Here is a 141,867-nt window from a genome sequence, read left to right on the forward strand (position 1 = left end):
TACAGGGCATCACAGCACAGACTGATCTTTGGCTGGCACCGCTGAACCTGAAGCCAGGCATGATTGTGTGTGACAACGGCTGTAACCTGGTGGGGGCTCTGCAACTCGGCAGACTGACACATGTGCCATGCCTGGCCCATGTGTTAAATCTCATAGTTCAGCGGTTCTTCAAGATATACCCCAATCTGTCTGATTTGCTCACGAAGGTGCGCCGCATCTGTGCGCATTTCAGGAAGTCCAGCACAGATGCTGCCATTCTCAGGGCAGCGCAGCGCCGCCTCCAACTTCCCGCTCACCAACTGTTGTGCGACGTGCCCACGAGGTGGAATTCAACATTAACCATGTTATCCAGAGTTTACCAGCAGCGCAGAGCGATTGTAGACTGCCACATGTCAACTTCCACCAGAACTGGTAGTCAGGTCAGTCAGCTTCCTTAAGTCTACAATGAGGAGTGGACGTGGATGTCTGATATCTGTCAGGTGCTGAGTAACTTTGAGGTGTCATCAGAGATGGTCAGTGGCGATGCCGCCATCATCAGCCTCACCATCCCGCTGCTTGGCCTGTTGAAAATCTCTCTGGTCAGCATGAAGTCGGAAGCTTTGCGCTCGTCACAAGAGACGGGGGAAGAAGATTCCCTTGTTGATAGCCAAAGCACACTCAGGTCTGTTTCTCAGCGCATATCGGAGGAGGTGGAGGAGGATGAAGAGGAAGAGGAGGAGAATGTTGGCGAGACAGAAGAGGGGAGCATTGCTCAGTCCTTCACTGTTCAGCGTGTATGGGCAGAAGAAGAGGAGTTGGAGGAGGAGGAAATGGACAGTCAGGCCAGAGAGGGGAGTGAATTCTTGCGAGTTGGGACTCTGGCGCATATGGGTATTCACTCTCCTGGACCCACGGTACAACCAAAATCTTTCCACTCTCATCCCTGGAAAGGAGTATGAGAATGCATGAATACCAGTAGGCCCTGGTGCACAAGCTGAAACAGTATTTCCCTTCTGACAGCGCTAGTGGCAGAAGGCGTACTTCTGTGGGACAAGTAGCAAGGGAGATTAGGCGAGCAGGCTGCTTGTCCCGCACTGGCAGGGGTACGCTTTACAAGGCCTTTGCCAGTTTTATGTCACCCCAGCAAGACACTGTCACCTGTCCCCAGTCTCGGCAGAGTAGGGCTGATTTTTATAGAAAGATGGTGAGGGAGTACGTAGCTGACCATACCATCATCCTAAATGATCACACAGCTCCCTACAACTACTGGGTTTCAAAGCTGGACATGTGGCACGAACTGGCACTGTATGCCTTGGAGGTTCTTGCCTGCCCTGCCGCTAGCGTGTTGTCTGAGCGGGTTTTCATTGCAGCTGGTGGCATCATCACCGATAAGCGTACACGCCTGTCAACTGACAGCGCTGACAGGCTGACGCTTATCAAAATGAATAAAACCTGGATTTCTCAGGATTTCCATTCTCCACCAGGTGAAAGAAGCTCAACCTGAATAATGTATGCACTCCTCCTCCTCATTTTCCTCCTTCTCCTCCTCTTTGTACACTGAAGCAGAGGAAACTGGCTATTTTTTGCCAGGGCCAACTGGCTCTAGCTATTGTACTCTATGTATTTAATTTTTCTGGAGGGCCACCTACCCGGTCCTCTGTTTTAAACAATTTTTGGGAGTGCCACATACAGGTACTCTATGTATTTAATTTTTCTGGAGGGCCACCCACCCGGTCCTCTGATTTGAAAACTTTTTTGGACTGCCACATACAGGCACTCAATCTATTTAATTTTTCTGGAGGACCACCTACCTGCTCCTCTGGTTTGAAAACTTTTTTGGAATGCCCCATACAGGCACTATCCAAATTTAATTGTCTCCATAGCAGCCTCCACACGTCGTCTTTATAGCTGTCTCCACATGTTGTCTCCATTGCTACCTCCACACATCATCTCCACAGCTGCCTCCCAAAGTCGTCCATATAGCTGCCTCCATACTTCGTCCCCTTATCAAACGAGCTGTGTCAGGCAGAATTTTGGGTTGTTTTCATGGCTTCCACATCAAACTTGTTAACTTTGTCGCCACCCGGCTGTGTTATCCACAAAATATACTGGCAAACTTTTATCATTTACCGATATTATTTCAGCGCTTCTTGCGCATCTGTTTACATTCCCCTCACCCACCATAACCAAGCCAATTACTTATAAGAACAGTACTACACTTGATCTTATACAAAAGGTTCTTAGAAGTGCTGTTTGTAGCCCCAGCCTGCTTTGAAAATTACAATTTTTTCAAAGTAAACGCTTCTGGCCCCCAGGCCCATTTTGGGTGGGGAGGAGCCGAGAGACAGGGGCTTGGACAGGCGAAAGCTCGCCTGGCCGCGGACCGCCAGCTCCATCCCAAGATTAGGCAGCCTCAGAGGCATCCATGCATACTGCCCCTGCTGTTTCCTGTCCATTTCACCTCCACGATCCTCCACAGCGTCCACCAATGTCTCCATGCGCAACTTTCAACTGTCTATACCCCAGATGCTGGAGCGCGAGAGGATATACAGCACATCATCCCCTTATCAAACGAGCTGTGTCAGGCAGAATTTTCAGGTGTTTCACCAGATACATAATGGAACTCGGCGCATCTGTCGCCACCATGCTGGAGACCTGAAGCTTCAATCATAGCAGCGCAATATGGATGCCCCATACTGTCGCTCTTAATCATGGAAGTCGTCTCCATGGCTGCCTCCACATGTCGTCCCCTTATCAAACAAGCTGTGTCAGGCTCATTTTTCGGGTGTTTCACCAGATACGTTATGGAACTTGGTCACTATGTCGCCACCATGCTGTGTTATCGACTAAATATACCGTCAACCTTTTGTTCATATAGGAAATCATTTCAGCGCTTCTTGCTCACCTCCTTTGGTTCCTCTCTGCCGGCTTAACCAGGCAATATACTGATACATACAGTGCGTACGTACTCGTTATCCTCGCCAAAAGGAATTTTTTAAATTGGTTTGAAGCCTGGGTCCATTTGGGGTATGTCGCCATGAGACTCTCTAGCCTGCCCCTGCTGCCGCTGCCTCTGCATGCCGTCTTCTATAGTGTCAGGGTCAATTATTGGATGTTTTAGATGCTATCTAGCCTCATTCGGTCACTCTGTCATCGCCATGCTGTTGCCCATAATTTTGGCATAATGGTGCGATTAAGCAGCCTCAGAGGCATCCATGCATGCTGCCCCTGCTGTTTCCTGTCCATTTCCGTGGTGTGTCCATCATTTTCTGAGGTTTCCAAGTGTTTGGCCAAGCTTCCCTGTGCAGACCCTTGGTCCCCTAGAAAAATGCTCGAGTCTCCCATTGACTTCAATGGGGTTCGTTATTCGAGACGAGCACTCGAGCATCGGGAAAAGTTTGTCTCGAATAACGAGCATCCGAGCATTTTAGTGCTCATCGCTAGCTGTGAGGTCTTATAGAGAGGGGAGTGCCTTTTCTAATCAAGTCCAATAAGTTGGGAAGCAATTGGACAGCAGGTGACGTAAATATGGGTCACAGCAAAGGGTCTGAATACTTATGATCATGTGATATTTCAGTTTTTCTTTTTTAATAAATTAGCAAAATATCTAAATTTCAGTTTTTTCTTGATGGGGTGTAGAGTGTACATAAACAGAACTTTTAAGATCATGTAGTTTTTGGCTGCAATGAAACATAAAGGGGTCTGAATACTTTCTGTATGCATTGAAATTGAATATATTTGTAAAAAAAATATCATTTTTTATCTCAATTTTGCTCAAAGTTGTTTTGAGGGGTTGTTTTAAATATGGGGTGATATATGAGGGTTGCTACTATAAATACCTTCAAAAGTTCCCTCACAGCTTAATTGGAACTTGAAAATATTGCTGTTAAAGTTGCATTCTTCTATAAGTGCTTTTATCAATCAACCTGTTTCCCTGCAATTTCTGGAAATGTTGCTGCGTTACTGGCCAGAGGAATTTTTACAATTTTTACATGTACAAATAAAAATAACAACATTTTTTCTAAAAGAAGACACTTGGCAAATTTATAAAATTGTATAAAAATTGGATTGATTGGAATGTAAAAGTTTATAAAACTGCATAAAAATGTACTTTGATGCCAGATAATGTGCCTCACGCATTCTAAATGTAATAGATGAGCATATGTGCAGTTCATAGATACCTCATAGTCATATGTTCACTTGACTAAATCATAAAATCAGTAAAACTGAAATAACAAAATATCTGTTTTTCAGACAGAGAATGGAAAACAGTCACAACTTGGGAAATATAGTAATTAAACAGACTTTTCACAACAGCCATCCGGCTATATACGCCCTATTTGCACATACCCCGTGGAGAAAGGATGTTTTTAAGGCCCCTTTCACACTTGCGTTTTTCACGCGCGTTTTCTGCGCGTGCTTTTGACGTGCAGAACTTGCGTTGCACTCTGACCCATTGTAACCAATAGGTCTTTTCAGACTTGCATTTTTTTTCACGCACACACGCACGTTTTTTTCACGCACACACGCACCATTTTTTTTTACTTTTGCAAGTCACGCGCGTGAAAAACGCACCATACAAGTCTATGGAGACGCATCAAAAACGCATTGCACTTGCATGTGTCTCAGAGTGCAATGCGTTTTTCACGCATAATTCCCATAGAAAAGATAGAGCTCAGTCCTGAGTCCATTTCATGCGCATTTTCCGCGCGTGAAAAACGCATTGAAATTGCATTGAAATTGCATCAAAAACGCGCGTGAAAAACTGAGACACTGAACAAACTCTGCCTGAAAACCGATTGCACTCTGATGCAAAATGCGCGTTTTTAACTGACCAAACTCTGATCGCACCCTGATCAAACTCTGACGTGATCTGCGACGCAAGTGTGGAAGGGGCCTAAGTGCCACGACAGTGGTCAACCTCAAACGGCTAAATCTCCTGAACCCTGGCAAAAATCTAATATCATATTAAACAGGATAACCTCCCCTTCAATATCATATATGGATGGATGCTTCACAGAACCAAAGATATACTAAAATTGTAGTAAAACATTTTGATTTTTATATACAGCTTTTGATTTCAGACTGTAACTTTAAGAGTGGATATCAGAATTGCAAAAGAACATGCACCATCTACATCTGAAACTGAACCTGGAAAAAATATGATGGAATGGTGCTGTACATATTTATAACATATTTTGGTAAAAGTTTCTCAGTTGTACTACATATTAAACAAAACTTTAATCTGAAAAATAACAAAAACACCTCATACAGTCAATGCAATACAAAAGCAGAAAACAGAAAAGCAGAAAAACTTGACACTTGCCCTTCATCTCATCCCCGGAGGTCAAGCCCCCCCCCCCCACTACGGACATAATTCGTAAGATGTTTGGTAGTAAAAGCCATAAGTAAGTGCCATAAGGGCTGGATAACTGGGCATGCCCACACTATGACACTGCCAGGGTGCGGTCGTTTCATATATGCCCATGTGCAACCCTCTAACAGGGGTTATATCAGCGGTGCCAATTGGAGGTACATTTCCTAACGTGACAAAGTGTAACAAAGACAAAGACCTGTACACATTTGTCATGGCTTTCAGGAGTTATGTCGGGGTAATGGATGGGTCTTGCTGCCATTTAGTCAGTGAGGCTGATGTATTGAAGTGATGTAATCCAGTGGGGGTGGAGAAACACATGGGGGCAGATTTACTTACCCAGTCCATTCGCGATCCAGCGGCACGTTCTCTGCGCTGGATTCGGGTCCGGCCGGGATTTAATAAGGTAGTTCCTCCGCCGTCCACCAGGTGGCGCTGCTGCGCTGAAAAGCATCTGAACGCACTGGAGTTCACCGGCTCGGGCTGAGTGAAGGTAAGCGCGTCCCGAGCGACACATTTTCCGTTCTTAAATGCGGCGGTTTTTCCGAATACGTCGGGTTTTCATTCGGCCACGCCCCCCGATTTGCGCCGTACGCATGCTGGCGCCGATGCGCCACAATCCGATCGCGTGCGTCAAAATCTCGGGGCAATTCAGGTACAATCGGCGCAAATCGTAAATATTCGGGTAACACGTCGGGAAAACGCGAATCAGGCCCTTAGTAAATGACCCCCATAGTTTAGTGAGATTTGTTTGTAATGACCATTAGTCCTCCCAAACAAGGCTGGGTTTCCAGTCATTGTTGTCCAAACCCACCAGCACTTTCTCAGCATAATAGGAGGTCTGTGAATATAGCAAGAATGCGATACGGAGGTCAGGGAATTTCTCCTGTAGCTCCGTAAATGTGAGAACCTGTTTTTCGGTGTTGTGTATTAGCTGTGACACTGTGTGGATACCTGCTTTAAAAATCACGGTGTGGGCTGCTATGCTGAAAGTTGGGGTTGCGATTGAATTTTAGATGCACAGAGCATGAGGGACAGAGGTTAAAGTATAGCCTCACACTTGACCACACTCGCCATAAGGACATTAGCAAGGTATTCATTCTTGTCTATGTGGTGAAATGGTCATAGGTGGTGTGTGACAGGTTAGTCAGACCCATCCCTGCAGCAAAGTGTTGGTCTATTAGGACATCCGTATATATTGAGGTGCTATGCATCCAATCTCGAAAGATTTGCATGTTGGCTGGCAAGCTATACACCCTAATGTTGGGGAAGTTGAGTTCCCCTTTAAGCTTTGTTGCTGAAGGATGTGAAATGCAATCCTCGGGTGAAGTCCCCCCCAAATGAACTTTCGGTACAGGTAGTTAATTCTATTAATTTCTTTCAATGTAAGGATTATGCAGGGATTGCATGACATATAGCAACTTTGGGAATTCTACATCTTAAGTAGATTGCCCTATCTATGAAAGGAAGGGAATTGTGTTGCCATCTGGAAATTGTCTGTCCTAAATTTTGTATATAGGGAGTTCACATTATACAACTTGTGGGCTGTTTTGAAATTTGTACACCCAGGTATATGAGGGAAGAGATTTTTTAAAAGGAAAGTGCACCGTCCAAAGGGGTCTCGCCAGACCTCGCAGTAGGAGCGCTTCCAATTAGTCTAAATTTAAAGAATACAAGGCAGCTGCCTTGCCCTAATTATGTCCTCCAACAGGGGTTGCAAACAAATTTTTGGGATCAGAGACCACAAGTTCTAGGTCATCTGCAAAAGCCAAAACCCGAATTTCCCTTGAGGTGGCACACAGGTGGTAGAGAATGGGATCTAACGACAGGTTAAAATGGAGTGTGGAGATTGGACAACCCTGCCTGGTCCCTCTCAAGATGTCTATCTGCGGGGTGTTTCGTCCATTGACTGTGATGGCAGTGTGGCAGCCTGTGTATAAGAGCCAAATCCTGGAAAAGCTTGCCAAAATTACTATGACCCAATGTTGCTTACAGGAAAAGCCACAATCAAAGGCCTTTTATGTGTATAACCTGAACAGCATGGATGTCACACACGGGGCTGTGGGAGAGTCTCTTGGGGCTAGAGTCTGTGGACTCCCTGGACCACCGCGGGGCATGATGGTACTAGCCGCAACCCGGGACCAGAGCCCACTGCACCACGCAGCACAGTGGAGCACGAGTACTCCCGTTATCCGAGTCATGGATTGCGGGGTTACCCGTGACAATGGAGAACTTCACCTCGTTTTATAGAGCCGCAACTGTAGCTGCAATTAAACGTCGATTAACAGTGTGTTGCGCCCCTTTGTAAATCCAGCCTGAGTTGGTTGTATTACGTGAGGTAAAATGGAGTTTGTAGTCATTGTTGAGCAGGGTTATTGTGCGGTATGATTTAAGAGAATCGGGGTCTTTGTTAGGCTTCAATAAAAGTATAGTCCTAGTGTCTGTGAATCTATCTGCCATTATGCCATCCCGGTAAGTCATGTTAAACAGTTCAGTGAGTAAAGGAATTACTCTAGGGACTAGGATTTTGTAGTATTCTGCCAACAGACTGCCTGGCCCTGGCACCTTTCCCTATCATGCACCTAAAATTGCAGCCTTGATCTCCTCCTCAGTAAAGGCCACCCCCAATACTTCCCTTTGTTCCTGTCAGCATTAGGGAACCAAATAACACCTAATTAGTAACCCCTAGGCGCACCTGGACGTTATAGCACGTCCTGGTGGCTAGATACTTAGCGCACCAGGACGCACTATAACGTCCTGCTTCTGGCACCGGCTCACAAACTGAGCCGGCGCCAGAAGCAGCGGCTGTCAGCTGTCAATCACAGCTGAAACCGCACGCTAACACCCGCGATCGGAACCGGCTCTGATTGCGGGTGGTAACCCCTTACACGCCGCGATCAAGCATGACAGCGACGTGTAAGGGATCGGATCCCCCATGCCGCTTACCGGGGGATCCGATCCACTTCTGGGCAGCCCCGAAGTCTGCCTAGTGCTCCGGGACTGCCCGATGCTCGCAGCAGTCAGACCCCTTCCGGTCACTGCTCTACAATGAATAAGTATTGTAGAGCAGTGTATTGGACTTGAACCAGCGATCAGACCATCGCTGGCTCAAGTTCAAGTTTGTACAAGTAAAAAAAAGTGAAAGACAGTAAAGTTAACACATTAGAATAAATAAAAAATAAATACATTAAAATATAAGCCCCTAAAATGTCACTTTCCTATAAAAACACTTAATAAAAAACACAAACACAGAAAAAAACACCACATATTTGGTATTGCCGCATCCGTAACAATCTGTATAATAAAACAGAATCATTACTAGACCTTTTTAGGCATTTAAAAAATGCTCTAAAAAGTGACTTTAAAAAGTTACACACTCTAAAATGAGACCACTAAAAAGAACAACTCTTCTCGCATAAAATAAGCCCCTAACCAGATTTGTCAGCCAAAAAATAAAAAAGGTCTGGATATAAAAAAAGATGGTCATGCTAAAATGAACAAAATTTTCTCCAAATTAGTTTTTATTCAGTAAAATAGAGTAAAATACACTAACCCCCCACATATTTGGTATCGCTACGTCCGTGACAATCTGCATATTAAACAGAATTGTTATTGGACCCGCAAAATGAACCCCGTAAAAAACAACCTCAAAAATGTTCCAAAAAAAAGATAATTTTTAATTAATACCCTTTAAAAAAAGCTCTAAAAAGTGATTTAAATAAGTTACTCATTCTAAAATAAGACCACTAAAAAGAACAATCCTTCTTGCAAAAAATAAGCCCTTAACCAGATTTGTATGCCAAAAAATAAAAAAGTTATGCATATGAAAGTCGTTGATGCTAAAATTAACATTTTCGCCAAATTACTTTCTATTCAGTAAAAATGGGAACACAATTTTAAAAAACTATATAAATGAGGTATTTTCGTTATCGTGGTGACCCATAGAATAAAAACAACATACTATTTTTATGGTATGGTAAACGGCCAAAAAAAAACACAATAAAATGTTCCTAAAAATTGTGGATTTTCATTTCCTCCACCAACAAAGAGTTAATAAAATCTCACCAATTAGCTATAGATGCCATAAAAGTGAATCTCATGTGGCAAAAAAATAAGCCCCTATAGGTCCACAATAAAAAAACAAAAAAAATTATAGCCTGTACAATGTGACAATGCAAATCTGCTCTAGATGGCACCTACTTCCATTCCATGCCTGGTCGTGCGCCGATACAGCAGGTTACCACCACATATGGGGTATCACTGTACTCGGGAGTGATTGGATATCAAACTTTGGGGAGCCTTTTTTCATTTAATCCATTACAAATGTTCATTTTTCACCCAAAATGAATGTATTGTCAAAAAATATTACAATTTGTAGACCACACCTCCATTTTGTTTTAACCCCTATAAAACAGGGTTAACCCCTATAAAAAAGGGTTAACAAACTTCTCAAAAGTGGTTTTTCATACGTTGAGGTGTGTAGTTTCCATAAAGGGGTAATTTATGAGTCTAACTATTATTTAGGCCTCTCACAGTCAATTAAAATTTGAGCAGTTCCATCCAAATATTAGTTTTGGTGATTTTCCCAAAAATTTGAAAAATGACACCCAAATTCTGAGCCTCATAACATTCCAGTAAAATATGTGGAATCTTAAAAAACCATAGCCACATATAGCAGACATTTAGGAAATGCAGGTTATGAATTTATTTGGGTGCTATGACTATCTGCATTAAAAGTAGAGAATTTAGAACTTTGAAAACAAAGAATTTTTCAAAACTTTTGGCAAATTTAGTTATTTTTCATTTTTCACTTATAGTGACACAGGGCAGATTTGAAAAATGGGACCGCGTCCTTAAGGCCAAAAGAGGCTGAGTCCCGTAGGGGTTTATTACTATCCGTGGGTTCAGCATAATAAAGGTCCTCAAAGTAAGTATTTACCAAAGTTGTCATCTCATCAGGGCTCGTGACCAGGCGGCCAGATAGATGGTCCCAGAGGCGGAAAATGGGTTTATTAGATCTATAGCGCTTGGTTGAAGAACCTAATAGTATTCCCATAGGGTATAGTATTTGTTCTGCATACATCCAATACCAAGCCTGTTTGCATTGTGGTGCTGTAAGGGTGGCATAGTTCAGTTGTGCCTGCAGAAGGGAGCATTTTGAACTCACAGGTTTAGTCCCAAACTTAATGTGCTGTGTGTCATCATAGGGAAAAAAATTTTTCCACCTTCACTTACACCAATGCAAAATAAATTTAATATGCAGATTATTCAATGATATGTATATTGTCAAAGAGTATTTAGTGTTTCTAAGAACGGAAAACTAATTTGAATATAGACCTTTATTCAAGGTTTATACAAGTGACTTGATTTTTTTATGGTGGGAAAACAAATAGCTAGCTTGGAAAGAAAAATATCACGTGTCACTATTTAGTGGATGTAAAGAAAGAGAATTTGAACAGGAGAGCCGCAATGGTTTTTTAAAAATTAATTTAATTTATTGAAATGACCGAGCAGATTAGAGCTATACAAGTGGGCACAAATTGTTACAAGTATAGCCAATGATCGGGCATTTACAACAAAGAGCTATTCTGAAACTAATGTAAACCAGCATGACATTAGTTGTTAGAAAACGCCAAAAGAAAATATAATTGCAAAATAAACCACCACACCGATGGAGCCACAAGGCGCTTGGCTAGCGGAGAGGTGAGCTCCTCTGGCTGATTTGCATAAACTTATAAAGTATTTATTTCACAGTAGCGGACATGCAGTAATGTGGCAGGAGGACTCCCCCATCACCCCTAAGGTAACAAGCATGCATTTGGTGACAACCCCTAAAAAAGAGAAAAGAAGAGGATAGAGACAAACACAAAAAAGAACCAAAGAAAGAGAAGAGGTAAAGGAGGTGATAGGAAGTCCAGCTCAGCGGGATTAAGTGAGGAGAATGAGTCTATAGGGATAGCAATGAGTCTGGTCCCACCAAAGTGATCAAACCTTCAAGAAGTTTTCTTGCTTATCATTTAGTAAGTTTTTCATTGGACATATACCAGTTCACCCATCATTTGACATCCGTGAAGTCAAGTTTCTTCCAGGCTGCCACAATCGTCTGGTTCAGTGGCTTAAAAGAAGAAGATGAGCTGTTGTCAGGCTCAAGGAATATTAGCTATTTTACAGAGTAACAGTGCCTCCCAGGGGCATTTTCAAGGCTGTATCCTGTATAAATTAGGTTGTAAACTGATCTAAAGGCATTTAGCCCTAGGTCATGATCACCATATATATAACATGTTGCCCGTCACTGGGAAGCCCCTAAAATAATTAGGGCAATACCCCACCACCGCATGTGTAATCCTGGTATGGACCAAGTACCACCGTATTAGTACTTTCAAAGGGCTGTCTAAAATCAAGCCTCAAATGATTTTTCATGGTAAACCTGTAACGGTGGAGTTGTAAAGTACAAAGAAATTGTGTCAGGCTCCAGGCGTAGTGGACCGACTGGACCACCGTGGATGATGACGTAAACCGACACCTGGGACAAGAACCTAAGTGGTGCCCCGTTTTCACCAGAGCCCACAGCAAAGCGGGTTGGACTTGTTGCAGCTGAATCCAGAGAGTTATAAGAAAACTCCGCCCATGGCAACAGGATGGACCAGTCGCCCTGACGGGCAGAAATGAAGTGGCGAAGATAGCAGCCCAGAGTCTGGTTAACACTTTCCACTTGGCTATTAGACAGTGGGTGATAGGCAGAAGAAATGTCCAATTTAACTTGAAGCTGGTTACACAGGGATCGTCAGAACCTAGAAAAAAGAAGATGTGATGGAAAAACAGACTAGCAAGGCATGGAGCAGACGGTAGACATGGCAGAGGAACAAAATGGGACATTTTGGAAAACCAGTCGGTTACCACCCAGATGACGGTATTGCAAGAGGAAGGCGGAAGAAAAGTCCATAGCCACGTGAGTCCACGGCAGCTGGGTATCGGTAATGGCTGCCAGCAGGATTGAGATGAGATGGCTTATTTCAGGCACAGGAAGCACAGGGGCCTACAAAATTCCGTACTTCCTTAACCAGATCTGGACACCAACAGAAATGGGAAATGAGGGTGACAGAACGCTGCACCCCAGTGTGCCCAGCCACACATGAGTAATGTCCCCAATACAGAATCCTCTTCCGTAGAGCAGGTCGGAGGTAGGTCTTGCCAGGAGGTAGCTGCCAGAGGTCCACTGGAGCAGCCACAACCAGTCGCTCAAGAGGGATAACATGCCTGGGAGCCGGTTCTTCCATAATGACATACGAGGCACGAGAGAGAGCGTCAGCCTTGATATTCTGTTCAGCCGGACAGAAGTGGATTAAAAAATTGAAACGGGAGAAGAAGAGTGACCAGCGAGCTTATTGTGGATTGAGTCACTGAGAAGTCTGGAGGTAGAGGACATTCTCATGATGTGTGTATATACAGACCGGAAAATGAACTCCCTCCAGGATATAACGCCACTCCAGGAAAATAACTCCCTCCAGGAGATAACGCCAACAGTTCTCGGTCCCCTATGCAGTAATTTCTCTCTGTGGAAGAGAAAGTCTTAGAGAAAAAGCTGCAAGTGAGAGTTTGGCTTTTGGGCCCTTTCTAGGTGATCATTGCCCCAGCTCCCAGTGAGGAGGCATCAACTTGCAGGTGGAAAGGCTTCTCTGTATCAGGCCATGTGAGAAATGGGGCTGAGGCAAAGGCAGACTTTAATTCAGAAAAGGCCTCTTTAGCTGCCGGAGGTCAAAGTCGGGGATTGGTGCCCTTCTTGGTGAGCGCCACAATGGGAGACACAAGAGTGGAGAAGTGCAGGATAAACTGCCAGTAGTAATTTGCAAAGCCCAGGAATCTCTGTATTGAGCCCTACTGGGCGTGGCCATTGAAGGACTGCAGACAACTTGGCAGGATCCATCTGTAGACCTCTGTCAGAGATAATATAGCTGAGGAAGGGAAGACTCTCCTGATGGAACTGGCACCTCACAAGTTTGGTGTACAGACAACTGGCTCTCAAACGACTGAGGCGTACATGGGGCCAATGGTATTCAAGGTCTTTAGAGAACAAAAGGATATCCTCAAGATAGACTACGACACAGGTATATAGCAAGTCTCTGAAGATGTCGTTGACAATTTCTTGAAAGACGGCTGGTGCGATACATAGCCAGGTACTCAAAGTGTCAATCGCGAGTATTGAAGGCAGTCTTCCACTCATCTGCTGCGGTTTCGGGCTCAGACAGTGGGTACACCCGACCCCATGGCAGATCAATAGGGAAGTTGTTGGGACGGTGGGGGGGGGGCAAAGTCTCTTCTTGCTTCTTCGAAAAGACATCCGTAAAGTCTTGATAGGAAGCTGGAAGACCCTCCAGAGGCTTGGAGACCACAGAAGAGACCATGACAGGTACTGGATGAGAAACCACCATATAGCGAGGCTGACAATTTGGTCCCCAACAAAGAATCTCCCCCATCTTCCAGTTAAGCATAGGTACGTGGAGCTGCAACCACAGAAGACCCAACAGGAGGGAAGACGTGGACCGAGGTAGCACATAGAAAGACAGTCTCTCTTTTTGTAGTGCTTCGACTTGCAGGAACAAAGGCTCAGTGCAGTACCGGACCGGTTCAGAGAGGATTTGGCAACTAACATGAGATACCAGGGGCTTCTGGCTGCGGACCACACTGAAGTGATGCTGCAAGACTTGAGCTAAATCCACAAATTTCTTGCAGAACCGGAGTCCAAGAAGGCAAAACCTGGAACTGGCTACCTGTGCCAGAGCTGAGCAGAACGGGAATGTTCAGACGGGGAGAATCTTTGCTCTCACCTAGGGATACTTCTCCCAAGAACCCTAGGTGTGTGCGTTTCCGGACACTGAAGACTTGAAGACTGGCAGGGCAAGTACCAAGAAAGTGTTCCAGGCTGGCACAATAAAGACAGAGGTTCTCCAATGTTCATCTGGGGTGTCAGATGAGCTCTATCCACCTGCATTGGTTCCTCTGGAGCAGACACGGAAGGTGACCGGCGCGGCCTTTGCAATACAGGAGCTAGGCGGGGCAAATGTCAAGTCATGACTTGCAGTTGTTGCAGACGCTGCTCCTCAGAATGTTCAGCAAATCGTACGTCAATCCGAGTGGACAGAGAGATGAGACGGTTCAGCGTAGACAGCAGGTCACATGCAGCCAGTGCATCTTTAATCAGCCGGAAAGCCCTTTTTGATAGTTGCAATCAATGCTGCTTCCTTTTAGGACAGTTCAGAGGCCAGAGTAAGGAACTGCACAGAAAAGTCACCGAAAGATAAATCCCCTTGACGTAGGTTCAGTAGTGCGGTCTCAGCAGAAGACGGCGGTGCATGTTCCTCAAGGATGGACCAGAACTCAGCAAAGAAGGAAGTAATCGTAGCTGTGACTGAGTCTTTCTGTCCCAGAGGGGAGTAGCCCATGCCAGGGCCTTCCTGGAGAGGAGGCTGATGATGAATGCCCCCTTAGACCACTCCATAACAAAGTGTGTTGGCATAAGCTCAATGAGCAGGGAGCACTGGGTGATAAAGCCCCCCAGCACAACTTGGGGTCGCCATCATACTTTGATGGCATGGAAAGTCTCAGCCTGGGTTTAGCAGAAGGCAGGCCAACTGGAGTAGCAGGTGGAGCTGCAGGTACTAGATGCAGCTGATGAGTTGCCAACAATTGCTGCAACATGGCGGTGACTTGTCCAAGCTGTTCACTTTGCGTGGCAATCTGCTGGGACGGTGGTAAGATCAGCCATTTCATTAAGCGGAACCCACTAACCATGGCCAGATCTTACTGATAGGCTCTAGGGGTAGTAGAGCCAATAGACCGTCGTGGTTGATGACGTAAGCCGACACCTGGGACTGGAATCTAAGTGGTACCCAGTTTTCACCAGAGCCTACCGCAAAGCGGTTTGGACTTGCTACGGTGTGGTACCACCAGGTCGTTCCACTGGTGCAAATTTGTCCGCGGTGGCAGCCAAGGCGTGGTACACAGCAGAATTAAGCAGAATTGTAGTCGGGGACAGGCAGGAGGTCAGGACGGGAAGCACAGTATTGGAGTCGGGGACGAACAGGTCAAGGCAGGCAGAACAGGATTAAAGTCAACAGAACTGAACAAAGGTAATACAGAACAATAGCACAATGCATCCAACAAGCTTTCTCTAAGACTGTGAGGAACAAAGATCCGTTGGGGTGAGCATTGAGAAGCTGAGTGATACAGGATTCTGGGAAGTGCCAGCAACAATCAGCGGAGCGCTGGCTCTTTAAATCTTCACGAGCCGACCGGGACTGAACGCACATGACTGCCAGAGCCGGAACAGTTAAGTTGTGTGTGCGCCGTGCTGGCAGACAGAGAGGGGCACAGTTGAACCCGTGCTATGGGTTGCGGGAGCACCCGTGACAAATTGTACATGGCCACTTGAAACAAGTACTCTAGATGGCAATTTTCTTGTACCAAGTATAGGACTTTTTCAGTAGTATCATCTCATGTTCATATTCTAAAATACAAATAGGTTTTTGCTGTGATGGACCACTGTTCCATTATTCCCATGGTGCAATCCAAGTGTATCTTACTTTTTAAAAAACACATCTTTTTTGTCTTCTTGTACATTATTGCAAGAAGTAAAGCAGAAGCACTTAACTTCCCTTTTTCAGTTTAAGGCCACAGATATTTGTTTAAATAGTTTCACACACCATTGTATTTTTTGACTGCAGTACTAGTATAGCAATTGTCAGTGTAGATATTACTCCCTTTTTGCAGAAATGGGCTAAATGGCTCCCATATAATTTTTCCATGGATCCCCAGGTTGGGAGGACAACCTGGGGAAGTTAGTTTTCAATCTTTGCAATCAGGCACATGTGAAGCTTGATGAGCTTTTGCAAATTGTTTATATATTATCTCTCATATGCAGACTGTATTCCAAGGAGAAATTTCGGAAACTAAGCCTCCTTTTTGAAAGTTTAGAATGATCCATCTAAGGAAATACTGTATTTTGTATGGAGCAGGGGTGAAAAGCCTGTTGAAGAAAGGCCTGAATTTTTTAGAGGTGGTCAAAGTCTGGGCCATTGTTTTGTTGGCATCTACTGGTTTTGTTAACCCCTTAACACTGAAGCCATTTTTCACCTTCTTGACATGGCCCATTTTTTCAAATCTGACATGTGTCACTGTAAACGCTTTAACACATGGTCGACATGTTTTTTTATGTGTCTGCTTGTCTTTGAAGGATGTAGGTGTAGGTGTGATTTTTCACATTTTCATAAAAAACGCAAAATCAGACTTTTGAGGGACCTGCTCAGCTTTCAGGTCCCTTTCAGTGCCTAAATAATAGTAAAACCCCATTGTTAGAATTTTTTTATCCAGGGCTCCAACAACCTTTCTGCAGTTGTAAGGTGATCGCTAAATTAATTGTTACAGGGGAGGATACCCAGATGACAGAGTATTACAGAAAGACACAGACACCTGGTCAAAAGCTGCACTCAAATCACAATTTATTCCAGGTTCACAGCTGTGTATATAGAAAGCAGAAATGCTATGCAAAGTGCGTAAAAAGTTGATAAAATACTGACATGCTATAGGTTAGCTTGAATATACCAGAACCTCCCCTTAAGCTCTCCCAAATGAACCTTCGTTTCTTGCAAAAAGCACTGCTTCTCAAGGGAAATGGAATGTTATCACTAAATACTATTGTGAAGGCTCTTTAGAAGTCAAACCATGACTTATTTTTAAACATATTACACTAAATGGTGTCTGAATCATGAGATGACTGACAGTGAACAAGATGGTGTCTGGGTGAACAAGACAGCATCTTGGTGAACAAAATGGCACCTGGAGAGAAATATGATATCCTCACACCCAGAAATTACCCCATTATAAAAACAACCCCCATCAACATATGTAAAACAACCTTTATGAAGTTTGTTAACCCTTTAATTGTTTTACAGGGGTTAAAACAAAATTGTGTGCATTTTTTTAATTAATTGCAATTAAATTCATTCTTTTTCTGGCTATATGAATGTATTTTTCAAACAATTAACACATTCTCAGTGGATAAAATACCTAGAGGCTCCACAAAGTTTGATACCCAATCTCTCCCGAGTAAGCCAATACACAATATGTGGTGGTAAACTGTTATATGGACACACGGCAGGGCATTGAAGGGAAGTTGCGCCATTTAGAGCAGATTTGTATTGTCACTTTTTACAGGCGATACATTATTAGTTTTTTGGCAATTTGGACACGTAATTTTTTTTTTAAATACTTAATTTTAGTGTGTCTTTAGCTTATTGATGAGATTGCATGAACTCTTGAATTTATGGAGGAAAAGAAAATCATACATTTTGGGTTCCTTTTTTTGCATTTTTAGGTGCGTTCACTGTAACTTAAAAATAATATGTTATCTTTATTGTATAGACCACTGCGGTAATACATTATTTATATATTTTTTATATATTTTTTTTAATTTTACTGAAGAAAAACTAAGAAAATCTCATTTGTTTTGCCATCTTCTCGGAGACATTATTTACTAAGGGTCCCCCAGCTGCATTTCCGCCGGTTTTCTGACTTTTCGGGGACCACGCCACCAGGACAGGGATTTAGAACTGGATTGAGTCGCATGCAATCGGATTTTGGCGCATCGCCACCAGCTTTCATGCAACAGAAATGGGGGAGGGGGGCCATCAGATGATGCGACGGACTGAGCGCAAGATTTAAGATTTAAATTGTGTCATAAGGCAATGCACTTACATCCACCAGAAAGAAGAAGGTGAACTCCGGTGGACCTGAACAGGGAAGCGTCACAAGCAGGAAATCGGGCACACGATCGTAGTGAAACGCGCCGGAGTCCATGAGCGTCTGACAGCGGGGGTCGCGACAGGAGTGGGTAAGTAAATGTGCCCCATAATATTTTTTGGTTAACAGAGTTGGTTTAGAATTTATTTTTTACATGTTGAGATGTTCTTTTCATTTGGCGCTCTTAACTTTTTTTTTATAATCTTTTAGAACATTTTTCTGTGATTTTATGAAATATTTTTGGCAAGTTTTTCAGGTTTTTTTTACAGTGTTCACTTAGTGGGTCCAATAATGTTAGCGATTTATTTTACAGATTGTTACAGAGACAATAATAAATATGTGGAGGTTTTTTTTTGTGATTTTGTGTTTTTTTGGACTTTATCAGATGTGTATAGGGAATGTTGGTGTTAAGTGGACTGTTACTTTATTTAATTATTTTTATTGAAAAGACGTTATTAGGTGTTTTAAACAGTTTTATTAATTTTTTTTTACACGTGAGCTTGAAAATGCAATTCTCTGATCGCATGTTCAATGCCCTTATTCATCTAACACAATGCAATACAGATGTATTGCACTGTGGTATCTAACTGCTGCACAAGCTCAGTGTGCTACAGTCGGCAGGACCGCACTCCTGGGCTGCCACTGAAGCAGCGGATTTCCCCAAAGCGCAGAAGGGTGTGTAAGTGGTTAACACCCACAATCGAAGGAATCTCCAATCGTGGGTGTTAGAGGCGGCTGTCGGCTGTAACATACAGCTGACACCTGCAGCTTCTGGTGCTGCCATGATCTGATACCAGACTCCCTCCTCCCTGTACCTTGACTACTAAAGGAAGAAGCTGCAGAGGGCATTTTCCTCATAGCAGCCTCTATTCTGGTTCTGTACCCTAGGGTGATCTTTTCCTCTTCTGCCTGAGAGATATCATGGCACATACTGGGGGGTGGGCCGGCCTTGGGGAGGAGGTCCCATGCGGAGACTACAGCAGCCAGGCTGTTCTTGTCTCCTGCATGTGGCTCTGCAGCAAGTGTGTAGGGACCAGGAGGCAAGACGTTGTCCCAGGATTCTGGGCAAGATGGGACAGAGGTAAAAAACCAGGATTGTCCCGCCGAATCCGGGATGGGTGGGAGGTAGGCCCTTTTTTCATTTTTGAGATTTAATTTTTTACTCCCCACCATCAAATATCCATAACTTTATATTTTTCCATGTAGAGAGCTGAGTGAGGGCATGTTTTCTGGGTAACAATTTGCACTTCATAGTAACAGTATTTCATATTCTATGCTATATACAGGCAGTTCCCGGGTTACATACAAGATAGGGTCTGGAAGTTTGTTCTTACGTTGAATTTGTATGTAGGTCGGAACTGTATATTTTATTATTGTTATCCCAGCCAGAACTTTTTTGGTCTCTGTGACAATTGGACTTTAAAAATTAACACTTAAGCTTCATTACAGACACCTTTGATACCTGTTACACCTGATCATTGTAGCCTAGGACTAAAGCACAATAAATTACCAATATCCAGAGGTCCGTTTGTAACTAGAGGTCGTATGTAAGTCGAGTGTTCTTAAGTAGGGGACCGCCTGTACAGGGAAGCGGGATAACAATTCCAAATGTAATGAAATTGGTTAAAAAATGCAGTTGTACCATTTTCTTGAGGCCTTGGAATTTACAGATTTCACTGTGCACCCCAAATGATATGTCTACTTTATTCTTTGGGTTGGTATGATCAAGGGTATACCACATTTATTTAGGTTTTACAATGTTTAATACATTTACAAAAATGAAAACCCCCGTGGTACTTTTACCTTGCGCCTGCAAGGACCAGGAGCAGGAGCACCCTTGCCCGTGGCATGCAGAACAATTGGTCATTAAATTTATTAACGACCCTCATGATAAATCAATTTGTTAATATCTATAATTAATATAAATGTAAAATATATCAAGAAATAGATTATATATATATATACAACTGCTCGTTAACACTTAATTTATAATCAGCCACATGGCGGCAACTCAGTGCATTTAGGCATGTAGACATGGTCAAGACAATCTCCTGCAGTTCAAACCGAGCATCAGTATGGGGAAGAAAGGTGATTTGAGTGCCTTTGAACGTGGCATGGTTGTTGGTGCCAGAAGGGCTGGTCTGAGTATTTCAGAAACTGCTGATCTACTGGGATTTTCACGCACAACCATCTCTAGGGTTTACAGAGAATGGTCCGAAAAAGAAAAAACATCCAATGAGCGGCAGTTCTGTGGGCGGAAATGCCTTGTTGATGCCAGAGGTCAGAGGAGAATGGGCAGACTGGTTCGAGCTGATAGAAAGGCAACAGTGACTCAAATCACCACCCGTTACAACCTAGGTAGGCAGAAGAGCATCTCTGAACGCACAGTACGTCGAACTTTGAGGCAGATGGGCTACAGCAGCAGAAGACCACACCGGGTGCCACTCCTTTCAGCTAAGAACAGGAAACTGAGGTTACAATTTGCACAAGCTCATCGAAATTGGAGAGTAGAAGATTGAAAAAACATTGCCTGGTCTGATGAGTCTCGATTTCTGCTGCGACATTCGGATGGTAGGGTCTGAATTTGGCAACACATCATAAATACAAGTGTAACATACTCACTTAGAGAAAGAAAAAGATGCGGCACTCACCGATTTAAAGCCATCCATAGAACAGAAGTTTTAGCAGAGAGTTCTTAGGCAACGAACCTGTAGTTCATTCCTGAGGTTACATTGAGCAAAGAAACCACCTGCGTCCTCTCTGCCCATCTGTAATGCCGTATCCTCTGTAATGCCATTGATTCTGCCATAATATAAGTCCTAAATGTGGAAATCAGATATATTGATGTCCGCTTCCCCCAAGAAGAAAGGATGCAAAGCAGTAATTTACAGTTCAATAGAATGAAACTGAAGGGGGGGGGCACTATCACCTGGACACCTTTGACTATGCAGGCAATGAGATATACAGAGGTTATAGATGGAACACCGTGGTGCACAGCTTCAAAATAGCATAAGACACTCAATTCACTTAGAAAAAGAAAAAGGTGCCGCACTCACTGATTAAAAGCCATCCATTTTATTTTGTCCAACAATAAAAAAAATCTGTTACAAACCGGGCAGAATAGAGGTTTTAGCGGGGAGTTCTTAAGCAACATAAATGTGGTGGCTGTTGTGAATGCGCACCGGAACGCACGTCTGTGCACAGTGTTGTGTCATAGCGTGCACACCGCAGCTGCAACACAATAATAGCACAACCAGTTCATAAACACATGTGCAACCAGTTTGCACATGTATTTATACACAGTCTAAGCCATAATTCTGGCATAGATTGTTTAAAGGGAACCTATCACCACATTTGCACATATAGAGCCAGTGACAGGTTCCTATTGAGCTCTATTAAGCTCCCTTTACACCCTTTTTTATGCTAACATCCACATAAATAACCTTTTATCTTATATTACTGGCTTTAGAAGGGGGCGTGTCTTGCTCGGCCAGCCCCTCCCATTTAATCCTCCCCATGCCTTATGGCTCCTTAGTGGTCACAGTTCATGTCATATGACCAGAGTGACATCATCTCAGGTACTTTAGCCTCTTAATAATAGCAAACTGTACCCCAAATTTTCTCCAAATTAGTTTTTATTCAGTAAAATAAAATACACAAAACCCCCACATATTTGGTATTGCTACGTCCATTACAATCTGCATAACAAAACAGAATCATGAACCCTGTAAAAAACAACATCAAAAAACTCTCTTAAAAAAAAGGATAATTTTTAATTAATACCCTTTAAAAAACTGCTCTAAAAAGTGATTAAAAAATGTAACGCAATCTAAAATAAGACCAGAAATAAGCCCTTAACCAGATTTGTCAGCCGAAAAATAAAAAAGTTATGCATATGAAAATACGCTGATGCTAAAACTAACATTTTCGCCAAATTACTTTTTATTCTGTAAAATTTGGAAAAAAATGTAAAAATCTATATAAATGAGGTATTTTCTTAATCGTGGTGACCCATAGAATACAAATAAGATACTATTTTTATGGTATGGTAAACAGCCAAAAAAAAAAACACAAAATAAATCCAACTAAAAATTGATGATTTTCATTTCCTCCACCAACAAAGAGTTAATAAAATCTCACCAATTAGCTATAGATGCCCCAAAATGCCCCTATAGGTCTACAATAAAAAAACATAAAAAAAATTAAAGCCTGTACAATGTGACATAGCAAATCTGATCTGCATAGCGCCTTCTTCCCTTCTATGCCTGTCTGTGCACCCATACAGCAGGTTACCACCACATATAGGGTATCAATGTACTCTGGAGAATTTGGGTATCAAACTTTGTGGAGCTTTTTTTCATTTAATCCATTTAAAATGTTAAATTTTCTATCCAAAATGAATGTATTGTCAAAAAATATTACAATTTGTACACCACAGCTCCGTTTTGTTATAACCCCTATAAAAAACCTAAAGGGTTAAACAAACTTCTTAAAAGTGCTTTTTCATACTTTGAGGGGCGTAGTTTCCATAATGGGGTAATTTACGACTCTAGCTATTATTTAGGCCTTTAATAGTCAATTAAAAGTTGAGCAGACCCTTCTAAATACGGGTTTTGCTGATTTTCCAAAAAATGTGATAAATGGCACCCAACTTCTGAGCCTCATAACATTCTAGTAAAATATGTGGGATCTTTAGAAAATTTAGTTTTTTTTCATAACTAAACACAAAAGAAGTACAATCTCAAAATCCCCTGGATATCTTATAGCATTCCAAAGCTATAAGCACTTATAGTGACACAGGGCATATTTGAAAAATGGGACCGTGTCCTAAATGCCAAAATAGGCTGAGTCCTGTAGGGGTTAACTTAATTTATGGAAAGCTGTGGTAGTATTTCTTTGCCAGTGTGTGTTTCATGGCTTGTTAACAACATCTGGTGAGCACATTAACAGCACCTTTAGTAATAGAGTTAAACAGAAAATTTGTGACACTCATGAATAAAGTATTCTGCTGCGATCCTGAAAGGGAACAGCAATCAGCAATTGGCCTATTAAACCACTACCACTTTGTTGTCAAACAGCGTAATACCTTCTATTTTATAGCCCAGTGTGGTGACATCATCCAGAAAATCAACTATGAATTGAGATGTAAATTCGCTGTAGAAAGTCAAGGAGGCGGAGAGTTTAATACTGAAGTCAAGGTGGGAAGTGCTGAATGTGCATCGTACTTCAGGAGATCATTTTAGCAATGTCTCTGGATGCAGGACCCTCAAGTACAGTGAATTGTGCTCAGGGGCGGACTGGGAATTTAAAGTGGCCCTGGAAAAAACTGTAAAAGTGGCCCCATTCTGTGGGCGGAGTCAAAACAAGTAGGTGTGGCCTTGTGATGTGAGTTACTAAACTCCATACAAACTGTTAATAGATGGTCTAAATCAACATGTACAGCCCAGAGAAAGAGACTCATACTGCCTCCTTGTAAAGGAATAACACTTCTATTTTAATAGCACACAAGTTAATACTGCCATATATGTACACTAAAAACATACTACAATACCTTCTCCAATAAACAAGAATGTAACTACTATAATACTACTGCCCCTAAGTAAAATTATATTGGAATACTGCCCCCTATGTACAAGAATATACCTACTATAATACTGCTCCCTATATACAAGAATATAACTACTATAATACTGTCCCTATGTACAGGGATATAACTACTATAATACTGCCCCCTATGTACAAGAATAAAACTACTAAAATACTGCCCCCTATGTACAACAATATAACTACTATAATACTGCCCCCTATGTACAAGAATATAACTACTATAATACTGCCCCCTATGTACAAGAATATAACTACTATAATACTGCCCCCTATGTACAAGAATATAACTACTATAATACTGCCCCCTATGTACAGGAATATAACTACTATAATACTGCCCCCTATGTACAAGAATATAACTACTATAATACTGCCCCCTATGTACAAGAATATAACTACTATAATACTGCCCCCTATGTACAGGAATATAACTACTATAATACTGCCCCCTATGTACAGGAATATAACTACTATAATACTGCCCCTATGTACAAGAATATAACTACTCTAATACTGCCCCCTATGTACAAGAATATAACTACTATAATACTGCCCCTATGTACAAGAATATAACTACTATAATACTGCCTCCTATGTACAGGAATATAACTACTATAATACTGCCCCTATGTACAAGAATATAACTACTATAATACTGCCCCCTATGTACAAGAATATAACTACTATAATACTGCCCCTATGTACAGGAATATAACTACTATGATACTGCCCCCTATGTACAGGAATATAACTACTATAATACTGCCCCTATGTACAAGAATATAACTACTATAATACTGCCCCTATGTACAAGAATATAACTACTATAATACTGCCTCCTATGTACAGGAATATAACTACTATAATACTGCCCCCTATGTACAGGAATAGAACTACTATAATACTGCCCCCTATGTACAAGAATATAACTACTATAATACTACCCCTATGTACAAGAATATAACTACTATAATACTGCCCCCTATGTACAGGAATATAACTACTATAATAGTGTCCCCTATGTACAAGAATAGAACTACTATAATACTGCCCCCTATGTACAAGAATATAACTACTATAATACTGCCCCCTATGTACAGGAATATAACTACTATAATAGTGTCCCCTATGTACAAGAATATAACTACTATAATACTGCTGCTATGTACAAGAATATAACTACTATAATACTGCCCCCTATGTACAAGAATATAACTACTATAATACTGCCTCCTATGTACAAGAATATATCTACTATAATACTGCCCCCTATGTACAGGAATATAGCTACTATTACTAGTAGCCAGCACCCCCCCCCAGTATATAGCCAGCCAGCCACCCCCCCCCCCGTATGCAGTCAGCGCGCTGTAATAAATATATATATATATATATATATATATATATATATATATATATATATATATCCAGCCCCCCAGTATACAGCTAGCCAGTCAGCCCATATCCCCAGTATACAACCTGCCAGCCCATAGCCCCAGTATACGGCCTGCCAGCCCATAGCCCCAGTATACGGCCTGCCAGCCCATAGCCCCAGTATACAGCCCCTGCCCCAGTATACAGCCAGACAGTCCATAGCCCCAGTATACAGCCTGTCAGCCCATAGCCCCAGTATACAGCCAGCCAGCCCACATCCCTAGTATACAGCCAGCCAGCCCCTGCCCCCAGTATACAGCCCCTGCCCCCAGTATACAGCCCCTGCCCCCAGTATACAGCCCCTGCCCCCAGTATACAGCCCTTGCCCCGAGTATACAGCCCTTGCCCCCAGTATACAGCCCCTGCCCCCAGTATACAGCCCCAGCTGTGTTACTGGGGATGAGGCGGCTGTATGTAGCTGTGTTACTGTGGGCGAGGCGACTGTATGTAGCTGTGTTACTGGGGGCGAGGCGGCTGTATGTAGTGGTGTTACTGGGGGGCGAGGCGGCTGTGTGTAGCTGTGTTACTGGGGGCGAGGCGGCTGTGTGTAGCTGTGTTACTGGGGATGAGGCGGCTGTATGTAGCTGTGTTACTGGGGGAGAGGCGGCTGTATGTAGCTGTGTTACTGGGGGTGAGGCGGCTGTATGTAGCTGTGTTACTAGGGATGAGGCAGCTGTATGTAGCTGTGTTACTGGGAGTGAGGCGGCTGTATGTAGCTGTGCTACTGGGGAGTGAGGCGGCTGTATGTAGCTGTGTTACTGGGGATGAGGCAGCTGTATGTAGCTGTGTTACTGGGAGTGAGGCGGCTGTATGTAGCTGTGCTACTGGGGAGTGAGGCGGCTGTATGTAGCTGTGTTACTGGGGATGAGGCGGCTGTATATAGATGTATTACTGGGGGCGAGGCGGCTATATGTAGCTGTGTTACTGGGGGCGAGGTGGCTGTATGTAGCTGTGTTACTAGGGATGAGGTGGCTGTATGTAGCTGTGTTACTAGGGATGAGGTGGCTGTATGTAGCTGTGTTACTAGGGATGAGGTGGCTGTATGTAGCTGTGTTACTGGGGATGAGGTGGCTGTATGTAGCTGTGTTACTGGGGATGAGGTGGCTGTATGTAGCTGTGTTACTGGGGGCGAGGTGGCTGTATGTAGCTGTGTTACTAGGGATGAGCTGGCTGTATGTAGCTGTGTTACTAGGGATGAGGTGGCTGTATGTAGCTGTGTTACTGGGGATGAGGTGGCTATATGTAGCTGTGTTACTGGGGGCGAGGTGGCTGTATGTAGCTGTGTTACTAGGGATGAGGTGGCTGTATGTAGCTGTGTTACTGGGGATGAGGTGGCTGTATGTAGCTGTGTTACTAGGGATGAGGTGGCTGTATGTAGCTGTGTTACTTGGGGCGAGGTGGCTGTATGTATCGGTGTTACTGGGGGGCGAAGCGGCTGTATGTAGCTGTGTTACTGGGGTGAGGCGGCTGTATGTAGCTGTGCTACTGGGGGTGAGGCGGCTGTATGTAGCTGTGTTACTGGGGATGAGACAGCTGTATATAGATGTATTACTGGGGGCGAGGCGGCTATATGTAGCTGTGTTACTGGGGGCGAGGTGGCTGTATGTAGCTGTGTTACTAGGGATGAGGTGGCTGTATGTAGCTGTGTTACTAGGGATGAGGTGGCTGTATGTAGCTGTGTTACTAGGGATGAGGTGGCTGTATGTAGCTGTGTTACTGGGGATGAGGTGGCTGTATGTAGCTGTGTTACTGGGGGCGAGGTGGCTGTATGTAGCTGTGTTACTAGGGATGAGGTGGCTGTATGTAGCTGTGTTACTAGGGATGAGGTGGCTGTATGTAGCTGTGTTACTGGGGATGAGGTGGCTGTATGTAGCTGTGTTACTGGGGATGAGGTGGCTATATGTAGCTGTGTTACTGGGGGCAAGGTGGCTGTATGTAGCTGTGTTACTAGGGATGAGGTGGCTGTATGAAGCTGTGTTACTGGGGATGAGGTGGCTGTATGTAGCTGTGTTACTAGGGATGAGGTGGCTGTATGTAGCTGTGTTACTTGGGGCGAGGTGGCTGTATGTATCGGTGTTACTGGGGGGTGAAGCGGCTGTATGTAGCTGTGTTACTGGGGGTGAGGCGGCTGTATGTAGCTGTGCTACTGGGGGTGAGGCGGCTGTATGTAGCTGTGTTACTGGGGATGAGACAGCTGTATATAGATGTATTACAGGGGGCGAGGCGGTTATATGTAGCTGTGTTACTGGGGGCGAGGTGGCTGTATGTAGCTGTGTTACTAGGGATGAGGTGGCTGTATGTAGCTGTGTTACTGGGGGTGAGGCGGCTGTATGTAGCGGTGTTACTGGGGGGCGAAGCGGCTGTGTGTAGCTGTGTTACTGGGGATAAGGTGGCTGTATGTAGCTGTGTTACTAGGGATGAGGTGGCTGTATGTAGCTGTGTTACTGGGGGCGAGGCGGCTGTATGTAGCGGTGTTACTGGGGGCGAGGCGGCTGTATGTAGCTGTGTTACTGGGGGCGAGGCGGCTGTATGTAGCGGTGTTACTGCGGGGATAGTGGATAGTGAGCAGGAGGACGTATATGCACGCTGCACTCAGTGGGGGCCTCCACCAGATTTTGCGCCCAGGGGCCCCCACCAACCCTAATCCGGCCCTGCATCTCAGTATGAAGTTGATTTGCTGGATAATACCACCACACTAGGTCAAGAAAGAATCAGGATCTGAAAGGTGTTCAGCTGCTGAGCAACATACTGGTAGTGGCTTATTAGGTCAATTTCTGCTGACAGGTTCTCTTTAAATCTGGCCCAGGGCATCATGCAGGAGGACATATTACAGGATGGATTGTCACAGTAAGGTGGCATTGTGCTATTTGCGGGCCTCTAAAGGAGGTATAATCAGGGGCGCACCTGCCATGAGGCGAGTTGAGAATCTCGCCTCAGGCGGCGCGCCACCTGCTGGACGAGGGGCGGCATTGTGCGCCCGGCCGTCCATGTTACCACCCGCCAGTCTGCCTATGCTGCCGCTGGAACCCCCACGCGTGCTGCCGCCAACAGGACCTTGCTGCCGCCCGCCAGCCTGTCCTGCCTTCCACCTTACCACCATCCCAGGCTGACAACCCCCCCCCCCCGCTCTCCCCCTCCTCTGCTCTGTTCCGTTCCGCTCCCCCCCTCTCCTCCACTCTGCTCCGTTCCGCTCCCTCTGTCCCGTTCATATCCGCTCTCCCCCTCCTCTGCTCCGCCCACCCTCTCCTCCACTCTGCTCCGCTCCCTCTGTCCCGTTCATATTCGCTCTCCCCCTCCTCTGCTCGGCTCCCCCTTCTCCTCCGCTCGGCTCCGCTCCCGGCCTCCTCCGCTCGGCTCCGCTCCCCCCTCCTCCGCTCGGCTCCCCCTTCTCCTCCACTCTGCTCCGCTCCTTCTGTCCCTTTCATCTCCGCTTCCTCCGCTATGCTCCGCTCCGTCCTCCCCCCCTCCTGCGCTCAGTCCTCCCCCCCTCCTCCGCTCAGTCCTCCCCCTCTCCTCCACTCTGCTCCGCTCCCGGCCTCCTCCGCTCGGACCCCCCCCCCCTGTACGCCCAAGCCCCCCCCCCCTCCCCCGCTCCTGGAGAACCTTCCTGGAAAATAAAAGAAAATAAAGTAAGTTTATCTGTTTATATGTATGTAATGTATATATATATATATATATATATATATGTGTATATGTATGTGATGTGTCTATGTGTCTATGTATGTGTGTATATGTGTATATGTATGTGTATATGTATGTCATGTGTGTATGTAATGTATATATGTATATGTTTGTGTACATGTATGTGTGTATATGTATGTGATTTGTGTATGTAATGTGTATATGTATGTGATTTGTGTATGTAATGTGTATATGTATGTGATTTGTATGTGTATATATGTATTCCGTATGCATTTTATACTACATGGTGGCACGTTGTATGCGGTTTATTCTACATGGCGATACACTACATGCATTTTATACTATGTGGCGATATGCTGTATGTATTTTATACTACATGGCGATATGCTGTATGCATTATATACCACACGGCGATATTCTGTATGCATTATATACCACATGGCGATATTCTGTATGCATTTTATACCACATGGCGATATTCTGTATGCATTATATACCACATAGCGATATTCTGTATTCATTTTATACCACATGGCGATATTCTGTATTCATTTTATACCACATGGCGATATTCTGTATGCATTTTATACCACATGGCGATATTCTGTATTCATTTTATACTACATGGCGATATGCTCTATGCATTATATAGTACATGGCGATATTCTGTATGCATGTTATACTACATGGCGATATGCTGTATGCATTTTATACCACATGGCGATATGCTGTATACATTTTATACTACATGGTGGTACGCTGTATGTATTTTACACTACATGGCAATATTCTGTATGTATTTTTTACTACATGCCGTATACGCTGTATGCATTTTACACTACATAGCAATATGATGTATGTATTTTATACTACATTGGGGGGGATGCTGTATGCATTTTATACTACATGGGGGGACGCTGTATGTATTTTATAAAAACATGGCAATATTCTGTATGCATTTTATACTACATGGTGGTACGCTCTATGCATTTAATACTACATGGGGGTATGCTGTATGCATTTTATACTACATAGTGGTATGCTGTATGCATTTTATACTACATGGTGGTATGCTGTATGCATTTTATACTACATGGCGGCATGCTGTATGCATTTTATACTACATGGCGGCATGCTGTATGCATTAAATACTTTAGGGGGCGGTACTCTGTATGCATTTTTGCATTGCTTTATTTTCACACCAAACCAATATGATGGATCTGGTCCTGACACTCCCTGAAATATTACATATATGGGCGGGGGGGCGTCTCTCTATGGCTCGCCTCAGGCAGCAGACAGGCTTGGTACACCCCTGGGTATAATATTGTGTGGGAATGTTCGGGGTGTGGTAAGCAGTGGGGAAAGGGCCATGGCTTAGGACAAAAGAATGTCCACTTCACACAGGCACATCTTGTGTGCTTTCTGCTTCACAGAAGTTTCCATTTTGGGTGTTGTGCTGACACTTTTGTGTCAATTTTGTTCCCCTCTGAATTGCATTTGAAATCTCCTAAAATGTATTCTCCAGATGTTATCCGCATTGGCTCTTTTTGAATATAAATGTTTGATTGACTGTTTCAAATTGATTGTGTGACCATTGCGAGGAGTCCTGTGTGACCATTACGAGGAGTCCTGTGTGACCATTGCGAGGAGTCCTGTGTGACCATTGCGAGGAGTCCTGCAAGAACTCACTGTACTTCTAGCCAGAAACAATGGCAGTGGCTCCAATCTGCTTCTGCCGGAGGGCGGCAAGATTGCGTGCGGAACGTACTGGGCATGCGCGCCGTAGCTGTGGTAACTCTGGTACATCCTCCTGAAAGCTGGCGGTAGTGACGCTGGGCTGCGGCCGCCGGCAGAGGAAACGGGGCGAGGCTGGGAGCTCTGGTAACTAGTAACCAGACAGGCGCACTCAGCCCGGGACGGGTTTTCGTGACCCGGCTCCATCATGGGCTGCACACTAAGTGCCGAGGATAAAGCGGCGGTGGAGAGGAGTAAGATGATAGACCGCAACCTGCGGGAGGACGGGGAGAAGGCGTCCAAGGAAGTCAAGCTGCTGCTGTTAGGTGAGGATAGGATGCTGAGGACGGGAACCTAAACACTACATGAAGGAAACTTGTATGATTGCTGCTGGGCACTGCACACAGGACGCTGGGCAGTACATATGTCTTGTCACTGTAGTTACATGTGATTGGTGATACATAGGGGACTGGTCACTATAGCTGGCCACTGGAAGAACATGACCTGTCACTGTGTACAGTTATGTGGTAGCTACAGGAAGGCTGCAGCTGACTACACATATATGATTGGTCACTAATATATATATATATATATATATATATATATATCACATGACTGCTCAATGAATACAAGGTTCTGATCATTGGATAGACACGACTACTAAAATTGTCTAAAATGGAAGCAGTGCAGGGTTAGACTAGACAGATTTTAACTGTGCCCTGTAGTAAAAGGAGTCTACTAGAGAATAAGACCATAGAAAGCTTCAGTAGTAGCCCTGGAGATCTGTGCAACTATTTGTGTTTGGTATAAGTTGCAGTAGGGCTGTGAAACATGCTTGTGGACCCTAATTTAACCCTTTCTGGTCTAAGCCATTTTAGAGCTTTTGGACCAGGCCTGATTTTTTTACAAAAAAAAGTTTGCCCTGTGTCATTATAGGAGGTTATAACTTCCTGACTCTTTAACATATCCAGGGTATTTTGAGATTGTTTTCTCGTCAAACATTGTACTTCAAAGTAATACAAACATTTTAAAGATATCTTTTGTGTTTAGTCAATGGAAAATTGGCAAAAATTTTAAAGTACAAAATTTTCAGTATAACCCTGTAAATTAAGAAGTGTTAACCTTTCTTTCACAGGGGTTAAAAGAAAATGCAGGTGTAATGTACATGCTGTCATTTTTCTAGCCAATACATTAATTTTGACCAAAAAATTAAACCATCACAAAGTATTAAATGATAAAAAACTCCACAAAGTTTGATACCCAATTTCTCACGAGTATGAGGATGCCCCATATGTGTTGGGCACACGCCCGGGCATAGAACGGAAGAAACATTCAGAACATTTGGAGAAGGTTTGCATTGTCACACTTTGCATGCTATAAAATGTGTAATTTTTTAATTTAGACATATAGGGAATAATTTTTTTACGGGATGTTATCTACTTTTCAGGTACATCGTTTAGGGGGGTTTCAATAGCTAATAATGAGATTTTATTAACTCTTTCTTGTTGTTGGTTAAAAAAAATCATTAATTGTTGTTAATGGGTTTTTTTTCCCGGGGGTTCACCGTACCATGAAAATAATGTTTTATCTTTATTCTATGGGTCATCATGATTACGGTGATACCCCATTTATATAGCTTTTTTGTAGTTCGCTTGTTTTGCAGAATATAGAACTCATTTTGTGAGGAATTTTCTTGTTTTTGCATCATCATGTATTAACCCCTTGACGCTCTGCACGGTAGCTGTATGTAGCTGAAGAGGGCTCAGCCGGTGAGCCCTCTTCATACACAGGGGGAGTTTGTTGCATATTGCTGCAAACCCTCACTGCTAATAACCACGGTCGGTGCTTGTCGTCGGCATTTAAAAGACAGCGTCGTGTGAAAAATTTTTCTTTTTCGTACACATTTGTTAATTTTTCGAAATGTATTAAAACACCATAAAACCTTTATAAATTTGGTATCACCGTGATCGTACTGAACCAAAAATAAAGTAGAGGTGTTAATTGGTGCGCACAGTGAAAGTCTTAAAATTGAGCCCACAAGAATGTGAAGCGAGCATGGCTTTTTTACACTTTTTTTCCACATTTGGAATTTTTTTTTCTAGCTTCCCAGTACACGACATGGAATAATAAATGTGATGGAAAAGTAAAATTTGTTATGCACAAAATAAGCCCTCACAGGTTATGGATTTCTGAACGTGGAGAGCAAGAAATGAGTCAAAAAACCCTGTCATTAAGGGGTTAATGGGCATTACATTTATATATTTTTCTTTATAGAGCTGTTTTAGAGCTAATATTCTAGGGACAAGCTGTACTTTTTCTTGGTATCATGCCGGGGTATTTTTACTTTTTGATCATTTTTTTATGCTCTTTTTATGATATCAGATGTGAGTTTTGCTTTTTTAACAGCGTTCACCGTACGGGCTCGGTGACATTTTTATTTTATTGTGCGGGTTGTTACGGATGTGGTGATACCCAATATGTTTTATTTTGATGATTTTGACTTTTATGGTAATTTTCACTTTTTTAATGTTGTATTTGATTTCTATATGCGATGGGATTTCAGGGGACTTTTATTCTTTATTAATAACTTTTTTCAAATTTTTTTTAATACTGTTTTGTGCTGGTGTGGGACATGAACAAGTGATCTTTTGATCATTTGTTTATTGTAATATACTGCAATACTATTGTATTGGTGCATGTTACATAGTCAGCCAATACATTCAGCACGAGCCTAACAGGCTGTTACTGAAGGTCCTTATAGGATCTCAGGGTTGCCATGGCAATGAACGACACCTCTATGCCCCGCACGGAGGGTGCTGATCGTTGTGGCAATGCACTATAGACGCCGCGGTCACTGGGTTCAACAGGCAGGATTGCGATAGTCGTGATCCCGGCTGCCACTGGCTCATTGTAACGAATCTTCTGAAACCATTCAACCTCAGGTCTGACAAAGACCTGAGGCTGTCATGGCAACAGATCGCTGCCCTCCGATGATGTTCGGGGGAGCGACGATCAGAGCTAACATGGCGGCGACCATGCGCCGCCACGTTTTATGTGCCGCAGCACCTTTGGCGGAGGCAAAGAAGAGGGTAACTCCCGCAATCAGTGCAAGCACCGACCGCGGGTTATAGTGATGGGTCTTTGCTGCAATCCCTCTTCAAACACCCTTCATAGCTCTGCAGCGGATATATCTGTCGCAGAGCATGAAGGGGTAGAAGGAAACCTACCATCAAAATCAAGCCTGATAAACCAGGGAAAAATGACAAATACATCCCGGGACCTTGACTGTGGTCATCTTATATTTGTTATCCATGGTCTCACCCTCCCCCTGCTACCTCCGCACTTGTGCAGTGAGCACTTCCTGCTGTGGTCTGGTGGATGACTCTGCTGGCAGGAAGCATGTCTGTTTCGCTCTCATCAAGTGAAGTCATTTGCTAAGACCACTCTAGAAAGATAAGTGTTAAATCACATTAGCAGTCTGTTATGTGTCCTATATCCAAGCCTTTTGTTGTCTGTTGACTCTTAGGTGCACATTGATTCTGATCACAGCCTGTAAATAGGGAAGCAGTGTATGGGAAGGAAAACCTACAACCATTTTGCAATCACTAGCTTAATTGCATAGTTATCTTTACAAACCAGAAACTCTGTATGAAACCTGTTAGTTGCCATGGTAACTATGATTGCCATCTTTGATGGCTGGATGTATAGGGGCTGCTCTTTCTATTCAATAGGAGGAGAGTTATATAGAATTCCATCTGCTACTATGAGAGCTAAGCTTGTGCTAGTAACAGTTTTAAAGAGGACCTGTCACCAGATTTTGCCCCCCTGACTAACAATTTCTGCTGTTAAAGGGTTACAAGTCCTCCCTATATCACCAAAAATGAACTGGCAATGGGGCACTGTACCTTAGTTAAAGCCATTTTTCTAATATGCAAATTAGCTTTTCTGGCTATCCTGAGAGAGGAGAAGAGTCAGAGATGCCAGTGAGCCACGCCCCATTATTCTGACTGACAATTCTGTGTCTCTTCAAATCATTGCTCTGTCTCCTTATACTTAGGGACTATCCGCTAATATTCAACTACAGACATATAAAGCTCTATCTACAGATGGTAAATATTGTGTCATTCTTTTTACATGGTGCCTTGTGTTACATTCATGACATGTGACCAGTGACATCACAGGCCCTTCAGAATAGCAAACTGTACACCATGTATGTGATTGCATGAAGTCACAGCAGCCTCCATGACGGATGGAGAGGAGTAGAATTCCATGGAGGCTGATGTGACTTCATGAGCTATTAAGAGTCTAAAGAACCTGAGATGTCTGACATGAACCGTGATCGATAAGGAGGCACAAAGCATGAGGAGGAGTAGATGGCAGGGTCCGGCTGAGCAGGACATGCCCCCCTCTGGTGGCAGATAATATAAGATAAAAGTTGATTTATGTGGATGTAAGCGAAACAACAGTTTTAAGATAAAGGAAGGGTATCAGTCAGTGAATAAAGCTTTATAGGAACCTGTCACTGGCTGCATATGTGCAAATGTGGTGACAGGTTCCCTTTAACCCCTTCAGGACTTTTGTAAAATTCTTTATTTTCAAAGTTCTAAATTCTCTACTTTTGATGCAGATAGTCATAGCACCCAAATAAATCCATAACTTACATTTCCCAAATGTCTGCTTTATGTTGGCATGTTTTTTTTTTAAGATTCCACATATTATAGAATGTTATGAGGCTCAGAATTTAGGTGCCATTTTAAAATTTTTTGGGAAAATCACTAAACCCGTATTTGAATCGATCTGCTCAACTTTTAATTGACTGTGAGAGGCCTAAATAATTGCTTGACTCGTAAATTACCCCTATAAAATGTTTGGAAACTGTGCTGTGCATAATAATGTGGAACTGTGCATTTTTAGTTTTCTTTTAATTTTGAACAATATACTGTTATCATTGGGAAGTTTGTTCAATAAAATTTGATTTATACTCTGAACAGGTGATGTCTATTATTATACTTTCATTACCATTTAGGAAAATCAGAGATAATTATCATTTGCATAATAATTTGGAACGTGGTATAATCCCACAACACGTCTTTTTATTGGTATTTGAACCTATATATCAACCTACTGTGTCTGTACCATCAAAATAGAGTAGGTCATTTTTTGTTTTATAAGGGTCTACTTAAATAGGTGGATATCGTGCACATTCCAATTGAATAGCATTTCAAACTGCAGTTAACCCCTTAATGTCTCAATTTTTTACTTTTTTATTTTTCCATGTAAAGAGCTGTGTGAGGGCTGTTCTTCTGCGTAACAAATTGCAATTCATAGTGACAGTATTTAATACTCCATGCAATGTACTGGAAAGTGGGGAAAAAAAATTCCAAATGCAGTAAAATTGCTGAAAAAAAATCATTATGCGCCATTTTCTTGTGGGCTTGGATTTTACACTTTCACTGATCACAGGGATACCAAATGTATATAGTCTTCTTCATTTTGTCATCTTCTGCCGCTAATAACGTTTTCATACTTCAGTGTGTGGTGTGACTCTTTGCTAGATGACATGAAGTTTTTAACCCCATAGCGCAATAAGACGTACCCTTACGTCTTGCTGCGCATGGGGGAGTATGAAGAGGGCTCACGGGCTGAGCCCTCTTCATACTCACCGGGCATTTGCTTCATGATGAAGCAAATGCCCGTCGCTAACACCTGCGATCGGTGCTTGCACCGATCGCGGGTGTTAACCCTTTGATTGCCGCCGGCAAAGCTGCCGGTGGCATTAAAGAGCCGGCGGCGCGTGGGCGCCGCCATCTTGGCTCCGATCGTCACTCCCCGTGACGTCACCGGGGAGTGACGATCCGTTGTCATGACAGCCTCGGATCACATAAAGATCCGAGGCTATCATGATCTCGGCTATCTATTACAATGCGCGATCTGCACATTGTAATAGATGGTATGCAAAATCCCCATATACTGCCATACTGCAGTATGGCAGTATATGATAGGATCAATCAGACAACCTAGGGTTAAAGTACCCTAGGGAGTCTGAAAAAAAAAAATTTAAAAAAAGTTAAAAAAAAAAAAAATTATATTAAAAAAACATAAAAATTCATATCACCCCCTTTCCCTAGAACTGATATAAATATGAATAAACAGTAAAAATCCTAAACACATTAGGTATCGCCCCGTCCGAAAATGCCCGATCTATCAAAATATAATAACCGTTTTTCCCATGCGTTTTACCCCGTAGCGGAAAATAGCGCCCGAAGTCGCAAATTGCATTTTTTTGCCATTTTGAAAAATAGAAAAAATTCTATAAAAAGTGATCAAAAGGTCGCACAGTCCTAAAAATAAAAGCGTTGAAAATGTCATCAGAAGTCGCAAAAAATGACACCACCCACAGCTCTGTACACTAAAGTATGAAAAAGTTATTAGCGCAAGAACACTGTAAAATGAAGAATTTTTTTTCTGTACAGGAGGTTTTAATTTTTGTAAATGTATGAAAACATTATAAAACCTATACAAATTTGGTATCCCCGTGATCGTATTGACCCAATGAATGAAGTAGACATGTCATTTGGGGCGCACAGTGAAAGCTGTACAAACCAAGCCTACAAGAAATGGCGCAAATGTGTTTTTTCATCATTTTCACTGCATTTAGAATTTTTTTTTCCGCTTCCCAGTACATGGCATGGAGTATTTAATACCATCACTACGAAGTGCAATTTGTTACGCAGAAAATAAGACATCACACAGCTCTGTACATGGAAAAATAAAAAAGTTATAGATTTTTGAAGGTGGGGAGTGAAAAATAAAAACGCAAAAACGAAAAAGGGCCTGGTCCTTAAGGGGTTAATGCTACCATTTTGCGGACTGTACAGCCTATTTATCATTTTCGACTATTGGCACTATTTTCTGTTATGTGGTTAAACACTGGGGTTAACCATTATTATATTATGACAGATTGGACATTTTGGGACTCATCATACAAAATCTGTAATTCCCATACAGGTTTTTTTTTAAAATTTTATTTTAACTTTTTACTATTTTCAGACCCCCTAGGGCAGTGGTGGTGAACCTATGGCACGGGTGTCCTCACCACAGCACAGAGTTCAGCAGACAGGACTCAAGGCATCTTGCAGTCCCAGGCAGCTCAGGACCCTACAAGGAAGCTACATAATCCAAACTTATTCCCCTTTTTTTTCCCTACTGTATTGGTGTCCTCAGACGCCTTTACAATATAAACCTGTGACACAGCAGGGAGTAATAAGTTACTGTTTAAGTTGTCACATTGGCACTTTGAGACAAATATGTGGGTTTTGGTTGTAGTGTGGGCACACGGTCTCTAAAAGGTTTGCTATCACTGTCCTACCGTACTTTAATCCTAAATTGTCTGATACTACCATATACAGTCCTGACAGTATGGCAGTATATCGGGATTTTCGACTACATTGTAATAAATGGGTTAAAACGAGACGGCCTTGGGTCTTTGTAGGCAAGTCACAGGGACCTATGATCTAAGCCAATAAGGAAGCACCCACTTCTGCCGGCGAGGAGTTAACAACAGTGTTACCGGTGGGTGTTTTTTTGTAATGTGCAGCAAACGCCAACCTTGTATTGAGAGGGCTCAGCCCGTGAGCCCTCTCCATGCAGCATCCGCTTTAAGGGGTTAAATATACATTGTGTTTTTACTATCACCTTGCCCTATAATATCAAAACATAAGAACAATTTATTTTCAGCGCTTTTTAACCTTATGACCACATAAAAATGGAAATGGGTAATAAAAATGTCATTGCACCTCTTGCACTGGTAAGGTGTTAAAGAGAACCCGTCATGCAAAATAACCCCCCTAAACTAAATATATTTTCATAAACTGCCATTAGAGAGCATTGCCTCTATCCCTTCATTGTCCCTCTACATGCCTGTAAACCTAAGCAATGAGGTCCTAAAGCTGTATGCAAATGACCTGTGAAATGTCCAATGAAGCATTAGCATATTCAAGCTGTCCACTCTATTCATGAGTGGGAGGCACAGCCACACCCCCAGTGCTTGACTGACAGCCTGTATAATGATGTGAGGCTGTATAATGATGTGCTTCCTGGTGCTGGTGGCCACGCCCCCTGCAGCCTGTGTGTGTGCATGTGTGTGTGTGTATAGGAGAGATACAGCAGCTCCAGGCTGCCATGTTACAGCAGAACATGTCAGATTCATGTGTAGCTGATGTCTGTGTCTCTCACCTGTGTATTAGGAGGATGCAGCATGTCAGCAGATGCAGCACACACTAGCCATGCTTTACTATACATTACACACAGACATGAGCAGGGGGAGGAGAGGGGAGGGCTAACAGGGGTGACATCACTGCCTCTGACCATGTGACCAGCCTCATTTACATGATAAAAAATAGATGATTTTACAATGAATAATGTATGAAATGACTAGATAAAGGCTGGGATGGATCCTTGTGAGCTGCTCCGACAGGTAGTAGTGACAGGACAAGTGACATAGACCTGATGACAGGTGTCCTTTAATGAGACTAATTGAAAATAAGCAACACAGTCTTAAATGAGGATAAATCTGCCATATCTTGGCTTTACTTATCGAAGTGAAATACTGATTGATGACTAACTGTCGGAACTGTCTGTCATCTCTTAATTGCAATTTATATGTAATTGCTCTTAGGTGTTTGCTACTCTGCCATTTTGCTGTGTTTCTGGACTATAGAAGCAAGGCTTTTAACCCCTTAAGGACCAGGCCCTTTTTCGTTTTTGCATCTTTATTTTCCACTCCCTACCTTCAAAAATCTAACTTTTTTTTATTTTTCCAAGTAAAGAGCTCTGTGACTGCCTGTTTTCTGTGTAGCAAATTGCACTTCATAGTAATGGTATTTAATATTCCATACCGTGTACTGGGAAGCTGGGGAAAAAAAATCCTAAATGCAGTGAAAATGGTGAAACGCATTTGTGCCATTTCTTGTGAGCTTGGATTTTGAGGCTTTCACTGTGTGCCCCAAATGACAGGTCTACTTCATTCTTTGGGTACAGTACATTACAAACACTGAGATAACAAATTTGTATAGGTTTTATAATTTTTTCATCCATGTACAAAAATTAAAATCTCCTGTACAAAAAATAACTTTTTTTATAATTTGGTGTAAGGAGCTGTGGGTGTTTTCTTTTTTTATGCTTCTGTTTTTAGGACTGTGCAGCCTTTTGATCACTTTTTATTAAATTTTTTATATTTTTTAAAATTTGCCATTTGCGACTTTGGACGGTATTTTCTGTTTCGGGGTTAAAAAAGTTATTATTTTAACCCCTTGGAGACGTAGCCCTTTTTCGTTTTTGCCTTTTAATTTTTCACTCCCCACCTTCAAAAATCTGTAACTTTTTTTATTTCTCCATGTAAAGAGCTCTGTTTGGGCTTGTTTTCTGCATAACAAATTGCACTTCATAGTGATGGTATTTATTATTCCATGCCGTGTACTGGGAAGCAGGAAAAAAATTCAGAATGCAGTGAAAATGATAAAAAAACATATTGCAACGTTTTCTTGTGGGCTTGGATTTTACAGCTTTCACTGAGCGCCCCAAATCACATGTCTATTTTATTCTTTGGTTCGGTACGATCACGAGGATACCAAATTTTAAAACACAGAAGCAAAGCAGGATGTATATGAACATATGAAAACTTTATTAAGTCAAGAAGGATACATAAAAGCAATTAAAAAGCACTGCATGTGCTAAAGTCCAGCAGCCATCCCTGAGTTCAATGCAAAAAATTTGTATGGTAGATATTCTAGGAAATAAAGCCTATTATGGCTAGAAACACCAACAACCATTTTATGCTATCATGTTCAAAGTACAAATTATACAATATAATATAGACAGAGTGTTTTAGCCATAAAGATAGGTAGATATAGTTACCTAAAGTGCATAGTGCAGTCAGGGAGGGAGCTGGAGGAAGGATTCCCCACGCGTATCGCCTGTCAATGCAGGCTTCCTCAGGGGTAAGTGTGAGTAGTACATAGATCTAGTATATATAGGGAAGACCCACCTCCAGATGCGGCCCACCATGTGTGCGTCTCTCAAATCAGCTGGCGGCGTGTGTTTCAGCTACCGAAAGTTCGGAGGTGCGCATGCGCTGCGACAGAATTTCATCATGAAAGAGACGCATAGGAAATATTATAGAGTGAATGGCGCGTGCGCCAAAATGTGCGCCAAAAATATGGGCGCGATGGTGAATACATATTATAGACCAAACTTAGAGTGTAGGAAAATAAGGCATGACTATTAGTTTGCACAGTCGCCTGGTACATCCGTGCCTCACACACATTTAAAAGAAAGGTATAAAGTATATGTTAAGGCCCCTTTGGCTTAGCCATACTTTTCAGACCCTCCTTTTTTCTAAGAGGATACCAAATTTGTACAGAGGCTAGAGAAGGCGCTACTCAGCGCGAAACGGCCCGTCGCCTTGCCGCACATCGGCGTCCTATATACCTGTGAATAAAATTTTAAGACTGCATCGGTGAGTGCCGTGATTATCTTTCTTCTCCTCTATTCATCTATTCATACATTTAAAAAAAATTAAACCTTCTGTACAAAAAAAAAAATCTTCATTTTGCCATGTTCTGGCACTAATAACTTTTTCATACTTCAGTGAACGGAGCTGTGGGTGGTGTCATTTTTTGCGACTTTTGATGTTTTTAATGCTTTCATTTTGAGGACTGTATGGGCTTTTGATCACTTTTTATAGAATTTTTTTATATTTTTCAAAATGGCAAAAAAGTGGCATTTTCGACTTTGGCCGCCAATTTCCGTTACGGGGTTAAACACCGGAAAATTTTGCTAATATATTTTGACAGATCTGACATTTTAGGACGCGATAATACCTAGTGTTTATGATTTTTACTGTTTACTAATAAATCACTTTTTACTATTTTTTCTTTTCTTTTTTTTTCTTTTTTTACCATTATTTGAGATCTTCCAGGGTAATTTAACCCTGCGGGGTCCGATTGCTAATACTTTATACTGCAATAATACTGTTTTGCAGTATATAGCTATTTTACAATGATTTTTAATAGCCTGCCCTCTGCTGGCTATTATAAATCATTGCACATGGCAAGCCTACAAGTCTCATTGAGACTCTATGCTGCCATAGCAATATAGCTGCCATATAACGGTAAGTTAGGTGCCGCGGTCGGGTTCGACCGCTGCACTTAACAGGTTAACTGCCGCGATCGGTGCCAGGTGGGTGTTGGCTGTTTTATACAGCCGTCACCCGCTGTGTATGGAGAGAGCTCAGCTCATGAGCTATCTCTATACACCCCTTGCGGCGCGAGGACGATATAGTTTGTCCTCGGTCGGCAAGGTGTTAATCAGGCATTCTTGGACATGGCGATACCTAATGTGTTTATGATTTTTACTGTTTATTTATATGACTTCTAGGGAAAGGGGAGTGATTTGATATTTTAACTTTTTTTTTTTTTCTTTTTTACTATTTTTCTTTTTATTTATTTTTTTACCCCCTAAGGTACTTTAAACCTAGGTTTTCTGATTGATCCTACCATATACTGCCATACTACAGCTTTGCCGGCAGTGATCAAAGGGCTAACACCTGCAATTGGTGCTAGCACCTTTCACGGGTGTTGGCGACGGGCGTTTGCTTCATTGTGAAGCAAACGCCCAGTGAGTATGGAGAGGACTCGGCCCGTGTGCCCGCTTCATACTCCCCCATAATCAACAAGACGTAAGGGTACTTCTTTTTGCGCTATGGGGTTAAGCATCCCTGTGGAAATGTGGTTGAATTAATGCAAAGCTTTGTGTTAGCAGGATTAATGTTAATCCTAGAAAGATTTTTGTTTACCGCGTTTTCTTATATCTTGTACTACTATTTGGTCTCATCTGTGAAGTTGACTTATGTAAAGATTATTATCTTAACAAGGAGGCAAAAAAGTCTCAAAAAGCAGTACAAGAAACCAGACAAAGTGATGATAATCCCCCCCCCCATACAATATATGTAGTGTATATGTGTACATTTTTTTTCATGGTGTGAAAACTTTGAACCAGGAGGAACTACTGACAACTACCAGTATGGTTGTTTGTGGTGATCTTCCCCTTTATTTTCGTTCCTGTCTCGCATTCAGACCTTAATAGCTATATTCACACAGTTTTTTTATTCTTGTCTGTTATTCACATCAAAAAATTATCTTGTGTGGAAGCTGTTTTTGCAAAAGGTGAAACGGGCGCGTGAAAACCGGTTCCTGTGTTTGATCTGTCATAAAGTTGTGCAGTCAGTACTTTTTCATGGACTGCACAAAATTTACATAGTCATAAGTCTATATAAGCACTGACCCTTTGTACATATAAAACTGCAAGCCACAGCACATTGCCATCTCAAACGTTCTGAACATAGGGGGACATTTATCATATGCCGGCATTCAACAATGTCCCTGCCCCTCTGGTGCCACTGGATACATCAAGAGGCTCTGGCCAGGTGTACAGCTCATATTTCTACACGGCCGTCTGCCCCCCTCCCTCTTGGCCTATCCAAGCCCCTGTGAAGTGGGGAAAAAATGCAATTGCGATTATTTTATTGCTTCTACATCAATTTTCTGGCATAGAAGCACTGAAAAATCTCCTTCATAATGTGGAAAGAAACCATGCTGTAATGTGTACTGCCAAGTGTATTATAGGCAAGACAAGTTAGGACATCATCTTGGTTGAAGAAAATATTTTCATAATTGTTACTTTTTGGGGCTTGTCATTTCACCCTAAGACATCTTAACCAGCATTTTGTCCAGGGTAATTGGAGCAGAATAAGTAACTCAAAGCAGGAAAGCTGAGGCAGAAGCTTATTAATAGTACCAAGCTGGATTTTCTTATCTTCTTATCATCTCCATTTGCAATCTTTTCCATAGCTTTGTGTGCTCCCTAGCCCTTCTTCTAACCATTTATCTTCTCTACTCCTATAATTTTTAGCCTTTTTAATCCTCCTCCCCTTGTATGCTCATGTCATTTCTGTCCCCACACAGATGTGTACTTGTATTTTCTAGTGCGTTTCATTGCCTGTGGCTGTTCTGTTTTTAACTTGTCACAACAAGGAAGTTAAGCAGTTTGGTAACAATAGCACAGCTGCCCGAGTAGCTACTCTCCCTTTTCTTACTTGGTACTGCTGGGTGCCAGCAGTCAGCTGGGAAGTAGGGACAATTCTCATAACTCTTTTTTTTACAATAAAGAAAAATGACACTCTACATATACTTCTCAATGTTGCTGTTAAAAGCCCAGCTAAACTTAGTGTAACTGTAAAGTTTATGATTTTACCAAATTATTATATTCGATTCCCCTTTTAAAAACAGAATGATCCCTACTTTCTGCTGCTCCGCCTTTTTCTTTCCAAAGTTATGGCATTTTCTGATCTGAAAGTGTTTGTCAAAAATCTTTCTTGCCAGATGTGAAGTGGGCGGAGACTAATGTCTGTCAATTTATGCCCTCAACCTGAGGCCAGTAAGCATGCCCACAGATCCCAAGTTGACTTGTATTCTCTCTCAAAGTAATTTATCATTAAATCCATTACCAGGCTCTATCTTTTCCTTTGTTTACAGCCGGGCACTGTGCCTCGCTATGCCAACCGTGTGCTACACCCAGATGTAGTACAGGTTTATATGAAAGTAGCCTTGGCTATAATGATCAACTGTCAGCTGTCTGTAACGAACCTTTATAGTTAATCCTTGTTCCTTAGTCAGCACAATTTTTTAAAAAATACAGTTGCCACAGGAACCAAAGCAAAATGTTTCTAGTTACAGTTACTAAATAAACCTGTTCCAATTTGCATTAAAACATCTACTTAAAGAGGACCTAACAGATTTGACAAATCAACCTGTACAAAGGCTGTAGTTGAGAAGTAAAAAAAAAAAAACTTGCCTAGATGAGGCTCACACCTGCAGATCCTGTGCTGACGCCTCCTCTCATGATGTCGCAAGTGAATCCAAGATAATACCCCGACTTCATTGACTTCCCGGGTGTAATTATAGAACCTATCTTGTATCTACCTGGGGACTGCCTTATAGAGGTTAACTTATAAATGAGCAAGGATTTGACCATTCCGACCCCCACCGATCATGAGAAATGGATTTCCCAGCAATGAGGAAAACACACCTAATGGTTGGAGGGGCAGTCAAGCATGCACCCTGCTCCTCCATTAACATTTTGTTTGTTGACTTGCTGAAACTTGGTGTATTCCTGTACCGAAATTTTTAGGAGGCAACACTTTATTAATCTTGTTAAATGACACCTGTCATCAGGTCTGTGTCACTAGTCCTGTCACCTCTTCCTGTTGGAGCAGCTCACAAGGATCCCATCCCAGCCTTTATCTAGTTATTTCATACATTAATCATTATAAAATCATCTATTTTTTATCATGTAAATGAGGCTGGTCACATGGTCAGAGGCAGTGATGTCACCCCTGTTACCCCTCCCCTCTCCTCCCCCTGCTCATGTCTGTGTGTAATGTATAGTAAAGCATGGCTAGGCTAGTATGAGTGCTGTACCTGCTGACATGCTGCATCCTCCTAATACACAGGTGAGACACACAGACATCAGCTACACATGAATCTGACATGTTCTGCTATAACATGGCTGCCTGGAGCTGCTGTATCTCTCCTAAACACACACACACATGCACACACACAGACTGCAGGGGGCGCCAGCACCAGGAAGCACATCATTATACAGCCTCACATCATTATACAGGCTGTCAGTCAAGCACTGGGGGTGTGGCTGTGCCTCCCACTCATGAATAGAGTGGACAGCTTGAATATGCTAATGCTTCATTGGACATTTCACAGGTCATTTGCATACAGCTTTAGGACCTCATTGCTTAGGTTTACAGGCATGTAGAGGGACAATGAAGGGATAGAGGCAATGCTCTCTAATGGCAGTTTATGAAAATATATTTAGTTTAGGGGGGTTATTTTGCATGACGGGTTCTCTTTAAGGTTGTTATCACTGCTAAATTGCCTGTTCTGCTCTGCTCTGACATAACAGAATCTAAATATGGAAGGTCGTCTTTTTCCCTTCCATTCCCCAGGAATAATTTTGATATATATAAAAAGATATATTGTGCAGGTGCTAAGGTACATGGATTCTATGATTTGGCAACCTCTGTGAAGCGCTGCGTAATCTGTGTGCGCTATAAAGAATAGAGAATTATTATTAGCGTTCAATAAAAAAATTAGTACCACAAAAAAATCCCCCAGTTTCCTCCCTCTATCGCCTTTTTTTTCTTAACAACATTTTAAACTGAATAATATATTCAGTAATCTTATCTTTTGTATATGTCCTAAGACCATAGCCATATCCCTTTTTTCTATCTTGCGTTGGGCTAGAATTGTGTAAGGACACAATATTGTGAAGCTGACAGCTTAGTTAGTTAGGGTTAGCCAACTAACTTCTGTTGGAACATTAGTCTTATTATGCCATAAGTAGTTATGGCATAAGGAGGGTAGTACATATAATCAAGAGAGTGAGACTGCTAAACTAAACATCAGATCGGTTGTAATGATGAAAACCGTGCGGTGTAGACATCGCTCAATGTAACTGTACCATAATCCCTTCTCACTGGGTTCATCTTGTATCTTAACAAACCATATACAGAGCAGAACTACTGTGCCTATGCTGCCATGGTTTAAAAAAAAATCCCCTGCCATTATTACCTTGGGCTGCAGTGGACCCAAAGAAAAATTATGAATTGGGGCGATCCCCTTGTATGAAGCGAGCCCCTACCCTGCCACCAATGACAGGTGGCAATGTCAGAACTGTCCACCATTGAAGGACACATTGTTTACTGTCCTTATTGATTTCTAGCTTTAGTGCATCTTTAAGCAAGGAAAGTTTGCCATCACTGCTACCTGCTAGTAATGGTAAAGTAGATTGAGTAGATATTAGCACATCTAACACTTTTGTTGGTAGAGAAATGTTCATTTCCTCTTTTGAGGCTTGTTAAGAAAGTAGAGAAGCTGAAAATGGAACTTTGGTTTGTTGATGTCACAAAACATGCTAGTCATGAGTCACCTTCCCCTTTTATTTAAAGATGTTGCAATAGAATAGGCTCTGATGACTAAGGTTATGCATTTTAACTCTCTGCAGACAAACCTTTCTTTGTTACTGTCATGTCATCAACAGGACCAACAAACACAGAAAAGCCAGTTTTTTAAAGAGAACCTGTCACCAGGCACCCTTTTTGAGCCGCCTCCATGCTCATCTGTGAGTTTGAAAAAAACAAACCCTCCTCCTCCCAGTCACCGCATGCCAGCACTGTATCTGCAAGAGGAGGAAGCAGAGGTGGGGACAAGGAGTGACTGGATGGGGAGAGGAACTCTGCTCCGTACAGTGAAATTGGTGAAAAAACGCATTGGCGCCGTGTTCTTGTGGGCTTGGATTTTACGTCTTTCACTGTGCGCCACAAATGACGTGTTTACTTTATTCTTTGGGTCGTTGCGATTACAAATTCGTATAGGTTTTATAATGTTTTCATACATTTACAAAAATTAAAACCTCCTGTACAAAATTTTTTTTTTCTTCTGCTCTTTTTCATATTTCAATGTATGGGGCTGTGGGTGGTATAATTTTTGTGACTTCTAATGAAGTTTTCAATGCTAGCATTTTTTGAACTGTATGACCATCTTATCACTTATTATAGAATTTTTGATATTTTTCAAAATGGCAAAAAAAAGTGCCATTTTCAAATTCGGGAGCTATTTTTCGTTACAGGGTTACACGAAGGGAAAACCCGTTATTATATTTTGATAGGGCATTTTTGGACGCGGCGATACCTGATTATGATTTTTGCTGGTGATTGGAATTTTTTTTTTTTTTAACTATTTTTCAGACCCCCTAGGGTACTTTAACCCTAGGTTGTCTGAACGATCCTATCATATACTGCAAAGCTGACGGCAACTTCAAAAAGTGTCCACGCGCCGCCATCTTTTTGGAGATTGTCACTCCCCGTGACGTCATTGCTAGCACCGATCGCTGGTGTTACCGGTAAGGCAGCAAAGACTTACCAGCTATGGAGAGGGCTCAGCCCGACTTCTCCTTTCACCTGCAGCCAACCCTTGACGTGCTATTAGGTCACGGGTCGTGAAAGGGTTAAGGATGATACCTTACACTGGAATCTCTCAAGGAAATTTCAGCCATTAGCAAGATCCTCATGTATGGAGGATGGGAGGAGAAGAAGTTGATGCTGTGATTTTACATGATCAGATTCATACATCATAGATGTTAACTCCTTAATGACGCAGCCATTTTACAGCTTAAAGGGGTTGTCTGAGAGTTGTGAAAAAAAAACTAAAGGTGGCCTGAGGGGGCTGCTTAAAAGATCTACTTACCTTCCGGTGCCCTCCGGTGTCCCGCGCTGCTGTCGCTCTGGCGCGGGACACCGGAGGGCGCCGGAAGGTAAGCAGATCTTTATTTTTTTAAGCAGCCCCCTCCGGCCACCTTTTTAGTTTTTTTTCACAACTCTCGGACAACCCCTTTAAGGCTCAGTCCCATTTTTTTGGATTCTGACTTGCGTGGCTTTATATGGTTATAACTAGAGATGAGCGAACACTAAAATGCTCGGGTACTCGTTATTCGAGACGAACTTTTCCCGATGCTCGAGTGCTCGTCTCGAATAACGAACCCCATTGAAGTCAATGGGAGACTCGAGCATTTTTCAAGGGGACCAAGGCTCTGCACAGGGAAGCTTGGCCAAACACCTGGGAACCTCAGAAAAGGATGGAAACACCACGGAAATGGACAGGAAACAGCAGGGGCAGCATGCATGGATGCCTCTGAGGCTGCTTAATCGCACCATTATGCCGAAATTATGGGCAACAGCATGGCCATGACAGAGTGACAGAATGAAGCTAGATAGCATGTAAAACATCCAATAATTGACCCTGACACTATAGGGGACGGCATGCAGAGGCAGCGGCAGCAGGCTAGAGAGTGGCATGGCGACATACCCTAATTGGACTCAGGCTTCAAACCAATGGGTGTCAGAGAGGAACCAAAGGAGGTGAGCAAGAAGCGCTCAAATAATATCGGTACATGATAAAAGTTTGCCAGTATATTTTGTGGATTACACAGCAGGGTGGCGACAAAGTTAACATGGAAGCCATGAAAACAACCCAAAATTCTGCCTGACACAGCTCGTTTGATAAGGGGACCATGTATGCTTACAGTTCATGCCAGTCGCTGCACTGGCTGCCAGTCTCCTTTCGAATACAGTTTAAAATAATAATAACCCTCATCCATAAAGCTCTGTATAATGCTGCACCCCCCTACCTCTCCTCTCTTATCTCAGTCTATCGCCCAACCCGTGCTCTTAGATCCGCCAGTGATCTTAGATTAACCTCTACCCTAGTGCGGACCTCCCACTCGCGTCTCCAAGACTTCTCTAGAGCTGCACCAATTCTATGGAATGCTCTGCCCTGGACTATCAGACTAATACCTAACCTCCAAAGTTTCAAACGTGCTCTTAAAACCCATTTCTTTAGGCAAGCCTATAACACTCATTAACTGCATGAAGTTTTAACTCTTCTACTAACCCGTCCTGTGTCGTCCTCCCATCTGTTATCCAGCAACCAACAGGCACCAGACTTCTCTGCAGTCCCATTCACCCTGGACCTGGTATATAAGATGACGGCTGAGTGGTTCAAGCGACAGCAATTCCATTTATTATATTTTTTTCTATTCCCTAAGAAGAATGGCTTGACCATTAAATATTCTTTTACCTCGTGTTACCCCATCATCTTCATAAACCGTAAGCTCTGGCGAGCAGGGACCTCACTCCTGTTGTTCCATACAAATGTTGTGCTCTGTTACATTACATTTGTATTTGTTTCCTATGATTTGTAAAGCGCTACAGAATATGATGACGCTATATAAATAAAGATTATTATTATTATTATTATGGAGGCAGTGAACTAGTAGTAGATTAAAGGTGCTGCAACTATGTTAGTTGGATCTTGGGATGGAGCTGGCGCTCTGCAGCCAGGCGAGCTTTTGCCAATCCAAGCCCCTGTCTCTAGGCTACTCCCCAAACAGCACTTCTAAGAACCTTTTGTATAAGATCAAGTGTAGTAGCGTTCTTATAAGTTTAGGATATGGCGGGTGAGGGGAATGTAAACAGATGCGCAAGAAGCGCTGAAATAATATCCCTAAATGGTAAAAGTTTGCAAGTATATTTTGTGGATTACACAGCAGGGTGGCGACAAAGTTAACAACTTTGATGTGGAATGCCCTGTAATAGCTCTTGGGCGGTGTGCCTTTTATCGCCTAGGCTCAGCAGTTTCAGCACCGCCTGCTGTCGCTTAGCGACGGCACTGCTGCTGTGCCTAGAGCTACCGACTGATGGCGCCATGCCCACGGATGGTAATTCGGAGGAGGAGGAGGTGGAGGAGGGGTGGGAGGAGGTATAGTAGGCCTTTGAGACCTGGACCGAGGTAGGCCCCGCAATTCTCTGCGTCGGCAGTATATGACCAGCCCCAGGGTCAGACTCGGTCCCAGCCTGCACCAAGTTAAGTGTAGTAGCGTTCTTATAAGTTTGGGATATGGCGGGTGAGGGGAATGTAAACAGATGCGCAAGAAGCGCATGATGCGCATGGAGCTGGCGCTCCGCTGCCAGGCGAGCTTTCGCCAATTCAAGCCCCTGTCTCTAGGCTACTCCCCAAACAGCACTTCTAAGAACCTTTTGTATAAGATCAAGTGTAGTAGCGTTCTTATAAGTTTAGGATATGCCGGGTGAGGGGAATGTAAACAGATGCGCAAGAAGCGCTGAAATAATATCCCTAAATGGTAAAAGTTTGCCAGTATATTTTGTGGATAACACAGCAGGGTGGCGACAAAGTTAACAACTTTGATGTGGAATCCATGAAAACAACCCAAATTTCTGCCTGACACACCTCGTTTGATAAAGGGACGATGTATGGAGGCAGCTATATGGACGACTTTTGGAGGTAGCAATGGAGACAACGTGTGGAGGCTGCTATGGAGACAATTTAATTTGGATAGTGCCTGTATGTGGCAGTCCCAAACATTTTTCAAACCAGAGGAGCAGGTAGGTGGCCCTCCAGTAAAATGGAATAGATTGAGTGCCTGTATGTGGCAGTCCCAAAAATGTTTCAAACCAGAGGAGCAGGTAGGTGGCCCTGCAGTAAAATGGAATAGATTGAGTGCCTGTATGTGGCACTCACAAAAATTGTTTCAAACAGAGGACCGGGTAGGTGGCCCTCCAGAAAAATTAAATGCATGAAGTACTATAGCAAGAGCCAGTGGGCCCTGTCAAAAAATAGCCATTTTCCTCTGCTTTACTGTACAAAGAGGAGGAGAAGGAGGAAAATGAGGAGGAGGAGGAGTGGATCAATTATTCAGGTTGAGCTTCCTTCACCTGGTGGAGATTGGAAATTCTGAGAAATCCAGCCTTTATTCATTTTAATAAGCGTCAGCCTGTCAGCGCTGTCAGTCGACAGGCGTGTTCGCTTATCGGTGATGATGCCACCAGCTGCACTGAAAACCCGCTCGGACAAGACGCTAGCGGCAGGGCAGGCAAGAACCTCCAAGGCGTACAGCGCCAGTTCGTGCCACATGTCCAGCTTTGAAACCCAGTAGTTGTAGGGAGCTGTGTGATCATTTAGGACGATGGTATGGTCAGCTACGTACTCCCTCACCATCTTTCTGTAAAGATCAGCCCTACTCTGCCGAGACTGGGGACAGGTGACAGTGTCTTGCTGGGGTGACATAAAGCTGGCAAAAGCCTTGTAAAGCGTACCCTTGCCAGTGCTGGACAAGCTGCCTGCTCGCCTACTCTCCCTCGCTACTTGTCCCGCAGAACTACGCACTCTGCCGCTAGCGCTGTCAGAAGGGAAATACTGTTTCAGCTTGTGCACCAGGGCCTGCTGGTATTCATGCATTCTCACACTCCTTTCCTCTGCAGGGATGAGAGTGGAAAGATTTTGCTTGTACCGTGGGTCCAGGAGAGTGAACACCCAGTAATCGGTGCTGGAATAAATTCTTTGAACGCGAGGGTCACGGGATAGGCAGCCTAGCATGAAATCTGCCATATGCGCCAGAGTACCAACGCGTAAGAATTCACTCCCCTCACTGGCCTGACTGTCCATTTCCTCCTCCTCCAACTCCTCCAACTCCTCTTCTTCTGCCCATACACGCTGAACAGTAAAGGACTCAACAATGGTCCCCTCTTGTGTCTCACCAACATTCTCCTCCTCTTCCTCCTCATCCTCCTCCACCTCCACCTCCTCCGATATGCGCTGAGAAACAGACCTGAGGGTGCTTTGGCTATCAACAAGGGAATATTCTTCCCCTGTCTCTTGTGACGAGCGCAAAGCTTCCGACTTCATGCTGACCAGAGAGTTTTTCAACAGGCCAAGCAGCGGGATGGTGAGGCTGATGATGGCGGCATCGCCACTGACCATCTGTGTTGACTCCTCAAAGTTACTCAGCACCTGACAGATATCAGACATCCACGTCCACTCCTCATTGTAGACTTGAGGAAGCTGACTGACCTGACTACCAGTTCTGGTGGAAGTTGACATCTGGCAGTCTACAATCGCTCTGCGCTGCTGGTAAACTCTGGATAACATGGTCAGTGTTGAATTCCACCTCGTGGGCACGTCGCACAACAGTCGGTGAGCGGGCAGTTGGAGGCGGCGCTGCGCTGCCCTGAGAGTGGCAGCATCTGGGCTGGACTTCCTGAAATGCGCACAGATGCGGCGCACCTTCGTGAGCAAATCAGACAGATTGGGGTATGTCTTGAGGAAACGCTGAACTATCAGATTTAACACATGGGCCAGGCATGGCACATGTGTCAGTCTGCCGAGTTGCAGAGCCGCCACCAGGTTACGGCCGTTGTCACACACAACCATTCCCGGCTTGAGGTTCAGCGGTGCCAGCCACAGATCAGTCTGCGCCGTGATGCCCTGTAATAGCTCTTGGGCGGTGTGCCTTTTGTCGCCTAGGCTCAGCAGTTTGAGCACCGCCTGCTGTCGCTTAGCGACGGCACTGCTGCTGTGCCTAGAGCTACCGACTGATGGCGCCGTGCCCACGGATGGTAGTTCGGAGGTGGAGGAGGGGTGGGAGGAGGAGGAGGCATAGTAGGCCTGAAACACCTGGACCGAGGTAGGCCCCGCAATCCTCGGCGTCGGCAGTATATGAGCAGCCCCAGGGTCAGACTCGGTCCCAGCCTCCACCAAGTTAACCCAATGTGCCGTCAGCGATATATAGTGGCCCTGCCCGGCAGCACTCGTCCACGTGTCCGTGGTCAGGTGGACCTTGTCAGAAACGGCGTTGGTCAGGGCACGGATGATGTTGTCTGACACGTGCTGGTGCAGGGCTGGGACGGCACATCGGGAAAAGTAGTGGCGGCTGGGGACCGAATACCGAGGGGCGGCCGCCGCCATGAGGTTGCGAAAGGCCTCGGTCTCTACTAGCCTATAGGGCAGCATCTCCAGGCTAAGCAATCTGGAGATGTGCACATTAAGGGCTTGGGCGTGCGGGTGGGTTGCACTATATTTGCGTTTCCGCTCCAGCGTCTGGGGTATGGAGAGCTGAACGCTGGTGGATGCTGTGGAGGATCGTGGAGGCGACGATGGGGTTTTTGTGGCAGGGTCCTGGGCAGGGGGCTGACTAGCAGCTGACACAGGGGAAGGAGCAGTGGTGTGCACGGCCGGAGGTGAACGGGCTTGTTGCCACTGAGTGGGGTGTTTAGCATTCATATGCCTGCGCATACTGGTGGTAGTTAAGCTAGTAGTGGTGGAACCCCTGCTGAGCCTGGTTTGGCAAATGTTGCACACCACAGTCCGTCGGTCATCCGGTGTTTCCTTAAAGAACCTCCAGACTTCTGAAGATCTAGCCCTCGCCGCAGGAGCCCTCGCCACGGGAGCTTCACTAGTTGACACATTTGGCGCTGATGCACCAGCTCTGGCCCTGCCTCTCCGTCTGGCCCCACCACTGCCTCTTCCAACCTGTTCTGGTCGAGGACTCTCCTCCGTCTCAGAAGCACTGTGTTCACCCGGCCTCTCAACCCAGCTTGGGTCTGTCACCTCATCATCCTCCGATCCCTCAGTCTGCTCCCCCCTCGGACTTCCTGCCCTGACAACAACTTCCCCACTGTCTGACAACCGTGTCTCCTCATCGTCGGACACCTCTTTACACACTTCCACTACGTCAAGAAGGTCATCATCACCCACAGACTGTGACTGTTGGAAAACCTGGGCATCGGAAAATTGCTCAGCAGCAACCGGACAAGTGGTTTGTGACTGTGGGAAGGGTCCAGAAAACAGTTCCTCAGAGTATGCCGGTTCAAATGCCAAATTTTCCTGGGAGGGGGCAGACTGTGGGGGAGGAGGCTGAGGTGCAGGAGCTGGAGGAGTGGCGATTTCGGTGACATGGGTGGACTGCGTGGAAGACTGACTGGTGGTCGACAAATTGCTCGAAGCATTGTCAGCAATCCACGACATCACCTGTTCGCACTGTTCTGGCCTCAACAGTGCTCTACCACGAGTCCCAGTAACTTCAGACATGAACCTAGGGAGTGTAGCTCTGCGGCGTTCCCCTGCTCCCTCATCAGCAGGTGGTGTCTCACCCCGCCCAGGACCACGGCCTCTGACCCCTGCAGTAGTTGGACGCCCACGTCCCCGCCCTCGTCCTCTACCCCTAGCCCTCGGGTTAAACATTTTTAAAATGAGAGTTATAACTTTATTTTTTTTTTTACTTTTTTTTGTTTTTTTTTGTGTTTTTTTTTTTTTTTTGTGTTTTTTGTTTTTTTTTGAGTTTTTAAAACCAAACAATGCTATCCTATTGCTATGGCTATTTTCTAGCCAAGTATCAAAGCACACTACTATGCCAGATGAGATGACACTGAGTTAGTGCCTAATTGAAATCCAACCCCTACTAAATTTTCCCACTTCGGTCTTTGCTATGGATATGTGCGTCACTAAGCGCAGAACACAGCGGTCGCAAGTCTCACTACAAATTGCTCAGAATTGGCTAGTACATGCACTGCAGAAAGTACAGCCACCAGCAGATCAACCAGAAATCAAATATATAGAACGCTACTGTATGCGTAAGTAAGCTCTTTGTATTCTCCTATGGCTATTTTCTAGCCAAGTATCAAAGCACACTACTATGCCAGATGAGATGACACTGAGTTAGTGCCTAATTGAAATCCAACCCCTACTAAATTTTCCCACTTCGGTCTTTGCTATGGATATGTGCGTCACTAAGCGCAGAACACAGCGGTCGCAAGTCTCACTACAAATTGCTCAGAATTGGCTAGTACATGCACTGCAGAAAGTACAGCCACCAGCAGATCAACCAGAAATCAAATATATAGAACGCTACTGTATGCGTAAGTAAGCTCTTTGTATTCTCCTATGGCTATTTTCTAGCCAAGTATCAAAGCACACTACTATGCCAGATGAGATGACACTGAGTTAGTGCCTAATTGAAATCCAACCCCTACTAAATTTTCCCACTTCGGTCTTTGCTATGGATATGTGCGTCACTAAGCGCAGAACACAGCGGTCGCAAGTCTCACTACAAATTGCTCAGAATTGGCTAGTACATGCACTGCAGAAAGTACAGCCACCAGCAGATCAACCAGAAATCAAATATATAGAACGCTACTGTATGCGTAAGTAAGCTCTTTGTATTCTCCTATGGCTATTTTCTAGCCAAGTATCAAAGCACACTACTATGCCAGATGAGATGACACTGAGTTAGTGCCTAATTGAAATCCAACCCCTACTAAATTTTCCCACTTCGGTCTTTGCTATGGATATGTGCGTCACTAAGCGCAGAACACAGCGGTCGCAAGTCTCACTACAAATTGCTCAGAATTGGCTAGTACATGCACTGCAGAAAGTACAGCCACCAGCAGATCAACCAGAAATCAAATATATAGAACGCTACTGTATGCGTAAGTAAGCTCTTTGTATTCTCCTATGGCTATTTTCTAGCCAAGTATCAAAGCACACTACTATGCCAGATGAGATGACACTGAGTTAGTGCCTAATTGAAATCCAACCCCTACTAAATTTTCCCACTTCGGTCTTTGCTATGGATATGTGCGTCACTAAGCGCAGAACACAGCGGTCGCAAGTCTCACTACAAATTGCTCAGAATTGGCTAGTACATGCACTGCAGAAAGTACAGCCACCAGCAGATCAACCAGAAATCAAATATATAGAACGCTACTGTATGCGTAAGTAAGCTCTTTGTATTCTCCTATGGCTATTTTCTAGCCAAGTATCAAAGCACACTACTATGCCAGATGAGATGACACTGAGTTAGTGCCTAATTGAAATCCAACCCCTACTAAATTTTCCCACTTCGGTCTTTGCTATGGATATGTGCGTCACTAAGCGCAGAACACAGCGGTCGCAAGTCTCACTACAAATTGCTCAGAATTGGCTAGTACATGCACTGCAGAAAGTACAGCCACCAGCAGATCAACCAGAAATCAAATATATAGAACGCTACTGTATGCGTAAGTAAGCTCTTTGTATTCTCCTATGGCTATTTTCTAGCCAAGTATCAAAGCACACTACTATGCCAGATGAGATGACACTGAGTTAGTGCCTAATTGAAATCCAACCCCTACTAAATTTTCCCACTTCGGTCTTTGCTATGGATATGTGCGTCACTAAGCGCAGAACACAGCGGTCGCAAGTCTCACTACAAATTGCTCAGAATTGGCTAGTACATGCACTGCAGAAAGTACAGCCACCAGCAGATCAACCAGAAATCAAATATATAGAACGCTACTGTATGCGTAAGTAAGCTCTTTGTATTCTCCTATGGCTATTTTCTAGCCAAGTATCAAAGCACACTACTATGCCAGATGAGATGACACTGAGTTAGTGCCTAATTGAAATCCAACCCCTACTAAATTTTCCCACTTCGGTCTTTGCTATGGATATGTGCGTCACTAAGCGCAGAACACAGCGGTCGCAAGTCTCACTACAAATTGCTCAGAATTGGCTAGTACATGCACTGCAGAAAGTACAGCCACCAGCAGATCAACCAGAAATCAAATATATAGAACGCTACTGTATGCGTAAGTAAGCTCTTTGTATTCTCCTATGGCTATTTTCTAGCCAAGTATCAAAGCACACTACTATGCCAGATGAGATGACACTGAGTTAGTGCCTAATTGAAATCCAACCCCTACTAAATTTTCCCACTTCGGTCTTTGCTATGGATATGTGCGTCACTAAGCGCAGAACACAGCGGTCGCAAGTCTCACTACAAATTGCTCAGAATTGGCTAGTACATGCACTGCAGAAAGTACAGCCACCAGCAGATCAACCAGAAATCAAATATATAGAACGCTACTGTATGCGTAAGTAAGCTCTTTGTATTCTCCTATGGCTATTTTCTAGCCAAGTATCAAAGCACACTACTATGCCAGATGAGATGACACTGAGTTAGTGCCTAATTGAAATCCAACCCCTACTAAATTTTCCCACTTCGGTTTTTGCTATGGATATGTGCGTCACTAAGCGCAGAACACAGCGGTCGCAAGTCTCACTACAAATTGCTCAGAATTGGCTAGTACATGCACTGCAGAAAGTACAGCCACCAGCAGATCAACCAGAAATCAAATATATAGAACGCTACTGTATGCGTAAGTAAGCTCTTTGTATTCTCCTATGGCTATTTTCTAGCCAAGTATCAAAGCACACTACTATGCCAGATGAGATGACACTGAGTTAGTGCCTAATTGAAATCCAACCCCTACTAAATTTTCCCACTTCGGTTTTTGCTATGGATATGTGCGTCACTAAGCGCAGAACACAGCGGTCGCAAGTCTCACTACAAATTGCTCAGAATTGGCTAGTACATGCACTGCAGAAAGTACAGCCACCAGCAGATCAACCAGAAATCAAATATATAGAACGCTACTGTATGCGTAAGTAAGCTCTTTGTATTCTCCTATGGCTATTTTCTAGCCAAGTATCAAAGCACACTACTATGCCAGATGAGATGACACTGAGTTAGTGCCTAATTGAAATCCAACCCCTACTAAATTTTCCCACTTCGGTCTTTGCTATGGATATGTGTGCCACTAAGAGCTAAACACAACGGTAGCAAGTCCCCCTGCTAATTCCTCACAAAATGGTACTAGATGCAAATTAAAATAAAAAAAGTAGAACGTTATTGTAGCCCTAAGAAGGGCTGTTGGGTTCTTTGAGAATCACTCCTGCCTAACAGTAAGCTAATAGAACACCCTAACGCTTTCCCTGACCAGCAGCAGCTCTCTCCCTAGCGGCATCCAGACACAGAATGATCCGAGCAGCGCGGGCAGCGGCTAGTCTATCCCAGGGTCACCTGATCTGGCCAGCCAACCACTGCTATCGACGTGTAAGGGTACCACGTCATGCTGGGTGGAGTGCAGAGTCTCCTGGCTTGTGATTGGCTCTGTTTCTGGCCGCCAAAAAGCAAAACGGCGGGAGCTGCCATTTTCTCGAGCGGGCGAAGTATTCGTCCGAGCAACGAGCAGTTTCGAGTACCCTAATGCTCGACCGAGCATCAAGCTCGGACGAGCATGTTCGCTCATCTCTAGTTATAACTTTTGAACACTGTTACTTATCAAAGTGATTCTGAGAGGTTTTTTCCTCACATGTTGTACTTCACTTTAGTGATAAATTTTGGCTGAGTTTTGCGTTTATTTACAAAAAAAGAAAATATGATGATTTTTTTTTTAAATTGCCATTCTTCAAAATCATTGAGATTTCAGGCAGATATATTTACCACCTAAATAAGTTGCTGAATAACATTTCCCATATGTCTACTTTACATTTTCATCATTTTTGATATGTCTGGATAATTAATTTTGATGTCACGTGGCTTTCAAATCGAATATCGGTTTTCTGTATTTTCAGAATTGTCCATTTTGGGGGCAAATACAGTTTTGAATGAAATTTTACATATTTAACATCAAAACCCCCCTATATAACCAACCCTCAAAATGGAGATGAAATTTAGATTGGTCAAATTGTGCCGGTTATACCTTCATTTAGCTCTAAAATTTACACATTTCCAAAAGATAAAAAGAGAAAACTCATTTTATAATTTGTTCAGCAATTTCTCCCAAGTACAGAGACCCCCACATGTGGCCGTTACTTGTTTTATGAGCGCACAGCGAGGCGCAGGAGGGAAGGAGGGCCCTGCAGCTGCCAGGATTTGTTTCCTCATTGGCCCCTTTTGTAGGCTATTAAATATTTTCTTTTTATTGTTATTGGGGCCACGTGATGGCATTTTCTTTGCTGGATGAGATACTTTTTCCAGTGTTACCATTTTGGGGTTGGTATCCGCTATTGAAAATATAGGAATATTTTTTTTTTGAGGGCAGGAGTAGGAAAGCATCAATTCTGCACTGGATTTTTTCCTTTTTTTTTTTTTTTTTTGTTTTGTTTTGTTTTCACCGTTTAGCCTAATAATCATGTTATCTTTATTCTATGGGTCAGTACGATTACGGGGATACCAGACATGAATATTTTTTCTTACATTTTACTAAATTTGCCAAATAAAACCTAATATGGGGAAAAATCTATAATTTTTACATTGCCATCTTCCAACATTTGGCATAACATTTGTTACTTTTTTTGCTATGGAGCTGGTTGATGGCTTGTTTTTTGTGGGACATATTCTACTTTGCAACAGTATCATTCTGGAGTACATATGTTTTTTGATCACTTTTTATTGCATTTTTTTTGTGGGATTCAATAGGTAAAAATGATAATTTTTGGGATTTTAACTTTTTTTTTAACAATGTTCATTGTGCGGGTTCAATAATTATTTACTTTTGTTCTATGGGTTGTTACGGATGCGGTGTTACTATATATGTGGGGTTTGTGTTATGATTTAGCCTTTTTTTTTGCATTATATGTCTCTTTATATGTTATGGGGATTATGGGCATTTTTTTTCTTTTTGACTATTTCCACCATGGGACATGAACAAGCAATCATCTGATTGCCTGTTCGTGATAATACTCTGCAATACTGATGTATTGCAGGGTATATTATCAGCAGTGTCAGCCTATGCAGTGTCAGACACATCGGGACTTGTCTGTTTTCTCAGCTTCTCAAAAGTCAAGCAGGAGCTCTTCTCCATAAATGACTCCGCATAGAGGAATACAATAGCGAGATGGAATAATACCCTGGTGCTATCCCCAGTATATCCTCAAATGCTGCTCATTCTTTTATGTCCACTACCCTTTCTTCACAAAAGGATAAAATTTGAGCTGACATTGTTAGTTAAATGGCAAATCTAACTTAGTTCTGATACTGTGTACAGGTTTCCTTGTCCATTAGATCTTCCGCTACCTCTATTCCTCTCTGTCTCCACTCTAATCCTAGCTTTGCTTGTCCCTGCCACAGCAAATCTGGATGGCATAACTTTAGACAGAACAAACGGTAGACCATACAGCACTGTTATCTGTTTCCAAGCCGGTATTGTGTCACTCAACTGCACTCAGGATTTTTCTGTTCCTAGCATTTTGATGTAGTATGAAGTAATGCTACTGCATTCCATGGGGTGGCCAGTGCTCTCTCCAAATCTCAATCTGAGTGTGTGGAGGGCCTATTTACCCAGTCCAAAACTTGCCTAAAAAGGCATACCAGATTGTACACCCTCACTTTTGGGAAATTTAAACCTCCTTTCCGACTTGGGGAGCATCAACTTTTTAAGCGCTTTTTACTAATGTTCTTGAGATAAAAAACAAATTGGACCTTCAGGTGTATAATCAATTTGAAGCAGTTAAACCAATACCTTCTTTACAAAAGATTGAAAATGGAAACAATTAAGTCAACTACTTGTCTCTTGCTGTGTTTCTGTTTTTGTATCAACTACTTGTCTGCTGGACCAAGGTGCATTCCAGGCGAAGGTGGATCTGCAAGATGCGTATTATCACATTCCAATCCACGGAAGTTCTCAGTCAAATGTCTGTTTCACCCCAATAAAGTTAATCTCTCTACCACAAAAGATTTATGCTTTCAAGAGGAAAGGTATGCTTTCTATCAGAGAAGTTATGAGGTTTATGGGACTTCTGACATCCACGATACCTTCAGTATTATAGGCTCAGGCGCACACAAGACTCTTTCTGTCAGTCTGAAAGACATTATGTGTCTGGAGGAAAAGATAAGGATACAGGATGTAAAAAATTCCTTTAACTGGTGGATCATGAAGACCCTACATAGGGGTGTCCCCTGGAAACCCTCTCCACAAGTTGTCATTACAACAGATGCCAGCAAAGAGGCTTGGGGTGCCTACACCTCAACAGTTCAGTGAGGCTGGAGCCAAGAAACGATTTCAGAGAACTTTCAAGGATTCACCAAGGCCTTATAGCCTTTTCTTCCCAAATCCAATGGTGTCAGGTGAAAATCATGTTGGTCAAAGCTACCACAGTTGCTTATCTAAAAGCAAGGGGGAGCAAGAAATTGAACAATCTAACATCTCAAATATTCTGCTGGGCAGAAAAGAACATTCTCTCCCTCTGCTGATCACCTAAAAGGGACATTGAACACCAAAACAAATTTTTTGAATTCCGATACTAATCTTTTTGCATCCAGAAAGGATCAACAAGTTCTGGAATTTTTCTTCCTGCGTCAAGAATATAACCCCAAGGATATGTCTCACAGCCATGGCCTTTGGGTTTACTTTACCCATTTCCTCCATTTCCCATCATTCCAAGAGTGGTTTAGAAAATCATACTCTCACAAGCCAAGGTAATCTTGATAACCCCCTTCTGGGAGTAGAACTTGGATCTTCTATCTCCGGGGCGAGTCCATGACCCAAACATTCTTCAATTGAAGTTAACTGCTTGGATGCTGAAAGACACATCTTAACGGGAAAAGGACTTTCTAAGCCAGTAATAGGAACAAAATAACGTCAAAAATGTGTGAGATGATGTGTCCTTGCATACCTTAAAGTTAGAGGATTTTCGAAGGCTGGATCATCTACTTATTATATTTCAAGGGAAAAATAAAGGAGCTTTAGCAGGTTAAGCTACCATTGCCAGATGATTAAAGACCACTATTTTGGACTGCTACCAGCTTCAAGGATTATCACCACCGAAAAACCTGCAAGCTAATTCAACAAGAACAGTCTCCACTTCTTGGAGGCAGCCACATGGAAGAATCTCTTGACATCCATTCATCATTATAAATTGGATATTATTTCTTCTTCCGGTCTCTGCTGCTGTCGGCAGTTGTCCTGCCCTAGTTAACACTCCTTTGTTATATTTCCTGTCAAGTGCCGTTGTGGAGGTGTTAGAAAAAGATGAAGATTATTCTTACCAGTAATTTAAATTTTCCGTAACCTCTGCAACGGCACTGGGTTTTTCCCACCCTTAATATTGTATTGTTAGTGAGTAATGTTAGTCTGCATATTTGTTTAATAAAGTTCAAACATCTACACTCCTGAGGAAAAGACTGAGGAACAAGGGGGAGGGACCCCTTTTAATAGATTCAAAGTTGTTTCCTATCCCTGGAGAGGCAGAGTGCCGTTGTGGAGGTTACGGAAAATCCAATTACCGGTAAGAGTAATCTTCTTCTTTACAATTTTGACGTTTACAAATAAAACCAAATTTACAACAAAAAGAATTCTACAAAACCCAAACAAACCATATATTTTCTGAAAGCAGACACATTCCCCATTTTTAAAATTGCATCAACCAGTTTGTAGAAATGGGTGCCTTCATGCAATTTTGAGTAAAACAGTAAAATTTTATTTAAAAAAATACATAAAATTTGATTTGGATGGCAAAGAATGTGCTCCAAACAAAAAATATTTACTTTCACGTCTCCTAAATGTAATAGATAAACATGTGTTTAGAGTTCATAGATGCCTCTTAGTCATAGGTTCACATGAGTAAATCATCATAATATCACTAAGACTGAAATAGCTAGATATCTTCTTTTCACCTAAAAAATTTTAAGACCGTCACAACCTGCAAAATATAGTAATAAAACAGATTAAAAAGCATAACTTAAGATATGTTAATGTATAACATAAAACTTACATCAAAGCAGAGGTGTATGCACAAATAGGTATTTTTGAAAATAACACAAAGTTGTCAGATTTATATATATCACAATAAACAACATCAACAAGAATTTACTCTCCCAAAAATGCTAAAACAAAAACCATGCCATATTTGGTTGCAATCCACAAATGTGATATATTACACACAAAGTAAGAAGCTACTATTCTGTCAATTTTTTTTTCTGAAGTTACCGACTACCATGTATACAAAAATAACTTTTAAATTTATACACGCTACCACCTTCATGCAACTTTGCAGAAAACAGTAATAAATTACAAAAATGACATGAAAATTCAATTTCCCCTTAAATATGTACAAATCCAGAATAAAATAAAGAAAATATACTTTCCTGAAAACCGTAAGATGTGAGGAGTTTATACATACCCCACATGTGTATAGTCAACCAAAATATGCGGCAAAGGGAAAGTTAAATCCACTGGGGGCGCCACACATGCATTGATTTCACACAGGTATATTATTGTATGCTCTCTTACACAACAGTAACCCAAATAAAAACCTATATATCCATAAACCAAGCTAATGAGTTAACAGAAGTTACGTTAAGATGTGCACTATAGTATTAGCCATGGAACCCTCCGTGGTTCATAAGAATTTGAGTAAGAACGTCATAACCTAGGTATAACTAATGGAGGGTTGGTGTGAAATAAAATCCTCATTCAGGAACTTGTGTGGTTTTCGTGTCGCATATAACCTTATGGACCTGTTTTGGGTCGCATATTAATATGTAGAGACATTAGGCAAAGGAGGTTCGAAAGTTAATCTTTTCACTCAATTTTAGTATAAAAAAAAAAAAAAAATATAAGGCAAGCGGAGAGCAAGTGTGTTCTCAGATTGTTCTGAATAGGAGAGGGTTAAAAACGTGAACATTCGTTGATATTATGCCTTATCAAAATTTAGTAACATAAAGTCAATGTTTGCATTATCTGTGAAGTACAAGCAGCTCCTGTGAGCAGCATGGTCCAAATTCTCCCTGCAGTCTGATGGTTAGAATCTGGAAAGGGGGGCATGCTTCACAGGGCTATTTCTTTTAAGTCTGTGTTTCTAGTAGTCGAGAATCCGGGGAGACATAAAAGAGCAACTGTAAAAATTATGGGGTCTGTGGGCAAGGCTGAGGACATAAACTGACGGACATTAATCTCCACCCACTTCACCTCTGGTCAGAAAGATTTTTGTAAAGCTTTTTCAGATCAGAAAATGCCTTAACTTTGGAAAGAAAGGGGCGAGCAACACAATATGGGCATAGTTCTGTTTGTTTTTAAAGGGGGAATCACGTTTACAATTTGGTAAAATCATAACTGTACAGTTACGCTTTAACTGTTAAAGTGCCATCGGGAGTGATTTTTATAACCCAAAATTCTCATATTAAATGTGAATATCTCCGGTACCTGGCACTTGGAAACACAATTTTAGATTTGTTTGAAAGAAGGGATTCTCCTCTTTCACAGGAAAAAAGAAATGTGTGTCTCAGGGCCTCAATTCCTATGTTATAGCCCTATGAAGGGAGGACCTATCGCATACATCCTTGGCTATACATATGCCACCCCGTGGGAAAGGGTTAACCACCAGTTTGCGCAGGACATCTGCTGTACACATTCTTGTCATCAGTAGACAGAGAAGAAATGTATGACGAACCAATATAAAGCTCTCATTATAACAGGATAAAATTGAAACTGTAGTAGAACATGATGGCATAGACAACCTACAGATGAGAACATGGAAAGCATTGTAAGAGGAAGTTTACATTTTAGTGTCATTAGACCAGATTCTGAAAACTACATTCAATAGTTTTCCCTTCTGCTTCTGTTAGAAAGATAAGGCTGCTTAGTCCAGGCAAGGCAAGACTGGAGCATGTAAATTTGAAATTATAGTGTTTATAGGCAAGATAGATTATGACCCAAACAAAAAAATTACTTGCATTGTTGTGTCCCCCATCCTGATTTGTTAATCTAAATAATAAAAGATAGACATACCTTTGATTTCTTGTTCATGTTTTTTTCCCAATTTTTGGCTGGATTGCTAGTCGTTAACCTCCACATTAATGAATTTCATATTGTCTTGTAGGTGCTGGAGAGTCTGGGAAAAGCACAATAGTGAAGCAAATGAAGTAAGTAGGGATTCCTTCATCTACTATGTACCGCAGAGACATAGGCCAAGATTTGTTTGCATGTAAAGGGTGCAGTTGACCTGTGGCGCGTGCGACAGATTCATGAAATGTGTTGCACGTTCTTCATAAATGAGACGCCCGCTACCCTGTTCCGACAGAATGCACTTTTTTTGGTGCAACACAATTCTGTCGGACACCGGATTATAAATGTGTTGCACAGTTGGCACACTCAAATGTGCAAAGTCAGACAGAAAACGGCTTTAAAAAAAGTTAGGGTCACAATAATGTCTCAAGTATTCATTGTTTAAGAACCATGACCATGTGAAAATCTTGCACCACTTTTGTGATCTGTGATGTGGCCAGGAGGCCTCATGCAGGGGGGTTTGAGCCAATGCATGAGAAGCTTTACTGTATTTGCTTTGCCAATGGGTAATACAAAATGTATATACTATACTGAGACTCGGGTCTCTGCCATCGGGTACTTACTTGAAGATACTTGGAGAATCTGAAAAAATAGAAATGTATATTCGCGCACCTATTAGGATTCCATAGAAATATATTTTTAAAGGGGTTGTCCGACTCTTTTCGAAAATTGTGTAGGCGGGCTGGGGACGTAATTTTTATAGAAAGAAAGCTGTACTCTCCTGTGTCCTGTGTTCAGGCCGGCCAAGATGCAGTGCTGGGAATAGGGACTAGAGTCGGATAGCCCCTTTAAGGATACATTATTTTATTGTTTCAATACATTCAGGTTACTCAGTCCTTTCAAAGTAAAATCTTTAAAGGAAGTCTTCAATCAAAATCAAGCATGCTAAAAGCATGATGACACATGATGAACTGTGTGTACAATGAATTGAAGGGCTTTCAACATTTCTGTATTTTATCTGTTATATGTGTGCAGTCTCTAATGTGTTTGTCTTTCCAGGATTATCCATGAAGATGGATATTCAGAGGAAGAGTGCAAGCAATATAAAGTAGTTGTCTACAGTAACACCATTCAGTCCATAATTGCTATAATACGCGCCATGGGAAGACTGAAGATTGACTTTGGAGATGTGGCCAGAGCTGTGAGGGCCTCTTTACTATAGTGCATGTGCTGATGCTCTCATAGCATTAAGACATGACACATATTTTATCCCTTGTAAACCTCAACATATTATTTATTCAATTTTTTTTTTACAATGCAGGATGATGCCAGGCAGCTATTTGTTTTAGCCAGTAGTGCAGAAGAAGGTATACTTTCTCCAGAGCTTGCAGGTGTTATTAAGAGACTCTGGAAAGATCCTGGTGTACAGGCATGCTTCTGTCGCTCTCGTGAATACCAGCTCAATGACTCTGCCTCGTAGTAAGTATAAGAAATGATGAGGGGAAAAGCAATAGAAGAAACAAAAATAACTTTAAGTCATTTGTCTTGGTACAGAAGCAGCTCGTTTAATCAAATATTTATCTTTACAGCTACTTAAACGATTTGGATAGGATCTCACAGCCCAATTACATTCCTACCCAACAAGATGTACTCCGGACACGTGTTAAGACTACGGGTATTGTGGAAACACATTTCACCTTCAAAGACCTTTACTTTAAGTAAGTCGCAGCAGATCTATTCAAGAAACCTATTCATTTTAATATGAAAATATTCTTTGTTTTAGTTTTGCACTAAATTTCTCATGTTCCCATTCTGACATAAATAATGCATTTCTCTATCCATTTTGCATTAAACTTTCCACATCCAATTTTTTGTGGTTTATTGAATGACTAACAGAAATGCCTTTTAGGTTATAGTTTTAGCTTAGTGTTGATAAGGTTTTCTAAATCGTAAATAATGATAAAGCTGCAAATATTAGGCAAAAATGTTGTGCTCATCTTTTTCATCCACTTCAGCACATTTGTCCCTTCTGAGTTTTTTGTTATAAGCAACCAGTATGTGACCGCTCAAGAGAGTTTACCCCTTTAAGTGTAGTGTGAGAAATAAATGTCCCACTATAGGGCGCATAATTGATCTATGGCCTGTAGTCATTCTTTATTAGCGTAATAACAGTATGGGGGACCTCGCAGTCGTCTTTTTGGATAGTGCTGCAGATATTTATTATTTTCCATTTTTTGACAGAATGTTTGATGTTGGAGGGCAGCGATCAGAAAGGAAGAAGTGGATCCATTGTTTTGAAGGTGTGACTGCAATAATTTTTTGTGTGGCACTCAGTGACTATGATTTGCTTTTGGCAGAAGATGAAGAAATGGTAAGTAAGGCTTTCCACTATTGTCTGGTTTTATTGTTTCTTGGTTATACCATTGGGGGATCATTGGGTATTAGTGTTGCCATTAAAAGGCAGATAAAAATTTATCATATAGGTGGACATAAAAGACACATTTTCAGTTTTCCCTTTTTTCCATTGCATGAATGGTACCTCAGATTTACTTTGGACTTCTGATAATCTTCTACTTTGGAAGCCCCTTCCGTTTTCACAAAGGCTTTCGGAATTTGTTCAAACTTTGGGGATCATTGTATAGGCTCGCTCCTTAATTCTGAACAAGGACAGGCTTTGAATCACCTTGGACACCTTGACCTTTTGCCTTTCATATTAAGGATATTTTCTTCCGTTCACCTCCTGCTCTGCATGCCAGAGAAGTTGTTCTGCTCACTTTGACATACAATCCTGGGCCAACTTTCCTATGGCAAATTTCCATAGTCCCTGTACTGTTAAATCCTTGTCTGCTGAGCCTGCAATCCCTTATAACTATCCTTCCTGTCCATTTTTTGGGAAAGTCCTATTTTGTCATAAAATAATGTCATCACAACAAATTCTACTTTCATAGCTGTTGGGGGGTAGATAATCTACCCTGGACAGTCCTAGGAGACTGGTTGTTTGCAGAAGTGGCACTCCTGACCAATATTTTGGAGCTCAGGTCCATTCTCATTTGTCTTGACACTGGACCTCTACCCTTCGTAGTTGGTCAGATTTCACTGTGACAATGTGAGGATAGAGGTCTACTTTAATCAAGCTCATAAATGATGGTCAAAATCCTTAGCTTAGCAGAGAAGTATGTTTCCAGTCCTGTCTGTAGTTCATATCCCAGTCATGGAAAATTGTATAGTAGATTTCCTCAACAGAGAATGAGTAGTATTTAACCCCTTCACGCTGCGGGGGGTGAATGAACAGGGGTGAGCCCTCTTCATACATAGGTGGGGTTTGCTGCATATTGCAGCTAATACCAGAGGACTGTGCTAGCCCATATCGCGGGTACTAACCCTTCCGATGCGCCACCATCTTGCTTCCGGTTGTCCGAAGCTGTCTGGTTTCATCGGATTCGTTACAATGAGCCAGTGGCTCGTTAAAATTAATACTGTGCAAAAATGCCATATACTGCAATACAGTAGGAACAATCTGACCATCTAGGGTTAATGTCCCCTAGAGGGTCTAAGAAATAGCAAAATAAAAGTTTTTAAAAAATTTAAAATTTACCCCCCCTCCCCTTCTCTAGAACTGATATAAAACGTAATACATAGTAAAAATCATGAACACGTTAGGTATCGCCACGTCTCAAAATGGTCCATCAAAATATAAAACCTGTTATTGACGGCGGTGAACAGAAAATATTGCCCAAATGTCCAAAACGCGACTTTTACCCCGTTTCACATCATATAAAGAATTTATTAAAAAGTAATCAAAATGTTGCACAGTCCTCAAAATCGTAGCAATGAAACGTCCGCTTATTCCGCAAAAAAATTACCCTTCACACAGCTATGTACACAATAGTATGAAAAAAGTTATTAGCGTCAGAAGATGGTGAAAATTTATTTTTTTCGTACAATTTTTTTAAAAAAGTTTAAAACGCAATAAAACCTATATAAATTTGGTATCACTATGATCATGCGTTTTTTTGCTAATTTTACCACATTTGGACATTTTTCCACCTTCCCAGTACACAGCATGGAATAATAAATAACGTCACTGAGAGGTAAAATTTGTTAGACATAGAATAAGCCCTCACGCAGCTCTGTGCACAGAAAAATAAAAAAGTAATGGATTTTTTAATTGGGAGAGGGAGAAATGAGCAAAAAAACCCTTAGTCGTTAAAGCGTAACTGTAAAGCTATAGTGATTTTACCAAATTATTATATGTGATTCCCCCTTTGAAAACTAACAGAACTATAGCTACTTTGTACTGCTTGTCCATTTTTGTTGGTGAAGTGGGCGGAGACTAATATCTGTCAGTCTATGCCCTCAGGCTGAGGCCAGATAGCTTGCCCACAGATCCCATGATGCCTTGTGTCAAAGTAATTTAGCATTAAATCCATTTAGTTTCCCGCAAGTAAATCCAGTGAACCCTGCACAGTGCAGATACGGGATTTATATGGTGACAGCCTAACAGCTTCCATCACAAAGAGGAGTAGGGAACATGTAATAAGTGATAGAAATCATTAGTACATGAATTCTATGACTGTACTGTGTGAGAACTAAGGGTTAATAGCTCATATGCACAGAGCTTACACTGCCGATGACAAAGTGGGGGAAGGGAGCAGAATAAGGTACAGAGACAGAGGAAGTTCTGTAGAATCACTGACTTGGGTGGAGGGACTGATAGGGAACAGGGAAATCTAGTACCTCACTATTCTGTGCAGGAGACATCTGTATTCACGGTCTTGGACACATGCAGCTCTGCTACATTCACTGTCACACAACCTCCTCCTCTGTTAGCAGGGAGCAGCAGTTCCTCCCCTCCCATGAAACCAACTCAGAAATAACATATATACAAAGTATAGATTCACAGGGCTTGTCACCACATGGAGAGGAAGCAGCCATTGCAGCTCTGAGGTATTCTGAGGGGGATAGCAAGGAAACTGCTCCATAGAGGTAACAAAGATAATAGGCAAAGTTGTCTTACATCCCAAGAGCTATTGATTTGTGGAAAAAAACCTTTACAGTTTCTCTTTAACCCCTTCCTGACGCGCGCCGTACTTCAAACCGCTATAACCTCTGATCCATAGCATCTAGAATAATTTTTCTGGTATCATTTTAATGGGGGGAAAACAGTCGGAACTGGGAACTATATATAAAAATTTCAATTTCTGATTGCAACTTTAAAGGAAACCTACCATCACAGTTCTACCTAATAAGGTAGGATCCAATGGCAGCTTCCTTTACTAGGAACAAGTCCTATACTTTTTGTTTCAAAATCTTGAGTAGCCTCTTTGTAGCCCTCCTACCATCTTCATCGTCCGAGAAGACGATGGGTCTGCATCTACGCAGTAGCCCAACTTTGGAGCCGAGGCCATGCAGCCTTCAGCGTGTGCTCTGCTCATACATGAACCCTTCGGCTTCGCAGATGTGTGCGTGCAGCTCCAGCGCGCTGAAGATGGGGTAGGAAGGCTACTGTGCCCAGTGCTGGCGCCGGCACTGCTGTATTGTCTGTATTTCCTATACAACCTTGCCAAAAGCTAGCTAGGATTTTTTTCTTAATTCACCCATTCACAATTCAGTTCTTTACAGTGATAATTGCTGCTATTTTGTTAACACTTTTCTGCCATTAATTTGTTTACCCTCCACAGAATCGTATGCATGAGAGCATGAAATTGTTTGACAGTATTTGCAACAACAAATGGTTTATTGACACCAGCATAATCCTCTTCCTCAACAAGAAGGACTTATTTGAAGAGAAGATCAGCAGGAGCCCACTTACAATCTGCTACCCAGAATACTCTGGTACATTCTGCATGTGCTTTATGGGTGTCCACTATATTCTAGTATTGATTACCGTAGCTTGTGTACTAGTTATTCTGTTTCCTTATTCTTATTTTGTTTCCAGGCTCCAGTACATATGAAGAGGCAGCTGCCTATATTCAGTGTCAGTTTGAGGATCTGAACCGAAGAAAGGACACAAAAGAGATATACACACATTTCACATGTGCCACAGACACCAAGAATGTGCAGTTTGTGTTTGATGCAGTAACAGACGTAATTATAAAAAGCAACCTCGTTGAGTGTGGCCTTTACTAACCGGGAAGTACAGGTAAGTGACAACTACTTCATATTGAAGTTCTCAACATATAGCAGTGTATTAAAAGCCTTTTTTCATATATTTTCACAATTGTATAGATGGATATGCGAATCATGTCAGGGGTTAATGCAGAAGCCAGTTAATCTACTTTTGTTGCAAAATATGCTTAAATTTAATGGCAAAATAAAATTTGGAAAATGTTGACACAAATTCATAAAAGACCCCTTTCAACTCATCGTATATAGCGTCTGTATGCTCTCTGTACAAACTGCAGCTAGCATAAGACCTCCATAGACGTGCATTCGGCACTGTACAGTGAGCACACACGTGTGTCACCAAACCACAGCACCAAAGTGCTATTTTTTATTAGGGGACAGGTTGCTATGGACAAAGTTCTGAATATGTCAAATATGTTTTTTTTTTTAAATGTTTCTTATGGTGTTTGAAATAAAGTATGTGATATTTTACCTGGCTCCTTGCCCGTGCTTCAGCTGCAGTGGAAAATTTCAAATGACAACTTCAATGTTCTCTCTAATGTATTTACTGCTCTTCTAGTTCCTCACCCTCTCCCATCGGCATCTCAGTGCAAAGAGAAAATGAGATGGGGGATGCGTGAGGAAGAGGCAGGAGCCAGGAGTGACTAGGAGAGCAGTGAATATGTGAAAGAGCAGACGAAAGTTGTCATTTGAAATGTTTCACCCAGGGACTCAGCTGAAGCATCTGGCAGGGAGACGGGTAAAGACGTGTGCATACTTTATTTCAAACACCATATAACATTTTTTAAATACGAACCTGTCCTCTATTAACCGGTTCGCGACCGCCCGCCATGTATTCACGGCGGCGGTCAGGTCGCGCTGTATGGAGAGGGCTCACGGGCTGAGCCCTCTCCATAGCCGGTAAGTCTTTGCTGCATATTGCAGCAAAGGCTTACCGGAAACACCCGCGATCGGTGCTAGCACTATGGCAGTATATGATAGGATCGATCAGACAACCTAGGGTTAAAGTACCCTAGGGAGTCTGAAAAATAGTATAAATAAAAATAAGAAAAAGTTAAAAAAAAAATCATATTAAAAAAACCTAAAATTTCAAATCACCCCCCTTTCCCTAGAACTGACATAAATATAAATAAACAGTAAAAATCATAAACACATCAGGTATCGACGCGTCCGAAAATGCCTGATCTATCAAAAGTCCCGTCTGTCAGTTGCTCTATGCACTGTGGGGGTGAGGGGCGGGTACTGCTAGCCCAACAGGGAGATTGAATAAATTATAATAGAAGGAGCTCCGGTGATGTAGCCGTTGTACCCCAGGCTAATTGGAGTAATTTTTATTAATCTATATTGCCACATATAGCATAGAGTTATAATAAGAGTTCCTCGGGAACATTTTAGTAGGATATGTCTATGATCAGTAAGACTGATGGTAGATGTCTTTTAACCTGTTCGCTGCCAGGCATTTCTGGAAAATTTGTTGCGTTATTGGCCAGAGCAATTTTTAAAATTTTGACTTGTGCAAATAAAACCAAAATTATAGCAAGAAGAATTATACTAAGCTCCATCAAACCATATATTTTCTGAAAGCAGACATTTGTCCTATTTTTAAAATTGCATTAAAGGTTTTATAGATGCCTCTGTCTCTGCGAAGACTTCCTTGTTTGAGCTAAATTTTTTTCCAGCGAGCCATTTCTTCATGTTAGGGAACAAGAAAATGTCGTAGGGAGCCAGATCGGATGAATATGAGGGGTGCGGCAGCAATTCATAACGCAATTCATGCATTTTGGCGGCGACAACTCCAAATGAATGTGCTGGTGAGCTATCGTGTTGAAACAGCACTTTCTTTTTCTCCAAATGCGGCCGTGTCTCTTTCAATTTTTTGTCAAAGAGGTCCAATATTTCACTGTTTTATTGTCCAGTGATCGTTCTTCCTTTTTCTAAAAAATCCATGAAGATGACGCTGTTCGCTTCCCAAAAAATCATCGCCATGACCTTTCCGGCCGATGGGACCCTCCTTTGCCTTCTTTGGAGCAGATTCACCGGGAGAAACCCATTGTTTTGATTGTTGCATAGTTTCTTGTATGTAATGATGAATCCAGGTTTCATCAATGGTGAAAACTCAATGCAAAAACTTCTTCGGATCTCAAATTTCTCCAAACACTGCTTCGAAGTTAACAGCCATATCCACTTGTTCTCCACCGTGAGCAATTGCGGCACCCATCGGGCCGACAATTTTTTCATCGCCAACTTATCATGAAAAATATTAATTGCCGTTCTGGTTGACACACATATGGCCTCTGCTACTTTGCACACACCTTCGTTTGTCAATCAGCAAGTATCATGTCATGGACTTTATGAATGATTTCATCGGTAACCATGTCTGCCGGGTGTCCTGGTCGCTCCTCATCAAAAACGGATGTTCGCACACGTTTAAATTCGTTTAACCAATATCTAACTGTGGTCATAGATGGTGAAGTGTCCCTATAAACAGCATCCAACTTGGCTTTTATCTCCATGCCTTTTTTCCCATCCAAAAACAAAAAGCGAATTACGTAACGATACTGTTCTTTTTCTATCTTGGCAAAAATCACGAAACACGTCTTACTTAAATGGCTGCGAAATCCAAACTAACCTATCAATCAGTCTGCAATTTGTTTTGCCGTCGTTTGATAGATGGCAGCACACGATGATAACACCAACTTCACTCAGGAACGCCCTCTGTCCTCAAACACGGGTACTTATTGAACCGCCCTCATAGAAATGTTAATACCGTCACAACCTGCAAAATAAAGCAATAAAGCTTATATATTTTTTTTAAAGCAGCTAACTAGGCGATTGCATTTGCCTTGATTTACAGTTGACATCCTGTACATCCCTTAATCTAACTTAATCTAATTATTAAACAAATAATGCATTGAAAACATACGTTTTTTTACATAAAACTTATATCAAAGCGGAGGTTTACACACAAATAGGCATTCAAAAATAACACAAAAAGAGCAGATTTATACATACCACAATACACATCGTCAACAAAAGTTGACTCTCAAAAATGCTAAAGCAAAAAACATGCCATATTAGGTTGCAATCCACAAATATGTTTAAAGTAAGTAACTCTTTTTTTTCTGTCAATCTTTTTTTTTTTTTTTTCATTGCCCACCATGTATACAAAAATAACTTTAACATTCATACACATTATCACCTTCATTCAACTTTGCAGCAAACTGTAATAAAATGCAAAAATTACATAAAAAATCAAAATATCCTCTACAGTATGTGCAAATCCAGAATACTTATTGTATATACTCGAGTATAAGTCGACCCGAGTATAAGCTGAGGTGCCTAATTTTACCACCAGAAAACTGTGAAAACTTATTGACTTGAGTTTAAGCCTAGGGTGCAAAATGTGGCTGCTTTGCTCTGACAGAGTATTAATAATTGGAGTTATTAATCCCCACAGAAGCTCCTCCAATAAATAACACTTCCAGCAGAGTTCCCCCTTAAAAAAAATAAAAATAGTTGGTACTCGCCCTCTACCGCTGTCCCCCAACGTCCTCTTCTCCACCGCAGCAGGTCCTCAGGTTCCTGGCCGGGCCAGCAGATGCACGTCTATGAGTTCTGCCAGAAGAGAAACTATGACGTCAGCAGGCGGCAACACTGGTGCGTCTTAGTATGGTGCCGGCATCTCTCGCATCTCTTTCATATGAATTTAGATCTGTGTTTCTAAGTTTCAGGAAAGCAGAGATTTTAACTGTTAAATTGCCGTCGGGAGTGATTTTTATATATAAAAATCGCACCCGAAATTCTCACTTCTGGTTCCCAGACACCTAGAAACACAAAGTTTCGATTAATTTGAAAGAGATTCAAAATGAAGTGTGTTTCTAGGTGCTAAAGAGCCAATGTTATAGCACTCTGAAGGGAGGACGTATCGCAAACATCCTTGGCTTTACATATCCCACCTTGTGAGGACTTTGAAATGCGTCCTATGCAGGGAAAGGATTAAAGGACATCTGCCACCGGGATCAATATTATAAACCAAGCACACTGACACACTGGTGTGTGCCCCTCTGGCAGGATCTGCTCTCCTTTTAGCTTCTTATGCCCTGGAATATTTAAAAAGAAAAAACTTTTAAAATTGTGCATTTTTTTTTTAAAGCCTTTTTTTCTTAACCCCTTACCGACATGTGATGTAATACTACGTCACATGCCAGCTGTGGGTGCATGGAGAGGGCTCACGGGCTGAGCCCTCTCCATATCCGGTAAGTCTTTGCTGCATATTGCAGCAAAGGCTTTCCGGTAGCACCCGCGAAAGGTGCCAGCGATCGCCGCCGCTGGCTTCAAAAAGATGGCGGTGCATGGGCGCCGCCATCGTTTGAGGATCGTCGCTCCCTGTGACATCATTGGGGTGCGGCGATCTGTCGCCATGGTAGCCTCAGATGAGGAGTAAAATCCACATATACTGCCATACTGTAGTATGGCAGTATATGATAAGATCGTACAGACAACCTAGGGATAAAGTACCCTAGGGAGTCTGAAAAATAGTAAAAATAAAAATTTAAAAAAAAGTTTAAAAAATAAAATTTTAATTAAAAAACCTAATGACTTTCCCTAGAACTGATCTAAATATAAATAAACAGTAAAAATCATAAACACATTGGGTATCCACGCGTCCGAAAATGCCCGATCTATAAAAATATAATACCGGTTTTTCACTGCGTTTATTCCCTTGTAATGGAAAATCGTGCTTAAAGTCAAAAATGGCAAAAAAAAATTCTATAAAAAGTGATCAAAAGGTCGTATAGTCCTAAAAATGATAACATTGTAAACGTCATCAAAATCTGCAAAAAACGACACCTCCCAAAGCTCCGTACACCAAAGTATAAAACAGTTATTAGCGGAGACTTATTACAGTTATTACAGGAGATTTAAATTTTTTTCAATGTATAAAAACATTATAAGACCTATACAAATTTGGTATCCCCGTAATCGTACCGACCCAAAGAATAAAGTAGACATGTCATTTGGGGTGTACAGTGAAATCCCTAAAATCCAAGCCCACAAGAATACGGCACAAATGCGTTTTTTTTTTACCAATTTCACTGCATTTGGAATTTTTTTTCCCGCTTCCCAGTACACGGCATGGAATATTAAATACCACCATTTTGAAGTGTAATTTGTTATGCAGAAAATATGCCATCACACAGCTCTGTACATGGAAAGATAAAAAAGTTATAGATTTTGGAAGGTGGGGAGTGAAAAATGAAAACGCAAAAAACGAAAAAGGGCTGCGGCTTTAAGGGGTGGGGTTAAAGACAAGGGCTTAAGAAGTGTGTCTGTGTACTTGGTTTACTATTCTTCATCCTGATCCTTAATCAGTCTTACTGATGGACCTGTCCTACTAAAAAGTTCCTCAGTAATTATTTTATTATAACTCTCTGCGCTGCAATATAAAGTTATATAAATTGTTCTAATTAGCCTGGGGTAACTACAGCTATATCACCGGAGCACCTCATATTTTAATTTATTCACTTTTCCTGTTACGCTAACATTCCCTTTTCCCCCTGCACAGAGCATAGAGCAACTGACTGGGGGGCGTTGATAGCGGGGGGAGTGAATCAATTAAAATATGAGTCGCTTTGAGGCTCTCTGGTGACTTAGCTGGAGCACCCCAGGCTAATTAAGTCCAGAGACTTATAGAGTTACATTAAAAAGAAGTCCTGAGGAACACATCCGTAAACTGATGATAGTTGCCCTTTTACTTTATTTTAGCCATGTTCTGCAATGATCAATTGTAACAGTTTTATCAAATACATCTGCAATGAAGCTTTATTATCACTTGTTCCTAAGACATCCCAAAAAAATTGAAAATCCAGTTGTTATAGGAACAACATAAATTTTTTTCTGGAGTTAACATTAGATCCAAGGGATAACTTAGATCAAAGTTCTTATGCACAGAAATTTAGAAACAATAAGAGCAGGTGATCAGCAGCGGTCTACAAATATAATATATTTGTCACACATCTCAAAATGTCCTGATGCACCTAGAGGAGCTCTGCTCCAAGCGCACATAATCTGGGCACAATCCTGAGCCATCTGAATCCCATTTAACCCCAGACCACCTGCTCACTGCAATGGGAGAGAAACTTGGGACAAATGGTGAGCATCCCCAGATAAAGCAGATGAAACCTTAAAACAAAGCCCCCGGAGCCTCTCCTTCAACCCCACCACTCTGGACTGTGAGATCACTCTAATATCCCAAAGAAACTAGTATGTTGAAGAAGGAAAAATATCAGTTTCTGGGGGGACTTAACAGCCTAGTGCAGCCAGCTAAATTGCTGCCTGGAGACGCAGGTGTGTCCCCTGCATATAACATTGAGGTACTGTTTGGCCCAACTCTCTCCAGTTATGCAACCATGAACATCACAGTTGTGATCAGATAGACCGAGTATTGTCCTGCTGTCGGCTCATAGCTGTCAAGTCTTTATATCTGCCTGCACAACTGGTCCGCAAAAACCTACTCAGGACACGCCTTTGCCTCTGTACAGCTTAAACAAAAAGCAGATGACTTGCGTCTAGTGGGCGGTGAGAGAACACTATTTTTCTCCTCAGAAGAAGCTGGGGTATGGCTGTGTACACAGCGCAGGTCTCCTCAAAACTATGCTTACAGACTTGCCGATCTGCCAGGACTTTGATATTTCTAGTGCCATGGAACAGGTTTCAGCAATATGTCAATACAGGCAGGGTTACATACAAGATAGGGTCTGTAGGTTTGTTCTTAAGTTTAATTTGTATGTAAGTCGGAACCGTATATTTTATCATTGTAATACCAGCCAGAGCTTTTTTGGTCTCTGTGACAATTGGATTTTAAAAATGTTGGGTTGTCATAAGAACCAGGATTAACACGAAAGCTTCATTACAAACACGTGTGATAACTGTTACAGCTGTTTATTATAGCCTAGGACTAAAGTACAATAAATTACCAATATCCAGTGGTCCGTTTGTAACTAGGGGTCGTATGCAAGTCGAGGGTTCTTAAGTAGGGGACCGCCTGTAGTGCTGTTAATTATTTGTTGACTCAGTCTAACGTATCCTATTCCTGATGTTTATTATGCTCCCCAAATGATTTTGAATCCTCCTATTTACTGGACTAAATGGCTTAACTGTTAATTCTTTGACAACTGGACTAGGCTTTGCCCGTGCCCAGACGCCAAGTATATCTTACAATATTTTAGGCATTTACATCCTTATCCAAAACTCTAGAGAGATTTTTCGTTGCCACTTAATCGTAGCTAGATAGACCAAAAGTGGGACTTAAATCTGATACTTCCCCCATTCCTCTACTATGCTTAGTTCATTCCTACGTGAAATGGGGTGTTTAGACTATTGGGGATTATGAATAACCTGTTAAAATTCCATTTCTCAAATGGGCTCAGCACCTCTGGCAACTCGCATTCAATCTATACAATACCTAATCAGGGGGATATCGGACCACTCACTTGCTTTGTGGATGGCACGGCCATATTAGCAGAGCCTAAGGTCATGAGACGTTCTTTTTGCGGCGATGCAGGAGCCGTTATTATCACAGAGAGTAATCAGAGTCGTGTGCTATTATCACGTGGCTCGTGCACCTGCTTATCCATCACAAGGCCATGGACAGATTTCTATCCAGTGGAAGTAAACATTGGAAAGTATTTTGGAAAATTGTATATATTTTGATTACACAAACGTTATCAATTACCAAAAGTTAGGGATGGACTCGCAACTCTTACTCATCCTGGCCACCCAGCCAAACTAAGAAATCATGGGAGGGGAGAGCCTTGGCAAGAGAGATAAAGAACCCCAAGATCACTGTGGCTGAGCTCCAGAGATGCAGTAGGGAGATGGGAAAAAGTTCCACAAAGTCACCTATCACTGCATTGAAAATGGCTATCCACTAACATTCAACATCCAACCTGAGAGAACTGGGGAGGATCTGCACGAAAGAATGGCAGAGGATAAGGTGTAAAAAACAGCCATGAGTCATTCCCAAGACTGCTCATGGCTTTACTAGCTCAAAAGGTGCGATTACTGAATACTGAGCAAAGTGTCTGATTACTTATGACCATGTGATATTTTAGCTTTTCTTGTATAAAAAATTTAGCAAAAATATCTACATTTCTGCGGGGGAGGGGAGTATATATTATTTTGTATATATTTGTAATGTATAGTATATTTTTTTCATTTTTCAAATTAACTCAAAATTACCATTATAAATTCATTCCCTAGTTCAGTGGTGGCGAACCTATGGCACGCGTGCCAGAGAGGGCACGCCGAGCCCTCTCTGTGGGCACGCGGACCATCTCCCCTGCTGTCTATATATAAATCATTAGAACTCCCGGCAGGCAGGAAAAGCTGCCGATCGCCGAGAGCTCCAGTGATCTCTTTCACTGAAGGCTGCGTCTGACCTGCTCTGTGCTCATTAGTGCTGCCTAGAGACACAGCAGCAGGTCAGTGCCGCCCCTCCACTCCCTCCCCCTCCCCCTTCAGCTCGGGAACAGGAGGAGAGTGAGAGGGAACTGCCGGAGCTTACAGCATCAGCGCACAGTGAGTACAGAAGTTCAGCAGCACGAGGCAGGAGCTGCTCTGTGTGCATTACACAGGCAGCAGGCAGGCAGCTTTGGGACACTGAACAACTGTAGGTGCTTATTGTTTAGTGTCCCAAAGTGCCCTGTATGACACATGTCTGTGGCCACATATATTCTGCCCCTGGTCCAGTTCTCCTGTCACTGTGCCATGCTGCCAGTGACCCTGGGGTGCGCTATACTGCCCTCACTGACAGCATGGCACAGGTGCCCAGAGCTCCAGACCAAGGGCAGTATATATATGTATATATGTATGTGTGTGGCCACAGACATGTGTCATGTGGTGATTTGATGGTAAATTCTCCTGCCTGATTGCATGTAGATTTGCTGTTCAGTGCACCCACCCTACAACATACACATTACCCTACACACCACCTCCCGAATTAAAAAATCCTTCATATTGCCACTGGATGGGGGTAGTGATCCTCAGTGGATGGGGGTAGTGATCCTCAGTGGATGGGGGTAGTGATCCTCAGTGGATGGGGGTAGTGATCCTCAGTGGATGGGGGTAGTGATCCTCAGTGGATGGGGGTAGTGATCCTCAGTGGATGGGGGTAGTGATCCTCAGTGGATGGGGGTAGTGATCCTCAGTGGATGGGGGTAGTGATCCTCAGTGGATGGGGGTAGTGATCCTCAGTGGATGGGGGTAGTGATCCTCAGTGGATGGGGGTAGTGATCCTCAGTGGATGGGGGTAGTGATCCTCAGTGGATGGGGGTAGTGATCCTCAGTGGATGGGGGTAGTGATCCTCAGTGGATGGGGGTAGTGATCCTCAGTGGATGGGGGTAGTGATCCTCAGTGGATGGGGGTAGTGATCCTCAGTGGATGGGGGTAGTGATCCTCAGTGGATGGGGGTAGTGATCCTCAGTGGATGGGGGTAGTGATCCTCAGTGGATGGGGGTAGTGATCCTCAGTGGATGGGGGTAGTGATCCTCAGTGGATGGGGGTAGTGATCCTCAGTGGATGGGGGTAGTGATCCTCAGTGGATGGGGGTAGTGATCCTCAGTGGATGGGGGTAGTGATCCTCACTGGATGGGGGTAGTGATCCTCACTGGATGGGGGTAGTGTTCCTCACTGGATGGGGGTAGTGTTCCTCACTGGATGGGGGTAGTGTTCCTCACTGGATGGGGGTAGTGTTCCTCACTGGATGGGGGTAGTGCTCCTCAGTGGATGGGGGTAGTATTCCCCGCTGTATTTGCTCCTGCTTTGTGATATAATTAGTGATGTTGGACTTTCTGTGGTCTGTTTATTATCAGTATGGTGGTATTTATCTTGTTGTACTGGTAATGGTCATCATGTAGCAGTATTATATGTCCCTTATAGAGTGGTATGGTGTGATTTTAGGCTAAATAGACGTGTTGGCACTTTGCGATGATTACATGGACTTTGGTTTGGAGTTTGGGCACTCAGTCTCTAAAAGGTTCGCCATCACTGCCCTAGTTTGTCTAAGTAAAGCAGTGTTAGTCAAGGTACACACCACCAATGGTGATTTCCTTTCGGTCTCTTTTTTTTATGAAATACAATATTGAACGCTTTAACCCCTGCGGGACTTAATCTCTTCTGGCCTTTAGGAAGCGGTCCCATTTTTCAAATCTGCCCTGTGTCTCTATAAGTGCTTATAGCTTTGGAACAATGTAAGATATCCAGGAGATTTTGAGATTGTTTTCTCGTGACGCATTGTACTTCAAATACGTTTAAAAATTTGGATGATATCTTTTGTGTTTGGTGAAAATTTTGGTAAATTCTTTATTTCTCCTATCGCGGGTATTAACCCCTTGTTCAAGCCAACCTGTAAAAGTAAGGATCGCTTGTTCAAGCCAACCTGTAAAAATAAAGAAAAAAAAAGTTTAAGAACACTAATTAGACACCCTTTTTAATAAAAATAATTAAAGTTAAAGTCCCCTAAACACAAACATTCCCTACAAACATCTAATAAAGTTAAAAAAAAAACAACTGAAACTCACCAAAACCCCCCACATATTTGGTATCGCCGTGTCCATAACAATCTGTACAATAAGTCAGAAACATTATTGGACCCGTACGGTGAACGCTGTAATAACAAAACCCTAAAAACTTGCCAAAAATGTAAATTTTTCATAAAATCCCTTCACAAAAATGTTCCAAAAAGTGATCTAAAAGTTTTATGTGCACCAAAATGGTACCACTGAAAAGGACAACTCAACACATAAAAAATAAGCCCTAAACCAGCTCTGTGAACCAAAAATTATTAAAGTCATATTTCCGAAAAGATGGCAATGCAAAAACAAATGAGATTTTCTTCATATTAGTTTTTTTCCAGTAAAATTGTAAAACTTTATTAAAAAAACTATATAAATGAGGTATCACCGTAATCGTAGTGATCTATAGAATAAAGATATTATAGTATTTTTAGTGTATTGTGTACGACCCAAAAAAGATACAAAGAAAGAAACACAAAATTGACAATTTTCTTTTCCTCCATACATTAAGAGTTGAGAAAATCTCATCAAAATGCTAATGACCCACTAAAATGAAATATTTGTAAAGTGCATCTCATGTTGCAAAAAATAAGCCCTTATATGTCCAAATTGCCCAAAAAAAATAAAGATTGTATAGCCAATATAAAGTGACAATGCATAATCTGCTCTGAATTAAACAAAGAAGAGGAAAGAGCAAGTGTGTAAAGGCTAAAAAATCAATCTTTATTAAAATTCACAAACAAAAACCAAAAGTATCCTGCATGCATGATTTAAATACATTTAAAAAGTGTACAAATACACATATATACATCTGAGTGGGTCAGAGCCTGGTAACAAGGACCCACATACGACCACAGGTCAGCACAAAATATGTGGACGCAAATACCTCACGAAGAATAAAAGGGTAAAGCCCTGATAACCAAACCTAAATTTTATCCTGAAAAAGTCCTGTATTGTCAAGTCCAGATGCTCACAAAGGGAGCAAGATGGGAATAGTGTTGGATACTCGGAAAAATCAATAAGCGGAACAGAATAATAATCTGCTCTGAATGGCGCAGCTCCCCCTCAATGCCCTGGCGTGTGCCCATACAGCAGATTACCACTACATATGGGGTATTGTTATACACGGGAGAGATATCAAACTTTGTAGAGCGTTTTGGTATTTTATCCACTGAGAATTTGTACATTTTTATGAAAAACACATTCATTTAGCCAAAAAAAAATGTTATTTCGAAATTGCATCCGATTTTAGTTTTAACCCCTGTAAAACAAAGGGTTAACATACTTCATAAAAGTTGTTTTACGTACTTTGAGGGGTGTAGTTTCTATAATGCGGTAATTTATGGGGTTTTACTTTTATGTAGGCCTCTCAAAGTGACTTCAAACCTGAGCAGGTCCCTCAATAGCAGTATTTTGCGTTTTTTATGAAAATGTGAAAAATTGCACCTGACGTTCTAAGCCCCATAACATCTTACAAAAATGAGAGTATGTATAAAAAACATCCACACAAAGAAGACATTCGGTGAATGTTAGTTATTATGTTTTTTTTCTTTATGACTGTGTGGAAAAAGTAGAACATTTCGAAAAATTGAATTTTTCCAAATTTTCACCAAATATCTGATTTTCTCATAAATAAATGCAAAACATACCACCAAAATTTTTCAACTAACATGAAGTACAATGTGTCACGATAAAACAGTTTCAAAATCACTTGGATATGTTAAAGCGTTCTGAAGTTATAACCACTTATAGTGACACATGTCAGATTTTAAAAAAAGGGCCATGTCAGGAAGGTGAAAAGTGGCTTCGGCGTTAATCATATTTTTTTCGGAGAGTTTTTTTAGGTTGTTTGGGGTCCAATAGCGATTCTTTTTTATTATACAGATTGCCACGGACATAGCGATACCAAATATGTGGGGGTTTTGTGTATTTTATTCAATTTTACTGAATCAAAACTAATTTGAAGAAATTTTTTTCATTTTAGCATCACCATCATTTCATATGCAGAACTTTTTCCGCTGACAAATCTGGTTAAGGGCATATATTTTGAGAGAAAAGTTGTTCTTTTTAGTGGTCTTATTTTAGAGTGTAACTTTTTTTAATCACTTTTTAGAGCATTTTTTAAAAGGTATTAATTAAAAATGATCTTTTTCGGAAAGTTTTTTTGCGTTTTTCCCCCTGGCGTTTACTGTGCAGGTCCAGTAACTATTCTGTTTTATTATACAGATTGTTATGGATGCGGCAATACCAAATATGTGGCTTTTTTTGTGTGTTTTTGTTTTTTATACTTGAGTGTTTTTATGGGAAAGTGGCTTATATTTTTATGTATTTATTTTTTATTCTAAAGTGTTAACTTTGGTGTTTTTAACTTTTTTTTTTTACTTATACATACCTGAACTTGAACCAGTGTTGGTCTGATCAATACACTGCTCTACAATACTTTTTCAATGTAGAGCAGTGTAAACTGTCTGAGCATGCAGAGCATGCGCAGACAGTTTACAGTCAAACCCGGAAGGGATCTGACTGCTAGGGAGATTGGGCAGCCTGGAGCATTAGGCAGACTTCGGGGCTGCCCAGAAGTGGATCGGATCCTCCGGTAAGTGGCAATGGGGATCCGATCCATTGCAGGAACACCTTTACACTTTAGGTGGTTAACACCCGCGATCGGAGTCGGCTCCGATTGTGGGTGTTACAGCGCGGTGTCAGCTGTGATAGACACCTGACAGACGCTGCTTCTAATGCCGGCTCCGTTCGTGAGCCGGTCCCAGAAGCTGGACGTTATACTACGATATAGTGCGTTATACGTTATTCTGTGATATATCGGGCGCTGAACGTTAAGGGGTTAAACAACAAAATATAACTCCAAGTAAATCAAAGTTCTGTGAAATGAAACAGTCCACTTAGGGTGATGCCACATGTGGCGTTTTGAATGCGTTTTTGGCCCATTTTTAATCAGTCCGTTAAAAACGCATCCGTTTTTGACAGGTTTGACCAATTATCTTAATTCAAACGGGTCAAAAACGCATGCGTCTTTGACAGACTGCTTAAAAACAGGCCGAAAATGTGTTCAAAACGCCACATGTCGCATAACCTTAGGAAGCAACACAGATTGACAATCCATTTCGCATGCTTTTGTGCAAATGGAATAGACAACAGGTGGAAATTATTGGCAATTGGCAAGACTGCAGGGGGGGACCACAGACCACTTCTCAGTACCTAAGCTTTCTGGCTGATGTGTTTTTGAATGTTGGTAGTGCTTTCTCACCCGTGGTAGCATGAGACGGACTCCCCCCACACAAATGACTCAGTTAGTGCAGCTCATTCTGCAAATAAGTGCGGGCTGTGGCCAGAAAGTTTGCTGTCTCTGTCAGCATAGTGTCCGGGACTGGAGGCACTACCAGGAGACAGGCCAGTACATCAGGAGACGTGGAGGGGGCTGTAGCAACAGACTGCTACCTCCGCCTTTGTGCATTAAGTAACAGGAGGAGCACTGGAAGAGCCCTGCAAAATGACCTCTAGCAGCTTGCACCGATCGCGGCTATTAACCCTTTCACCGCCGCCGGCGGCGTCTAAAAGACGGCGGCGCGCGGGTGCCGCCATCTTTATTACGATCGCCGCGACCCCGAACGTCGTCGAGGGGCGGCGATCGGTTGCCATGGTAGCCTCGGGTCTTCGTTTGACCCGAGACTATCTGGCATCTGCAGGTTCGTTACAATGAGCCAGTGACTCATTGTAATGAATGTGCTGCAAAAATGCCATATATTGCAATACAGAAGTATTGCAGTATATGGAAGGAGCGATCTGACTATCTAGGGTTAATGTACCCTAGATGGTCTAAAAAATAGTGGGAAAAAAAAAAAAAGTTTAAAAAATAAAAAAAATTAATAAAATATTAAAAATTCAAATCACCCCCTTTCCCTAGAACGGATATAAAACATAATAAACAGTAAAAATCACAAACATATTAGGTATCGCCGCGTCCCAAAATGCCCGATCTATCAAAATATAAGAACGGTTACGGGCGGCGGTGACCTCCGAGGCGGGAAATAGCGCCCAAATGTCCGAAATGCGACTTTTACACCTTTTTACATAACATAAAAAACTAAATAAAAAATGATCAAAATGTCGCACAGACCTCAAAATGGTAGCAATGAAAACGTCGCCTCATTTCGCAAAAAATGACCCCTCACACATCTCTGTGCGCCAAAGTATGAAAAAGTTATTAGCGTCAGAAGATGGCAAAAAAAAATGTTTCTTTTTTGTACACATTCGTTTAATTTTTGAAAATGTATTAAAACACAATAAAAACTATATAAATTTGGTATCACCGCGATCGCACCGAACCAAAGAATAAAGTAGGCGTGTTATTTGGAGCGAAGAGTGAAAGTCGTAAAAACTGAGCCCACAAGAACGTGGGCTTCAATTTTTCCACATTCGGAATTTTCTTTCAGCTTCGCAGTACACGGCATGTTAAAATAAATAACAATACGGGAAAGTAAAATTTGTTACGCACAAAATAAGCCCTCACACATGTCTGTACACGTAAAAATGAAAAAGTTATGGATTTTTGAAGTTGGAGAGCGAGAAATGAGCCGAAAAACCCTGCGTCCTTAAGGGGTTAAAGCAGGTTCACACTGAGCATGTGACAGGTGTGCAACATCCTTCAGCAGGACCGCTTTGGCAGTGGGCCAGTAATGGTGTGGTGTGGCATTATTTTGGAGGGCTGCACAGCCTTCCATGTGCTTCCCAGGTAGCCTGGGAACTATTAGGTACCGAGATGAGATCCTCTGACATCTTGACCATATGCTGGTGCAGTTGGTGCTGTGTTACTCCTAATGCAGTACAATGCTATACCTCATGTAGCTGGAGTGGCGGTTGCTTTAGTCCAGATCTGGGAAGAGATCCCTCAGGAGACCATCCGCAAACTCATCGGGAGCATGTCGAGGCGTAGTAAGAAAGGTACATGAGGGGTCACACACTATACTGAGCCTCATTTTGACTTTTTTTTTTTTTTTTTTTTTTGAAGGACGTTAGTTCAAAGTTTGGTCAGCCTGTAGTGTGTTTTTCCACTTTAATTTTTTGGGTGACTACAAATCCAGGCCTCCATTGGTTAATACATTTTTTGTGAAAGTATTTAATGAGATTATTTAATTCATTCAGCTCTAGCATGTGTTAATTGAGTGTTCCCTTTATTTTTTGAGCAGTGTGCAATGGCAAAATAGCTCTACAACCCGTATTATTTTTGTCCTTGTAAATAATAGAAAAGTTGCAGTAACCACCACTTATGGTGGTGTGAAATTGTGCTTACTGAAATTCCTGTTAACAGACACAACCTATACAGAATGGGTCTTGTAGGAGGAAGCAGTGAGCAACCCACTTCCCAACTCAGAGCATTGTCTGCTCTACCACCTGCAGTTACAAACTTTATGGTCCATACTGGAGGCATCTTCTCTCCAAAGCCGATGTTACTCCTATACAAATTAGCCATGCAAGGTTGGCAAACAGCCAAATCTTTCACCCGTTTAACATGTACAATTGCCAATATGCCTCTATGGCATTATGCAGCACTGTCCCAACTGGAGAGTCTGAAAGGAGTAGATAGATGGAAGGCTACGGTCATCTGGTTACTCTTGGATGTGTATGACAATTGTATATTAGCTGCTTTACTAACCTACAATCCAAATATGAACATATTTGGCATTAAATGGAATTGGATCTTTTATCCTCACATCTCTAGGATTTACTGAAAATTAATAACAGAACCACACAGTTAAAGGGGTTGTCCACTTTCAGAAAATTATTTATATGATTTATGTAAGGAAAAGTTAAACAATTCTACTTTCTGTATCAATTCCTCACAGTTTTCTAAATCTCTGCCCACTGTACAAAGCTTCTATGTTTATTTTTAACCCCTTCAGGACTTGACCTATTTGGGCCTAAAAGGGGTATTATTCCCTCGAAGACAAGTTTCTTATTTGTATAACAAAATAACACATTCTCTAATTCACTGTTATTAACAAAGGTACAGCATTTTACAGATATAATTCCAACCTGTCTCTATCAGTCCTGGTGTACACAATTTCAGTTACCCCTAGACACGACCCTTTAATTTTGGTATTGGGGTCGGGTGGCCACCATCTTGAATTTCTGTGGGACAGCCATGCTTGCTGAGTTTCTGTGTCTTTCTGCTCTAAGCCTGTAGCCACACCTCCTGCAGGAACTACAAGGAGATAAGTGATCCAGGGGGAGGCAGACACATATCTGTGAGATGTAGCAGGGCTGGCCGTGTAAAAGTCTGTCAGCCTGTCTGTCTGTCATTCCACTGTTCAGTAGATATCTCATGCATCTCATCGATGATCTGTCTCATTTATCTTTCTATGTGTCAGTGTGTTGGTACAATGTCAAAAGGTAAATGAAATTGTATATACACTAGTACCCTGATAATGTAACCAATCTGTCACCCCACAGAAGTAGATGGATCATGTGCCTGGTTAGAGAGTCCCCGCCCACACTCAGGGATTTGCACTGAGCAGCCTAGGAAACGATAGGAGCTAAAACAGAAAATAATAATGACTAAATTTTAACCCCATACTTTACAATTTATCTTTATTGTGTTAACATCACTAGGGGATTGAAATGTGAGAATTTACTTTCCTGGGAAAACCCCTTTAAGGACGTAGCCCCATTTTTCAAATCTGCCCTGTGTCACTAATAAGTGGTTATAGCTTTGGATAATTTGGATGATATCTTTAGTGTTTAGTTATGAAAATAAAACATTTGGCAAAAATTTTGATAAATTCATTATTTTCAAAGTTCTAAATTCTCTACTTTTGAAGCAGATGGTCATAGCACCCAAATGTCTGCTTTATGTTAAAAGGATTTTTAAGATTCCAAGTATTTTATTAGATTGTTATGAGGCTCAGAATTTGGAGATTTTCCAACAAATGTGAAAAATGGCACCCAAATGTATTAGATGGACCTGCTCTACTTTTAATTGACTGTTAATTGCCTAAATAATAGCAAGACTAATTAATTACCCCATTATTGAAACTACACCCCTCAACGTATGAAAAAGAACTTTTAAGTTGTTTGTTAACCCATAAGGTGTTTTATATGGGTTAAAGCAAAATGGAGGTGCGTTCTAGAAATTGTAATATTTTTAAACAATACAATCATTTTGGGCAATGTAGTAAATTAAAAGACTCCACAAAGTTTGATTCCCGATTTCTCCTGAGTGTACCGATACCCCATATGTAGTGGTAACTTGCTGCATTGGCACACGGCCAGGCATAGAATAGAAGGAGCGCCGCTAAGAGCAGATTTGCTTTGTAAAATTGTACAGGCTTTAATTTTTTTTTTTTTATTATTATTATTGTGGGAATGTAGGGGCTTATGTTTTTTTTGTCACATGAGATACACTTTTCTGGTGCATAATTTTGAGGCATCTATGACTAATTGATAAGATTTTATTAACTCTTTGGTGGAAAAATTGAATGTCATCAATTTTTTTTTTTTTTTTGGGCCGTTCACCATACCAATAATAATATATTTTTATTCCTTGAGTCACCACGATTTTACTCAATAAAAAGAAATTTGAAGAAAATCTTGTTCATTTTGGCATCACAGTCTTTTCAAATGCATAACTTTTAAAAAATTTTGGAGCTTATTTTTTGCGATTAGAGTTGTTCTTTTCTGTTTTGGAGCACGTAACATTTTTTGATCACTTTTTAGAGCATTTTTAAGGGATATTAAATAAAAATTTTTAAGTATTTTTTTTTCCAGTGTTCACCGTGCGTGTGTGTTATATACGCAACGATACCAAATGTGTGGTGGTTTATGTATTTTATTCAATTTTACTGAATAAAAACAAATTTGGAGAAAATCTTGTTCATTTTAGCATCACCATTTTTTCAGGTGTATAACTTATATTTTGTCTGACTAACCTGGTTAAGGGCTTATTTTTTGTGAGTAGAGTTGTTATTTTTTAGTCGAGTTCATATGTGGGGTTTTCTGTTTATTTGTGTTTCTATACTTTATTAAGAGTCAGACCCGGAAGGGATCGTTAAGTAGATAGATGGTAAGCACCTCTTCATGTGAAGTGTGCAACAGGCTACGGATCCTACCCCGTAGACTTGGTAGACAATAAAGGTTGTGCATAACGTGATATCAAATGCAGTTAGGGTTGGGTTTATTGTTAGTACAGTAGTGTACTGACGTTTCGGCCCCCTGGGCCTTTGTCAAACACTATAAAAAGATATGCAAAGCAAGACACAAATGTATGCAGGGGACTATATACATGCATACATTTGAAATGACACGTATGGATGAGTAACAAATCATATAACAATTCATATGACAATGTAACGATGCATTGTATGGATACACCAATAGAAGTAACAGGAAGGATCGGTATCCAGGATAAGTGTCATAATTTTCGTATACAATAGTATATAGTAAATACATTGCCAACATCATATGTATACATAAATGCAGGCATAAGTACAGGTACATCAAAGGTGGTACACAGTGGCCAGCTGAGTGCAGTGCTACCCAAGGACCAACGCATCCATGATAAAAGGAACATGCCTGTAAAGGAGAGAAGCACATAGGAAAACATATAGGGTAGAACCTATTACATGACTCTCCACTTATGGTGCAGGTAAAGATGCGGTCTGTATGGTGCTCCTGCACGCTATGAATGTATAGGGAGTGTGTGTGTTGGCGAGAGTGTAAGTACCAACCCCAGGGAGGGGCTGAGTGACAAATCAGGGAGTTGCCGGTTGGTGATGCAGTTCACTCATGTGCTGTGGGAAGTAAGCACTGGATTGTGGCGCACGGGAGGTTAAATCAGATATAAGGAGAGGACATAGGTTGTATTGAGCAAGACTGAAAATAAGTAAGGTGCTGTATGAAATGTTAGCCTAATGGAAAGAGGCTATATCATGTGTGTGTTTTAATCTTACCAACTGGATCACTAGGATGATGACTATCGGATCTGCAAGGTAAATATATAAAGTTAGAAAATAGGTAAGAAAACAGCACTAAAATGGTGACAAAACACATTCACATATGGCAGCCATAATACATCCCATAGGCACATGGGTACGGTATATCAAAGTCACAGAAGACTTTGTATTCAGTCCCCTCAGTTCCAGACATTGCAATGTGTTTATCTAACACGCTTCCCTCTTCTTAAGAAGTTGTACCCCGTTGCCACCTCTTCCTCGGTTGGGGTATATGTTCTATGACTTGATATTTCAACTGCGCTAGGCTATGTCCCATGTGGATATGGGCTGGTAGGGGTAGAAGTAAGTTATTGGTTCTAATGGTGTTTTTATGTTGGCCTATACGATCTTTCAACTTTTGGGTAGATTCTCCTATGTAGAGTAATCCGCAGGGACATTTAATCAAACTGCGTAGCTAATGCCACATGTAAAGTGCTCTTTGATGGGGTAACGCTTGCCTGTATGTGGATGAGTAAAGTGATTGCACCGTAGGACATTGGGAGCAGTGTAGGCAGGGGAAAGTACCTCTACGTGGAGTGGCCAGGAATTGTCTCATCATAGTCCGTTTGGAACCAATGTCAGCCTTTACCAGTGTGTTGTGTAAGTTTTTAGACCTGCATCTGCATGGAAGTATTGTGTTTTGGAATTCTGGAATTTGGTCAAAATGGACCAATGACTCCTAAGAATGTGTAGAATTTTGTTAGCTGTGGGATGGAAAGTATGTACAAAGGGTATGCGTTTGTCCTGGGGTCCGTGTGGTGTAGTGAATGGTGGTGAGTGTGCCATGTTGATGGTCTTCTCTGGGTACCCTCTGTCCCTGAAGCGTTGTGTCATTTCTTGTACCCGTATGGTTTGGGTCGCGGGATCAGTCACCAGTCTTCTGGTTGTGATCGAGGGATCTAATAATTTTTTGTGGCAGGGGGATGGCAGCTGTCATAGTGTAGGCTACTATTCCGGTCTGTAGGTTTGCAGTAGAGGTCCATGGTCAGTCAGTATGCCTACTGCAGATTTGTGTATTGTGGTATCGAGAAAGCTGATTGATTCAGTACTGTAATGTAAATTGTAATGTTGGTAATAGGTAATAACAAGGTGTCCAATAGGCCCCCCAAATGCAGAATATATCATCAATATAGCATTTGTTATGCTATAGCAGAATTTGTGAACCTATTGTATCCCTCACAAGAAAGTGGGGGAAAATGAGGCAATAAGAGAACAAAAGTAGTAGGGTAAAAATATCACAATCTCTTTATTTGAGCAAACAAAATACATGAGAAAACACAATTTTAAAAATTGAAGATTGCTGAAAAACAGGATTAAAGCTGGTAGTGTGCAGCAGAAAAAGGCAGTTCTTGAGGTTCTGTAGTCCTCAGTTTCTCTCCGGAACTTCTTCCTTTTTGATGCTTCTATTAATGATCAATGTTTGCGTAAGGTAGTGGTCACCCGTTCTTTCTGCTTGAGGTACTCGTCGGAGTACTTGCCTGGAGTTGTTGTTCTATGGATGTAATTTGTTCCTGAGTGGTGGAAATAGACTTTTGTAAAAAGCATATGGTTAGCGTCATGATATCCAGAGAACATTTGTTCAATATCTTTTCAAATTGGTATCTGTATTCTGGGTCCTCACCGAATAAAGTGGGTCTTAAGGGGACACAAAGTCCTCTTGGAATTCTTTTGACTGTGATATATTCCTCTAGAATGGCACTTTGTAGCTTGTAATTGATGAGCTTTTTTTGAAGCTTTTTCCAGATCCCTCAATTTGAATTCAGATGCTGGCGTTTGCAGAAAATCACGTGAAATGGTTACATTGGATAGGATTGAGTCGCGTTCATCATCATTATATGAAAATACTTGGCTTGTCATCTCCACTGGAAGAGTGCTGTATCCATATAGGTCAGATACTTTAAGTAGATAGATGGTAAGCACCTCTTGATGTGAAGTTTGCAACAGGCTAGGGATCCTGTCCTGTAGACTTGGTAGAAGAGATCGGCCAGCTCCGGGGCACTCGGCAGACCTTGGAGCTCCCCAGAAGAGAATCGGATCCCCCGGTAAGAGGCATGGAAGGGGGTCTGATCCTTAGGGGGAACACCCTTACACGCCACGGTCATGCTTACATGTGTGGTCAAAGGGTCAACACTCTCGTCTCCGAGCCGCCTCCGGTCGCGAGTGTTAGATCGCAGTGTTAGCGGCTGTCAGCTGTATATTAAAGCTGAATCTGCTGCCAGCTCAGTTCATGTGCCAGAAGCAGGGACCACTATTACGTCCATGTGCGAGAAGGGGTTAAGTAAATAGAAATATGTCCATGGTCATGTGATGTCAAGCAGGTGCCCAAGCTGTTAGTATCACACAATTCTGATTACTCTCTGATAAGGGCTGTTTTACTTTTATTATGTTCAATTAAAGTACTTTATACTTGATTTCTGATGTTCCCCATGCAAGGGTTTTATGTTTTGCCTGTTTATTTGTAAAGCATTTTCTTTCTTTCCAAACAATAGGATTTTGTTAAAACTAAATTGCTGTATACTTAATGTGACTTATCTTAATGCAGAATTGATACTAGATCAATTAGTTACCCCATTGAGCTTTCATAGGTATTTATGGACTCTTTGAGGTCATTGTTGCAACTACAAGATGAACTTTCTCACATATTTCAAACGTAGCTGCGAAAGTTGTATGTAAAGGAATGTTACATTTACTTCAATAAAACTGTTCAAAAAAAAAAACTGAATATCTGGCCACCAGCTGGACAGGGAGAGATCTTTCAGATCCTTACAGAGCAGAGCCCACGGTGCTCTTGAATGCAATTAGAGACTCCTCCTGACACTAGTTCTTTTATCAGTTTTCCTCTGTACAGGCGGTCCCCTACTTAAGAACACTCGACTTACATACGACCCCTAGTTACAAACGGACCTCTGGATATTGGTAATTTATTGTACTTTAGTCCTAGGCTACAATAATCAGCTGTAACAGTTATCACAGGCGTCTGTAATGAAGCTTTATTGTTAATCCTGGTTCTTATGACAACCCAACATTTTTAAAATCCAATTGTCACAGAGACCAAAAAAGTTCTTGCTGGGGTTACAATGATAAAATATACAGTTCCGACTTGCATACAAATTCAACTTAAGAACAAACCTACAGACCCTATCTTGTATGTAACCCGGGGACTGCCTGTATTTGGGCTCCTTATGCTACTTACCCAGTTTTCTCCCTGACTTCAACAGAACATCCTTTTCAGGATAACCTGAAGAAGAGTCAGCTGATCTGGCTCCTGAGATGTGGGTTAATACCTTTCTTAGGCCTCTGTAGGCCCTTCCTACCTGTTGTGTATTCTTTGCCCTCAATCCTCTAGGTCCAGTCCATAAAATATAAAATAAAAAGTCCTCTGCTTGTTGTGCTGTCCACACATGTTTTTGTGCAGGCTTTTCCTTCTCCAGGATGTCTGTGAAGCCGATACTTTGGGATGCGTTTGCACAGATCTTGAGTGGTCTGTGAGCGGCAGACCGATACAGATTTTGAGAAAAAATGTCATATGCTGCAGTGCAGTAGTATTGCAGTGTAAGGTGATCAAAAGTTTGCACAGACTCCAAAATCGTAGCATTTAAAATATCAGCTCGTCCTTCTTCTAATGACAACTTACACAGCTCTGTACAAAGAAGCGTGAAATTTTTTTTTTAATTGTACCGACCCAATGAATAAAAGGGAGGAGTCATTTGTAGCACACTGTGAATACTGACACCAGAATTTACAGATTGTTGCTCATAAAGCAAGCTCTTGTACAGCTCTGCACATGAAATAAAAAGTTATGTATTTGTGAATGTGGGGAGTGAAAATTGACAATGCCAAAACAAAAAAGGGCCACGTCATTATTGGGTTAATAATTACATTTTAGGCACACCAAAATGTGCTTGCATACAACTTGTCTTCCAAAACCACTTCGAAACCAGGCCCTTAGTTTATACATTTCCAGTTTTGACTGCCTGCATTCCAAAAAACATATATTTTTAAATTTTCTGTTTACACAGCCATATTACACTTTCTATCTGCTGAACAAATTGTTCTTCCCAGTGGCACCATGTAATATTCTATGCAGTGTACTTGAAATCTGGAGAAAAAAAAAAACATTCAGTGGAATTATATATATTTGAGGATACATAATGAGGGACCTGCTGTTTTTTATTGGTGACTGGGACCATTCGGGACCATTCTGGGGTGTTAACCTTTTAAGTGCTACGTTATTGGCAGTGGGTGGGAAATGGGTGCCATTCCATTGTTCCAGATCATTGCGCCAGTGTAGTACCGTATATACTCGAGTATAAGCCGACCCGAGTATAAGCCGAGGCCCCTAATTTTACCACAAAATACTGGGAAAACCTATTGACTCGAGTATAAGCCGAGGGTGGGAAATGCATTGGTCACAGCCCCCCCAGTATATAGCCAGCCAGCCCCTGCCCAGGTGTATATAGCCAGCCAGCCCCTGCCCCAGTGTATATAGCCAGCCAGCCCCTGCCCCAGTGTATAAAGCCTGCCAGCCCCTGCCCCAGTGTATAAAGCCTGCCAGCCCCTGCCCCAGTGTATATAGCCAGCCAGCCCCTGCCCCAGTGTATATAGCCAGCCAGCCCCTGCCCCCGTGTATGTAGCCTGCCAGCCCCTTCCCCGGTGTATGTAGCCTGCCAGCCCCTGCCCCGGTGTATATAGCCAGCCAGCCCCTGCCCCAGTGTATATAGCCAGCCCCTGCCCCAGTGTATATAGCCAGTCAGCCCCTGCCCCAGTGTATATAGCCAGCCAGCCCCTGCCCCGGTGTATATAGCCTGCCAGCCCCTTCCCGGTGTATATAGCCTGCCAGCCCCTTCCCCGGTGTATATAGCCTGCCAGCCCCTGCCCCGGTGTATATAGCCTGCCAGCCCCTGCCCCGGTGTATATAGCCTGCCAGCCCCTGCCCCGGTGTATATAGCCTGCCAGCCCCTGCCCCGGTGTATATAGCCTGCTGCCACTGCTGGACAGATCGCACAGAGGATATAAAGGGGTCGCCGGAAAGGTGAGTTTAGATATATTTATTTTTTTGACTCGAGTATAAGCCAAGTTTGGATTTTTCAGCACATTTTTTGTGCTGAAAAACTAGGCTTATACTCGAGTATATAAGGTAATTGTAGGATGCCAATAGGTTGCAATGCCACCCGGTAGCCAATGAGAGCAGGTAGGCTCTTATAGTGAAGCTCTATATTGGTAATACTGCAGTACAATTGTGATCAAACACCTAAAGTTCAATAGCCAATAATAATTAAAAACCATTATAAATAAGTATTTGCATTACATTATAATTGTGTGTTATAACTTACCTTGCACCCTGACAGAATCTTCTGTGTAGTCCTAGGGGTTGAGCTTTGGTTTGGATGCATTTCAAAAAACAGCATGTGACTTGCCTGAGCTGCCGACTGCTCAGCGCTTGGCCCCCACCATTGTCCTCCTTTACAGCTCCTCCCTCTCCCACTGATGTCAGCTCACCAGGCTGTGAGCTCTGTGAAGAAGCAGGAGGGAGGAGCTGTACAGGAGCACAAAGGAGGGGGCCAAGAGTTTTGCGGTCTGCAGCACAGACAAGTCATATGTTTTGTGAAATGCATCCAAACCAAAGCCCAACCACTAGGACCACACAGTCCTGACTTCTGTCAGGAAGCAAGGCAAGTTGAGCACTACAGACAGGGGCACTTTCTGTCCAGCAGCGTCGTGCAGAGGAGACATTAGCAGCTCTACAGACAAGATAATCTCCCCCCCAAGGAGTGGGGGGGGGTAGAAGTGCTGACTGTATGTTTTATTGATTAGGAGAGGTAGCAGAGCTCAGTATGTCATTGTATCTTCTATCCCTCTCATGACTCTGAATTGTCTCCTCTCTTTTTGTGCATCAGATTTTAGTCGAATCTTAAGAAGCTAAATGAAAGTGTAGCTAAACCCTGTGCTATGACAATCTAACCACATTGTCAGCACACAGCATCACATAGCACAGAGGAATCATGAAGTCTCTGCTCAGCTAGTACCCGCTCAGACTGCTGAATCTAACACTGACCATCACTGAGTAATCGAACTAAAAACCGCAATAAAACTGAGTATTGTGTAAACATCCATAGAGGATTAATATTTGAGAACTTTCTTTCATGTGCAAATCCCTTTGCATAATTTCCAAAAACAATAGACTCCTAACTTTAGACAACTCTGTTTTAAGATTATCCCATGTCATGTCACTAGGCATGTCCTCAAAGTTAAATAAAGCAGCTCCCTCTACATAACTGTCTAAGATAGAGCTGGAGGATAGTTGTCCTTTTTCCAACCCTGGAAAACTGCATTTGCTTTAGAGACTGAGAATCCCCACCAGAGCATGCATAGCCTTTAAGATTTTATCGGAGAGATTTATCAGAATTGTCTAAAGGAGCCGAAACTGTTCTTGTTGCTCATGGCAACCTATCAGAGCTCATCTTTCATTGACCACAACTGTTTATAAAATTTTAATCTGTGCTCTGGTTGCTATTGGCAACTAGAACTGTTCTTAACTGAGCTCGATAAAGCCTGTTGCCCATACGTGAGTTTGGTTTAACAAACTTGGTCTGTGTACTTACAAGAATTATGCGACCAAACTTAGAATTGTTGAACTAAGCTTAGTATTTCAGGTCAGCAAGTCTAGGTTTGGTTTGGTCAATCTTGAGAAAAAGTGGACTGAGCGTGTTTTTAGGACCAAATTTTTTTTTTTTTTTTTTTTTTAGCCATCGGGCTTAAAAGACATATGCTAAGGAGAGATCTGGTGTTTTTCATTACAACCAATTCACTAATAACATGTAGGGTGTTGGCATAGTTAGGCTTTTGTGTAGATCTGTGAAGATGTGTGTTCTGATAATATAGGTGTATTTAAAGGTGGATTTCATTTCATATTCATCTATATCTGTATATGTTCTAGATACCAGGATGAATTTTATTTTGTATTGATTGATTTTAATATTAAATATTATATGGTTTATCTAAGTAATGCAAAAGGGAAACACTGGGCTGTACTGTGTTCAGTGAAGAGATCTCACATTGCAGTTTCTCAATTCTAGCTACCATCCTGGAATGTAAATCCACTTTTTACAATAGTTTAACCCCTTCCTGACGCGCGCCAGGTCCGGGTGCATGGAGAGGGCTCGCGGGCCGAGCCCTCTCCATAGCCGGTAAGTCTTTGCTGCATATTGCAGCAAAGGCTTACCGGTAACACCCGCGATCGGTGCTAGCACCGATCGCGGGTGCTTTCACTGCGATCGCCGCCGGCAATGCTGCCGGAGGCTTCAGAAAGATGGCGCCGCCATCTTGTTGCGGATCATCGCTCCCAGATGACGTCACGGGGAGCGGTGATCCGTTGCCATGACAGCTTCGGGTCTCACGGAGGCCCGAAGCTGTCTCGTTTTAACCCATTCATTACAATGCGCTATCAGCACATTGTAATGAATGAGGAGTAAAATCCCCATATACTGCCATATTGCAGTATGGCAGTATATGGTAGGATCGATCATACAACCTAGGGTTAAAGTACCCTAGGGAGTCTGAAAAATAAAAGTAAAAAAAAGTAAAAGTAAAAAAAGTTAAAAAAAATAAAAATAAAAAAACATAAAAATTCAAATCACCCCCCTTTCCCTAGAACTGATATTAATATTAATAAATAGTAAAAATCATAAACACATTAGGTATCGCCGCATCCGAAAATGTCCGATCTATCAAAATATAATAACGGTTTTTCGCTGTGTTCCCATAACGGAAAATAGCGTCCAGAGTCAAAAATGAAATTTTTTTTGCCATTTTGGAAAATATTAAAAAATTAATAAAAAAGTGATCAAAAGGTCGCACAGTCCTAAAAATGATAGCAATGAAAACGCCATCAAAAGTCGCAAAAAATGACACCACCCACAGCTTCGTACACCAAAGTATGAAAAAGTTATTGCCGCCAGAAGATGACAAAATCAAAAAAAAAAAAAATTTTTGTGCAGGAGGTTTTAATTTTTTTAAATGTATGAAAACATTATAAAACCTATACAAATTTGGTATCCACATAATCGTAGAAACCCAAAGAATAAAATAGACATGTCATTTGGGGCACACAGTGAAAGCTGTAAAATCCAAGCCCACAAGAAAACGTTGCAAATGTGTTTTTTCACCATTTTTCACTGCATTTGGAATTTTTTTCCCGCTTCCCAGTACGCACCATGGAATATTAAATACCGTCACTACGAAGTGCAATTTGTTACGCAGAACAAAGCCATAACAGAGCTCTTTATGTGGAAAAATAAAAAAGTTATAGATTTTTGAAGGTGGGGAGTGAAAAATGGAAGTGAAAAAACTAAAAAAAGGCCAAGTCGTTAAGGGGTTAAGACCTGTTGGGTGATTCGGGAGATTAAACCACCCACAGGTTCTTGTGGACTGGTGGTTTAATTTCACTTTAGTTTTTCCCTCTGCCCTGTCAAAAAAAACTTGTATACTTAACTTGATCCGGAGCTCCCATAATTAACTCTGGGTTCACTATGCATGTGCCTTGGGTGCAGCACTTATACAATTAACCCAGGGTCTACTGTTCCGGCTTCATTAAATTACTGCACAGGTGCTGGGATTATATGAGGGTATGATGTTCCCCATCAGACCCATCTCTAAGTGTGAAGGTTTTTTTCATAGCACCCAGAGAGGCTATTTGGGACACTAAACCATTTAGTCCATAATGACCTGTGGGTGCTTTATTGTCCCTAATTGCTCTGACAGGTCCTCTTTAACAAAACAAACATGGTATGGTTGCAAAGCGCACACAATCTATCAGATAACACTTTCTGCATCTTAGTCTATGGTCAAAAGTGCTGGCAGAGTTCCTTAAAAAAAGGGAATATAAAAACCATAAATACATAACTGCCTTTTATGTCTCATAGCAACCACATAATCTAAATTAATTTAATTGTCCACTTTGATCACTTTGCAGACTCACTGCAGGCATAATACTAGCAATGGGTGGGATCCACTCTAGGATCACAATTCCAATACCTGCACTGCCTTCCACATCCTTCATGACTTGTGGCCCACTGAAAACACTCTGTGGTGGAGCTGTCAAGTTAAGACGGTAGCATATGGCCAACATGATTATTTGTTAAGACTGTAAATCTTTAAGCCTTTTTGATACATATAATCTTTGACCCTAAGTGATGCAGCTTTATTAATTCTTTTTTTTCTGATTGCATTTCCTTTACAGAACATACAATGAAAACCGATGGTTAATCCTGAAGCCCTGTTCCATAAGGGTTGGGGTATCAGACTATGCACGAGCCATGTTCCTCAGATGAGGCCTACTTCCTACCTTGCATATGCATCCTACCCCTGACTTTGGACAGAACTGTGAGATGCCCCCTTTTATGATGTTACCACTGTCTCAATTGTTTCATCCTCTCTATTCTTCTGTATGACTGGACTGTTACTGTTCCACACTGTCCATTCTTGGAATCTTCCTCTTTGGCTGGATACTGGTTACTGAATCTGTAAAAGCTGCAGTGTTCTTGCTCAGCACTTAGGTGGGACCTATGTTTAATACTACAGTCATTATTTGATGTTTTGATAGTTGCCAATCTCAGTGTTGCATTTATCTGTCACTTATCAATTTTTATTGATTTTGCAGCAAGAGATTATACCATTGTTTTGGACAACAATACTTTTTTTTGCTCTCACCATGATTGGGTACACCATTATGCATAATGAATTTTATACTTAAACCATTCCCAACACCGAGTAGTGTCTTTTGCTTGGCATTTACTATATGTGACGCAGTTTACTTCTTTCCATTATTTGAACTTCTCCATTAGCCACTGAGAACTTTCTCTCAAGTGTCCTTTTCCTGGCTTGTCTCTTTTTCCTTCTTATGTATCAGGTGCCTTTGCTGTCACAGCCAACTACCTGCCTGCTCCTCATCGTCTATAGATTCCACTTGCTCAGATGCATGTGTTTGTCTGGTGCCAAACACCATGGGTATATATTTACAGTTATGTTGCCGCTAACATTTCTTTACCGTCTTATAACCACATCAAGCTGTCGCCATTTTACAGAAGTTTTTTACTTTGCATTTCACACAGACATTTTTTTCTCTGCACTCTCGACACCACCTCTTTTTATTTGTATACAGTATTAAAATGGTGAGACATGCCGATTGTGTTTTTGTTTTTATTGATGTGTTCCCCATGAAACGTGTTGAGCCAATGGTATTTCTTGTTAAATCTATGTCTTCATATTGTACCTGTGCAGGAATGTAAATTCACCTAATTATTTTCTATGCTAGACAACTTTTAGGTCTCTGTGTTCAGGGGCAGGGAATTTTATAATTCAAGCTGAGATGATATTGCAAGAACTAAAAGTACTCAAGTACTCCATACAAAGTTGCGTACAGGCAGTCCCTGGTTTAGGTACAAGACAGAGACACCTTACAGCTGATGATTGCAGAGAGCTTCACCAGAGATCAGTGGGCAGAGAGGTTCGTTAGGTGTTAGAGCTCATCTGTAAGTCGGGTGTCAGGGACTCGACTGCCTGTATAAGTTACACTTAAGATGCATGTTGGACTGTAGCAAGGGGGGACTATTAGAACAAATGAATTCACTTTCTTTTGGTACTAGATTTTTCTCATGCCAGCTAGAATAGGTGCAGAGTCTTCTAAGAAAAACAACTCTTATTGCTATTACGTGTTGGGTATGTTTTGTGGGCAGTGTCCTTATAGCTGCCTAGGTCTGCCAATGCCAGTTAAAGGGGTTGGCGACTTTTTCCTTGTTTTTTGTAATGTGTGGGGAATAGGATATTGGGTAATTTACCAATACTATATTGGAAAACTACCTAATATCCTGCTCCCCACATTTATACACATTACAAAAAACATAAGGTAAAGTCTTCTGGCCGTTTCTGCTTTTTAACAGCTGGTTGAGATTGGTTGAGGTTGAGACATCCCTTAAATACTTTTTCTGTACTATAGTGTTAATCGGTATTGAATAGACATTATTATTTACACAAAATGTAACATTTTTCTTAAACGGCCACAATTCTGTCTCAAAAGGGATACAAAGATAGTTGTTCCACAAAAACTTTTGTGAAGTTTAAAATAGTCCACAGTCCTTCAGTGTCTCCTTGATGATAATATCAGTCACCGCATCAAACACAAACTTAACATTTTGCGTGTCAGTGGCACAAGTCATGTGACCATAGATCTCCTTGGCATCTTTCCGCATGTTTAAATCCAGAAACTGGTTCTTGATGTAGTTCCCTGCATCTTCATATGTGTTTGGACCTATTATAATAAACATAGAAGCGTTTTTAAGGACCAAAGGGGAAATTGTTACACAGAAATGTATCTAGCTCTCAGCCAAGTAAATTATATGAATGTTTTGTTTTCTGGACACCCACCATCGTAGTCTGGGAAACAGATGCTCAGATGAACTTTCTTAATTTTCTGTTCAAAAAGATCCTTCTTGTTCAGGAAAAGGACAATGGATGTGGCCGCAAAGAACTTATGGTTACAAATGCTGTTGAACAGATGGAGGGATTCATGCATCCGATTCTGTGAAGAATAACAATTGATATAAAACAAAAAAATAAAAGTTAAAAACACTTTAGTGTTTTGCAGCTTTGCACATGCACTTCTTACCAATTCATAGAAGATATCTGAGGGAGTATCCCAGGAATCAGAATAATGGCTATTTAAATATGCCATTTGAATTTAAGGAATTAGAATTCAAAATTACAATTACATGTTTGCTTAATGGGAACCTGTCACCAGGGACCTGTTTTTCACTAAAGACAGGTTGCAGGAGCCCATTACAGCTGCATTGCAAATATTCCTTTCTGCCTTCTCTAAGCATTTACATTAAAATATAATTGTGTTAAAACTTACTTTTCACACTGACGGAATCCTTTGTTTAGTCCCAGGGGTTGGGCTTTGGTTTTGATGCATTAAAAAAAAGCCAGCTCTAAGCCCCTGCCTTTGTGCTCCTATACAGGAGCACAAAGGAGGGGGCTAAGAGCTGAGCAGTCTACAGCACAGACCAGTCACATGTTGTTTTTTCCACTACACAGAGGATTCTGTCAGGGTGCAAGGTAAGTTAAAACACAAACCTGCTGCTCCATGCCATTAACCTGATATGTGAAATACTGCTGACATGTTCCCTTTAAATGGCTAATAAGATTTCAAGTTAATTAGTGCATCCCACAAAAACTGTGTACTAAAATGGTTATAAATACAAAAGACTATTCTGTTACAATCGTAGCTTCACATACCACTTCCTCATCTTCCACCAGGACCATGTCATATGCACTTAATGCTCCACAGAATATAATGCAAGTGACACCTTCAAAACAGTGTATCCACTTCTTGCGTTCTGACCTCTGTCCACCCACATCAAACATTCTAGAAAAGTCAACAGTATCAGCGTTAGGATAAAAGGCTTGACGTTTTCTCATTGGGTTGTTTCATTAAAGGTAGCACATCACTAGCATTTGCAATGCATATTTGTCAGCTGTTGATCATAATAACCAAGCTGCTCATGTGGCTCCTCAGAAAGTCGAGCTGTGACAGCTCCTTATGAAATGCTACAAAGATCTATGATGAGATAACGCTTTGGCAACACTTTTTTTATGTGTAAAAAAAAAAAAAATCCATATTTAATCCTCTTAACCGCCCACTGACTTCAGAGTGAAATGTTTTGGTGTTGTCCTCTGCTGATCAGAGCCCCTAGGGAGAAGATAGAAGCAGTTTACTGCTTCTGCCTTCTCCTATCCTCACTGCATAGCGCTGAAGTAGCTTAGATGCCCCAGTTACTGTGGAATACTCTAAAGAAAAAAAAATTGAAAATGTCTCCTATGATCTCATGGGGAACATATAAATTTTAAAAAAGTGCACACAATAATAATATATACTCACATTAGTGGTGCTCACACCAGGGAATTGATTTAGAGTAGTCATTTTGAATTCATTAATGTATTTGAAAAAATGTACTATACATTACAACAGCCTTTTTTCCAATTTTTTCAGTCTTAACCCACCCAAAAAGAGAAAAATCCTTTGTAATTTATTTTTAACTACAACTATGCTGTTACTTTAACATTGCAAATTTTTTTAAGGTAGCATGCAAAAAAAATTATTTCCAGGGAATATGTACAAAGTACAAAAGTATTATGAGACACGTTTATGAAAACTAAATTATAATGGCTATCATAGCTCATTTACTATCTAGGTACAGGAAGCCCAAAATTAAATTATGAGATCAGTAGAGGAAATGGGAATGATTTATTTGGTTGGGTCACAAATGTAATTACGGTAGTTAAAATACACAATAGTTCTAGAAACAAATATGCTTATTAATTGTAATCAAAATACATTTTTTTAAATTTAGAATCCAAAATGCACAAACCTGAAATGCAGATCTTTAAATGAAAACTGTGTCTCTATGATTCCTGTGGTTTTAACACGGGAACGGAGTACATCTTGCTCATTTGGGAGGTAGTCAGGTGCTGTGATCCTGTCCAGTTGGTTAAGGTAACTAATACCATAAAGAAAATCCATTAGGTTGTAGGAGCAAGAAGCATAAAAAGAGAACTTCTACCCCTGCATGTGACTGCAAACATTTGTGCTGCTCTTGGAATGCATGTAAGTAAAATCAGGAAAGTTGGTTTGTATGTAGGAATAATAAAGATCATTCTGCACTGATGGCCCTTATTTTACACTGCTTTCTAAAAGTAAAAAGGGAATGTTGTTGAATCTGATGTACAGTAATGGAAAATTAAAACTCCAAGAATATTGGGGTTTTATATACCAGGATATAGTATTTATTTAGATTAGATTTTCTGAACATTGCGCAATATTGCCTTTGGGTGAATGTGCTGGGACATCACCTCTTGTGAAGATCATCTACTGTATGTTTTCTGTTTCTGAACACTCTTACTAAATGTAGAATTCAGAACTTAAAATTTTCACAACAATCAAATAGGGATCTGTGCAGCTACAAATAAGGTCCTGTAGCTAACACACAAAAAGCTGAACTATATTACAAGTAAAGTATTGTCATAACAATGCAGCACTGAAATAACAGTACACAATTTAGTATAGATTAAAGCAAATGACAAGACATGCACAACAATCATATTAAACTATTTCTATGGATGTTTGTTTTTTTTTATTTTATTTGAAGTGGATTTATGTGTTTGTGATGTGTCATTGCTTTTCTCCTCCATAGCAATATGCCAACAAATACCAAACCAGACCAAATACCATGGTCTGCTAAAATTTCTGCTCTACCAAAATAAAAATAAAAAATTGTAAAGGAAGCAGCACTCGTATAACATATGTTACTCCGGTGCAGTGACCCAGAACTTTACTAACAAAGTTCATCAAACTATAGAAAACAATGGCAGCACTCTAAGTTTCAAATGAAAAAAAAATTGATTTTTTTTTAACTTTATTCTGGAGTGCCATTTTTATATATATCTTTTTAATTAGCTCTATGTGTCCCGAAAAAGAAAATACCACAAAAAATGTTAAGGTAGCATGCAACAAAAAAAGTTATGGCCCTTAAACCAGCGCCTACAAAAATTCACTAAAAACACCCAGTCGCTAGAGCCTTTTCAGGCTGCGTCACTAAGGGGTTAATATATTTTGATATGTAAAACCATAGTATTCAAAGAGGGTATACTTTCTTTTTGACTGCATGTTCTATCCCTACCCTGTTGGAAGAAATTGCATAGTATTGTCTACATTCTATTCTATACATTCACTTAGGCTGCTGCAATTAAAAAATGTTTGTGGGACGTTATAGGGGATTTTGATGAGGTGGGTGGGGCCTGAGCCTGCATAAACGGGGGCTTTATTTTTGAAGCTGGAAAATAAATTGGAATGGGAATATATATAATGGCCTGTGTATAAAAAGGGGATAATGTTATATATGTAAAAGTGGGTTGTATATAATTAAATTAGGGGGGGAGGGTATAAAAATTATTAGTGGGCAAAATATAATATATCTGCACTTCTCAAAAAAAAAAAAAAATGGAGGAAAACTAAAATAAAACCTTCTCAATGAATGAAATATTCCAATTGCAATTCTTTGTTTTAAACTCATTCCACTATGAAATGAATAATCAGACATAAAAATGATCAATAAAATTAAAAATTAAAATCCTAAGAAGGTCTCGATTTGGAATGATGCTCAACATCAAATTTCAGGATGATCCAACTTCTGTGGAAATGTCTAAACACAAGTGTACGTGTGCGACTGCTCTTCAATGCCTGGACATGCTCCCGATAAGGTGTCCAATGTTCTCCTGGATTAAAGGACATCTACAATCATGCCTACTGGCATGCTCCTTAGGATTTCTTCTGCAAGAAACTTATTTTATCATAATCCAGTATGGCATGATTTTGTCATAAGTTTTGTCAAAAGTTTTACACATTATGCAAATGAGTCTGAGGCAGTCAGGCTCACATTAGCAGAGAGCCTCCTCCAGTCCCTCGTGGTCCTGCCCGTTGAGATTGCAGAGAGCTGGTGACATTAGGGACCAGGTGGAACTAGATGAGTCAGGGGGAGTGAATGAATTATTAACCAAGGTGCTCAGAAGCTCTCCTCAGACTAATTTACATAATTTTGAGAAACTTTTTTTGGCGAATTCGCACTGTTCTGGATTAGAATAAAATTAGTTCTTGCAGAAGAAATCCTAAGGAGCATGCAAGTAGGGCTAATCTTCCATCAATCAATCTTTTGGTGTTAAAAGCAACTGGAAAGTCTGTGGTGCAAGGGGCATTGGTGAATTTACCAGTTGATATAATGTCCCAGTTGTGTTTGACTGAATTCATGTCTAGCATATCCATAGCATCAATGCCTTTGCATGTAGGATTGGTTGGCACACTGCAGACACATGAGGCCTAGCATTGCCATACATCGGAAGGAACCCAGGGCCCACTGCACCTGCCTATATTCTCACAATAAGTCTGAGGACCTTGTCCCCTGGTAAGCACACCAAGGCCTGTATAACCCTCCAAAGAGTTGCCTCCTGTGTACACCATTACTGACCCACTGTCAAACCAGTCATGCAGGGGTATGTTGCAGGCTGCAGAACATTCTCCACAGCATCTCTAGCCACTGTCACGTGCTCAGTGTGAACCTAGTCTCTTCAGTGAATAGCACAGGATACCAATGTGAAAATGCTAATCGCCCTACACACACTCGAGGAGTCTGGTTCTTACAGTTTAACTGGTTCACGACCGCCCGCCGTGCATTCACGGCGGCGGTCGGGTCGCGCTGCATGGAGAGGGCTCACGGGCTGAGCCCTCTTCATAGACGGTAAGTCTTTGCTGCATATTGCAGCAAAGACTTACCGGTAACACCCGCGATCGGTGTTATCGCAGCTTTGCTGGCAGCCTCAAAAATCTTGCCTGGGATCGTCGCTCCCCGTGACGTCATTGATCCGTCTCCATGCTGATAGGACATTGTAATGAATGAGGAGGAAAATCCCCATATACTGTCATACTGTAGTATGGCAGTATATGATAGGGTCGATCAGACAACTTAGGGTTAAAGTACCCTAGGGAGTCTGAAAAAATAAGAAAAAGTTAAAAAAAAAAATCATAATAAAAAAACCTTAAAATTCAAATCACCCCCCCCCCCTTTTCCTAGAACTGACATAAATATAAATAAACAGTAAAAATCATAAACACATTAGGTATCGACGCATCTGAAAATGCCCGATCTATCAAAATATATTAACGGTTTTTCAATGCGTTTAACCCCGTAACGGAAAATAGCGCCCAAAGTCGAAAATGGCACTTTTTGCCATTTTGAAAAATATAAAAAAAAACACAGCTCCGTACACCAAAGTATAAAAAAGTTTTTAGCGCCAGAAGTTGGCATAATCAAAAAAATTATTTTTGTACAGGAGGTTTTAATTTTTGTAAATGTATGAAAACATTATAAAACCTATACAAATTTGGTATCCCCTTAATCGTACCGACCCAAAGAATAAAGTAGACATGTCATTTGGGGCACTCAGTTAAAGACGTAATATCCAAGCCCGCAAGAAAATGGCGCAAATGCGTCTTTTCACCATTTTCACTGCATTTGGATTTTTTTTCCCGCTTCCGAGTACATGGCACGGAATATTTAATACCATCACTATGAAGTGCAAGCCGTCACACAGCTCTTTACATGTAAAAATAAAAAAGTTATAGATTTTTGAAGGTGGGGAGTGAAAAAATGGACATGAAAAAACAGGAAAGGGCCCGGTCCTTAACCGGTTAAGCAGACACATGGATATTAGGAGCCTGCTGGAGGTCATTTTGCAGGGCTTCGGGACTGCGGTTTCACCTTCCAAAAAAAGGAGGTAGCGGTCCTACTGCTGGGTTGGTGCCCTCCTACATCCCCCTCCTTGTCTCCTAGTGTACTGGCCTGTCTCCATGCATCTAGTTATTGTGCTCACCGACGCAGCTAATGTTCTTTCCACAGCTCACACTGATGTGCCATCCTCGATGAGCTACACTACCAAAGCGACTTCTGTAGGTTGTAGATATCACCTCATGCTACTTCTATTGCCTAAATCATAAGAACAGAGTAATGGTCTGTGGTCGCCACCTATAGAAACATTTCTTAAATGGCTTGTTAAATTGCCATTTCTACCTGTTTTGTGTTCTATTTGTACAACAGCAGGAGAAATCGGAGAGGTTGATTTCATAGAAGTGTTATGGACTTCAGGTTTCATTGGCCCCTTACACACAAATGAATGTGTGGGGTCTAAGTGCATCATACTCGCAGCATTAAAACCTTTATTTTTTGAGCAGTGTATAAATTAATTTATAGTATTTTAGAAAAAATGGGGAATGAATATATAAAGAATATAAATATCGTGTCACACATCTGAAAAGCTATTGAAATAAGTATTGAAATTAATTTATAGAAATTCATTTATTATGGGGTGCTGAATATTAATGAGGTGGGTCCTTTATGTAACGCTCAATTTTGTACTGGTACTATATGATATATAATAATACTCTATGTAGAGTGTAGATTTATTTTCCTAAATAATATTCAAGCACGGTTTAATTCAGGTGGAACCATGCTGTAAGTGGCCGGTACTTTTAGCACGTAGTGTGGAGATGCGTTCTGCAACAATAAGGCTTAGCCATATGGAGCAAAAATGGTACCTGTATGTTGTTAGATGCCACTACCTGTGTCTAATTAGTACTGTAGTCAATAACTAATGTTCTAGTGTGTGAGACCTTCGGCATGTGTAGTGTCACAGAACCAAGTATGCCTTCTGAATGTGTGTGGGCAGCGCAGTGTTGGGGGAAGGGGGGGGTGTTAAAAATGATTGTCATTTGTTGATTTGGGGGTCTTTGGGTGTTTTTTTAAAAGGAAACCCACCATGAGGAATCTGCTAAAATAGATTTGATGGTAGATTCCTCCTGCCTGCCTATGCCCCAATCTGTAATTAAATAATCCTGGAACCAAACTTTGAAAAAACTTTTTTTTTTAGAAATGTTTAAATTAACATGCAGAGGCTACATAAGTGTGTACTAGCCTTCGTTCCCAGTGCCTGGCCGGGTTAGTACACGCCCCAGTAACCTTTGCAGTTAATTTACATATTACTAAAATAAACTTTTACCAATTTAGGTTTGGTTCAAGGATTATTAAATTTCAGATTAGGGCAGAGGCAGGCACAAGAAATCTACAATCAGCTCTACTTCTGATAGTAGATTCATCATGGTAGGTTTCCTTTAAGATTTAACTGGTAACTTTAGAGAACATTATATAGCGGGGGATCATGTTTATGGGGGCTGTATCTATGTGTTTAAATTTAAATGTTACACTCACTATGGTGCAGAGTCATTAAGCTGATATTCTGCTGCCCTTTCAAAACAGGCTTGCACCCCATCATCTTTCCAGAGCTTTTTGATCACATCCACAAGCTCTGGAGGCATTGTGCCCTCTTCGATGGAATCTGCAAGGTGACAAAGGAGACGACCATCATCCTGTAAGAATATATAAAAATTAAAATTGACACCTAAATGCCTCAGCAGCACTTCCTAGAAAGTGATGGACAAAAATAAATGTCATTACTTCTTTAAACCAGTATACAAGTAGCACTTCTGAGCAAGTAAATCACTAACTGCAACTGGTTTTAAAACAATAAAGTTCACAAGTTTTTTCAACCCTTCGAGCAGGCAGACCCCAGGTTACATACAAGGTTCTTTAGGTTTGTTCTGAAGTTGAATTTTTATGTAAGTTGGAACTGTATATTTTATAATTGTAACCCCAGCCAATTTTTTTTTTGGTTTCTGTGACAATTGGTTTTTAAAACTTTTGGGTTGTCATAAGAACCAGGATCAACAATAAATCTTCATTGCAGACACCTTTGATAACTCTTACAGCTGATCATTGTAGCCTGGGATTAAAGTACAGTAGATTACAAACTGTAAGTCCGTTTGTAACTAGGGGTCGTCTGTAAATCGGGTGTTCTTAACGCAGGGACCGCCTGTAATTGTGCTGTCATGAGAACAAGAATTATCAATAAAACTTAATGACAGACACTTTACGGCTGATCATTGCAGCCTGGGACTAAGGAAAGCATTCAGAGAGCTTTACCAGAGGTCATATTGGGCAGAGAGGTCTGTCTGTAACTAGGGGTGTTGTTAAATCGGGGATAGTGTGTACCATATTCCTGCACAATGAATGTTAGCATTGAATTACTTATCTATAACTTACTGCTTTGCTGGCATCAGCATAATCAATGCCAAGGGTAGACATAGCACGGATTATAGCAAGGATTGATTGTAGAACATTGCCATAGATAATCGCTTTGAACTCCATGCATTCTTGCTCTGAATATCCATCTTGATGTATAATTCTATAAAATGAATTAGAAAATCCATTGGTAAATTGTTATACAGGCAGTCCCCCGGTTACAAGACAGGAAAGGTTTGCTTAAGGTTTGTACTTAATTTGTATGCAAGTCGGAACAGGTATGTTTTATAATTGTAACTCCAGACAAATGTATTTTTTTTTACCTAGTGACAATTGGACTTTTAAAATTTTGTGCTGTGATGGAAACAAGGATTATCAAAAAAGCTTCATTACAGACACCTTACAGCTGATCATTGCAGCCTAGAACTAACGTAAAGCAACTGTAACTGGCGGTTGTCTGTAAGTCGGGTGTCCTTAAAGGGATTTGTCCATGAAAAAAAGTTCTCAAATTTTAATCCCCTAGTCACCATAAAGATCATTTTAACTCCTTACTCCTAATTTTAGTCAGTTTTATTGCTGTTTTTGGTCCTATCACTTAGTGAGGGTCAGTGTAAGATTCAGCAGTGTGGGAGGGCACTAGCTGAGCAGATCCATGAGATCTATACTTTTCATTTAGCTTCTCAACATTTCACCAGTATCTGACACTAGTGGCAGATTAAGTGCCCCATGGGCTCCAGGCTGTTCACACGACTTTGGCTCCCCCAGCATCCAAACCAACATGTCCCCGGATGTTAGGCCTTAAGTACTACTCTGTATCCTCTATATCCTTAATCTTTTACTGTTCATAAAATGATGAATGATGAACTTCAATCGTGCTCTTATAACTTAACTATTTAGGAAACAAATCACATTCCCTAACTGCATGAACACCTCCACCCTGACTACCGTCCAGACCAAATCTCCCAGACAGTGTAGGAGATGTGGATACTACCCCTAACTGGCCCAGCCTCTGTGTGCTCTGCAGCTGAACTCCCCCTCATTCTCTAAATACTCACGTATAAGCCAAGGCTCTTAATTTAACCACAAAAAAACTGGTTGACTGGAGTATAAACCCTAGGGTAGGAAATGCAGCTGCTACTGTAATAAAATGCAGCTGCACCTAATTAACTAAGTCAACAGCAGAGCCCCCTTTACAGAAATGTTTACTGCAGAGACCCCCTTTAATGTAATGTCCACAGCAGAAGCACCCTTTAGTGAAATGCCCATCCCAGATTCCCCATTTTAAAGAAATGTCCACCCCAGATGCCCCCTTTACTGAAATGTCCACCACAAATGGCCCCATTTAATGAAATGTCCACCACAGATGGCCCCCTTTACTGAAATGTCCAGCACAGATGACCCCCTTTAATGAAATGTCTACCGCAGATGCCCCCTCATAATTAAATGTCCTCCCCAGATGCCCCCTTTCAATGAAATGTCCCCTCCAGATGCCCCCTTTTAATGTAAAGTCTACCCCAGATGCCCCCTTTTAATGTAAAGTCCACAGCAGAACCCTCTTGAAAGAAAAAAAAAAATCCATACTCTCCTTTCGGCTATTCTCCTTGGCCCTGCGGCTCTGTCTTCCCCTTCCGGCCCCTTCCCCTAAGGGCCTGCGTTGGGCATACACTATGACGTCACTTGGCCGCGACACCGTAGCGTCATAGAGATTTTTATTTTTAAGACTGATGGTGGATCTTCATATAGGGCCTGAGTATGCCTATATAATGATCCGCCATTGTCTGACACATAGAAAAAGATAGATGAGACAGATCAGAGTCATGAGATGGATGTAAGACACAATGAGACACTCAGGTCTGTAGCCTCACTTAATCAATACGAACAGAATCGGCACTGCTATGCCCCCCTCCCCTCGGATACAGAGCTTATCTTGTTTGTAGAGCTTCTGATATCCTGTCCACACTGCTGAGAACAGTGTAGAAGCACAGGAAGTGGCTGTGTCTCTAGTGTGCACTCAGCCTCCTATCTCTCCTCCTGCAATACAAAAGAGTCTAAAGGATTCTGCCAACCATAGTCAACAAAATTGTAAACACCAGGACTGATAGAGACAGGTTGGAATTATATCTGTGAAATACTGTGTTTTTGTTAATAACAGTGAATTACAGAATGTGTTCTTTTGTTATTCTGAGTATATTTAAGTATCTTATCTTTGTGGGAATGCCCCTTTAAGTCAGGGACCGCTTGTATATACATTTAAAAATCCATATAAAGAATTAAATCTTACATGTATCTCTACTTACTTCATTTGCTTTACAATAGTGCTTTTTCCAGACTCGCCAGCACCTGCAAAAGGAAACCAGCATTATATCTGGGGAGATAAAGCTCTCTATAACTCAGGACTCAAAACAAATTAATTCATTTCTTGCTTTGAAGTTGGCTCTGTATAATTGAATACTGCCTTCCTTCCTTATCTTGCAACTTACATGATACACTACTTACAGCAGATAATAGAAAATGTTGCAGAACTTAATAGAGAAAAAAATGTTATGAAAGCTCAGTTGGGTACTGCTTCTCTAAATCTATTTTAAAACAGCCACTTCTCAACTTGTAACCTCTGGTCCTATTCATTCATTCATCATGTTCAATCTCATGTCTAGCTTATTGGTCACATATTATATTATTTTCACTTTCTGATGTTTTCTTTTTAATGTGCTTTGATGTGCATTCCTTTATCATGAAAAATAAATACCATGAATGTATTTTCAAACTATTATTATTCATACAGAATGGTTTACACTACTATAGGACATTCGTTTCATCATCATACAATTTTGTGCCCTGGAGATTATTCTCACCTCAACATACAATCAGACATCACCACATGCGTCACAGAGTTTAATTTGTCTTCAGGTGCCATGTCTTTCCCACACAAAAAAAATTTTATAGCCAAATATCTGTTAAGATTCCTGCTTTTCTGGCTGGCCATGTGATTTTGCCACTTCCTGTAATCTCCCATACATTTCTAATGTACTGGCTCTGAATGAATATGTACACCCGATGTGAGGTAGAGAACTAGGCAAGGTGCACCAGTGTAAAGACTCTCTTCACACTCTGTCAATTTACTGTAGACATCCCAGGCTAGGTGGAAGAGACATGTCAGATCTGCCTAGTCCCTGCTCACATGATGAATTAAAGGTAATCTACCACATGGATGCAGTTTTATACACCAAGCACACTTACAAACTGGTGTGTGTCCCCAAAACATGATCCGTTTTTCCTTTATCCTCTGATGGCCTACTTTTGGAGGAAATCTGACAGGTGAGTTACAATTATGAGACAACGGACCAGAGGGAGCTTCTGTGTTGTAGACGGGAGCCCCTGAGGCTCACTTGCATAACTTTAAAAGACAATATTTTTTTCCAAAACTGGGCCAATAGAAGATAAAGGAAGAGCAGATCCTGTTTCAGGTGACAGCGTAAATGTGCTTGGTGTGCAATACTGCATCCATGTGGTAGATTTACTCTAAACCATTGTACAGGTTATGGAGAAAAGATCTGAATTTATCTTTACAGGCTGTCTGTCATCAATGAGCAAAAAGGGTTGAAAAAGCAGTTGACATGCACTTGGCATGCAGGGGAAGAGTGTGTTTGACCTGCACAGAACTACGCTGTCCTGTAAAGCAGTTAAATAGTAACTTTCACCATCTCACAATTTGTAGCATTTTATTTTAAGCCCCAGATATCAGTATCTGACCATTGTAATCATCTCTACTGTCAGAGGAGGTCTTGGAGAGGAGGTGTGTGTTATGATAACCTTCTCTCACATTGTCCATTTAACAACTGACAGTGTCACAGAGAAGCTTCTGTGAATATTCACAGTGTGATGTCACCATACTCATCTAGTGATCACGCTGGTCAGTTTTACGTGGCACACAGAACACTGATAGGACTACATGCTGAAGGAGAGGAGGAGATAGATGCCAGCTATAAGGGACTAAGAAGCTGCAGAATTGAAAGTGTGTGTGAGGTGGTGAAAGGAGTCGTTTGTAAGGAAAGTACATTCCTTTATTGACTGGACTGCATCGCAAGAGTTCAGAATGGGGTGGGGTTCACTAAACATAAGTTACTTTACAGGTCTTCATGTGAAATACAGTTTCAACATATAAATCAGTACATCGGAAAATAAACTATTGTTTAAGAAAACCCCATATTAGATAAAAAGTGATTATTATATTATTTTGTGGCACAACCATTGTGTCAGGCTCCAGGTGTAGTGGACCCACTGGACCACCACGGACTATGACGTAAGCTGCCGCCTGGGACCAGAATCTAAGTGGCACCCGGTATTCACCAGGGCCCACCATAAAGCGGGTTGGACTTGCTGCGGTGAGGTACCACCAGGTCGTTCCACAGGTGCGACTGTGTCCACGGTGGCAGCCAAGGCAAGGTACACAGGCGTTAGGCAGGATCGTAATCGGGGACAGGCAGGAGGTCAGGACGGGCAGCGCGTTATCCATGGCTGGATCTTACTGTCAGGCTCCAGGTGTAGTGAATCCACTGGACCACCGCAGACGATGACGTAAGATGACACCTGGGACCGGAATCTAAGTGGTAACCGGTTTTCACCAGAGCCCGCCGCAAAGCGGGTCAGACTTGCTGTGGCGAGGTATTACCAGGTCGTTCCACAGGTGCAACTTTGTCCGCTGTGGCAACCAAGGCGAGGTACACATACGTTAGGCAGGGTCGTAGTCAGGTACAGGCAGGAGGTCAGGACGGGCAGCTTGGAATCAGAGTCAAGAACGGAGCAACAGATCATGGCAGGCGGAGCAGGATCAGAGTCAAATACAGAACTGGGGTCACAACAGAAAATCACAGAAAGAACGCAGGGCATCAGGAAACAAGCTTTTTCAACTGCACTAGACACGAAGATACGGCAAGGGGTGCAATGAGAGGCTGGGTTAAATAGGATTCTAGGTAAGGCCAGTGACAATTAACGACACACTGGCCCTTTAAACCTTCTGAAGCCGGCGCGTGCGCCCTAGGAGACGGAGATGCACGGCCTAGGACCCCGAAGCAGGAGCGAGGACAGCTGAGCAACTGTAGCGAGGCGCGGGGGCACACTGAGAGGCACGGGTGAGCGGTTGCGGGAGCACCCATGACTGATTGGGGGGAATGTAACAATGTGTCTCAGGTTCCGCCCTTTACTAGCTGGAAAACACTAGTCTTTTGCTGTGCCAGATTTATTACTGTGATGATGAATTCTGGTGCAGTATAAGACTGTCGGTTCCTACTTTAGACCTACTTTTAGTAGGTCTCAACTGTGCCCAGAATTTTGGTCAAACGGACGATTTCCTGCAAGCTAACCAATTTTCCCAAAGGCCACGCCCCTTAATCGGACAAGTCGTAAAAGGTCTCTGAAAACTGCTTTATGTCGTTGTTGCATGAAGTTGACCAACTTCTGGCACCTCTGAACAGTTATTTCAGTCCAGGAAGATTAAACTACATTTTATAGTTCTCTGCTATTTTTTGGTTTATCTTATAAACCACATTTTTTATATCACCCGGCTTATTCTCTATGGAATTGAGGTCAGGAAACTGGGCTGGCCAATTTATTATTTCAATCCTTTTTATCTTTAACTAAAAGATTGTTTGCTTATTATGTTTGCTTTAGGTCATTGTTTGTTTGCATTTCTTCTTTGGCATGGTGCAAGATAATCATAAAGTATTTGATATATTTTGTTTTATTGTAACTGATCCACGATCTCTGAAATGTGATAAATAGGCCTGACTTCATGGTATGAGAAACATTCCTATATCATGATTTTTGCTCCATCTTGATTTACTATCTTCACATGTAGCTTAAATTAATTGCTGGTGGTTGTCCGATATGCCTGCGGCATTGCCAGACGTTTTTGCTCTCTTCATTCTACAAAATGTTGTGCCGTTTCTTTTTGTGCCAGCCGTTGGTTTGCGTGGCAAATTTTACCATATCCATGACATTTTATTTTAACAATGGGACTTCAAGTTTGCTGGTAACTTGGCTTTACTTATACATATGATTATAGAAGTACTCAACGGTTACTTCAAATCTCATTTGATCTTTCTGGAGTCTTAGCCTTTTTCAGCTTGTGGCTATTCTACAACTGTAGTTTCCTGCTTCATTCTCGATTTCTCAGGGCTTTTTTGTTTCTCTCTCAGACCAACATTTTAATCAAAATACATTTTACAACAGAATTATTACGTTTGGAAAAACCTACTTGGAATAAAAGGGCCAAAATGATGCTGATTATTTTGCAGAGTACGGTAAATTAAATCACCAATTTAACTCTGTTCCTGTAGGGCTGCTAGTATATAGCTATTTATAGTCACTTCATATATTTATTTCCTGTTGCATATACAGCGCACACATCAGTATCTGTTTCCAGTGGGGCTTACACTCTAAGCTCCCTATTTCAAAAAAACACAAAATGATCAGTTTTACCAATCAGTTTGTCTGTGGCTTAAAAATACAAAACCCACACATACATTAAGAGAACATCTATACTCAATGCAACTGTACTTGTAACAGTGGTTTTGTTTTTTGAAAGCCACATTCTATATCAACCAATTTCTTTAGAATGTCAGTAAAATAGATTCTGCCTCTTTTTTGTTAAATTGTGAAGGCCATGGTTCTCTCCTCTTTCTTGGAACCAAATAGGCTAAGAGCACACATGACTGCCTAATTTTGCGCAATGGCAGAGATGCAAAAGGCTGACACTACTATTACTACCACCCATTAAGTGTAAAACAGCAGAAGGTATTCAATATCCACTGTATAGGGGATAACTAGCTGATTGGTGAGGGTCCCATTGCTGGCACCTACACCGATCACAAGACGAGACCCCCAGCTTTTCTGAGAACGGCTGGAGTGGCAGGATAACGCTCCATTTAATTCTATGGGATTTTGCTAAATAAATGTAAGCAAAAGAAGATTAAAACGGTAGATCCTCAACTGTGCCCATTCTCAGTAGATTCACACAACAAAAATTGTTAACGGCTACATTGCATTCACTACCTAAAACTAAGCATTTTTGCTCCCCACTTAATTATACTTGTTCAATAAAATACACAGAAGAGGAATTTCCCTGGAACTCAGAAGACAATAATTATTAAAGGCTATAATGTAGCAAATCATATTTCATTTGTCTCTTATAGCCAGTACTGGCTAATATAATCTCTCTTCTAAATTCTGCCTGATGGCTTCTGCTGTATGTTTAGACCATAACAGATGCAAAACAATCATTCAAATACATGTCTTCGAAGATGTATATAGTCTTTTTAGAATGGGGAATAGCTTGTACTTTATTATAGTATTCCTTTTATTTTCTTAACATTTTCTACCATGAGCCTTTGTTTCTACTTAATTCTAGATGATCTGTGTTTACATGAGATTTAACATGTACTCTCAGATCGTCTCCAGTCCTCATAAGAGAATAATTGGTTAAAGTTCAGTGGGTCTAATGTCATGAGGAATAGTGCTCGGCAGTACCTTTGACAAATTACTTGAATTAATCTTTATGTAATCACATTACAAAGTCCTCAATCTAATGACTGACTAATTGTCTGATGCTGCTCTTGTTCCAGTTTCATAATATGATCGTTGGTACAGTCTTCTCTAGGCCTGTAGTTGGGTAATCATGTCAGTATTAGAGTTACAGTAAGTTGATCACAACTGCTTTATTTTTATTTACTGAGAGCTTTGGTCTACAATAGTTACATTGTGTCCCTTTGTAAAAAAAAAAAAGTAATTTTAGCTTTGCCTGTTCATGGAAATCAATGAAGATATGAAGAAGAGTAAATGGTTGTAGAGTGAGAACTGAGATAATACATATTAAACGAAGAGAAAATTATTGGTTGCAAACAGTGCAATTTTTTCTGGCATTGCATTAGAAACTGTAAGATGTTTCACTTACAACATTAGAAAAAGGAGCATGCAATGGGTTTAAGGCTATATATCAGTGATGGCGAACCTTTTAGCAACCGAGTGCCCAAACTGCAACCTATACCCCCCTTATTTATCACGAGGTGCCAACCAAAAATTAAAGCAGAAAGTTATTCCTCCCTGTTCTTCAACAGCTTTCAATCAGATTGGCCTCCTGAGGACAGCAACACAGTAGAAAGATGGAAAATTTGCATCACTTAAGCTTCTTTCCAGTGTCCCTCTGTACACAGAGAATCCTCCAAAGATAATTCAGCCCTGTCTACTCACTCTCCCTATTCCTACAGTTCGAAGTAGAGAGGTCAGTATTAAAATATGTCTTAAAGCAGCATCTTTTAAGTGGCTTACAACTGCTGGAAGATTCTTTGAGTTCTGTCTGGTGTGCTGGGGCGATGGCCCTGGTGCCCACAGAAAGGGCTCTGAGTGCCGCCTCTGGCACCCGTGCCATAGGTTCGCCACCACTGCTATATATCATTCCAGCCCATATCTATTGCTACAAAAACTACAACTTACATAAACCTACCAGCACCATCTGTAACAATTTCATTATAAGCTTCACTGTTATCCACTGATATCTTACCAAGCAGGAGTAGTTTTACAGTCTTGGCATCCATTGCTGCATCTTCTTGTAGCTTTTTCTCTAGCTCCTTAGATCTCTTTGCCAGCTCTTTGTCTTCTGCACTAGCTCCACTTCCCATTTCTTTGTTTTCACTCTCTGTCTCGTTATTCTCCAGTGCCTCTGTAGGTGTTACGAATGTTGCCTCTTGAGTCTCTTTGCCCTCCACGATGCCCTGAAAACTTTTATACTGTGTTCGATGACTTGTTACTTATTGCTTCTTACAGAGAAGATGAGCGTTTCCTAAATTCCAGCTTTCCACAGTTGTTGTTCTTCTCTTACCTAGTTGTCTATATAGAAGATACTTCACCTATCCCTTTTCATTCTTTTTAGCTGTTTCTTTGCATGGGTTACACAAGAGTAGTTTCTTCTTGATCTTTTAACATGTCTCTCCTACTGAATGTCTTCCTCCTACTTCCTTTCTCTTTCTGTGATTCCTTTCAGAGGAGCTACTTGAAATGAACATCTCAAGTCATCAACCTGACTTAAGAAATCCCATTAGGGTCTCTGAGCTTAAGGATAAGAGGAGGGTATGTTGAAGCTTTGGGGCTTGAAGATAGAGCAAAATACTATTTGGTATTAGAAATATCTTTTACATTGTCCCAATATAATTATGAACAAACTCTATGAAGAGTCAATACAAGTGTTACATTTTAGACATAGCTATTACTTGATTATTTAAAAAATCAGCGTAACCATAGTAGGGTCACGATTAGAAAGTCACTGATTAAGACCATTACATCAGCACCTGCTATTTATAGACAATCCTGTAGTTATTAGCAAGAGGTGGAGTGCAGCGCCATATGCTGTTTGAAGATGCATGTGCTAACAAAAAATTAGTCCATGTTTGAATCTAGAGCTACCTAATCAATTGTGTATTCTTTGATCACCATTATTTAAGGATAGGTTTTCAGGTTACCTAGGCTAAAATAACACTTCTGGCCCTATGACAGTTGTTGTACCATCCCCAACAACATACTGATTCAATGTGACAGGTACCAACTGCTCCTAATCCTGCAGCTTTGCTGCCAGGATCTCCTGACACTGGAATCAGACATCCGCATTAAGCTCTTTAAAGTTAAGGATTTTACAGTTAATCCTGAATTGCTCTGTCCTTCTCTCACTCTGACTTCTGCACGACGATGAACAAGGAGATGACTGGAGTGCCCAGTTTTTGCACACAGGATTTTACTGGCCTTTCAGTTTACTATTGAATTCGCAAATATTTTTGGCAAATATTTTTATATTATTGTTTCACCACGCAGCAATTCCCTAAATATGTGTACACAGCTTAGTAATGTGGGATTGCATAGCAGGTGCCCTTCTTTATTTTCCATAGTTGAGCGTCCATTAAATGAGAAATGAATATGCTGTGAACAACTGCGTAACAAGGAAATAACTACCTTACAGTTGACTTCAACAAAAGTTTTTAAAGAACTCTAAAACATAACTGTGTGATTCTGATTCAGAAAATGTGATGTTAAGCTGAATCCTTCAAAATATTCTTAAAGGTTAGAGATTATATTAAAAAAATACACTAACTCACGTGTTACATATTGTATTGTGTTCTGCCTATATTCTGGAGGCAAGATGTAGTGTCTTATATGTACATATATGAAGGCCACCAATTATAACATTTGGTCTGAGGGATTGTCTGAGATAAGAATTTTTTTTTTTTTTCATTTTTAAAGACTCCTTTCTTGTCATGAACTGTGCCTGATATAAAAATAATTGTTGGATTATTTTACAATTTAAAGAATAATTTATTTCTTGATAATATACTGTGTATATTTTGAATACCTGTGTGAGACATACTTAAATTCATTGGCGGAGAGTTAGCACTGCTTCTATGCCAGTTTTCTAAAATAGTGAATATCCCACCTCCATGCCATGTGGGGATGGAGGGGGTTTAGAGGGGCATGGAGGCCTGGTGGATAGGGTGGGCATAGGGCATTCCCTGCTCACTTCTACGTTCTTTTGAAAAAACAGCAAACTTTCATTCCCTGGGTTTTACCCAAAACTAGACCAGGTGGACATGGCATGGTTTTGCTTAGCAGCCGCACCTCATGCCAGATACATCAAGAGGCTTAGAATAACAATAACCCCGAACTCCAAACATGTGATGAAAGATAATCTTCTAATTTATTGATAAACTTATAGCAATCCAAAATTCTCTATCCAACCTTCATCAGAAACTAAAGGTATATACAGAAAAGGAACAAAATCAGGTATTTACACTACAAAAACAAAATATCTACTGCATAAATCTCATGGGTAAAGAAACTACAGTGAGTAGCATGTTATCCGCATAGTTGCATCATCTAGCAGTAATTCACAATTCGTGACATTAGCATTTATCATGGTAAATTCTTATGAAGCAAGAAAAAACACTTGTAAGTAATCAAAACTTTTAGTCACTATGCTGATGGATACCCAGGTAGAAAAGTATGATAGTATAACAATTCTCAATTGTACCACATGTACAAACAAAGATATGGTATTGAGCTTGTACATACCGGATTGCTGGGGGGCATAGAGTAGGCAAGAGAGTGGCCAGCTCTTGGTCGCAGTTTGTTACAGCGTGCTGGAGACCAGCGGCTTCTCACCGCTAACAGAAAGATGCTATGGTTGCTGTGGGGACTGGACCGGAAATGGAGGAGAGGAGGTGACGTCACGGTATGGTGAAGGTGTGTCTTAGTATCGGCAGTCTGGCCCAGAGTACATGTGGTTGCCAACCGCGACATACTTCCGGTCCAGCTAGTCACCAAGGAGACACTACATAAAGTAGCCCACATGGCCATTTGATGACTCCACATATGTGGATTCACATGTTAAAAAGCCTTTTATTTTATATCCTTGACCAGTGTGCGGGTGGTAAATGATCTCAATACATTATAGTATTGCACACACGACAGGCATTTCCTTAAAGGGGTATTCCAGGAATCAGCATAATTCATATACAAGTGGGCACTCAAAATATAAGCTAATGTGTTTAAGCTAATTTTGCTCCCCTTAGCAGAAAATGCTGATGGCATACACTGTAATGAAGAATTAAAATGCTACTGGCCCTTTAATCAGTCCGTTAATTTCCTCCGCGCGGTCCGTTGCAGGACAGAAGAGGGCTGCTGGTCACATGTCCACATCACATGTCCTGCACCTGCCGGGGCAGGTCATGTGATCACCACTAAGTTTGGCTGTAGTCGGTTGGTTGCAGTGCATCCAGTATGGTCAGTGTTGTGGTGATGGCAGTTACACATCATTACTATGGTAACAGAGCAAGAAAACATGTTAGATCATCACTGGGAGCAGAGCATAAGAGGGAGGAGGAGTTACTGAGAACTAAAGGATCATGAAACTTGTAGTTTCAAGTGGCGGCCATCTTAGTGATAACTCCACCTACTTTAGAGAGGCCATAAATTTTGTAAATCATAAAATCAATTTATTTAAGCTCTGTTTTATGACTAATGACATTGAGTATTGTTGTATTTATTTATTTATATCATCATGGGTTTTTGTGTCAGACGTTCATATTCCCGGAATACCCCTTTTAGTCCTGCACAAATGAACCTCTTACAGAACGGCCTGTCCTTCTGCCCTTCTGGCCATAAATATACTTTTGAACTGGAAATGGACTTGCAGAGATTCTTTCGATCCCTAAGACTTGAAGTCCAGAGAAGGCGGACAGCTGATCCCCACCTTAATCCACAGAAGTTTCGATTAGAGCCAGTGACTTTGGCCTAAAATCATAGAGCAATTTTATGCCTCCCAAGAGGGATCCAGTGGTGGAAAGTATTATCGATCTGGTCTCCAGGGACTTTAACTCCTGGATTACGGATTATTACTATATACCTGTAATATCACAGGCCTGGACAAACAGGCCTTGGACTCGCTCATTAATGACAGAAGGATTTTTTAGTAAATCAGCTGATAAAGGTGGTGATCTTGTTGTAATGGATAAATGTGATTATGTGGAGGAGATCATGAATCAGTTGTCAGAAACACAGGTATATTGCAAACTTCCAGTTGTCAGAAACACAGGTATATATCCAACTTCCAATCTATCTAATGAAATACAACAGATAGTAGAGCTCTACCTTATTAATAAGGCAATAGACATAGAAAGAAAACCTAAAACTTTCTGTACAATTCAAACCCTGTAATCCCAGTATTCTACACATGCCTAAGATGCATATAAGAATGGATAAACAGCTATGGGTCTAACGTTGCTCCACCTTTTGCCAATGCATACATGGCCTTTTTTGAGGAACATTTTGTCTATACCCAGACACCATTCAAATCCATGCCTTTATATGACACAGATATATTGATGAAATTGTATGCATTTGACATGGTCCACAAACAACACTACTTGAGTTTAATACCATCATCAACCAGATATGGCCTGAATTAACATTCACAATGCATATTGACTCTAACAGCATTTATTTTTTTATTTTTGGACACCACTCTAATCAAATCACCTGAAGGCATCCTCAGAACCGATTTATTCACAAAACCAACTGATAGGATAGCCTCCTACACTATACCAGCTCTCATCCCACTACCTGTAAACTGGCTCTCCCCAAGTCACATCTAGAAAGGGTTAAAAGGATACGATCCGACACCAGCAGATTAAAATTGAGGAAACAAGAGATGTACGATAAATTCACCTCTAGGGATTATCTCTCCAAAAAAAAGCCACACAATCCACATCACATCTCAGAACTGCATCCCATTTGATGGGACTGATCCCTTTCACCGACAAACTTTCTGGGTAGACCCAACCATGGGACATTTCCATGCCAGTCGTGTATGCAATGGAATAATTTCCTTAAAGGAGATACTATTTACTGACCGTGCACTTGCCAAGGATATAAAATAAAAGGCTTTTTCACATGTGAATCCACATAAGTGAATTATGTCATCAAATGCCCATGTGGGCTACTGTGTGTAGAGGAAACAATCCAACACATCATGGATAGAATATCCATGAAATAAAAAAGATGAGCGGGCACTACCTATACACTCACCGGCCACTTTATTAGGTACACCATGCTAGTAACGGGTTGGACCCCCTTTTGCCTTCAGAACTGCCTCAATTCTTCGTGGCATAGATTCAACAAGGTGCTGGAAGCATTCCTCAGAGATTTTGGTCCATATTGACATGATGGCATCACACAGTTGCCGCAGATTTGTCGGCTGCACATCCATGATGCGAATCTCCTGTTCCACCACATCCCAAAGATGCTCTATTGGATGGAGATCTGGTGACTGTGGAGGCCATTTGAGTACAGTGAACTTATTGTCATGTTCAAGAAACCAGTCTCAGATGATGCCAGCTTTATAAATTGTGGAATCCAGTCACACTGTTGTGCTTTAGTAGTTTTATTTAGAAGTGCAAAATATATAACGTTTCGGTCAAACCTTGACCTTCGTCAGATACTGCAAAATATAGTGGTACATTGGTAAGTAAGTGTCAACAAGAAGTGCAATTGAACATCAAAAATAGAGGTGTCATATCAGTAGATACATATATATATATATATATATACATTGTATACAGAAATTACAAAACATGGGTACATGTTTGATGCAAATATAGGGTATAACATGGATATTAGGGATGAATATACAATGGCTGGGGTCAATCAACATCCATGTTGAATATATCTGGTCTAGTATCCCCTTCGTATGTGGAGATTCCCAGGGGAGAGAAGGAAAGTAATTTTTGAAACAAGGTATAAGTTGGTTGGTAACCAGTAGTACCAACAATGCTCCTGTAAAAAAATAAGCGAAAATAAGTCTTACCACTTCAGTGGTGTGAAGAATGTGCAGTGCTGCTGTGCAGGCGAGTAGCGCTAAGGGAACTGGCGGGGAGTCCGCTCTGTGAGGAAGGAGCGCTAAAGGTAGCAGCCACGAGTGAAGTTTAAATGCTATGGATGAAACCGCGTCCTAGCGCGGGCACTTCCGGTTTAGACCGGAAGTGCGTCATCGTGTGCGTTCCACCGCGGGATCGCGGTGGAACGCATACCACGATTGGAGCATGCGCCTTAGTGAGTAGTAAAGGAATATTTCTTGATCATGTGCTGGAGAGGCGTAGGTTAAATCGCTCATAGGAGAATAGCATAGGAGGGTTAGTAAATTGAAGATGGGCATGTAAAGAGAGAGAAAGGAAGAGAGTATATATGGGAAATGACTTATATCAAATATGTCATAGGGAGAGAGGGAGAACAGGAGTATGGAAAAGATTATAGTGCAGAGGTGAATACATAGAATTTTGTCACATTCCAACATATAGTACATATATTGTAGTTATACGATACCATGTCGTTGGTACAAGAGTGGTATGTTTTTTTCAACGTCTCTGTAAGGGAATTAAAATGATGACATATTAATAAAGCTTTAACAGAAACTTTGTATATTATAGTCCCTGTTGAGTCCTTTGGGTGATAATGTCTCTAACGTATGAATCCAGTAGGATTCACGTTTTTTGAGAATTGTAACTCGGTCCCCGTTGCGTCTCGGGGTCCCTACTCGTTCGATTATTTGAAATTTAAGTTGGTTGATTGAATGTTTGGCCTCAAGAAAATGGGCAGGTACTGGTAGTAGAGTGTTCTTGAGTCTGATTGTGGATTTATGTTTAGAGATTCTTTCTCTCACAGGTAAAGTTGTCTCTCCCACATATGCAATGCCACATGGGCATTTAATCAAATAAATTACAAAATCGGAATTGCATGTAAAAAAATCGTGTATCGGGTATCGTTTACCGGTTTGAGGGTGCGTGAATGTTTCACCCTTCTGCACATTATTACATTGTGCGCATCTAAGGCACGGGAAAGTGCCCTTTTTCTGAGTCCTCAAAAAAAGTTGTTTTGGCATTCTGACTCCTGAGCCTATGTCTGCTTTGACTAACTTGTCTCGCAAGTTATCAGGGCGTTTAAAGCATGGCAGGAACGGTTCTTTGAATTCTTGGACATTGGGATGTCCTTTTTGTAGGATTGGCCAGTGTTTACGTATGATTTTATGGATTTTAAATGAGAATGGGTGATATATATGTACAAATGGTATCCGTTTTATGGAAGTTTTGTCAGGTCTGGGAGGTTTTCTTTTGTATTTTGTCAGCGTATCGAGTGGGTATCCTCTTTGGGAGAATTTTTGTTGCATTTCTTCTAATCTGATGTCAAGAATTTCGGGTTTGCTGACTATTCTCTCTAGTCTTTTATATTGAGAAATGGGGAGGGAGTTTTTAGTAGCTTTGGGATGGCAACTAGTGAAATGGAGGAGATTGTTACGGTCCGTGGGTTTGGTATATAGGTCTGACCATAGTGACCCATCTGGTTCTTTGATGATCAATGTGTCGAGAAAATTAATTTGATGTTCGTCACTGTGTAGGGTGAATTGTAACTCTGGCCATACTGAGTTGAGATCGAGTAAAAATTCTTGTAGGGAGTCCAATGTGCCCCCCCATATGCAGAACACGTCGTCGATATAGCGTTTCCAAACTTGGCAGTGGGTTGAAAAGAGATGGTTGGGATATATATAAGTCTCTTCAAAGAAAGCCATGTATGTGTTACAGGAACATACGCCTTAAAACACACTTTGAAAATTCAATTCCACAGAATAGGGAATCCAATTCTCTAATAAGCCTATCACCATTAGGACTTAAAAACAAAAGTCAATACATGCCACCCAAAGGGTCACATAGCGTAGAAGCCTTTATCAACATAGTCGACAGAGAGGTCATACAACTCAGACAAGACATCCAATCAGGCCTACTACACGCACCCAACAACATGACCAGCACAGACAAACTGGCTCTATCAAATCTCCTTGCATCAAAAGACATTGTCATAAAACCAGCCGACAAAGGCGGAGCAATAGTAATCCAGAATAAAACAGATTACATCCAAGAAATTCATTCACAGCTCAATAACACCAATGTTTATGAGAAATTAACTAAGAACCCCACAACCAGGATCAGTCAAAGAATAAAAGATACTCTAACTAAACACCTCTCGTTAGGCACCATTGACCTCCAAACCCAAACCTTTCTAACTAAAAAAACACCCATCATTCTGGTAATTTATACCCTCCCTAAAATCCACAAAAATCTCAATAAACCTCCAGGTAGACCTATAGTCGCTTCCACCGAATCCATACTGTCACCACTATCTATTTTTCTCGAAAAGATCCTCACCCCGCTAGTACATTCGACGAAATCTTTTCTTCTAGACACAAATAATTTCCTCGATCTTATCAAAGACATCAATAAGATCAATCCCACAGATCTCTTGGTCACCCTAGATGTGAACAGCCTCTATACCTCTATAGCCCATGACAAAGGCATTAGAGCTGTCGATGAGTTACTCAAACGAACCACGTACCCCACCAATGTAATTAACCTATGTCTTGAACTATTGGAAATAGTATTGACCGAAAATCATTTTATGTTCCAGGACTCCTTTTACATTCAACGTCAGGGCACAGCTATGGGGTCCAATGTAGCACCCCCATATGCGAACACATACATGGCTTTCTTTGAAGAGACTTATATATATCCCAACCATCTCTTTTCAACCCACTGCCAAGTTTGGAAACGCTATATCGACGACGTGTTCTGCATATGGGGGGGCACATTGGACTCCCTACAAGAATTTTTACTCGATCTCAACTCAGTATGGCCAGAGTTACAATTCACCCTACACAGTGACGAACATCAAATTAATTTTCTCGACACATTGATCATCAAAGAACCAGATGGGTCACTATGGTCAGACCTATATACCAAACCCACGGACCGTAACAATCTCCTCCATTTCACTAGTTGCCATCCCAAAGCTACTAAAAACTCACTCCCCATTTCTCAATATAAAAGACTAGAGAGAATAGTCAGCAAACCCGAAATTCTTGACATCAGATTAGAAGAAATGCAACAAAAATTCTCCCAAAGAGGATACCCACTCGATACGCTGACAAAATACAAAAGAAAACCTCCCAGACCTGACAAAACTTCCATAAAACGGATACCATTTGTACATATATATCACCCATTCTCATTTAAAATCCATAAAATCATACGTAAACACTGGCCAATCCTACAAAAAGGACATCCCAATGTCCAAGAATTCAAAGAACCGTTCCTGCCATGCTTTAAACGCCCTGATAACTTGCGAGACAAGTTAGTCAAAGCAGACATAGGCTCAGGAGTCAGAATGCCAAAACAACTTTTTTTGAGGACTCAGAAAAAGGGCACTTTCCCGTGCCTTAGATGCGCACAATGTAATAATGTGCAGAAGGGTGAAACATTCACGCACCCTCAAACCGGTAAACGATACCCGATACACGATTTTTTTACATGCAATTCCGATTTTGTAATTTATTTGATTAAATGCCCATGTGGCATTGCATATGTGGGAGAGACAACTTTACCTGTGAGAGAAAGAATCTCTAAACATAAATCCACAATCAGACTCAAGAACACTCTACTACCAGTACCTGCCCATTTTCTTGAGGCCAAACATTCAATCAACCAACTTAAATTTCAAATAATCGAACGAGTAGGGACCCCGAGACGCAACGGGGACCGAGTTACAATTCTCAAAAAACGTGAATCCTACTGGATTCATACGTTAGAGACATTATCACCCAAAGGACTCAACAGGGACTATAATATACAAAGTTTCTGTTAAAGCTTTATTAATATGTCATCATTTTAATTCCCTTACAGAGACGTTGAAAAAAACATACCACTCTTGTACCAACGACATGGTATCGTATAACTACAATATATGTACTATATGTTGGAATGTGACAAAATTCTATGTATTCACCTCTGCACTATAATCTTTTCCATACTCCTGTTCTCCCTCTCTCCCTATGACATATTTGATATAAGTCATTTCCCATATATACTCTCTTCCTTTCTCTCTCTTTACATGCCCATCTTCAATTTACTAACCCTCCTATGCTATTCTCCTATGAGCGATTTAACCTACGCCTCTCCAGCACATGATCAAGAAATATTCCTTTACTACTCACTAAGGCGCATGCTCCAATCGTGGTATGCGTTCCACCGCGATCCCGCGGTGGAACGCACACGATGACGCACTTCCGGTCTAAACCGGAAGTGCCCGCGCTAGGACGCGGTTTCATCCATAGCATTTAAACTTCACTCGTGGCTGCTACCTTTAGCGCTCCTTCCTCACAGAGCGGACTCCCCGCCAGTTCCCTTAGCGCTACTCGCCTGCACAGCAGCACTGCACATTCTTCACACCACTGAAGTGGTAAGACTTATTTTCGCTTATTTTTTTACAGGAGCATTGTTGGTACTACTGGTTACCAACCAACTTATACCTTGTTTCAAAAATTACTTTCCTTCTCTCCCCTGGGAATCTCCACATACGAAGGGGATACTAGACCAGATATATTCAACATGGATGTTGATTGACCCCAGCCATTGTATATTCATCCCTAATATCCATGTTATACCCTATATTTGCATCAAACATGTACCCATGTTTTGTAATTTCTGTATACAATGTATATATATATATATATATATATATGTATCTACTGATATGACACCTCTATTTTTGATGTTCAATTGCACTTCTTGTTGACACTTACTTACCAATGTACCACTATATTTTGCAGTATCTGACGAAGGTCAAGGTTTGACCGAAACGTTATATATTTTGCACTTCTAAATAAAACTACTAAAGCACAACAGTGTGACTGGATTCCACAATTTATGTATATATGGGATTGGGTCCCTATCCAGAGCACCTGAAACGAATACAGCCCGGTGTGCGGTACGACTCCTAGACAAAAGATGCCAGCTTTATGACATGGCGCATTATCCTGCTGAAAGTAGCCATCAGATGTTGGGTACATTGTGGTCATAATGGGATGGACATGGTCAGCAACAATACTCAGGTAGGCTGTGGCGTTGCAACGATGCTCAATTGGTACCAAGGGGCACAAAGAGTGGCAAGAAAATATTTCCCACACCATGACACCACCACTACCAGCCTGAAGGCAAGGCAGGATGGATGCATGCTTTCATGTTGTTGACGCCAAACCCTACCATCCGAATGTCGCAGCAGAAATCGAGACTCATCAGACCAGGCAACATTTTTCCAATCTTGTACTGTCCAATTTCGATGAGCTTGTGCAAATTGTAGCCTCAGTTTCCTGTTCTTAGCTGAAAGGAGTGGCACCCGGTGTGGTCTTCTGCTGCTGTAGCCCATCAGCCTCAAAGTTCGACGTACTGTGCGTTCAGAGATGCTCTTCTGCCTACCTTGGTTGTAACGGGTGGCGATTTGAGTCACTGTTGCCTTTCTATCAGCTCGAACCAGTCTGCTCATTCTCCTCTGACCTCTGGCATCAACGAGGCATTTCCGCCCACAGAACTGCCGCTCACTGGATGTTTTTTCCATTCTCTGTAAACCCTAGAGATGGTTGTGTGTGAAAATCCCAGTAGATCAGCAGTTTCTGAAATACTCAGACCAGCCCTTCTGGCACCAACAACCATGCCACGTTCCAAGGCACTCAAATCACCTTTCTTCCCCATACTGATGCTCGGTTTGAACTGCAGGAGATTGTCTTGACCATGTCTACATGCCTAAATGCACTGAGTTGCCGCCATGTGATTGGCTGATTAGAAATTAAGTGTTAACGAGCAGTTGGACAGGTGTACCTAATAAAGTGGCAGGTGAGTGGATAATATTATGCATAATAATATCCCAATCGGCAATATGTAACCACAACAAACGACAAAGGTGGATGCGTATACAGGATATAACAATAACAAAGTTTATTAATTCATAAAGTAACTATACATACAGTACAATCAAAAGATTAAAAACACTTAAAAAATACATCCAACGAATGTATACAGCTACCAAGGGCAAGTGATGCCCAAATACTCCCTATCCCAAGTTGGTCAATCTAATATCCGCACACAGGTACAATACTCAATAACAATCAGTCAACAAGGTACATAAAGTGGCCTGTGCAGATAATGTGCATGAATGAGGTTGTCCCTGAACCTGGTCATACAATACCAAAGGTGGTCCCAGAGTAGGAGAGTGACAGGTTAATGCGAACCGGTTGCAGGGGCAGCCAAAAGGGGGAGGAGGGAGTAAGACAGACCCATTGGGATATCCCAACTTGGGATAGGGAGTATTTGGGCACCACTTGCCCTTGGTAGCTGTATACATCCGTTGGATGTATTTTTTAAGTGTTTTTAATCTTTTGATTGTCCTGTATGTATAGTTACTTTATGAATTAATAAACTTTGTTATTGTTATATCCTGTATACGCATCCACCTTTGTCTTTTGTTGTGGTTATGGATAGAATATCCAAACACAATTCCGATATAAGATGCAATAGACTGTTATTACCCCTACCACAACATTTTGCAGAAGCCAGACACACATTATCACAGTTAAAATTCTAAGTTTTGGAACAAGTACCCCAGAATAGAAGAGGAGGGTATCGGACCTGAGCTCTTCTCAGAAGAGAGATGTACTGCATCCAGCAATTGCATACATATCACCAAAGGGTCTCAATAGAGAATATGAGACACTATGCTTCTTGTGTTAAATATCAGTGTCCTTTTTTATATTATCCATAATGGTATACTGTATACTAATTATTTTCTCTCTATTCCAGATACGTTCACATACTGAAACTGACCGGATATATCTTCTCCCATTTCCTCCTTTCTTTCCTTTTTCAAATTCCTAGTTCCTCTCTCTACTCCTATACTTACCTTTCGGCTCCTGCATTGTTTCCCCACCTCTTAGCTGGGACGCGGGGTTGGCGCAACATCACTTCAGAGGAGTGATTGGCAATCACACATACTCTGTGCCAGGCTCCACCATATGGCGACGTCACCTCTTCTCCTCTATTTGTGGTCCATGCCCCACAGCAACCATAGTATCTTTCTATTAGTGCTGAGAAGTCGATCGTCCCCAGCACATTGTAACAAACTGCGGCCAAGGGCTGGCCACTCTCTTGCCTATTCTATTCCCCCCAGCAATCCGTTATGTACATGTTCAATATCATATCTTTATTTGCACATATTGCTACAGATCAGAATTGTTATACTATCCTACTTTTCTACCTTGATATCCATCAGTATATGTGACTAAAAGTCTTGATTACTTACAAGAGGTTTTTCTTGCTTCAAAACAATTTGCCATGATATATGCTAATGTCACGAATTGTGAATTACTGCTAGATGATGCAACAATGTGGATAACATGCTACCCACTGCAGTTTCTATATCCATGAGATTTACGCACTACATGTTTTATTTTTGTAATGTAAATCCTATGGACCACCACAGATGATGATGTAAGCTGACACTTGGGACCAGAGTCTAAGTGGCACCCGGTTTTCACCAGAGCCTGACGCAAAGCGGTTTGGACTTGCTGCGGCGTGGTACCTACCAGGTCGTTTCACATGTGCGACTTTGTCCGCATTGGTGGCCAAGACAGAGTACAGAATCGTGAGGCACAAGCGGGGACAGGCAGGAGGTTGAGACAGGCAGCACATGATCAAATTCAAGGACGTAACGGAAGGTCAGGGCAGGCAGCACAGGAGCGAGGTCAGGAACGGAATCGAGGTCACAACGGGAAATCTGAATAATCGCACAGGACATCAGGAACAAGTTTCTCTAAGCTATGAGGCACAAAGATCCGACAGGGTGTGTGGGGAGATCTTTAGCCGGACATACCTGGAGGACAACCAGACTTTGTCACCTGGAGCGAAGACAGGAAGAGGCCTGTGTTTTTTTTTTATCAGCCTGGAGCTTGGTTCAGGCAGAAGCCTGTAACAAGGAAAGGCGAGTCTGCTCCCAGATGGTTCTGTACCAATTCCTCAACAGCAGGAACATCCAATTGCACAGGCAGAGGAAGAGGAGGGCGTGGATGCAGTCCATAATTGATAAAAATTCAGCGCAGCCTGTGGATGCAGAGTCAAAGCAGTTTGTAAGAAAGCTCCGCCCATGGCAACAGAGTGGACCAATTGTCCTGACGGGCAGAAACAAAATGGCGTAGATAGCAGCCCATGGTCTGATTAACTCTTTCCACCTGCCCATTAGACTGGGGATGATAGGTGGAAGAAAAGTCCAATTTCACTTGAAGTTTGTTTGAGACGTGATGGCTTATTCTGGGCACAGGAAGCACAGGAACCCACAAAGTCCCAAACATCCTTGGCCAGATCTGGCCACCAATAGAATCAGGAAATGAGGACGACAGAGCGCTTGCACCCCAGGGTGCCCAGCCATACGTGAGCAATGTCCCCAATTCAGAATTTTCCTCCGGAAAGCAGGTCGTACATAGGTCTTGCCAAGAGGTAGTTGTCGAAGATTCACAGGCACGGCCAGTACTAGTCGCTCAAGATGGACGACATGCTGAGGAAAACGCTTCTTCCCCAATGACATCCGAGGTACGAGAGAGGGCATCAGCCTTGATGTTCTTCTCAGCCGGATGGAAATGCATAAGGAAATTAAAACGGGAAAAGAAAAGTGACCAACGGGCCTGACATGGATTGAGTCGCTGTGCAGTCTGGAGATAGAGGAGGATCTTTAAAGATGCAGACCGAAAAATGAGCTCACTCCAGAAGGTAACGACACTCTTCTGAGGCAAGTTTTATCACCAATAGTTCCCGATCTCTTATGGAGTAATTCCTAAGTAGAAGGTTTTAGGAAAGAAACCACACATGAGAGTGCAGCCTTTAGGACCTTTCTGGGTAAGCACCACTCTTGCTCCTACTGAGGAGGCGTCAACCTCTAGATGGAAGTGCTTCCTGTATCTGGCCGAGTAAGTGCTGGTGCCAAGCCAAAGGCAGTCTTTAATTTAGAGAAGCCCTCTTCAGCAGCTTGCATCCAGAGTCGGCGGTTGGCGCCACAGTGGGAGATACCAGGGAGGAGAAATAATAATATAGTAATATAGTAATAGTTTGCAAAGCCGAGATGATATTGCTGAGAAATGGAAAACTCTGCTTATGAAATTGGCACTTCTCAAGTTTGCCTTAAAGGAGGCGATTAGCCCTTAAACAACTGAGGATTTGCAGTACATGGAACTGGTGGAACTCAAGGTCTGGAGAGAATACCAGAATGTTGTCTAGATAGACCATGACACAGGCATAAAGCAAGTCTCTAAAGATGTCATTAACGAATTCCTGGAAGACAGCTGGTGCGTTACAGAGTCCAAACGGCATCACCAGGTACTCGAAGTGTCCATCATGAGCATTAAAAGCGGTCTTCCATTCATCTCCCTCACGGATACAAATGAGGTTGTAGGCCCCTCGAAGATCCAGTTTGGAGAAGATCTTTGCTCCACAAAGACTGTCAAACAGCTCCGTGATCAACGGCAACTGATAGCGGTTCTTAACTGTTTAGACCGCGGTAGTCAATGCATGATCGGAGTGACCCGTCCTTTTTGGTCACAAAGAAAAAGCCTGCACCAGCCAGAAAGCAGGACTTACGTATGAACCCCCAGTGTAGGATCCACAAGACATTTTTCGTATATTAAAGTGCAACTGTAAAGTTTATAATGTTTTTTTGTACAGATGCAAAAGATGCAAACCAACATTTTCCTGTATACATTTATTTCCTTGTTTTAGTCGTTTCTATGCTAATTCTCTGCTATTATCATGTCTTAGGCCTCTCCCCTCAGCCTGCCATTCTGGTTGCTAAGAAGAATCTATAGAGTGAAAGAGGAGGAAACAGGAGATTAAGTCTATGGACGGAGAGTTTGCAGAAGGGTGATTTATTCTTGGCAAGTCCAGGAAGCTGTGGCAGCTTTGTCATGTCTGCTCTGTGTACATTCTGCTGTTATATTCCCACACACAGTCCACCTCCTCCCATTGCTGCTGCTTAGTTTAATAAGAAATCACCCATAAGCCTTCCCTGCATACCTCCAGATTCCCTCTAGGCTTTGACAAGCCTATACTTAGGCAGCAAATAGACAGGGGGTAGAATCAGCACAGGAATCTGATACATAGGATGTAGGCTATTTAATTGTGTGTGTGCTATGTCTCTTCCATTCTCTGTACACCCAATTCCCCACTGTCCTGGGAAAAGAGGAGAGTGATAGCATCTGCTGAACAGTCTGACTGACACACAGCAGGTAGTGTTTATATTAGTCGTAAGGCTGTATTAGGTTATAGTTCTATCCGTGTAACAGTGTACAAGTGTATATGTAATTATGTGTGTGCTAGAAATGTGAGTGCTATAGTGAAGAGCTCAGCCTTATGGGAGGTGACGAAGCTGCTCTGGCCTTAGCTGATGTCACAAGGAGGAAGTGCCTGGAAGAGAGCTAAGGATGATTTTAGAAGAAGGACTGATAGATATGCCAGGAGGCTAGGAAGAAGCCATCAGCATGATATAGGTATTATTGGAGTTCAAAGGCTCTCTCTACCTGTGCTAAAACTATGTTTCAAACCGCAAATGCAAGCACAAGAGTGGAGTGGAGATCCCCTGACTCACATGTAAGTATTTCTTTCTGACCAAGTATGGCTTCCTCTGGAAATAAATAGCTGATTGCTGACATTAAAGGGGTTGTCCTGGATTTAAAAATAAAAAGCTATATATGGCTTGATGGAGGTCTATTAAAACAACATATTTTACTTACCTCCTCTGGCGCTCCTGTACATCATTACCACACCTCTATTTACAGAGGCCAACAGTGCCACCTTGACCACTGCTGCACGACTGCTACAGACTAAAACTAGTGCTGTAACAGGCACATTGTTGTTGTCAGGACATCACAGGGTGGTTTGTGTGCTTTGGACTAGTCCTAAAGGTGTTGAGTATACCCTGTCGGTTGTCACCCTTCACAAACAGAGATCTCCGGTACTCGGTTAGAGACCATCGGGAAAATCCCCATTAATACATAATACATTATTTTAATATATGGCAGAATCCAACAGTCCTCCTAAGGTTCAAATAACCTAGGGGGTCTAAAATTACAGTGAAAAACATTTTTTAAAGGAAATTTTTTTAATTAATAAAAAAAAAAACGCTCAAATCACCCCCTTTTCTTAGTACTGATATACATATAAACAAATAAAATCATAAACATGTCAGGTATCATTGCATCCCAAACTACCCAATCTATCAAAATATAAAAATGGTTATTGTCAGCGGTGAACCCCATAACCAAATCGCCTCTTTTTTGACATTTTCTAACACATAAAACTTTTAATAAAAAGTGATCAAAAGGTCGTACAGTCTCCAAAATGGTAGCAATGAAAATGTCATCTAGTCCCACAAAAAATGGCATTGTACACCGCTCTGTATACAAAGATATGAAAAATGTATTGGATTTAGAATATGGCAAAATGAAGATAACATTTTTTTGTACAAAAGATTTACATTTCTTGTAACCTACTGACCTACTGACCCAAAGAATAAATTAGAGGTGTCATTTGCAGCGCCCAAAACCCCAATAGAAAACGGCTCAAATGTGTTTTTTTTTTGGTCAACATCATCGCATTTGTAATTTTTTTCCAGATCCCCAGTATGGAATAGTAAATACCATCACTAGGAAGTACATTTGCTGTGCAGAAAACAGACCTTTATACAGCTCTGTGCACAGAAAGATTAACAAGTTCTGGAATTTTGAGAGTGGGGAGTGAAAAATGAAAACGCAAAAACAAAAAAAGGGCTGTCTCACTAACACCACAGGCCTCTCATTCTCTATCTGCCTGGGGATCCCTTATCTACATTGCAGCCTCCCCCTCTTCTTACATCTCTCTGCTGACCCTGACAGGCATAGACAAGGACTGTTCCTGTGGACCAAGCCACCAAGAAATATTCTGGCACTAGGCTGCAAATACAGCAAGCCACTCTGATTCTTGGGATTCAAATTGCCACCACACTGTTTTCAAACCCAGACGGGAAAGGTGTGTGTAGAGAAAGGTGCAGCAATTGGAAAAGCCAAACCAAATGTTTGCTAGGGTACAGGAGGCTGCACCTAGCTGCACTTCTGTGTCTAAATGTATTGTAGCTGCCCTCAACTTACAGTTTATCAGTTACATGCATACTGTAATAATCATGGGTGTATTCATGATTGGTAAAGGAGAAACTTCGGCTGTGGCTCTCCTTGTCAGCCAAATTAAAATGGTTGCACAAAGTGTTGTGTCTCCTGTGTACCCTTAAGCTACTGCTATTAAAGTCATAAACCCAATTTAACAGTTTTATGACCAGGCCTGACAATGCCTTAATGAACAAACACTATTTAGTATTTTTCATGAAGATGGTTAATTGAGCTTCCAAAAAAATCTTTGCTTCAGTTTTTCTGTGAAACATAATATACATCTTTCCTGGTATTTTTCTAATCTTTATTTTTAATTGGGGTTATGTTAAATATTGTGATCTACAATATTAATTTGTATTAAACCATAAAGAGTCATATCACTGCTGACATACATAATCTATATTGGTACAAAAGGTTGGGATACTGTAGGGTTAGATATCCAACACTACAAGACGCACCTCTGGTTTTAGTATATATGACAGACCGAGACAAGGGGGGTCTCACATAGGCTCTAGTCGGTTTGCTCACACGCACATATGACAACACACATTTTCAAGTCTCTCCAGAGATGCTCAATTGGGTTTAGGTCAGGGCTCTGACTGTGCCAGTCAAGAACGGTCACAGAGTTGCTCTGAAGCCACTGCTTAGTTATTTTAGCTGTGAGCTTAGGGTCACAGGTTGACCTTTGGCCTAGGCTGAGGTCCAGAGCATTGTGGAAGAGGTTTTCATCCAGGATTTCTCTGTACTTGGCTGCATTAATCTTTCTTTTAATTGCAACTAGTCGTCCTGTCCCTACAGCTGAAAAACACCCCCTTAGCATGATGCTGCCACCACCACTGTTTCACTGTTGGGATTGTATTTGGCAGGTGCTGAGCAGTGCCTAGTTTTGTCCACATATACTGCTTAGAATTAACACCGAAAAGTCTCATCAAACCAGAGAATCTTATTTCTCATAGTCTGGGAGTCCTTCATGTGTTTTTTTTTGCAAACTGTTAGCAGGCTTTCATATGTCTTGCACTAATGACAGGCTTCCATCAACATGTACAGAAGATGGAAAAATAAAAAAAAAATTTGTACAGGAGGCTTTAATTCTTAATTCATGGAAAAATAAAAAAGTTACAGATTTTTGAAGGTGGGGAGTGAAAAGTTAAAAGCAAAAAAGGGCCTCGGCAGGAAGAGGTTAAGTGTTGCAGAAATTCTTTTTGCAACATTTGCCAGATCTGTGCCTTGCCAAAATTTTGCAAAGTATCATTTAACAATATGATATAACAATATGATATATGGCTGGACATCTAGAAATTTATCATCTTTTTTTAATTAAAAGATTACGTTTTAGGGAAAATAGACACCCGGAAATTTAATCTGCTTTCCTCTCCATCTAAAGACTTGAATAAAAGGAATTTTGTAAAACAGAATACCGTTGAGTATAAAGCTTATACTTGAAATAAATGTATACATGAAATAAAGTAGTCTAACAAAGGGTTAATGATAAGAAAATGTAATTTATTAAAGGAAACCTGTCACCAGGGACTTAATTTTTACTAAAGACAGGCAGGCATTGCATTGCAAATATTCAGCTTTCTCTAAGCATTTTCATTACAATATAATTGTGTGTTATAACTAGAGATGAGCGAACATACTCGTCCGAGCTTGATGCTCGTTCGAGCATTAGCGTACTCGAAACTGCTCATTGCTCGGACGAATACTTCGCCCGCTCGAGAAAATGGCATCTCCCGCCGTTTTGCTTTTTGGCGGCCAGAAACAGAGCCAATCACAAGCCAGGAGACTCTGCACTCCACCCAGCATGACGTGGTACCCTTACACGTCGATAGCAGTGGTTGGCTGGCCAGATCAGGTGACCCTGGAATAGACTAGCCCCTGCCTGCGCTGCTCGGATCATTCTGTGTCTGGATGCCGCTAGGGAGAGAGCTGCTGCTGGTCAGGGAAAGCGTTAGGCTGTTCTATTAGAATAGTGTTAGGCAGGAGTGATTCTACAAGAACCCAACAGCCCTTCTTAGGGCTACAATAACGTTATACATTTTTTTTTTTTTATTTGCAGCTAGTACCATATTGTGAGGAATTTGCAGGGGGACTTGCTACCGTTGTGTTTAGCTCTTAGTGACACACATATCCACCTCAAACACCAAAGTGGGAAAATTTATTAGGGGTTTGATTTCAATTAGGCACAGTCTGCCATTTACTTTTTATTTTACGTTTATTTTTTCATAACTCAGCGTCATCTCATCTGGCATAGCAGTGTGCTTTCATACTTGGCTAGAAAATAGCCATAGGAGAATCCAAACTGCTTACTTAGGCCTACAATAGCGTTATATATTTTATTTCTGGTTGATCTGCTGGTGGCTGTCCTTGCTGTAGTGCATCTACTACCATATTGTGAGGAATTTGTAGTGAGACTTGCGACCGTTGTGTTTAGCGCTTAGTGACGCACATATCCATCGCAAAGACCGAAGTGGGAAAATTTATTAGGGGTTTGATTTCAATTAGGCACAGTCTGCCATTTACTTTTTATTTTACGTTTATTTTTTCATAACTCAGCGTCATCTCATCTGGCATAGCAGTGTGCTTTCATACTTGGCTAGAAAATAGCAATAGGATAGCATCGTTTGGTTTTAAAAACTAAAAAGCACACAAAAAAAAAAAACACACAAAAAAACACAAAAAAAAGTTAAAAAAAAATTAAAGTTATAACTTTCATTTTCAAAATGTTAAATCCGAAGGCTAGGGGTAGAGGACGAGGGCGGGGACGTGGGCGTCCAACTACTGCAGGGGTCAGAGGCCGTGGTCCTGGGCGGGGTGAGACACCACCTGCTGATGAGGGAGCAGGGGAATGCCGCAGAGCTACACTCCCTAGGTTCATGTCTGAAGTTACTGGGACTCGTGGTAGAGCACTGTTGAGGCCAGAACAGTGCGAACAGGTGATGTCGTGGATTGCTGACAATGCTTCGAGCAATTTGTCCACCAGTCAATCTTCCACGCAGTCCACCCATGTCACCGAAATCGGCACTCCTCCAGCTCCTGCACCTCAGCCTCCTCCCCCCCAGTCTGCCCCCTCCCAGGAAAATTTGGCATTTGAACCGGCATACTCTGAGGAACTGTTTTCTGGACCCTTCCCACAGTCACAAACCACTTGTCCGGTTGCTGCTGAGCAATTTTCCGATGCCCAGGTTTTCCACCAGTCGCAGTCTGTGGGTGATGATGACCTTCTTGACGTAGTGGAAGAAGTGTGTAAAGAGGTGTCGGACGATGAGGAGACACGGTTGTCAGACAGTGGTGAAGTTGTTGTCAGGGCAGGAAGTCCGAGGGGGGAGCAGACTGAGGGATCGGAGGATGATGAGGTGACAGACCCAAGCTGGGTTGAGAGACCGGGTGAACACAGTGCTTCTGAGATGGAGGAGAGTCCTCGACCAGAACAGGTTGGAAGAGGCAGTGGTGGGGCCAGACGGAGAGGCAGGGCCAGAGCAGGTGCATCAGCGCCAAATTTGTCACGTAGTGAAGCTCCCCTGGCGAGGGCTCCCGCGTCGAGGGCTAGATTTTCAGAAGTCTGGAGGTTCTTTAAGGAAACACCGGATGACCGACGGACTGTGGTGTGCAACCTTTGCCAAACCAGGATCAGCAGGGGTTCCACTACTAGCTTAACTACCACCAGTATGCGCAGGCATATGAATGCTAAACACCCCACTCAGTGGCACCAAGCCCGTTCACCTCCGGCCGTGCACACCACTGCTCCTTCCCCTGTGTCAGCTGAGACAGCTGCTGGAAATATAGTGCAACCCACCCGAGGCCTTTCGCAACCTCATGGTGGCGGCCGCCCCTCGGTATTCGGTCCCCAGCTGCCACTACTTTTCCCGATGTGCCGTCCCAGCCCTGCACCAGCACGTGTCAGACAACATAATCCGTGCCCTGACCAACGCCGTTTCTGACAAGGTCCACCTGACCACGGACACGTGGACGAGTGCTGCCGGGCAGGGCCACTATATATCGCTGACGGCACATTGGGTTAACTTGGTGGAGGCTGGGACCGAGTCTGACCCTGCGGCTGGTCATATACTGCCGACGCCGAGGATTGCGGGGCCTACCTCGGTCCAGGTCTTTCAGGCCTACTATGCCTCCTCCTCCTCCCACCCCTCCTCCACCTCCTCCTCCGAACTACCATCCGTGGGCATGGCGCCATCAGTCGCTAGCTCTAGGCACAGCAGCAGTGCCGTCGTTAAGCGACAGCAGGCGGTGCTCAAACTGCTGAGCCTAGGCGATAAAAGGCACACCGCCCAAGAACTATTACAGGGCATCACGGCGCAGACTGATCTGTGGCTGGCACCGCTGAACCTGAAGCCAGGCATGGTTGTGTGTGACAACGGCCGTAACCTGGTGGCGGCTCTGCAACTCGGCAGACTGACACATGAGCCATGCCTGGCCCATGTGTTAAATCTGATAGTTCAGCGTTTCCTCAAGACATACCCCAATCTGTCTGATTTGCTCACGAAGGTGCGCCGCATCTGTGCGCATTTCAGGAAGTCCAGCACAGATGCTGCCACTCTCAGGGCAGCGCAGCACCGCCTCCAACTGCCCGCTCACCGACTGTTGTGCGACGTGCCCACGAGGTGGAATTCAACATTAACCATGTTATCCAGAGTTTACCAGCAGCGCAGAGCGATTGTAGACTGCCAGATGTCAACTTCCACCAGAACTGGTAGTCAGGTCAGTCAGCTTCCTCAAGTCTACAATGAGGAGTGGACGTGGATGTCTGATATCTGTCAGGTGCTGAGTAACTTCGAGGAGTCAACACAGATGGTCAGTGGCGATGCCGCCATCATCAGCCTCACCATCCCGCTGCTTGGCCTGTTGAAAAACTCTCTGATCAGCATGAAGTCGGAAGCTTTGCGCTCGTCACAAGAGACGGGGAAAGAAGATTCCCTTGTTGATAGCCAAAGCACCCTCAGGTCTGTTTCTCAGCGCATATCGGAGGAGGAGGAGGAAGAGGAGGAGAATGTTGGCGAGACACAAGAGGGGACCATTGTTCAGTCCTTCACTGTTCAGCGTGTATGGGCAGAAGAAGAGGAGTTGGAGGAGGAGGAAATGGGCAGTCAGGCCAGTGAGGGGAGTGAATTCTTGCG

At 41.8% G+C, this 141,867-nt stretch overlaps 2 protein-coding genes across 2 annotated transcripts; one reads left to right on the forward strand and one right to left on the reverse strand.

Moving 5' to 3' along the window:
* Nucleotides 1-30,591: 30,591 nt before the first annotated feature.
* GNAI3 (G protein subunit alpha i3) lies at nucleotides 30,592-100,534 on the forward strand. Its single transcript, XM_072137384.1, has 9 exons — nucleotides 30,592-30,888; nucleotides 64,744-64,786; nucleotides 65,709-65,850; nucleotides 65,971-66,128; nucleotides 66,239-66,367; nucleotides 66,891-67,020; nucleotides 70,331-70,484; nucleotides 70,588-70,791; nucleotides 99,594-100,534. Exons 1-8 carry the CDS (start codon nucleotides 30,771-30,773, stop codon nucleotides 70,776-70,778), a joined length of 1,065 nt encoding a protein of 354 aa, XP_071993485.1. The 5' UTR covers nucleotides 30,592-30,770; the 3' UTR covers nucleotides 70,779-70,791; nucleotides 99,594-100,534.
* A 550-nt stretch (nucleotides 100,535-101,084) lies between these two features.
* On the reverse strand, nucleotides 101,085-119,148 carry GNAT2 (G protein subunit alpha transducin 2). The gene is made up of 8 exons (XM_072137385.1): nucleotides 118,646-119,148; nucleotides 112,389-112,431; nucleotides 110,113-110,254; nucleotides 109,222-109,379; nucleotides 103,780-103,908; nucleotides 102,647-102,776; nucleotides 101,777-101,930; nucleotides 101,085-101,660 (listed from the first exon to the last, which is right to left on the reverse strand). The coding sequence occupies exons 1-8, from the start codon at nucleotides 118,761-118,763 to the stop codon at nucleotides 101,470-101,472; spliced, it is 1,065 nt and encodes a 354-aa protein (XP_071993486.1). The 5' UTR covers nucleotides 118,764-119,148; the 3' UTR covers nucleotides 101,085-101,469.
* Nucleotides 119,149-141,867: the final 22,719 nt, after the last annotated feature.

Source organism: Engystomops pustulosus, chromosome 2 (genome assembly GCF_040894005.1).
Source record: "Engystomops pustulosus chromosome 2, aEngPut4.maternal, whole genome shotgun sequence".
NCBI classification, from domain to species: Eukaryota; Metazoa; Chordata; class Amphibia; order Anura; family Leptodactylidae; genus Engystomops; species Engystomops pustulosus.

Bases quoted from the DNA above. Each gene is read 5' to 3' on its own strand.
- GNAI3 (XM_072137384.1), top strand. From the start codon at position 30,771: ATGGGCTGCACACTAAGTGCCGAGGATAAAGCGGCGGTGGAGAGGAGT. The intron at 66,129-66,238 runs GTAAGTATAAGA...TTATCTTTACAG, and splicing joins CTCAATGACTCTGCCTCGTA to CTACTTAAACGATTTGGATA. The intron at 67,021-70,330 runs GTAAGTAAGGCT...TACCCTCCACAG, and splicing joins TGGCAGAAGATGAAGAAATG to AATCGTATGCATGAGAGCAT.
- GNAT2 (XM_072137385.1), bottom strand. From the start codon at position 118,763: ATGGGAAGTGGAGCTAGTGCAGAAGACAAAGAGCTGGCAAAGAGATCT. The intron at 102,777-103,779 runs GTTTGTGCATTT...TGACTTTTCTAG, and splicing joins TTTAAAGATCTGCATTTCAG to AATGTTTGATGTGGGTGGAC. The intron at 101,661-101,776 runs GTGGGTGTCCAG...TTATTATAATAG, and splicing joins CTGTTTCCCAGACTACGATG to GTCCAAACACATATGAAGAT.